We start from the raw sequence: 144,179 nt of genomic DNA, 5'->3' as shown, positions 1-144,179 counted from the left end.
AGAAGTGGAGTTTTGATCTAATTCACTGTCCACTCTGATATTTAGAGAACTGTTAAGCTCCAAATCAGAAGTTTTCCCATTGGTTGTATCTGGGAATGTATGGTAGTTATTGTTCCCTTCAACATCTCTGGTAAGACTACTGACTCAGAAGCTGACTGAAGTTCACTATCTTGCCCTGAAGTTTGTGTGGCTGAAGTCAGATGTTTTGTGTCTTCAATCACTGTACAAACTTCATTGATGTTACTAAGCACAGTGGTTACTGGGGATAACTGCTCCCTCTCCCTTCCCCAAGCTTCTGGTTGGAATTCTTCAGCTAAGGGGTTGAGAAAGGTAGGTGTAGAATTTCCTAAGCAGCTGAAAGCACCTTTCAACTCAGTGGGTTGCACTTTTAAAGTTAAGTCTTAGCCAACATACTGGTTTGATTGCTCTCTAACCTCTTTCTGTGATATTGTGTCTGAAGCAAGTGAATGGGATTGAACTAACTCCTCCAAGGTTACTAAAGGTATTCCTTTCTGAAAACATTGTAAATTCTTGCCATAATGTTCTTTATCCAAGCTGCCCCGTTGTTTTAGACTTGGAATAAAGAGAGGAGTTTGAGGTTTTGATGACTTTGAACAAGATTGCAAAGTTTCATGGTGCAAGCTGTTGCAAATGCTTATGCTTCTCATACAATGTTTTTGTGAGGGAGGAGAAAGCTGACCCCTTATGTAGTCATCCTCACTATTGCCATATATTTCTCTGCACATTTGCATTATGTCCTCCCATAGCTGATCGTCTGCCACAGATATATCTTTATATTCTGTGCAGCTTGCTTGAGACATCTTTTCTGTTTTGCCCAGTTTTTCAATATTATTTTCCCCACTCAGACTACACATTCTTACACCCAAATTATAATGATTAGACCTTTTTAAATTAGGAATCTCTATTTATAATCTATTTATAACGACTTTGGCTTCATTCCCATCTCTATGTATCTCTCCATTTCTTCTAGGGATGGGGATTGGCTAAATTTCTTGCATGAAAGGCTACAGCACGGACCATCATGCTTGCTTTCCTCACTTCTCTTTGTATCATTATTGTTTTTGGACCATTTTGTGTTGTAATAGGTCCTTCTTGTTCCTCTGTCTCTTTGATTATAATTGTCATTCCTGGTAAAGTCAATTTGTTGCCTAAATCTACAAAATCTGATAATATGACCTAGGTGTCCACAAACAAAGTACCGAGGGGAAAATGATTTTGGTCTTTGGGTGTTAATTGTAGGTTGCCTGTATTGATTATGGCTCCTACTAGTTTGAAGGGCAAAATGTTTTACTTCTTCCAATTCTTTTTCTCTCCTGGTCTGTTTCAACTGCTTTCTTAAGTCTGCTATCAGTTCATCCTTGTCTGATTCTGTCTGTCTTGCTATCCTTGCTTCCTTCTGCTTTGAATCATGGATGTAGGAAGCATGCTGTCTTACATCCTCCAGTGTCAGTGATTCCCACTGTGGACAGTTTTGCCTAAAGTAATTTTGAATTGGGATTGATGTTCCTTTTACAAACTGCCTATGGGTGTAATCTATGGTCTCCTGGCATGTGTGTCACGTAATCCTAGGATAGTTTCTGCTGCCTCTATAACTCTATTAAGGAAACTACTACTGTGTTCCTCTTCTCCCTGTTTCAAATTTTTGCCATGTGTGTTTCTTGTAGACAATATATGGTTGGATTTTGGTTTTTAAACCACTCTTCTATTTGCTTCTGTTTTATGGATGAGTTCATCCTATTCACGTTCAGAGTTATGATCACCACCTAGGTGTTCCCCATCATTTTGATTTCCTCTTTTAATCCTGCACTAGTGTTTTGCTTTTAATCAATCCCCCTTTTTCCCACTCTTATTTTACTTTCCTTCCCACCTCCTCCCTTCTTATTCCCTTCCTACTTCTCTTTAGGGTCTTTTAATCGCCCCCACAACTTTTCTCTCCCTTTTAATACTCCTCTACCTACACCTTCCCTTCTTTAGTCCCTTTCAACTTCTCTGTAGGATAAGATAGAATTCTATACCCCAATAAATCTGGCTTTTCTTCACTTTCAGAACCAATTTCACTGATAGTAAGGTTTAACTATTGCCTGTCACCACTCTCTTCTTCTACTTTTTAATAGTACTCCCCCTACCTGCCCATGAGCCTCTTTATATGGTACAATTTATCCTATTTTACCTCTTTCTTCAAGTTTCTCTTAGTACTATACTCTTTCCCTCCCATTTTTTACATATCATCTTAAATAACTTAAAACCACAACCTCTGCCTATGTATATTTCTTCTATCTACTATGATAATGAAAACAATTTTTAATAGTTACAGATGTTTTCCATATAGGAATACAATCAATTTGACCTTATTTAAGCCCTTAAAGTTTGTTTTTTCTCTTTCTTGTTTACCTTTTTATGGTTCTCTCAAATTTTGTATTTGGACATCAAATTTTCCATTTAGTTCTGTTCTCTTCTTTAGGAATGCTTGGAACTCTTCTATTTTACTAAATGCTCATACTTTCCCCTGAAAGTATATAGTCAGTTTTGATGGGTAGGTGATTCTTGGTTGTGGACCCAATTCTCTTGCCTTCCTGAATATCATATTCCAAGCCTTGTAGGCCTTTAATGTGGAAGCTTCCAGAACCTGTTATCATCTTGACTGGAACTCCTTGATATTGGGATTATCTCTTTCTGGCCACTTACAACATTTTCTCCTTGGCCTGGAAGCTCTTGAATTTGGCTATTACATTCCTGGGGGTTGTCTTTTGAGTATTATGTAAAGGGTGATCTGTGGATTCTTTCACTGTCTATTTTGCCCTCTTGTTTAAGAATATCAGGACAGTTTTCTTGAACAATTTCTTGTAATACAATGTCTGGAATTCTTTTTTTTTGTTCCAGGCTTTTAGATAGTCCAATAATTCTCAAATTATCTCTCCTGGATCTGTTTTCCAAGGCAGTTGTCTTTTCAATGAGATATTTCATGTTTCCTTCTATCTTTCCATTCTTTTGATTATGCTTTATTGTTTCTTGCTGTCTTGTGATATCATTAGATTCTATTTGTGCAATTCTAGTCTTTAAAGACTGATTTCAGCTATGATTTTTTTAATTTTCCTTTTCAGTTTGGTCTATCCTGCTTTTCATGGCTTCTAGCAGGTCAATTCTAGTCTCCAATTTGCTTATTGCTTCATTTGATTTCTGTACCTCTTTTTCCATTTGGGCAAGTTTGTCTTTTAAGCTATCTTCTTTTGCACTACTTTCATATCTTTTTCCCACTTTTCTTCCCATTTTTCTTCTATCTTTCTTTCTTGGCTTTTGAATTTCTTTTTGAGTTCCTCCAGAGCTTGTGACCAATTTCTATTTTTGGGAAAGAGAGCATTTGGATGTGTTTGCTTCTTTCTTAGTCTCTTCCGTTGCTTCTGCATTTTTCTCTTTTCCTTTATAGAAATTTGTCAGTTAAGAGCTTTTTTTTTTTTTTTTTTTGCTGTTGTTTACTCCTTTTGCCACTGGAGGATTGTGATTCCTGCATGTTGGTGGTTATTGCTTTCTTAGTTTCTGTCTTTCAGGGCTTTGCCTTAGTGATAGCAATCTTCCCTTCTCTGTCAGAAGCCTGAGTGAGGGCAGGTAGATCTGTGGTATTTTTTGTGTAGCGCACTTCAAAGTGTTTTGCCCTAAAGCTGTCTTCCTCAGAGGCTGCCTCTTAGACTTGTGCAATTTCACCCCTTATAGCATGGGAATTCCCACTCACTGCCTACCTTTCATGCTGTGCCCAATGAGTAAGCTCCTTTACTCGTCCAGTTTTGATTTCCGTCCTTTTGAGACATTTGTAATGATCATTTGGAAGGGAGTAGCTCAAAGATTCTGCTACTAAGCTACTATCCTACTGTCTTGGCTCTGCCTTTGTGACTTCCTGACTGATTTCTTGCATTTTTTATTTCTAACTGCTTGAGGCATTTTTTCCCCTTTACCTGGGAGTGCTAGATTTTGGCTATGCTATTCCTGAGAATTTTAATTTCATGATTTCTTTCAGGAGGTGACCACTAGATTCTTTTGATTTCTACTTACTTCCCTGGTAATAAATATCTAGCCAGTTTTCTGTTATTATTTTTTGAAACATGATGCCAAAGCTCCTCTTTTTGTTTATGGTTTTTAGGTAGTTCAATGATTCCAAAATTATCTCATCTTAATCTGTTTTCCATCTCAGTTGTTTTTCTGGTGAAATTTTTCACATTTTTATTTTTTCAGTGTTTTATTGTTATTTCTTGATGTTTTATAAAGTCATTGGCTTCTATCTCACCAATTCTAGTTTTCTGGAAGTTAGACAGTGTATGATAAACCCAAAGAGCCCATCTTTTGGGACAAAAATCCACTATTTGACAAAAACTGCTGGGAAAATTGGAAAACAATATGGGAGAGATCAATATCTCACACCCTACACAAAGATAAATTTAGAATGGGTGAATGACTTGAATATAAAGAAGGAAACTATAAGAAAATTGGACAAACACAGAATAGTATACTTGTCAGATCTCTGGGAAAGGAAAGATTTTAAAACCAAGCAAGAGTTAGAGAAAATTACAAAATGTAAAATAAATAATTTTGATGTCATTAAATTAAAGAGTTTTTGTACAAACAAAAACAATGCAACCAAAATCAGAAGGGAAACAAAAAATTGGGAAAAAAATCTTTATAACAAAAAACTCTGACAAAGGTCGAATTGGTCAAATATACAAGGATCTAAATCAATTGTATAAAAAAATCAAGCCATTCCCCAATTGATAAATGGGCAAGGGACAAGAATAGGCAATTTTCAGATAAAGAAATTAAAATTATCAGTAAGAACATGAGAAAGTGTTCTAAATCTCTAATAATTAGAGAAATGCAAATCAAAACAACTCTGAGGTATCACCTCACACCTAGCAGATTGGCTAAAATGATAGCAGGGGAGAGTAATGAATGTTGGAGAGGATGTGGCAAAATTGGGACACTAACACACTGCTGGTTGTGAATTGATTCAACCATTCTGGATGGCAATTTGTAACTATGCCCAAAGAGTGCTAAAAGAATACCTGCCCATTGATCCAGCCATACCATTGCTGGGTTTGTACCCCAAAGAGATCATAGGGAAAAAGACCTATACAATAATATTTATAGCTGTGTTCTCTGTGGTGGCAAAAAACTGGAAAATGAGGTTATGCCGGTCAATTGGGGAATGGCTGTACAAATTTTGGTATCTGTTGGTGATGGAATACTATTGTGCTCAAAGGAATAATAAACTGGAAGAATTCCATGCGGACTGGAATGACCTCCAGGAATTGATGCAGAGTGAAAGAACATTATAACAGAGACTGATACACTGTGGTTAAATAGAAAGTAATGGACTTCTGTACTAGCAGCAGTGCAGTGACTGTAGTGCCAAAAAACAAACAAAAAAACAAAAACAAAAAACTGTAGCCCTGCAAAGCCTTATTGCAGTGTTTTTGACAGTTGAAAAGGGTTTAGAAGCCTGAGGTTAGTCAGTTGACCCTGGAGACTGGATGAGAGTAGGATGGTCAACTGAGCTCTTTGGACTGAAAACCTGGCTTATATTCTGCAGCTTTTTTCTTAGAATTTGTTAGCTTAACTATTTCCTTTGGATCTCCCTAACCTCCCATATTCCCAATCATCATTTTCCCTTCCTGAATTTCTGTGAATTTTTGAAAGGAGGGTGGATCTGGGTGTTAGCTTTCAAACTTGGTAGATTTAGTTTCCCTGTAGTCAAATAGGGCTTACCCTTGTTACAAATTATCTCTTGAATCATTGCCTCCAACTTTCCTAACCCTATAGGCTACAAAACCTCTCGGGGCTGAATTAGGCAGGTCCTTTCTCAGCCTCACATTCCTGTCTCCCTCCCCCACCTGAAGCTTTCTCTAGGCGGCTGTTAGAGTTACCTTGTATCCCTTCATCCCTTCCAATCAACCCTAAAACTCAGTAAACACTGTTTGTCACTTAATCAAACCTTTGGCTAGTCCATTAGTTGATTGATAAGAGAGGGAGAAGGGGAGAAAGGAATAATATTGTATCTGGGTCTTGAAGGGAATTGAAGGTGTCCATTTTGGAGGAAGTGTAATCTCAATACTTCCTCTGGACTTTTCCTTTGTGAACCTAAGAAACTGACTAGAAAGCCCTCTAGTCAGTTTCAAGCCATTCTTGGCTGGCTCTAACCTTTGTCTGTAGAAGTGCCCTTCCTACCTGAAGGGCTCAGTTTGTTCCCCTTCAGTGTCTCTGTCTCAAACCTGTACCCAGTTTGTGTCTCCCAGGCTGCAGCTGCCTGCCCAAAATACCTCATCCTCTCCCTTGCAACTCTTTATTTCTCCTACCACCTCAATTTATCACGCTCCACTATTGTACTCTCCTTATCCACTTTACTGCCTTAGGGATCCACAAACCCCTATCCACAGTGCCTTATCCCTATTCACACTACCTTTAGTACCTTACCTTGCCTTATCCTCTATTACAACCTTACCTTGCCTTAATTTCCCTATTACCTTTAGCCTATTCCCGTATTACAACCAGTTTATTACCCCACTAAATTTATTCCCGTATAACATGACCCAGGACAATTCTGAGGGTTTTATGGAAAAGAACGCTTCCCACATTCAAAGGAAGAACTACAGGAGTGGAAACACAGAAGAAAAACAATTACTTGAACACAGGGGTGATGTGGACATGATTTGAGAAGTAAACTCTAAACAACCACCCTAGAACAATTATCAATAATATGGAAATAGGTCTTGATTGATGACACATGAAGAAACCAGTGGAAATGTGCATCAATTATGGGGGAGGCAGGTGTTGGGGTTGGAGAGAGTAAGAACATGAATCATGTAACCATGGAAAAAAATTTTCTAAAAAAAAAAGACTTTCAATGTTGTTTTTCTTTAAAATGTTACTCTCTTGTTCTGGTTCTACTTACTTCAGTCTCCATTAGTTCATGCTATCCAGCATCGTCTGAAATAATTTCATTTATAAATTTTCTGGAATGTAATAATATTCCATTACAATCCAATGCCTTAATTCAGCAGTTCTCAAATTGTCTAAATAGAGATCTAAGGTATCCCCTTTGATTTTAGTTCTTTTAATTTTTCTCTTCTTTTAATTCCTCTTCAGCAATAGGAAGTTTCTTTTGCTTGAAATCCTCTTCCCTCACTCTCTATCTACCCTGCAACCAAGAGAGAGAAAGGGGGGAAAATCCCTTGTCACTATTAAACATAGTAGCCATAGAATCCATAGTATCCATAGGGTCTATACAGTTCCCATGTCCAAAAATGTATACCTCTCTCTGTACCTTGAGGTAATCCGCTTTTCATTGGGAATCAGAGCAAACTTGTTCTGTAACTACTGATCTCATCATATCTTCTTAGTAAATACTCTCCTATAAAATCTAATTCATGTAAACTATTTAGTCTATATTGGAAAACACAATGGAACAGGATTTATGAGTGACAGTAACAGAAACACCTTTCAGATTGCCCTTAGAGGAACTTTAGTATTTTCTCCCTTCTGGAGATTTAGAATCAATGGCAATGTGAGCTGAGTAAGTGGTCTCAGAAGAGATGCTGCTGCTGGGCCCATCTCTCCTCTCTCTCTTTCTCTCTCTCTCTCTCTCTCTCTCTCTCTCTCTCTCTCTCTCTCTCTCTCTCTCTCTTTCCCTCCCTCCCTCCCTCTCTCCCTCCCTTCCTCTCTGTCTCTAACTCTTCCTCTCTGTCTCCATCTCTCCATCTCTTTCTCTCTCTTTTTGCCATAAATCTCTTTGATGATTTCCTTGATGGTTGTCTGTGCAAAATTTGTCATTAGTAATATACTGCAGCCTATTAGTACCCACTCTACATCTCTCCATTGCACTTTGGGTAACCTGCAATTCTAAGTATTCAGATGGTCATATTCCATGATGTGTAGCTCCATAACATCACCAGATGCCAGTAGTTATAGAATTCTATTGTGGAACTCTGGCAATATTTCCTTTGGAAGGTGATTCTAACCCACATGAGACTCCAGGGTGTGGCTGCATGTCAGGATCCCCAGGAGATTTGCCTGATGTGGGAAGATTACTATTTCTTCCTGGGGCTGCCGGTTTCTGGGAAGGTGGCCAAGGGAACTGTGAATATGTTTGTGTTTCCCCTGCTCCTGGGTATCTTACGTGTGGTAACTATACTCAGTGCCACCCAAATGGCTTGGAATTGGTCTTCTGGTAAGTCTGTGATGCTAATGTCTTCCTGAGGTAATCTGAGGGTGTGCTTGTGACACAGCACCTATCTGAAACATGACCCCTTCCACTTTAGGGGTGGCCTCAGCATCCTAGCAGAGCAGCATTATCAACACCATGGATCTACTTCCTCCTTTTTCAACAGAAAGCCTGGCACAGATTGTCCAAAGGCTCAGGGAGGAGCTGCCCCAGCTTTTGGGGGCTCACTTTACAAGATTATCCATGGCCACCCTTATCTTGACCTCTAGGGCTTCAAGACACTGCAGCCCCACCTGAGTCTGAAGCTAATGTATTGCCACTCATCTTCAAGAAGCAGCATGAGCAGATACTAACTGGACCTGCATAAATTAGCTTCCAAGATGCAGCTTTGTGCTCTTGTAGCAGATTGGTAATTTTCTTGATGGGAAAATTCAGAGAAGTCATTCTCGTTTGGCTATTTCTTTTGATGGAAGAGAGAACTCTACCTTCTGGGAGATTAATCATACTTTAAGAGTGAGCTCTTAGTGATGGCCAGGTAACCCTACCAAAAAAATGTTGCAGAAACTAATATTAGGATTATGGCAAAGAGTTATGTTACTAGTTTTGTTCATCAACAAATTCCAATAATTTTTAATAGCTATATTAATAGTGAGGGGGGCAATTGGATTGCTCAGGGGATAGAGCCAGGTCTAGAGACAGGAGATCCCGGGTTCAAATCTGATCTCAGACACTTCCTAGCTGTGTGACCCTGGGCAAGTCACTTAACCCCCATTGCCTAGCCCTTACCACTCTTCTGCCTTGGAACCAATACACAGTATTGATTTTAAAGTGAAAGGAAAAGTTGTTTTTTTTTTTAAAAATAGTTCTAGATGGGAACATATAGGTCAAAATATTTAGTAAGGTTGAAGGAAGAGTTAAAAGGTTTAATTATTAGAGCATCTGGTTCTGGCAGACTTGGCCAGAGTAACAGGCTTTCCTATCTGGTCCAGTGACCAGATGGAGGAGAGGAAGAAGATAGCATAGGAAAGTGGGAAAAGTACCAGGTTGGACTTGGAGACAGGAAACTTACGTTCAAATCTCATGTCAGACCCCTTTCTAGCTGTTTGTGGGCAAGTCATTTAACTTTTCAATGCCCTCTATTTTCTCATCTCTAAAATGTAGATAGTATTGATACTAATGGATTCACAGGGTTGTTTGTGAGGAAAGTGCTTTTGCAAAATTTAAAGAGGTATAGAAAATGTGAGTTAGTGTAGTTGATGGGTTCAGAAGTAGAGTAAAGATACACTGGGAACAAGAGATTCCCAAACCAAAGCAATTAGGGACGACTAAGATTCTTCAGAATTCTGGGCTGCAGAACTATCAGTCTTTGTTTCTGTTGTAGTACTCCTGATCAGTGAACTTGATTATATAGAACAAGTCAGAGATTTTACACTAAGACCTTGGAAAGTAAGGCCTACCAGGAACGAGGCAGGAAATTTCTCTTCTTTTTTGCCATGCCTTGGGTCATCATCTTCAGTGTCTTGTAGAGGTCCTCCTCTCCCCCACTTGCTGCCAATGGATTCCTTTACCCTACCTTCGCCTGAGGATAGGATGTTAGGGAATGGATGCTGAGCCTTAGTGGCCAGGGCTAACCTCTCTGTGGGATAGGTGCCACTTCTTCTGGAGCAATTGTACCTTCTTGTTATATGGCAGCAGCAAATAGCATTTGTATAGTGTGTCAAAGTTTGTAAAGTCAAGACAAATAATTTATATGTACCTTATCTTATTTGAGCCTACAGTAAGTCCTTCAGAAATATTTGGGTGGAAACACCAGAACAGTTTGTTCCTGCATCAGCTGACCCACAATGGGGCATGTGGCAGAAGGAAAACTCATCCACATACTGTGGCAATTTACTCTCTGCCTTCCAGTATCCTGACCTGGACACAACAGGCAGCATCTTGGGAATTCCTAGACCTCAGTGAGTGAAAGGAAGGCCGCTGGGGTATGGTTTGAAATCTCCAGAGAGAATTAATTTCAAGATAGATCAGTTAAATAACTACCACAACACCTTTTCAAATACAAGATTATTTATAGGTGTTCTGTCTGGCCTGATCTCAAATTTCTCAAGTGACAGAGAACCTAACCATGGTTTGGGATATTATTTAACAGTCCAGTATTCTAGAGTCAGGCCTATTATTCTAAGTGGAGAACAGCCAGAATTTTCTTTCCCCCATATTTATCTCACTACTATAAATTATATCCCCATGTGTCAAGGAAAATAATTCTTCTTCTTTGATGTTGACACATTTTAAATATGTGTAGGTTGGGACCACCAGGCAGTCAGATGAGCCAGCTAGACAAAAACCCAGGCATGACGGCTTCTTGGAATTTGCATGGATGGTATTTGTGTTTACTGTGGCCAGCTGGGCTTGCTGGTGCTGAATACAATCTCCTACAGAGTCCATTTGGTCCTTCTATAGCCCTGCCAACTGCTCCAAGCTTCCAACTGGGCTTTTGTGTTTGTCTTTGATTGTTGGGGGCCCTCAGCGATATTTCTTTTAACCTTTCCCTGTTTTAGCCTAACAGTCCTGTTTGTTACAGCAAAGGTGGTGTTCTACATTAGGCATCCCTCCAAAGAACAATACGAGAACAAGAATAAATTGAAAGCCCCTTAGGGGGATGTTTTTGCCATATTATTGTCTGTGTGGCCTCTGACTGTCCGGATCTAGCCACCCTTGACACGGACATGCATGAATAAGAGAAGGACTCAGAAGGGGCTATCAAGGACACAGCTGTCACTGATCTTGTCACACGGATTAATCACTGTCCAAACCCTTTGGTGATTTTTGTGCCCAGGACCTTGGGCAGCTTGTAGCACAGCCTGGAACACAATACTCCCTGAGGACACACACAACACAGGGAACAAAGAGACACACAGGGAAAGCTTGGAACAACATACTCACAACACTGTAGTCTGCCATCAAATGGTCTTTCCTCTCTCTCTGTCTCTCCCCATCCACTCACCTTCTATTCCACAACTAACATTTGTTTGATAGCTTTATAAATCTCAGCCCTGAGATTCTATTTCATCCATTTTTTTTTCCTGCTACCTTCAGGCAGCCTCAGAGTAAGAGAGAAGACAGTTCTCAGAGCTATGGACCTTATTAAGTTGCCTTCTTGTTCCCTCAACTCACTTGCCCTTTTAGGATTAGGCATCTTAGCTAATATGTGTTTCTTAATTTAATCAAAAGAACTAAGGAATTTCAGGTCTTACTGCCTGTCACTTAAAGTATATTTGAAGTCTGTAAGTTATAGTACAACTATAGTATTTTAAAAATATTAGAGTCAAATATAGAACTCCCAGGGCTGGGAGGAGACTTTACTGATAACTTAATTCAATGTGCTCTCTTATTTTATTGATATGGATAGTTAGGGCAGAGCCATCCATGGTTAACTCCTGTTCCATAAGTCTATCCACTCTAGCACTTGATTCATTCTTACCCTGCCTATTTTTAGCTAAATTAACAAGGTAACATATATTTTAATGTTATATTAAAAGGCAAGGTTTATTATATGGTATCCTATAAACATTAGAAGGCAGAGGAGAAAGCTGGGTTTTCTGGGAAGGTAGGTGGCTCAGTGGATTGAGAGCCAGGCCTGGAGATGGGAGGTCTTGGGTTCAAATCTGACCCCAGACACTTTCTAGCTCTGTGATCCTGGGCAAGTCATTTAACCCAAATTGCCTACCCCTTATTGTTCTTTTGCCATGGAATAGATATTTAGTATTGATTCTAAGAGAAGAAGGTAAGGGTTTTAAAAAAAAGGTAAAGCAAGGCTTTTTAATAATAGTCTTTCACAAATTCAATCACATTAATATTTGCTGGCATATTTGGGATGTAAATTGAGTCTTTTGTCTTTATTAAATGTTCCCATTAAAAAAAATCCCCACTATAGTTCATCTAATTGCCCAGGGCCTCACCCAATGATGAATAAAGTTTTAGAGTAATTGGTAATGTAATGAATAACACCCAAGGCAGTAAATAAATCACCAAGTTCATTAATTCAAAACACCCAAAGACAATTTACAGAACATTCCAAGAAAAGTCACTATAAAATAACTTTATCTACAAGAAAGGAATGGAAAAGGAGAAAGTAATTTTCTTTTAATTTTTTCCAATTTCCTTTCCACAGTGCAAAAAAAGATATTAAATATTAACAAAACCCAAAATATATTATTTTAACCAAAAGTTTATTAAACCGGTGATGTGGGGATCAATGTAGCAACTTATCAGAACTTTGTACTATGGCAGGAGGGACTGAATCAGGAAACCTACTCTGGTTTTACCATTAACTATTTTACCTTGGGGAATTCACTTAACCTATTTAGGCCTCAGTTTCCTCATTAATGAAATTGAGATAGTTGGATTAGATAATGAATTCCTATTTTCAGTCCAATCCTCACTGTGGCTTCTAGTAAAACCTTCCCATCCCCTCTATTCAAAATAAAAGGAAATAATTCTGGAATTTACCATGTATATGTTCACAAATTAAATAAAAGAGATTATCTGTTCATAAAGAAAACTTCTGTTTACTAATTTGTACAATCCACAGATTTTTTTCCACTAACACTCTCCCTTCTGAAATATTTCATAAGATATTATTTATCATACCTCCTTGATAAGTTTCTTGAACCATCTTGGGGTTTGTATACCTTAGGTTACTAACAAGCAGATTAAATAATCTCTAAGGTCCCTTCAATATTTCAAGTTCTATGCTTTATGTAATAATTAAGAAAATTTTAAAGATTCAACAGCAATAATTACCTGCAAAGTCCATGCAATTTTCAAACTGGAGCAGTTTTAAACTTTTTGTATTATGGACCTCTTTGGCAATCTAGAGAATTCTAGGCCCCCTTTTCATAATAATGCTTTTAAATGGAGAAAATAAAATCCATAAAATTGCAAAGAAAGGCAATTATATTGAAATATAGCTATTAAAATACTTTTAAAAATAAGTCCAGATTAGGAACTCTCATCTAGGGAATGAAGAGGGCACAAATAATGATAATACAAATTAGAGTATGATTGAGTGCTAAGAGAGGTAAAACAAAGAAGGTCATGGAAAGAATCCTCTTTAGTTAGGGGAGTCAGGAAGGGTTTCACAAAGGAGGTGATCTCTGATCTCCACTTTGAAGAAAGGGAAAGGAAGGAAGGAAGGATACCAATAGGTGGAGATGGGAGTCAGAGGATTAGAAAGATCATTAGGTAACCTTTTTCTAGTTCAACCTCCTTGTTTTACAGAAGATGAAATTGGGGCCTAAGGTCTCACAGATAAGAAGCATCAGAAGGAAGATCTGAACACAGGACCTCTAGAACCAATATTCTTTCCACTGGCATTCCTCAATTTATTCTTGAGTCTTTTCTTTCTTCTGTAACTAGCTTCAAAAGTTATATTCAGTTATATATACATTCAGGTCACCTGGAAACCTAGAAAGGCCATTTTATTGCTGTAATAAATCAGTTAATGGAACTTTGGTCTCAAGCCAACCAAGACATGAATTCTGCTTTTCAATCTAAAATTTAATATCTTTGTTTATTTGAGTAAGATGGGGGTGAAAGTATCAGAGAAGATAGTTCTATGCCACATATTATTGAGAGAGCAAAAATCATGTCTCCTTTTAAGACTGATGAATGGGAAACTCCTTCTTCCTTAATGGCCAATGAGGAGATTCTCCCAAAGTGCCAACGTCTTCAGAAAAGTCCAAGTAACCCAGTGAAAGTGGCCCAGCATCCCAAATATCAGAGGACTCCTCTGATTACTCCTGTTTACTCCTACTGCATGTGCCTATGACATAAAAAAAGGTTAACAACCTTCAGTTGGATATGTCACTAATGATACAGCATGAATATCTGAGGGTTATACTTTCATTTAATATATTTAAACAAAGATATTAATGTTATGTCACAGAAGTCTTTGGATTTTTAGGGCCTTATCGACTTGAATTTTGACACTTTGGCAGAGAAATGGAACAGTTATTTCAATGATTCAGGCCAAAGAAAACAATCCATTCTGAATTACCTGGATTTGTTGTTTCTGTTTTTGTTTGATCAAATAATTGCCAACTCTCCAACTGATTTCATGTGTGGCAACCTAGTCAAGAATCTGTAAGTAAATAGTCTGTTTGATTTGGGTTTTTAATAACTGTGAAATGTGGGATTTAATCTTATAATTGCTCAGAGAAAGGAAAAAGTTGAGAACAAAAAGAAAGAACCTAAAATAAACAAAAGCAGCTTTACTGATATATAATGAGGTCAGTTGCTCACTTGAATTTTCTCTCTGTGAAATTTGGCTGAGAAATTATCTCACTATAATTTTGTCTTTGGGGACTGAATTATCTGGTTTGGCTGTCTATATTCATCAACCCGAGCAACTGCCAAGACTTCTATGTGAAGACATAATCTAAAAGGTCTTTTTTGCCAATTAGTTTTTATCTTGTTTTATATAAAATGTCCTGTCCTTCCTCTGATAGAATAACTCACATACATTCAACATTACATTTATGTAATACTGGAACTTCCTAGAACATACTACTGAGCCTTCTTAAACTTGATCCTTCTCCTAACTTTCTCATTTCAGTTGAAGGTACCACCATTCTTCTAGTCATCTTAGAATCATCCCTAGCTTTCTTCTTCTTTGTTGTTCCCATTCATTTAGTTGCCATATCTTTGTTTATTCTAGTTGTAGATTTTGTGAGGTCTTTAATGTTGTAGACAGAGTACTGCATCTGGAGTAGAGAATGAGTTCAAATCCTGCCTCTGATACTGTGTGACCATGAAACCTTGGTTTCTACTTTTGTAAAGTATTATCCATAGTATCCATGATCCTAGATTTAGAGTTACCTCATAGGGTTGCTGTGAAGTTCAATGAGATAATATATGTAGACTGTTTTGAAAAATGTAAAGTGCTAGTTAAATCTGATTTATTATTATTGTCCAAGATCTCTTGCATCCACCTACTGTGTTCCATTTCTACTGCCACCCTATTTATTTGGTCTCTCCTACTCCAGTGTCTTCTACAATCTATTCTCCATAGTCTTTACAAAATAATCTTCTTTTTAAAAACTATTACTTTCGTCTTAGAATTGTTGCTAAATATGGGTTCCAAGGCAGAAGAATAGTAAGGGTTAGACAACTGGGGTTAAGTGATTTGTTTGGGGCCATATAGCTAGGAACTTTCTTAGATTTGACCCCAGGGCCTCTCATCTCCAGGCCTTCCTCTCTATCCACTGAGCCACCTAGCTGCTTCCAAATTAATCTTGTCCACGAGTCACATTATTCTCCTACCCAGAGTTCCATAATAGATCCCACTGACTAACATACACATCTTAGTTTAGTACGCCAAGTTTTCCCTTATCTGATCCCAATGTATCTTTTCTATTTTATTTCATACTTTTCTTTCTATTCCTGTGTACACGTGGGCATTCATCCTAGAATGAGATCCCCTGGTATCACTCTTCTTCCTTCCACCAGACTCTGTCTGTTAGCATCCTTCCCTTCCTTCAAGGTCCAATTTCCCAATAACTCCATATAAAGTGATCCCTCTGTCCTTGACCCTCTCATTTTGTCCTCTCCTATGCACTAAGTCATATGTTATCATAATTATATCCTCTCTTATCTCCTTGTAAGTTCATTCTGGGCAGGGGATTTTTGTTGTTATTGTTGTTCAGTCAGTTTTTAGTCATGTCTGACTCTTTGTGATTCCATTTAGGTTTTTCTTGGCAAAGATACCAAAGTGATTTTTCATTTCCTTCTTCAGCTCATTTTACAGATGAGGAAACTGAGGCAAACAGGGTTAAGTGACTTTCCCAGAGTCAAATATTTAATAGGTATCTGAGGCCATATTTGGACTCAGAGAGATGAGTCTTTCTGAACTTAGGCCTGGCAATCTATCCATTATGCCACTTCTCTTATGCATTAAATCATAAATTATCATAATTATATCCTTGCCTTATCCCTTTGTAAACTCATTCTGGCAGATTATTTTTAATCTTCATATGCCACACATGCTTCACAGCAGTATTGTACAGTGTCGACATTGCTGGATTTGCAATCAAGAGGCTCATAGATTTGACCTGGCTCTAACACTTCCACATCAGTAAACTAGGAATAGGAGTTTGAATGGGACAGCAAATATCAACTCAATGTATCTGTCTCAGTGTGTTGCCTGCCAAAGGGGTCTATGACACAAAGCAGGTTGACAACCTTTGGTCTAAAGGATTTCCTCAAAGAACTGATTGCTGCCCCTAAATGGATCTGGTGTTTCCTAGCTCTCCCTAGGTGCCTTTGAACCTATGTTCCCACTTCTCAAGAAAATTTTCCCTTCTGTCCTCCCTACTGCCTAACCTTCAATCTCTCTCCTATCTATTAACTCCTTTCTTGATGCCTGCAAACATGATCAGGTCTCCTGAATTATCCAAAAATCCCATACCTGGTCCTGCCTTCCTTGCTGCTTATGGTCTGTCTTTCTCTCCATAGCTCAACTCAGAAAGCAGTCTTCACATTCAGCCTCAACTTCATTCTTTCCTTTCACTTAATGCCCCTCCCCCCAAAACAACAAAAAAACCCTCTCAACTTTGGCTTCCTCCTCTTTCTGCCCTTTCTAAAGTTGCAGATGATTTCTTAAATCAAATCAATAAACATTTTTTAATCACAGGTATTTTTATTAACAGACTATTAGAAAAACAATCATGGTAGAGACTTTTAGTTCATTCTTCTAATAAGCCTGTTGATTTGGTTTTCCCTGTTACCAGCATCTCTGCCTTCCACAAAATGCATATAGTCTTTTTTTTAATACCACCCCATGGAGATGATAATTTGAAAGGCCACAGGAAATTGTTAGCAGCTTTGAACTGCTTGCCAACAGTGTAGATCTCATGGATCAACTCCTTCATGTAGATAATTCCGTATTTACCAAGAGATTTTGCAATAAGGGCATTATCAGTCAGGCAATTCTCTGTTTCTTGATCTTGCCATAAACCAGTTTGTAAATGAAGTCATTTATAGACTTCACATTTGGGTAACCCCGTGCAATATATGGTTCCACAATCCTCAAGCATGGTAACTGAATCCTTCTGAAGCTTAACAAAAATGCCACTGAAGAATTGACTAGGAGAAGAAGCTGCAATACTTTGCAGACCTTTGGGCTAACATCATTGATACCTCTGATTCTGATCACAAAAGCTAACTTGGGTTCAGAAGGTCCATAGTAGTTGCCAGTTTTGTGTGCCATCCAAGCCAGCCAGATTTCACTTCTGTACATATGTCTATACTCCTTATGATTGGCTTTAGCTTTTTTACAGATAGATTTCCTCAAGTTAAGAACTGGGAATACAAATACAAGCAACAAAGAAAGTCAATCTCTGCCCTCAAGGAGCTTATTTTCAATGGGTGAAGAGAACACATAAAAATACAGATAAAAAGCCAAGGATGGGGGTAGGAAAAGGAAGGGAATTTCCCAGTGCAATGGTAGTAAAAAGTTTGAAGAACCAGGAATGTAACCTTGAGTAGAAAGAAGCCTTAAACTGAGGGAAAAGGAATAAAGGGAAAGAAGTTGAAGGGACAGAGGATACTTTCAGAGTAAGAAGATTAGGGGTGAAGTGAACTTCAGAGTGCTGGTGGTACAACAGACCGAGTGCAAGGGCTGGAGTCAGGAAGGTCTGAGTTTAAATCCAGCCTCAAATACTTACTAGCCATGTGACATTGGGGAAGTCATTTAAGCTTTGTTTGCTTCAGTTTCTGCATTCTATATAGGGGATTAAAAATAGTATCTACCTTAGAGGGTTGTTGTAAGGATCAAATGAAATCATATTTGTGCTTGGTTCATACAGTAAGTAGGTAGATAATAAATGTTTGTTCCTTTGTTTGCCTTGGTAGAGGAAGCCCAGAGAGTCAGGAGTTAGGCCAAATCTAATGTTTTTGTTTTTGTTTTTGTTTTCTCAGTCATCCTTCTTTACCTTGCTAAAGACTTTGTGTTATTGAACAGTCACTTTTCCTTAATATTCCATTCTTTTTTTTTAATTTAAATATTTAATTTTTTTTTGAAAAATTTTCCATGGTTTCATGATTCCTGTTTTTACTTTCCCCTTCATCCTCCCAAACACCCCAACCCATATCCAATGCACATTTCCACTGGTTTTAACCTGTGTGATCAGTCAAGACTATTTACATACTATTGATAATTGCATTGGTGTGGTCATTTAGTGTCTACATCCCCAATCATGTCCACATCAACCCATGTGTTCAAGTGGTTGTTTTACTTCTGTGTTTCCACTCCTGCAGTTCTTCCTCTGAATGTGGGTAGCATTATTTTCCATAAATCCCTCAGAATTGTCCTGGGCCATTACATTGCTGCAGGCACGGACGCGGGCACTGAGGCAGGTGCGGATGTGGACCCTGAGCGCAGGCATAGAACTTGGGTGGGGACCCAGTACAGAGGGCTGCATGACTGTGGAAACAGCTCCCTGAGACTGCTAAAGGAGCTACCAGCAGAGGAACAAGCAAGGGGACCACCAGGAGGCTTGACCCTGAGAACAACGAGACTTGAGACCTCAGGAGCCTAGAGAGTGCAGACCAACTGTGGCCACAAGGATAAAGCTGAGAGGGTGCATGGCTCTCTGACTCAGGCGAAAACTGCTTCATAGCTCCATAGGCAGGGAGCCTGTCTGCCTCATTCAGACTTCTGACTAAGAAAGAAATAATAATAATAATGACAAGCCAGGCACAAGAACCCCAAAAGAAAAAATGCAAGAAAAAATCTTTAACACTTGACAACTTTTACATGAAACAAATTCAGACAAGAGAGCAAACAGAAGAGGAGAACAAACAAGTAATCATATCCAAACCTTCCCCAAAAAGTGAAAATTGGTCACAAGCTCTTGAAGAGGTCAAATCTGAGATCATGAAAAGATGGGAGAGATTTGTCGAGAGAAGTGGGAAATAGCTCAAAAGGAAATTAACAGGTTAAGAGACAGAAACTCCCAATTGGAAACCAAAATTAAACAGCTGGAAAACAGGATAGACCAAACCGAAAAGGAAAATCATAAGATTAAAAAAGAAAACCAGTCTCTAAAGACAAGAATTGGGCAAGTAGAAGCCAATGATCTCTCAAGACAGCAAGAACAAATAAAGCAAAGTGAAAAGACTGATAAAATAGAAGGAAACATGAAATATCTCACTGAGAAACTGACAGATCAAGAAAACAGGTCTAGAAGAGACAATTTGAGAATCATTGGTCTTCCTGAAAAAGCAGAAATTAATAGAAATTTGGACTCCATACTAAAAGAAATTATTCAGCAAAACTGCCCTGAAGTTCTACAACAAGAGGGCAATATAGACATTGAAAGGATCCATAGATCACCCTCTACACTAGACCCTAAAAAGACAACCCCCAGGAATATAATAGTCAAATTCAAGAGATTCTAAATAAAAGAAAAAAATATTACAAGAAGCCAGAAAGAGACAATTCAGATATCAAGGAGCACCAATCAGGATCACACAGGATCTGGCAGCCTCCACACTAAAAGACCACAAGGCTTGGAATATGATATTCAGAAAGGCAAGAGAACTGGGTCTACAACCAAGGATTACCTACCCATCAAAACTGACTATATACTTCCAGGGGAAAGTATGGGCATTCAACAAGATAGAAGATTTCCAAGTATTTGCACAGAAAAGACCAGGACTAAATGGAAAGTTTGATATCCAACCACAAAAACCAAGAGAAACATGAAAAGGTAAATAAGAAACAAAGGGGAAAGAAAGAAAACCCTTATTTTTAAATTTGCCTCTTTAAGGGCCTTAACAAGATCAAATTATTTGTATTCCTATATGGAGAAATGTTCTTAATACTCTTTTTTTGTTAGGTTTTTGTGAGTTTACTCTTTTCTGGTTCTCCTCTTCTTCCCAAAATTCTTTTCTGGTTCTTCATTCATATCCCACCCACTAAACATGGGTATGCATGCCCCAAGAAGGCAGGCCTCTATCCTGGAACTCCTCTTGTTTTGCTCTTTCCAGTTTCAACTATTGATTTCATTGGCTCCCACAAGTTCAATTCTCTATGTAGACAATTACCAGATCTATATATGAAACTGTAGTCTCTTTCCTGAGCTACAGTCACATATCACTGGTACCTCTTGGATATCTTGGATTAGCTGTTCCATAGACAAGACAATCTTCACATGTCTAAAACAGAACAAATTATCTTTCCTTCTCAAACCTATCCCTCTGCTAAACTTTCCTTTTACTGCTGAGAGCACTAATATTGTCTTTTTTTTTTTAACCCTTACCTTCCATCTTAAAATCAATACTATGTATTGTTTCTAAGGCAGAAGATTGGTAAGGGTAGGCAATGGGGGTCAAGTGACTTGCCCAGGATCACACAGCTGGGAAGTGTCTGAGGCCAGATTTGAACCCAGGACCTCCTATCTCTGGGCCTGACTCTCAATACACTGAGCCACCTAGCTGCCCCCACTAATATCTTCTTACACAACCCAACAAGGCCAGTTTTGGAAATGTTGAGTTTTAGATTTCAACTAGACAGCTAGTTTGAGATGTCTAATCATCCTTAATTCCTAACCCTCACTTATCTCACATATCCATTTCATATACCTTATGCCAAATCTATTAGATACATCTTTCAACTCATACATCTAGAACCTTAGTTCAAAGGGAACAGGGGATTATACACTTACTAAGTGCCTCCTCTGAACAAGGGATTGTGCTTTACAAATATCTTATTTGATCATCACTTTAGTCCTTGGAGGCTGCCAGATCCTGTGTGGTGAACTCCACTTTACTGTCAAGGAAACTGAGATGGACAGAGGTTAAATGACTTGCCCAGGGTCACACAGTAAGATTTGAACTCAGGTCTTGGGACTATAGGCCCAGTGCTCTATCTACTACCACCAAGCTATTTACCTTTCGCCTGGACTATTTCAATAACCTGTCTTCTCTTCTTCAGATTTCTTCTCCAATTCATCCTCTACCCAGCTACCAAAGTGATTTTTTTCTAAAACATAGGTCTGATCATGTTACGTCCTGGCTTACTGAGATCCAGTGGCTCCCTATTGCCTTAGGCTCTCTGACACTAAAAACTCTTTATAACTTGGCCCTTCACGACTTTTCCAGCTTTCTTAGACTTTATTCCCTTCATGCACTTTATGGTCCAAATATACTGGGTCCACTTGAATTGTCTCCCACATGGCCCTCTATTCATTTTCCATTTCCCTTCTTGGTGCCTTTGCACTGGCTGCCCCCATGTCTGGATTTCTCTCTTTTCATCTCTGCCTCTTGATTTCCCTGGCTTCCTTCAAGACTCAGCTCAATTCTACCTTCTGCAGGAAGCCCCATTACCAAGAAGGGAAGGCTATCAGATTACCTTCTATCTATTTTGCATATGTCCCCTGTGCATCTTGTTCTTTACATGTTGTCTGCCCTGACAGCATGTCAGCCTCCAGATAACAAGTAATATTTTTGCCTTTCTTTGTAACTCCAGAGCTAAGCAGAATGCCTGGCACATAATAAACAACTTAATGGGTTTTGGTCTGTTTTTACTGACAGAGTTATAACTAGGGCAGGGCAACTGAGGTTTTGCCCTGGGCACTGGAACTTAGAGGGTGTTGACAGTTCTTACAATTTTTCTAAAGCTTTGTGCCTAGTTAGTAAGAATAATTAGTTAAAACAAGATGTTACCAGACAGCACTGGTGAGCTCTTCTCTCAAGCCTTGACCCTCTCTCTACTCCTGCTCTAGTGGAAAGACATTTGATGAGCATCCCTTTGGCACTTACTGAAAGCATGTTAGCTAGAGAATCTGTCCTGCCAGAACCAGTAGGACTTAAAGGGGAGGAAAGACGGCTGAGCATAGTGCATTGGGAGTCAGTTTAGCTCAATCTCTTATTAGCTCTGTGAACTTACTAATAGAAGGTCAAATTTATATACTGCTTTTCATACATCAGCTCATTCGATTCCTCCTAGAACTCTGTGAGAGGGATAACACAATTATTATTATTTCCATTTTATGGATGAGGAAACTTAGGTACAGCAATAGTAGATGATTTGCCCAATGTTACACAGAAGGGAATTGAAAGTCAGAATTTGAATCTAGATCTTATGAATCTAAATCTAATGCTCTTTCTAGCATATAATACATTTCCCCTTGGACAGTGGGGATACTACATATACTCCTTACCTTAAAGAGATATTTTGAAGTAAACATGTATAAAGTGTTTGTATAGGTCAATTTGATTTTGGTAGACAAGTCACTTCATCTCCATTGCCTAGCCCTTACTGCTCTTCTGCCTTGGAACCAATATCTGTATATTGATTCTAAGACAGAAGGGTTAAAAAAAAAAGACTCCATGTTACAGATCTGCTGCTGATCTACATCAACAGGAGATTCTACACTGGGAGCTCCCGACACTGATGAAATCACAGGTCTAGACCAAAAATAGAAGTAGTAGATTTTGGTCTCATAGCAACACAGACTCAATGCTTTGTGACTCCTCCTCAGTTTTGTTTATAAAAATTTCCCCCCTGTCTTCAGGTCTGGTCCTCAGTCCACTGAAACACCTGGTTGCCCCCAGTTCCATAGCCTGATGTCATATTTCTACCAGCACAGTACCTTGAACATAATAGATGCTTAATAAATGTTCATGTTTATTATCACCCTATTAGTCTGCAGAGCAGTATAAGGTGGAGTGACTAGAGCTTTGTTCCTGAGTAGCCAGAATCTAGGGACACTCTTCCTCACTCTTCCTCTATGGTTAGCCTTTTATAATACTTGGATACTGGGTAGTACCAGCTCATTAGTCCCACCTTGTTCCTGGGCCCCACTTTCCCTATTTCTCTGTACTCCACTTGTCACTTCATTCCCCTGTTTCCTCCTGAGAATTCAGGAGTTGAGGATTTAGGATAATGTTGGCAATGCCATAGATGCTTGTACTGTATTCTCTACATTATGAGCAGATTTGATTGGAAGGATGATGGTAGCCTTGATAAGAACAGGGAAGTTAAAAAGAGGGGAGGTCTTAGGGAAAAGGCAATGAATTCCATTTTGGACATGTTGAGTTAATGAAAAATAGATAAAAAAAAAAGGTAGGGACTTAATGGTGTACCAAAAAATGAAACTATAAAGAATTTATTTTAATCAATACGAAGCAAGTGATTATCTAAAGTTTCTATTCAGACTACATTACTTTCTTGAGTAAGTGTAACCAGAGATATTTTTAAAAATTTATATTCTTTAAAAATTTTAGAGTTTCACCTGGATATTTTGGGAAAATGTTGCAGCAACTAGGTGGTGCAGTGAAGAGACCTCAGGGCCTAGAATCAGGAAGACCTGAGTTCAAATCTTACCTCAAATACCTACTAGCTCTATGACCCTAGGCAAGTCACTTAACCCATGCCTCAGTTTCTTTATCTGTGAAATGACCTGGAGAAGGAAGTACAAAGCTCTCCAGTGTCTTTGCTGAGAAAACACCAAATGGAGTCACAAAGAGTTGGAGATGATTGAAATAACTCAGAAAGTACTAGATAAAATGGATGATTTAAGGAAGTCTGTCTAGTTTTTTAAAACCACTTTATTATTTGCAATGACTCTTAAAAAACGCCCACATTCTGGCTATATGATTGTGCTTCTAGAAGAGTAGACCTAATCAAAATCCCATTAATGTACTTTAAAGATCTATAATGGATATTGCTAGTCATGTTGTAATGAAATAACACCTCTTCTAATCACTACACATGATTTTTAAGAACATCATTTATTACAAACAGGTTCCTAATGAGGGTAATTGAGAACTTTTCTCCTTAGAGATAGGGAAAAATAAAGTAGAGTAAGGATGACTTAGGATAAGAGAGAAGAAACATTCAGATGCATTGTATCAAGGTATTTAAAAATTTGACTGCAACAAGCAATAGCAACAAGTAGGGAAATGTAGAAGAGACCAATGAATGGTGAGGACATCATTATCTTCTTTGTTCACACCTCTGGTTTCTTCTATAGGGCAGGTTTTTCTTTCTTTCCCTTGTTAGGAGCTACCTTAGCTATAAGAGAATGCCTCAGGACTGAACAAGTTGATATACCTGTTTCTCCAGTTTTACAAAGGTTGTGAAGGGTTCATCTTCATTTAGACAAAGAGGTTTTGCTTTTAAGTGTCTAGGAAGTCCAGTTTAACAGTCTCATTCATCATTCAACCGAATTGGAACCTAGCCAGCCTACTATGTCATGAATTTTAGGGAGGGAAATTTCTTCACTCATTCATTTTTTAAAAAGTCTTTCTCTGATATAAGATGAAACATAGTTATTAGTAATCCATCGACAAATATTTTGTGAGCATCTTACTTTGTATAAAACAGGAGCTATGAAAGCTAAGATGAAAACATCTACCCATGAGGAATTTATGTTCTCTTTGCATAGGAAAGTCATTAGACTCCATTGTTGGAGAAAGGCATAAAACCATGCTGACTGTGCCTGATACAAATTCTTACCATCTAACTTCAACTGGTCTTTATTATTGTCTAACAATTCTTGTGTTCCTTGTTCATTGACTCTAGAGTAGTGATGGGCAAACTACAGCCTGCAGGCCAGATGCGGCCCTTCTCCTACATAATCTTTCAGTCATTAATAGGGCTTAGTATCACAGAAAATACAAGAATTTTGTAAAATGTATCATTGTAATTTTTTAATAAATTATATTGGCCTGCCTAAAGTTTTTTTCCTTTCCTTTGGTCCCCTCTTTAAAAAGTTTGCCCATCACTGCTCTAGAGCATTCCCTACCAGTGCTGTTTCAAATCTTCATTCCATAAGAATCCAATAATACCCACTACTCTATCACTTTGGTAGCTGATCTTTCCTTCAACTTTACTGTGAAAATTGTGGATATGTAGTGTGAATTCCTTTATCTATCTCTTTAAAAAAACAAATTCAACATCTCTTCTATCTATATCCAACTTTTCACTTAAAAACTTTTTTTTTTCTTCATCGGTCCTTTCTTCCTGTTTCAGAGGACTAGGTGATCCTCCTCTCTAAAGGAAAACTCTTGACCTATTATTATAGTTGCTCAAGCATTAGTCAATATCTGTCTAGTAAAGCTTTTCTAATTTGAAAAAATGTTCCTTTAAATTTATCATTCCTTTACCCAATGCTCTATTTTTCTATTTTTGCTTACCAATGAACTTTTAGAAAGCATAGTTTGCATTTATTGTATTCAGTTTCTCAATACTCCATTCTTAACCAACTAGAATCTGGTTTCCATCTACATCCCTCTACTAATACTGTTCTCAACAATGTCATCATTGACTTCTTAATGCTCCAATCTATTGCCTTTTCCTCAATCCTTACTTTTTTTTTTTTGCTCTCTGTCTAGCATTCAATACATTTGACCACTCCTTCATTTTAAATCTCTGCTAGAATTGGAAGATGCCTCAGAAGTCATCTAGTCTAACTCCTTACCTGAAACAGGAATTTCCTTTATAATATATTAAAATCCAATAAATATATTAAGCAAATACTATATCACATGCTTATACTAAGGCACTAGGGACTTAAAAGAAAAAAAAAACAATGAAAAATAAGATGAATTCCCTCTAGGTTAAAATGGATAAGCCTTAGCCAGGCCTTTAAGACCCTTCATAATTTGAATATCTAATAGACACCTCAAATTTAGATAGTAGGGAATGGTTCTAGGATTTCATTGGTATAGAGAATTCCCATGTGAGGAAATTAGCTCTAGCAATGCAAGTTAGCTCCCCTGTAACTTACAGAATTAGAGGGTTGCCTAAAGCTCTAAGAGGATAAATGACTTACCCAGGGTCACATAGCCAGTCTGTGTAAGAGGCAGAACATGAACTCAGGTCTTCCTAGCTTCAAGGACAACTATCCACTAAAGAGAGATTGTTTCTCATCTCAAATATAACACAAACTAAATAGAGTTTGTTATCTTTCATTCCAAACCTATTCCTTGTCTAAAATTATCTGAATTGCCACAGTCATGAATATTGTTATAGGGCAGTGATGGGCAACCTTTTGAGCTTGGTGTGTCAAAATTCACAAAAAACCGAGCATAACTTGGGTGGTGTGTCACTTTGAGGAAAAAAACCATAATTTCATGATATTTATAGTTTAAATAACAAAAAAAGTATAATTGTAATATATAACTGTATTTAATAAACCAAAAACTAATTATTTAACTTACCTGCCTCTTTGTTCTTTGTTCATCTGTCAGTAGTTTCTTTTGTTGGTCTTGATATTATTTAACTTGTGTGGGGTGCAGTGAACTAAGACAAGTAAGGGGGAATCGGTGAATCCTGCCTTGGCACACAAAGCCTCTTTATGGATAATACAATGAAAAGGCACAATCAGATGTCTAATAGCTTCTGTAAACAATTTGACAAATCCAACTTTTTTCCCCACCATGTTTGGTGCCCCATCTGTCCTCACTGACACAGCTTTAGAGATATCAATGCTTAGGTCATGGAATGTTTGTATAACAACCTTACATATTTCGCTTTCTGATGTACTTGTTGGCACTGATACTAACTTTATCAACTCTTCTTTCATTGTAAGACCATCAGAATATCAACCAATAATGGCCAACTGAGCATGTGATGTGACATCAGTAGTTTCATCAAGAGAGATCAAAAAATACTTACAATTACTTATGTCTCTCTTTAATTGATATTGTATGTTTGTGTTCAGTCTCATTATTCAGTCTTTAATGATATTACTACTGAATGGTAACTCAGATATTCTCTTAATAATTGCATCTTTATTCTGCGTATCATGAAATAGAACTGGTGCACATCTTAGGAGAGTTTCTTTAATAAATTCTCCCTCACTGAGTGCTTTTCCATGCTGAGCAATGGAGTGAGCAATGCTCAAACTTCAAGATGCTAAATTTGTAGAGCATTTTACAAATTTAAGGATGGAATTAGATTGGCTTTTATAAAGGTGTAGCTGCCTGGAAATATATTCCTTCCTTTCATCCTCACTTTTTTCAACAGCTGGGAATGATTAGTTTCAAAATATCTATTTATTGTCCACATTCTGCTTCCTACCGTTTCAGTACATAGAACACAAAATGATCTGCCATTTTTTTCTATAATGCCATATATCTTGGTCCATGTCTCTTGAACAGGTCGGCTATTGCTACTACCACTTCCTTTACTTACCCTTGGTTTTTTATTTTTTGGGTTCTCCATCAGGGAGGCAGTGACAGAAAATAGAATTATAGATAGCCTCTTAGTTCTGCAGGCAATTAAGGGTTAATTAACTAGCCTAACTGACCATAAGATGGCACATGTAACTATCTTTTAGGAAAGAGCAGGGTTAATAAGCAGAAATAGGGGTTAATAAGGATGCACAACAGTAATAATGGTGAAATGGAGTCTGCACTATGCTGCAAGATGGCTATCCTTATGTAAATTAAGATGGCTGCTGCTATTTCTAACAGCTGGAAATGGCACCCATAGCACAGGGCCTTGCCTCTCTTAAGCTTCCCCCTCACTTATTTCAGTAATGATGGTTAATTAGAAACCCACGACCCTCCTCTCCCCCAGAACAGTAGATTGGATTATGGTTGCTGTGGTTATGTGGTTACTGGCAATGGCCCCCAGAGATGCGTCCCCCATAGCATTCTGCTGCTCCCTGCTCTGCTGGCTGGAAGTGAGGTCAAAGGTCCCCTAACAGCCCCTAAGTCCCAGAACTAGACACTCTGTGCCAGAGTTCTGTTGTTTTGGCCTACAGACCTCCAGCACAGAGTGTCTACACTACAGCTAATGTTTCATCCTTGGCATGCGGCTCCATACTTTTCTGTATGCGGCCACGTGTGGTCACGTGCTATTGAAAATGGCTACGCATGTCAGTGTTGGCATGCGTGTCATAGGTTCATCATCAGGGTTATAGGGGAAGAAAGGAATATGTATTTATTAAGTACCTACTATGTGCAAGTACTGTGCTAAGCACTTTACAAATATCACATTTGATGTATATCCTAAGTCACCCAAGTTTACAGTAACTGATATAATTCATCTCCTCCCTTTAACTCACCCCAATATCCTATCAATTGCCAAATCTTGTCATTTCTATCTCTGCAATATCTCTCACATATATTCCTTCACCTGGGACTTCACCACTCATATAGTCACCACACCCTAGTTCAGGCCCTCATCATCTCTTGCCTAGATTATTGCAATAGTTATCTCCCTTACTTATCTGATTTTCTTATATGTTATTGCCATTCAAGTAAGTCAGGTCAATAAGCATTTCTTAAATACTCATTATGTGTCGATCATTGTTTTAAATCTTGGGGATCCAACAACTTCACTTGACTTCCAAAGGTGTCCAAGACTAATTAATTATAAACAAAAAGTGTACAGGATAAATTGGAGATAATCTTAAAAGGAAGGATGGTATTGGCATTAAAGGAAACTGGGAAAGGTTTTTTGAAGAAGGTGGGATTTTAGCTGAATATAAGTGTAATTATATTAACATATGTATAAGCAGAATTATGAGTGTAATGAAGTTCAGGCAAAGAAATATAACATGAAAAAATTTAAGGTAATTTGCAGCTTATTTCATATATTTCAATTCAACAAAGATTTATTAAGTCCCTGTTATATGCAAAGATTGTTCTTGGCACTAGGAATAAAAAGATGAAAAATGACACTATACAAGGAACAACTCGCAAGGAGCAACATGTGCACAAATAAGTAAAAATAGGGAGTAATGAGCACAAAGGAACAATTCAGGGACAGCACTCTAGACAATTTGAAGATGAAGACATTTTTATTTGTGTGTGTGTGTGTGTGTGTGTGTGTGTGTGTGTGTGTGTGTGTGTGTGTGTGCATGAATATGAACATATTTTTGAGTGAAGGCTTACTGGAGCAGGTGCTACTTAAATAGGACCTTAAAGGAAGAGGTTTTTTTTCTTAAAGGATTTTAATGGGCAGTGATGAAAACGGAATGTAGTCTAGGAATGGAGAAGCGCCTGTGTGAATACATGAAAGTAGTAAGGAGCAGGATGGAAGTTAAAAGGTAGTATTTTATTGAAACAGTGCACAAAAGGAGGTAATATGAAATAAGCCTGAAAAAGCACATTGAAATCAGATTTGGGAGGATATTAAATGCCAAAAAAAAGTTATATTTTATTCTACAGGCAATATGGAGCTTCTGATGGCTTTTGGATAGAGATGTGACATAGATGCAATCTCACAATTTAAAGAGTTGGAAGTTACATATGGTTTAGAGAAGGGGGAAAAAGAAGACAGGAAAACCTGTGAAAACCTGTTAACTATTACAATAGTCCAGGTGAGAGATGAAGAGGGTCTGAATTTGGATGGTAGTATGAGAGTGGAGAAAAGGGATCCATCAGAAATACTGTAGAATCTGGAATTAACAATAGTTGGCAACCAACAAGATGTGGTGAGTGATAGCAAAATAAATAATGAATTCACATGGGGACAGCTGGGTGGCTCAGTGGATTGAGAACCAGGCCTAGGAATGGGAGGTTCTGGGTTCAAATCTGAACTCAAATATTTTCTAGCTGTGTGACCCTGGGCAAGAAACTTAACCCCCATTGCCTAGCCCTTATCACTCTTCTGCCTTGGAACCAAATATAGTATTGATTCTCAGGTGGAAGGTAAGGGTTAAAAAAATGTATTCACATAACAGTTTACATAGTTGTGCTTTCCACAGTGAAAAACTTAGCTCATCTGTCTTTTCCCTGTCTATTAGTAAGCACTAAACATGGAATCTGAGGAAGTGGGTTCCAGCCTTAATTCTACAGCTTAATATTTGTATTAATTTGGACTCCCTGGATCTTAGTTTCCTAACCTTTAAAAGGAGTGTGTATGTATAAATAGTATGAAAGGTTAGTGCCCTGCAAAGATAAATGGACTTGGGCTTAATGGTCTTGGATTCAAATTCACATTCTCTCATTTATTTGTATTTATTAGTTATATCACTTAGTTCCTATCCATTCCACCTTAATAATATTCCTCCTATACTACTACTTTTCTTCTGACACTGACACAATATTGGTGCAGGATCCTTTCAATTCACAGCTGGTTACAAAAATAATACCTTTTTGGTTTGTTTGCCTAACTTAGTTCTCTCTATTCCAGTTTATCCTCTAGTTGTCAAATGGACCTTCTTCAAGGTGCAGGTCTGACCATGTCATCCCTCATCTTCCCTCATTCAATAAACTCCAGTAGTTTCCTTTAACCTGCAAAATCAAATATAAAATCCCCTGTTTGGCTTTTAAAGCCCTTCACAATTTTACCCTTTCCTTCCTTTCAAGTCTACTTACACCTTAATCCTCTCCCCATCCTCTGTACCAATGGCTTTGCACAAGACACTCTTCTATCTTGTCTGTCTGCCATGTTACTTAATCACCTCTGGCTTCCTTTAGGTCCTAAATAAAATCCTATTTTCTATAAGAAGCCTTTCCTGATTCTGCTTAACACTGGAGCCTTCCCTGTATTGATTATCTCCGATTTATCCTCCATATATCTTGTTCGTACATAATTGTTTGCGTGTAGTGTCTCGCTTTTGATTGTGATGTCCTTCCATGAGAGCAGGAACTTTTTTTTGTCTTTTTTTTTTTTTTTGTTTCCTCAATTAACAGGCTGTTTAACACATAAGAGGAGTGTGCTTAATAACTTGATTTATGTGACCCTAGGCAAGTTACTTAAACTCTCTGGGGCTTAGTTTAAAGATATTGCAAAACGAGGGCGTCGGATTGAAAGACTGGGAAGATCTCTCAACTCTTGAAATCTACTATGCATTATTCCCTTGACCACCCCATTGCTTAGACAAAATGCCAAAAGACTACAACTCCCATAATGCCCTGCGACAGAGCGGACGCACGCCCACTGCTTGCCAGCTGGTGTTTCCCTTCCGTGCGTGTTACGGAGGGGGCCAGCGGCCCTGGCCCGGGACCATGGCTCTGTTCCCGGCCTTCGCCGGCGTTAGTGCGGCCCCCGAGTCCTCCATTGGTGGCAGCTCGAGGAAAGGTAAGGGCGCGAGCGGGCCCAGGGCTTGGGTGGTGTGGAGGGTATCGCCGCTCGCCCCACCCGGGGCGTCAGGCCTCGGGGTGTCGCCTCTCTCTCGGCTTTCCCGACCTGCCCTGCGGTGGAGCAAAGGCTTCTGGGAAAGGCGCTGTGGTTTCCTTTGGGCTTCTGCGTGGGATTTCTTGGTGGGATGTAGGGTGGAGGGGTATAGTACCCAGGAGGGAAGAAAGGAATGGAGAGGTGGTATGGTAGAAGGGTAGCGGGAGTTCAGTGTATCGAACGGTGGTTGCCCCAGGCTTTGGGGAACGGAGGCTTCATTTTTTATGCCCATTATGTGCGTAGTATATTGGGAACTGAGTTGTCCTTCCGGCAACAAATACAAAAGATGGGGCCTTTTTATAACTAATGTTAAAATCAAAATTAGACTGTGAGCTCCTCGAGGGCAGAGGTTGGCTTTGCCCTTTCTTTTTGTTACCAGCTCCTAGCACGGTAGTTGGGACATGATAGGTGTTTAATAAATGCACGTTGATTGACTTGGCAAAAGACAAAACAAATTCCCCGTAATCATTGGTTCTCAAACTTTTTAGTCTCAGGACCCCCTTTACCTCCCCACTCCCTTACACTCTTAAAATAACCCTCTTAAAAGTATTGAGGACTCCATTTACCTTTTATTTATATGAATTAGAGTGATCGATATTTACTGTTTTAGAAACGAAAATCGATAAATTACAAAAATATCAATTCATTTAAAATTACAACAGCAACTCCATTATATATTAGCATAAATAACATCTTAATGAAAAATTAAAACTATACAGGGTGGCTCAAAAGAAGACATTCTCCAAAACAAAAAAACATTAGCAAGAAGAGAGTCATTGTTTTACCTATGTTTGCAAATCTCTTTAATGTCTGGCATAATAGAAGACAGCTGGATTTCTCAGCTACACCTGCATTTAATCTATTGCCCTATTTTGTTTTAGTTGAAGTACATGAGAAAAATTTGTCCTCACACATATATAATTGAAGAAGGAAGGGAAGACTAATAGGTCATTATCTCTTAGTATTATTTTAAAAATAATTTTGACCTTTTAAAAATGTTTTTTCCCTATTTACATGTAATAACAGTTTTCAAAATAGGAATCTTCCCAAATTATAAGATCCAAATCGTCTCCCTCTCTTCTTTCCTTACCCCCTCCCAGAGATGCTAAACAATTTGATCTGGGATATACATGAATTATCATGCAAAACTTACTTCCATATTGGTCATTGTTTTAAGAGAATACTCATAAACGCAAAACCCCAAAATAAAAACACAAACTAAAGTGAAAAATAGTTTGCTTTGATCTACACTCCAAACAGTTCTTTTTTTGGAGGTAGATAGCATTCTTTGTCATAAGTCCTTCAGAATTGTCCTGGATCATTGTATTGCTGAGAGTAGCTAAGTCACAGTTGCTATTTCTGAGTACCATGTTTTCCTAGTTCTACTTATTTTACTCTTCATAACTTAATGTAGGTCTTTCCATGTTTTTAAGAAAATTAACCCGTTTGTCATTTCTCATAGCACAATAGTATTTTGCTACCATCATATACATAATTTGTTCAGCCATTCCTCAATTGATGAACATTCCATCAGATTTCAATTCCTTGCCTCCACCAAAAAATAAAAATAAAAAGCTTTAATAAGTATTTTTGTGCATTTAGGTCCTTTTCCCTTTCTCTTTGGGATACAAACCTAGTAGTGACATATTACTGGAACAAAGGATTTACATAGTTTTATATCTCATAATGTTCTCTTTCCCTTGTTTGGTCATAAATTCATCCCTTCTCCAAAGATCTGACAGGTAAATTCTTCTATGTTCCCCTAATTTGCTTATGGTGTTACTCTTTATTTCTAAATCATATATCTATTTTGGCCTTATCTTAGTATAGGGCTTTGGTAGCAAACCTATGGTATGCATGCCAGAGAGGGCATGCAAACCAGTGCCTGCCAGTGTATGTTGTTAGAAAGCCAGAGGGACTTGGGGGGCCAAATTGCTCCCTTCCCTGTCTCCATTTTGCCTAAGGACATTTTTCCCTTCACCCTCCCCTCTGCCAGCAGCTCAATGGGAATGCTTCCTTCCTCCTCTGTCTGGGGTAAGTGTGAGGGGTGGTGGGGTGGCACGGTACTCAGTTTCTAAAAGGTTTGCCATTACTGGTATAGAGTATAAGATATTGGTTTATACCTAGTTTCTGCCATACTCTTCTATAGTTTTCTTAGCTATTTTGTTAAATAGTGATTTCTTATCCCAAAAGCTGGGATCTTTGGGTTTATCAAACCAAGGTTACTGTGATCATTTACCTCTGTATATTGTGAATCTAATCAATTCCATTGATCTGCTATTCTGTTTCTTAACCAGTACTAGATTGTTTTGATGATTACTGCTTTATAGTACAGTTTGAGGTCTGGTACTGCTAGACTGACTTCCTTTACATTTTTTCTTAATTCCCTTGATATCCTTGACCTTAGGTTCTTCCAGATGAATTTTGTTATTATTTTTTCTAGTTCTATAAAATGATTTTTTGGTAGTTTGGTATGGCATAGCATAAGTAAATCAATTTAGGTAGAATTCCCATTTTCATTATGAGCAGTTAATTTTTTTCTAGTCGTTTAGACCTGACTTTGTGTGAAAAGTATTTTGTAATAATTTTGACCTTGTAGACTTTCTGTAACCCCTGGAACCTCCAAGGCCATACTTTGAGAACTGTTGCCTCACAGAGAAGCACTTTCTCTGTCTTAGACTTTCCTAGAGCAACTTGCAGGGATTATTTTGCCATCCTTACTTTCTGTATCTCATGTTTAACCTGTGTGTATATATGGTTCTTCCCAGAAGATTGTAAACTTTTTTTTTTTTAAACCCTTAACTTCTGTGTATTGGCTCCTAGGTGAAAGAGTGGTAAGGGTGGGCAATGGGGGTCAAGTGACTTGCCCAGGGTCACACAGCTGGGAAGTGTCTGAGGCCGGATTTGAACCTAGGACCTCCTGTCTCTAGGCCTGACTCTCAATCTCCCATATTGTAAACTTCTTGAAGTCAAGTATTATCTTTTTTTCTGTTAACGTCTGTGCCCCAGTACTTATTATATTACTATGTTTAATTGAATTAAGGATGTACATTAGATTTTGCCTTTGTAAATTTAAACAAAAGAATTGTCTAGGTCTGTCTGGCAAATAAAGTTTTGGGTAGTTGGGTGAAAGATGAAAGTAATAGGAAAGAGAAAGATGAAGCCAGAGTGGTGAGAAAGTTGGAATTTGAAGATCCAATGCTGGAAGAAAGGACTAAGTCCTTTATGTATTTTTAAATTTCCATTTAGAACAAATTATTATGGTAACAGTTTGGATCTCATTAATGGTAAAAATAGATTTGTGCTTATATTTTCATTTGTTATTATTAATAACTCACTTTTCTATAGTGTAACACAATAATAACAACCCTTTGAAGTAGGTTGTGCAAGTATTATTTTGCCCATTTTACAGAACAGAAGACTCAGAAGTGATTTATCGATTGTACAAAGGTAGTAAGTGGTACAGTTGTGATCCGACCAAAGACATCAAGTCCAATGTTCTTTCTACTGCACTTTTATATAGAAAAATATAAAACAAATATCCCTTGTGTATTTATCATACTTAAATTGTATCATACTTATCTGAATCTTTGCTGCACTATTTATTAGTTTGCAAATTCTGTGTTTGAAGGGACCATTTCTTAATGATTTTTTCTTCTTTTTGTCCTGACCTGTGCATTCTTTGATGTGGGTAAGTTTTAGTGAGGAAACATCTGTGGTATCCTTAACTTTTCTATAACTTAAAGCAGTGATGGGCAAACTTTTTAAAGAGGGGGCTAAAGGAAAGGAAATGCTCATCTGTCAGTCTGTTTCTAAGGCAACTCTTTGAAAGTTTCATTGTATTGTATCCTACTCATTGTATACATCAGATTAGGAATAGTGTCCAAAGCTGGGGATAGAACATTTCAGGGGGCCACATCTGGCCCAGGCTGTAGCTTGCCCATCACTGATTTAAAGTCTTAAAGATTCGAGTGGGAACCTGTAGGTTATGACTTTACCAAGTCATGCAACCAATAATTCAGGTGTGGGAATTGAACCCTCATCTTTCCAACTTTGAGGTCAGCTGGATATCTACCAAAACATATTTCCTTTCATCATCATCATCATAAATAGTTCATATTTAGGGGTTTATATTTACAGAGTGTTTCACATGATCTCATTTTAACCTAACAACTCTTTTCTGGATGGATAGCACAAATATTTAATCTTTGAATCTTTTCAACCTTCAGATAAGGAGATTGATAAATATTTGTTAAATTGATCTGTGAGGGTTCTTACAAATCACCTACTCCAATGCTGTTATCTTACAGAGAGACAAAGGATAAAATGACTTGCCCTAGGTCACAAAGCAAAGCTAAAAACTAGTTTTCGTTATTGCTAGTTTAGCGTGTTGCCTCCTACATCACTGTTATCCTTCTTTATGTGTTCTATACCTTTGTACTGGATTCTGAACAAACTTTTTACAATTGCTATTCACATTTATATACTTATCTTACTTGATTCTCAAGAAGTCTGAAGAAAATCACTTAGATGGTGTTATACCTATTTTTCTAGATTAAAGCTAAACCTCCTTTTCAAGTGATTTGCCCAAGGTTTTTCAGTAAGTGACTGAGCAGGGCTTGGAACCCAGCTCTCCTGATTGTCATTTCACTTTATCACACTGACAATTGTGTCAGAAGCAGCATTTTAGCCCATAGCTCAAGATGGAAATTGGAATGCTGACTTTAGTCTGGTTTTTTTGAACATCAATAGGATAAATGAAAAGTTTGGGATTGGGAGTCTAAATGGTCAAGTCTGAGTTCTACTACATACCAGATGTGTGGCCTTAAGTGTTTTTTATTTTTTAATTTGTTTTATTTTACTTTTAAATTTGGCCTTGGATGTTAAATTCTCTGATCCTTAATTTTCTTATACCCAAAATTAGAGTGGAGGTGGAATATAAAAATATTTGCCCTGCTTCACTGATTAGTTTGAAAACATGAGACAAAGCATATGAAATATTTTATTACTATAAAGTGCCAGTAAATGTTAGCTCTTCAGATTTTAAGGTGGTTGAATTTTTATTGGCTTTTTTCAGAAGTCATCTTTGGCCTGCCAAGCAAAATTCATTAAAATCATGGTTTTATTTCTCTATAATATTGATTTCCCATTTTTGTATTTTGTCATTTAAACGCATTATAGTGTGGTTTGGAGATAGTTTCTGTTTCCTGTTAAGTTTAAAACTAATATAGAGTAAATATTATATTTTAAAAAGTTTATTAATAATAACTAAAGTAAAAAAGCTAGCTAACCCAGCCCTGGTCAAGAGAGAAGAGAGAGAGAAGAGAGTGAGGGCCTGGCTTACAGCACATTTATAAACAATATGTAAAAAACAAAAAGCAGAAATGTGAGGATGCAGAGAAAGGGATGCTAGGAGCTGAAAGGAATTCTGGGGAATGTAGTTTAAAGGTACAAAATTCTCTAATTAATACACTCCTCTCTATTAGCTGTTTGACCTTGGACTTCCCTGAACCTTAGATATTATGATACTTCTATTCTGTTCAAATACTATGAATTGTGCTATAAACTGTAAGTTGGGAGACAGCTAGGAGGCACAGTGGGTAGAGTATCAGGCCTGCATTTGGGAGGACCTGGGTTCAAGTTTGATCTCAGATGCTTCCTAACTTGTGGGACCCTGGGCAAGTCACTTGCCCATTTGCCTAGACCTTGCCCTTTTATCTTAGAGTTGTTACTGAGCCAGAAAGTATGGATTAAAAAAAAACAACCATAAGATGCTATACAATATGATTTTATCATCATTATTGATTTTTTCCTTAATTTTTAATCTTCTCGACATATATTTAGGTTATTTATAGGCTTAGTTATTTGCCTTGTAATCCTTTGCCCAGAGTTGGGGATCCAAGAGAACTTTTCTTAATTTTTAGTAAATTATATCTTCTTTAATTTTTTTTTTTAAAATTTTAAACCCTTAACTTCTGTGTATTGACTTATAGGTGGAAGATTGGTAAGGGTAGGCAATGGGGGTCAAGTGACTTGCCCAGGGTCACACAGCTGGGAAGTGTCTGAGGCCGGATTTGAACCTAGGACCTCCTGTCTCTAGGCCTGGCTCTCAATCCACTGAGCTACCCAGCTGCCCCCAATATTTGTTTTTACAGCTAGCTCTGAAAATTTTTTTGCATCAGATATGGTTTACCTGTCATCCAACAAATAAGTAAAAAGATCTAATCTAATATTCTTTAGTAACAGTTGTGTATGAGTGCAAATGCTTTTTACATGTTCTTTACAAAGCTTGGTTCAAGATTTGCTTTTAAAATTTAAACTGTTCATGGTAATTCTTCCATCTGTCCACACTGTAATTGAATTAAAGCACACTCGCCATTGTGGGAGAATGTAGTTACATAATAAATGACTTGACAAAAGTATTTCAGAGTTAAAGTATTCAGGTAATGAGTCACTATATTATTTCCTGTAAAATTACATTAGAAATGTAGTCAGAGGCATGCCTTAGTCTTTAGTTCTTCTAGATACCTACTTGTTCTTTGTTAGGCAAAAGACCAGAAGTGGTTTCCCACTTGTTTCTACTCTGTTTCTTTCCCAGAATGTGTGTGGTAAAGTAATATGAAAGTGTTAATTGCCCAGCAAGTTTGAACCTGTCCATTCATATATCTACAGGGTCAGAATATCTGCCAGCCAATCAGATTCTTCCTTTTAAGTCCTTAGTTAGGCATCCAATATCCCAGTAGACCTTTTGATAATGTGTAACATCCTGCTCTGTATTTGCACACCTATCTAAACAGCTATTTTATTTCAGTCATACACTTGAAAGTGATGTGAGGATATAAATAAATACAAAAGAGGATTCTGTCATCTGATTTCAATGAGGTAGCTCTTAATTTCAAATGACCTTTTCCAGACTTCAATTAGAATTGAAGTGATCCTGAAAAATTAAATTAACAATAAGGTTAGGAATAGAAAACAAATTCAGTAGAGACTTTCTCATAGGTTCTACCATTCTGCTAGTATCTGTATGCAGTTAAATCTAATCTCTTTACTGACCTCTAGTCTTGTCTCACTCATTAGATGATACCTTTATTTATTTGACCCCAAAATTTTAATTAATTAATTAAGAATATTTTTCCATGGTTCCATGATTCATGTTCTTTCCCTTCCCTCCTCTCACCCCCCTCCTGTAGCCAACGAGCAATTCCACTGGGTTTTACATGTGTCATTGATCAAGACCTATTTCCATGTTATTATTATTTTTTTAAACCCTTACCTTCCATCTTGGAGTCAATACTGTGTATTGGCTCCAAGGCAGAAGAGTGGTAAGGGTAAGCAATGGGGGTCAAGTGACTTGCTCAGGGTCACATAGCTGGGAAGTGTCTGAGGCCAGATTTGAACCTAGGACCTCCCATCTCTAGGCCTGGCTCTCAACCCAATGAGCAACCCAGCTGTCCTCTATTTCCATATTATTACTATTTGCATTAGGGTGATCATTTAGAATCTACATTCCCAGTCATATCCCCTTTGACTCATGTGATCAAGCAGTTGTTTTTCTTCTGTGTTTCTGCTCCCACAGTTCTTTCTCTGGATGTGGTTAGCATTCTTTCTCATAAGTCCCTCAATTGTCCTGGATCATTGCATTGCTGCTAGTAGAGAATTACATTTGATTGTGCCACAGGGTATCCGACGCTGTGTATAATGTTCTTCTGGTTCTGCTCCTTTCACTCTGCATCAATTCCTGAAGGTCATTCCAGTTCACATGGAATTCCTCCAGGGACATCCCCTCATTTTCCAAGTTTTTGCCACCACAAAGAGTGCAGCTATAAATATTTTTGTACAAGTCTTTTTCCTTATGATCTCTTTGGGGTTTAGCAGTGCTATGACTGGATCAAAAGGCAGACAATCTTTTAAAGTCCTTTGGGCATAGTTCCAAATTACCGTCCAGAATGGTTGGATCAATTCACTACTCTACCAGCAATGCATTAATGTCCTAATTTTGCCACATCCCCTCCAACATTCACCATTTTCTTTTGCTGTCATGTTAGCCAACTTTAGATGCCTTTAATTGAATGTAATGTAGGGATCTCAAACTCAGTGTCTAAAACAACTCATCTTTATTCCTTAACCTTCTTTTTTTTTTTTCCTCATTTCTCTTTTCTTTGTTGAGGGAACCACCATCCTTCCTGTCATTCTCAACTTTTCCATGTCCTTCAACATTCATGTCTAATCACTTGTCTTTTTGAATCTATTTCTGTGATATTTTTCAGCATCGCTCCACTCATCCGCTGTCTTTCTTTCTTTAGATTCTCATCATCCTTCACTTGCCCTACTGAAATGTGCTTTTAATTACTCCTGCCTCCAACCTCTCCTCCAGTCTTTCTTCCATGAAACTGCCAAATTGGTATTCACTCAAAGCTTAGCTCAAGTGCTACCACTTACTGGAATATTATACTACCTCCCACTTCCCACCCCCCAATTTGCTAATATCTCACTCTAACCCCCTTATGGATGTTACTTTATATACTCTTGGTATGCATATATATGTGTATTTATATATGCTCATGTGCATATTTATATAGCATTTAACTATGTGCAAAGTTGTATGCCTTTCTCCCAGTAAAATGTAAGCTTCTTGAGAATAGGAACTTTTTTTTTGTTTTTGTATAATACATAGTAGACACTTAATAAATGATTGTTGAATGAAGGAATAAATAATGTTACATTTGTATAATGCTTTGCATTTGGAAATTTGAAGGCAATTTTGAATGTTTCTGTGGTTTCTGGGAGTAAGTTTGGATTTTGTCACTAATAATAATATGACCTGAGGTAAACCATTTCCCTTTACTTCTAAACCTTTAGGTTGTTATTTTTAAAAGTGAACTAAGCTGTTCTAGGGATAGTCTTTAAGGTTCCTTTCAGTTCTGACATTTTAGGATCTTAAGTCATTGTTTTATTTTTTTAAAACAGTTTTATTTGTTAAATATTTCCCAATTACATGTAAAAAAATTTAACATTCATATTTAAAAATTTTTGGAATTCCAAATTCTCTCCCTCCATTCTGTCCCTTCCCTCTCCTTGAGAAGGCAAGCACTATGATGTCAATTATACATATATGAAGTCATGCAAACTATATTTCCATATTAGCCCTTTTGCAAAAGAAAACACATACACACAAACCCAAGAAAAATAAAGTTAAAATAAATTATACTTCAAATGGCATTAAATATTTACTTCTAACACTAGCCTAGAATGATAAAGGAGTAGAACAGTACAAATACAACCACTTTTAAAGTGATTTTGAAGGACCTGGAATTAACTATTTCACTTTGTTGAAGGGCACAGAGTGAATCATTGATGAGTTAAATTTAAAACCTGAGTTCTAGCTCCAATTAGTCAAGTCTAACTTTTTTATAAACTGTTTCTCACATAGTCCCATATGTCAAACCCTTAATTATATTCTTAAAACCTTAATTGTGCCTTCTGAAAAACTGGAAAAATCGATTTGATTTTATCTTGTTTGTCCTTTCTCTCAATTTTATCCTCTTCATTTCCATTATTAAGAACATTTACATAAAAAAGAGGCTTTTCAGGTTTATGTGTAGGTTTTGTTACCAATTTTGTCCTTTCTCCTTATTTACTTTAGTATGTGACTTGGAGAAAGTGTGGTTGGGGAAATGACTATGACCTTTGGTGGAGAATAAGTAGAAACTGAACAACAGGAATTATTTTCAAATTCACTTCCTCAGGTGATAAACCCTAGATATGGGGGACTACTTTAGAAAAAAAATAAAAAGAGGAAGGGGGCTGGGGAGTGAGGAAGAGAGACTGCAAGAAATGCAATTGAAAGAAATTCTATTTAGCATTTGTGCCCCAATGATTTTAAATGTACCCATTAGATTACAAAATCCTTGAGGCTGGAGGGTTTACCTTTTTTCCAGTCCTACACACATGGATGTTCAATGAATGTGGACCAATATAGCATTGTGAAGGTTGTTCATTTGGGTCTTTTTATTCTTTGTGCCAATGGCTCATGTACTATATGTACATACTTCATTTCTGTTAACTGAGAGTGCTAATTTAAATATCCTTAGATGATTATTTTGTGTCCATGTGCCTATACTAAGAAAAAGCAGCTCTGTAGATACATATTAAATAAATTAAAGCTTTTGAATGATAGAAAAGAGAAAAAATAGCAGTGAAATTTTATGTTGATGTGAGGAGTCCTGGGAACTGAAGAGGCAGAGCTTATTAAAATTATTGCTACCCTGCTGCCAGAATTTGGTTAGGCTTCATGCACCTGCAGAGCATCGCTGGTGGTGTATTTGTTCTAAAGGCAAGGCTGGATTTAAACATTTTCACCCCATGAACCAGTTCCTAAAGTTACTTTAGCAACTTGTTCCTTTTTGTTTTGGGTCAGTATGAGAAGAAAAATGTAGAACTTTTAATTACAACTCAAATTCTTCTGTGGACCTATGTGTATATATTAGAATCAAATTAATCTTCCTAAAACACTGAAGTTATCATGTTACATGCTGAGGGATTTCGGATTACCAATGGGAGAAAGACTGATTTTCAAGACCCTTTACAATCTAGCTCAATCTACATCTCCAACTTTAGCTCTCTACTACTTATCGATATGAATTGCATCATGCTGGTTATTCACTCACCCTCAAGTATTTCCAAACCTTTGCCTTACGTCATTTCTTCCTTTTTTCCCTCCCTGTTCACTGGCCAGAAATGCTCATTTCCATTTATGAAAATCCTACCCATTCTTCAGGGTTTGGCTCAGACTTTTTCACGTTGTCTTTTCTGATTTCCCCAACCTATATTAGTGTCTTCCTCATTTATAACATTATAGTGCTTATTCGTGTATTCCAAAGTGATTTGCTAATTTTCTCTGTCAACATGCCATTTATATTTCTACCTGTATGTTTTCATTAACATCTTTACTTTGGCCTGGACTGTGTCTTCTCCCCAATCCCCTCCACTTTGATTACGTAAAACTTACTCTTTCAAAGCCTAGTTAAAGGCTTACCTCCAAGATTAGTATTGATCTTGAGTGTGGTATCTAGTGGCATGCCTTAGGGCCCTATTATCTCTGTCTTGTTCAACATTTTTGTCAGTGACTACAAAGAAGAGACACAGGAGACATCTACTAAATTTGTGGGCACAAGATGAAATTGGATAGCTAGTATGTTAAATTACAGATATCCAAGAATTCTTCTTAATGAAGGTGGTGGGCCAAATTCATCAAGATGAAACTTATTAGAGATAAGTGTGAAAATCTTCACTTTGATTAAAAACTATCATTTGAGTTAGCTGTTCTTCCTAGCTTTGTGTCATCTGAAAATTGACAGGCATGTCATCAATACCTTCATCCTAGCAACTAATAAATACCACACGGGCAAGATCTAGACCAGTGGGTCCCAAACTTTTTTGGCCTACTGCCCCCTTTCCAGAAAAAATATTACTTAGCCCCCTGGAAATTAATTTTTTTAAAATTTTAATAGCAATTAATAGGAAAGATAAATGCACCTGTGGCCATCACCACTCTCCTGGATCACTACAGCACCCACCAGGGGGCGGTAGCACCCACTTTGGGAATCACTGATCTGGGCTCTTGGAACACACTGACTACTAGGGATTTCCTTCAATTTGACACCTAACCATTCATTGCTACTCTTTAGAACCTATTCTTCAAACATTTCGGAAACTACCAATTATATATATAGAGCCCACTTTCTCCACCTTGTCCACAAAGAGAACATCAAAGACTTTGTTAGATTTCTTAATTGAATGCATATACCATACACAATATTCACCTGGATTTGTCAATGTGTTAAATCATCAATAAAAGAAATGTGGTTAGTTTGGCATGATCTATTATTGATGAAGCCATACTAACTCTTAGTGATTATCATTTCCCTTTCTAAATGCTCATAAACAATACTTCTAATAACACATTCTGGGATTTTGCCAGAAGTAGAATAACAGCAGTAATAATAGCTAGTATTTATATTGTACTTTAAAGTTTGTAAAGTGTTTTACATGTTATTATATTCAGTCCTCACAACAGGTTCAATAGTTGCTATTATTATCCTCATTTTATAAATGAGAAAACTGAGGCTGTGAAAGATCAAATGAACCCCCAAGGACCATACAGCTAGTAAATGCCAGGCCAGATTTGAATGCCTGTCTTACTGACTCCAAAACCACCTCACCATCTACTGCCCTCAGCTGTTTTCAAGAAATCTGGCTTATTGTGGCCTAGTTTACAGACTGTATTGTTCAATATGTTTTGAAAATTGGGGAAACATTTCTCCAACTCTAGCCTTGCAAAACTTCCCCTATTCCCTCTAGTCAATGATCCTAAGTCCAGCTAAACCAGCACTTATCTCAGAATATATCTAAATCTGTTGACTTGAATTTTCTCAGGGCAGCTGGTTGTCTTACCATCTCCTCATTTGCCTTGGTCTCAACTCCTTTGTTCCTTCTTAGTTGAAAGATCATTCTCCTTGGCAAACAAAAACAAGCAAACTAAAAGTTAAATAGTTCCCTCTTCTCATTCGCATCTGTTATTTTTCTACCATCCAGATTAGATAGGTATCTTGCCCTTTCTTTGATTTTCCTCCTGCCCCCAAAAGTTTTTTTTTTTTAAAGCCATTTCTGTTGGCTATAGCATTATTTGCCAGCCTTGGTTCATTTTGTGTTTTAGCATTTGTGTCATTTTATTTACAGGTCTCTGCCATTCTTGTATGTATCCATTAACTTTCCTTCTTTTTCATTGCATGCTTTTTAAAAGTGTAAGTTGAAAACTTATAAAACTATGCATACATACTTGTATAAAAATATTTATAGCAGCTCTTTTTGTAGTGGCAAAGAATTGGAAATTGAAGGGATGTCCATCAACTGAGGAATGGCTAAACAAATTGTGGTACATGTTGGTAATAGAATACTATTGTACTATAAGAAATTATAGCAAGATGATTTCAGAAAAAGCTGCAAAATTTTGCAGGAACTGATGCAGAACAAAATCAGTAGAACTGGAAGAACATTGAACACAATCACAGCAATATTGGATGATGATTATCAGTGAAAACTTGGCTATTCTTAGCAATGTACTGATCTGGGACAATCCTGAAAGAATTATGACTAGGAATGTTATCCGCCTCCAGAGAAAGAACTATTGCAGTTGTCTTTCACATAAGTGTATTTATGGTTTTATTTTGGAGTTTTGGTTTTGTATGAGTTTGTTCTTACAACAATGACCAATATAGAAGTATATTTTGAATGACAATAAAAAAATCTAAGTTGACCAAGAGTTCCCTGTGGAACTCCATTGATCCTTTAGTTAGCATGCTCCCCTTTTTCTTACTGGAGTAATTTCAGTTTGTGTTTTCAAAATTATATTTTTGAGAGCTTCTCATCCCTCTTGACCCTATTTTTGAATATGATTTTAGTCAATTAGGTCTTACCTATATATCTTCTGGATGCTTTGAGATATGTTCTCCAAAAGTCTAGGGATGTGTCAGGCCATTTCCTGTTGCTTCTCCACCACAATCTTTGCTTTCTGCCTCATAAAATAGTGAGTTCCTGTCACTAGAATCAACTAATCAGAAAATAAACATTATGCTTCAGGTATGTGCCAGACATGGTACTAAGTACTGGAGATACAAAAGAGGCAAAAGTCAGTCTCTTCCCCCAAGGAACTCATAATCTAATTGGAAGGACAACAAACAATATAAACAAAGCAAACTATATACAGGACAGATAGGAAATAATTTGCAGGGAGGAGGCACTGGAATTAGGAGGGGCTGGCTGGGGTAGTCATTCAGTAAAAGATGTGATTTCAGTTGGAACTTAAAGGAAGCCAGGGAAGTCAGTGGGCAGAGTTCAGTAGGCTGAGCATTCTCTGCATGGAGGACAGCTAGAGAAAATCCTATAGTTGAAAGATGGAGTATCTTGTTTGTGGAACAGCCAGAAGGCCAGTGACACTGGATTGAAGGATAAGTGCTGGAGAGGAAGGTGGTAAGAAGATTGGATAGTAGGAAGGGACTAGGTTATAAAGGGTTTAGAATGCCAAATAGGTTTTTATATTTGATCCTGGAGGCAAGAGAGAGGCACTGGGGTTTATTGAGTAGAGGGGTGACATGGGTGGGCCTGTGCTTTAGGAAAATCACATGAGTGGCTAAATGGAGAATGAATTACAGTGGGGAGAGACTTGAAGCAGGAAGAGACACCAGTAGTCTTTTGCAGTAGTCCAGGCATGAGATGATGAGAGCTTCCATAGAGTGGTAGAAGCATCATAGAAGAGATTTTGCAGAGGGGGAAATCAGCTGGCCTTGGCAACAGATTGTATATGCAAGGTGAGAAATTGTGAGGAGTCAAGGATAAATCCCAGGTTCCTAGCCTGAGAATTAGAAGGATGGTGTTTCCCTCTACAGTAATAGGAAAGGTAAGAGATGGGGAAAGTTTTTTTTGGAAATAATGAATTCTGTTTTGAACATAGCAAGATCAAGGATAAAATCTATCTTTCCATTTGTCTGATGTGGAATAGAGGAGCAGCTCATGGGAAGTGAGGGTAGGGAACTGAATGGTTAGGGAATTTAAGGCAGTGTCAATATGTAACTTAAAGTCTTCTACTATGAGGGTAGGAATTAGGGAATAGTGAAAAATTGTGAGCCAAGTACCAAACTTATAGAGGAAAGAAGGGGAATGAGCTGGGGGTCTATAGAAATAGCTACCAAGATTTTGATTGAGCAGTCATGAATAGCATGAACATCAAGGGAAGAGAAGTTACTAAATGATGAGAGTAAAGGGAGAACTTGGAAATGTCAATGAAGAGCAAAAAGTATTCCCAACCCCCCACTTCCCTAGTGAGACCCAAAGAATAAGTAAAGGTGCAGCCAGATGTTGGAAAGGGTAGTTTTGCTGTCATCTTGGGGAGTCAGGTTTCCATAATAGCTAGTAGATAGCAGTAGTGGAGGAGGAAAAGATGTAGGAGGAAAAGAGTTTAGGGTTCAGAATCATTGTGGTGTGAAGGGTATGACCAGGTTTGAGAATATTCATCATTGAGTGTAGGGCACCACTCTTCCTAAAGGAGGTTGGGGAATCTGACCATATCACTCACTTGCTCAAAAATCTAGTGACCACCCGTTACTTTTAGGATAACATGTAAACTCCCCAGACTGGCTTTTAAGCTCTTCAACAATTAGGCTTCAACCTTCATATTACTTCATGCACTAGAGTTCCAGGCAAGCTGAACTATTAGCTGTTCTGTTTTGGCATCTAATCTCCTGGTTTTGTATACTCTCACAAAGAATTCATCTCTGCCTGCAATGAATGAACCAATAATAATAATAAAAAAAAGCCTATATCAAACACATACTTTATCCTCATTTCTGCCTTTCAAGATCCTCTTTCTTCCTTCTGGATTTTAGGTGCCCCTTCCTATATGAAGCCTTTCTGGAATTCCACAATTGTCAGTACTTCCCCCCCTCATCAAATTACCTTGCACTTCCATTATAATGTAAACTCTGATGACAGGAACTTTTTGGTTTTTGTCTGTCCTTAACACTTAGAATACTGCCTCACATGTAGTAAGCATTTAATAATTGTTTGCCGAATTTATGTTGATTTCCATTGTGGCCAGATAAGATGAGGATTTACAGTTTTAAATATTTAAGTGGGCTAAAACCTTGTCCTCTGTCAAATAAAAATTTTGCACCACCCTTTTTGCTATCTGTGACTATTTAGAATGACTTGCTGACATTGGCAGTGAATTAGGTTATTGGCTAATTGAATGAATTTCCTGTTTTCTAGAACATATTGAGCTAATTTTATTGATTTTTTTTTCTCCCTTTTGCATGTGTAGAATTAGACTGGTTGAGCAACCCAAGCTTTTGTACTGGAAGCATACCAACTCTGCAACAAAATACTGTAGAGACTGCAGTCCTTGCTTCTGAGAAGCCACTGCTTATAAGGTAGCATCTTCTTTGACATTTTTTCTAAATGGATTCTCTCTAACATGCTGTTATTATTTGCCATTGTGTCTAGTATAAGAAGGAACTTCTATATCTTAGCTTAAATGAAACTCCTTGGAAGACTTCAATAAACACTATTTTCCAAGCTATATTTTTCCCTCATCTCATTCTCTGACATTTCCTTTTTTCCTCTTCCTCTCCCCTCCTTCCATTTTGCAGTGAAATCACAGGTAGTGCCTCTGTAATTAGGCCATGAGGGAAATGTCTGTGTCATGATTCTTAAACAGCTTTATTTATTTTAATATTTATTGGCAGCATTTGTTTTGATATCTTAAACACTTCCTAACAAATCTCTAAAAATCCTCCCTTTCTTACAAGGTTCATTCCCCAGAAAATTTTATTAGTTCATTAACCCAAAAGAAGGAGGTAACTATTCCTTAACAGAGTGGCACTATGAAATTAATTGTGGTTGAACAGAGTTTTGTTACCTGACAGTGCTGACTTTATTTACAGATACTGTTTTTTTTGACTGTCTAAAGCAGCTTTTACTGTCTTCCTTAATAGACCTTTCAAATTTTAGAGTTAAGCTAGCTCCTTATTATACTTTGATATCTTTTCATAAAAATTAATTATACCTTTTACATTCTCCTCCTGGGTTGTATGAAATTCTGGGAAAATTTTTTTCTTTAAACCCATATATAATCTATATCCAATTTCTAAAGTCCATTGCTGTGGATTATGGAAATGATTCAGTGGAGCTGTCCTATAGACAGGTTTATAAACCAGCCCCTCACAAGCTTAATTCCTTGAGTAGTGTACCTTGCTAAGCCCTTGGCTTGAGAATAGTGCCACAAGCTTTTGTTAATTGAAGAAAGGTAAATTAGCTGTGCTACTAAAGAATTGTTGATAGTGTTCTGCTTTAACCTTTGGGAACAATGGACAAGAATTAGGCCCGGGTTTTTGCCTTTAAAGCCATGTTAGTGTGAATAGTTGGATTAAAGATGTACTTCTTAGGCTGTTGCTTGTTTGAGCACCCTTTTTTTAATTTCATAAATTAACCTGTAGATGCTTTTTTGTTTAAAGGCACATATTTGTTGTATACATCTAAAAGTATGTTTTGTCTGCTCAAAATTGGACATATCATTTGATTAAGATCTCATGCTTCTTTATTTTTCCTTTAACTATATATATTTAGCTGAATATCTCTTGGGAAAGATCCTACAAGAATACATTACTTGAAGTTCTCTGTTCATTTGAAGAAGTATTACTTCTTGTCCTGCCTTTCTCACCCCCTCTTTAACCCTCCTCCCTCCCATCTGTGACTGTTTAGTTTTTCTTGCTGTGTCCCTTAACTATTCTTTGACAAGAATTATAAAATATATTTTTCTGAACAGGAGCCCTTTAAGGCCAGAGTTTTCAGAAGAAAGTGATACACATAAAAGACTTAAACAAGCAAGTAGAAAAAAGAAGAAAGAAAAGAAGAAAAAGAAAAAACATCAACACCACAAAAAAGCCAAGAAAAAATATGAGCAGTCTAGTGATAGTGAGTCTTATTCAGCTACTGACTCTGAAAAGGAGACATCTATAGGAGGCATCACTGACAGTAAAAAGGAATCTGAGAAACCAAAGTATGTATGCTTTTCATAAATTCCTGCAGTGTTTGACATTTATTTTTTTCCTTTCTCTGAACCACAGTGTCATATGCTCTCATATATGTCATTCTTGGTGTTCCCTTCTGTCCATTCATTCACATAGGTCAGTGGTTCCCAAACTTTTTTGGCCTACCGCCCCCTTTCCTGGAAATTAAATTTTTAAAAAATTTTAATAGCAATTAATAGGAAAGATAAATGCACCTGTGGCCATTACTGATCCCCTGGATCGTTGCAGCACCCACTAGGGGGCAGTGGCGCCCACTTTGGGAATCACTGACATAGATCATCTCCCATCCACTGAGGGACCTTAGTTTTCACCTAGAATAGTGGTAACAAACTCAAATAGAAACAGGATCATCAAACTGCACATAAGAATCCCTGTGGCGTGTATGTTGACTTATAAAACCATATCTTAATATTTTCTGTGTTCTGTTGCTTTTAATTTATTTTAAAAAATATTTCCCAATTACATTTTAATTGAATTTGAACTCGGCCTCTTAGGATTTAACACCTCTGATCTAGTGTATCCTCTCCTTCCTTTAAAAAACAGGAAATTGAAGTCCAGAGAGGTTGAATGGCTTGCCCAGCATTACACAGCTGGTAATTAGAAGAATCATTATTTGAACTCATGTCCTCCAGCTACAAATCTGCTGCTCTTTTCACTATACCATGCAATCCTCATCTTTTTCTTATTTCACTTCTCAATAGCCATTTCCATATAAAAGTGGCCTATCCATAGATAAGAACAGTTGGTGCAGTATGCAACTTGGCTGAGTCATCATCTAAACATAATCTTTTTTCTGATTGTATACTAAAATTTGGAGAGAGAAATTTTAATATGTGTCTAATGTATACTTTAAAAATAATCAAGCACTTTGAAGCTCTTAGGGGACTGTCATATTCTTGTTCTGTTCATGGAACTCCCATTGATGTCAGTGCATGCTGCTCTTGGAGACAAGTATGGAATATAGCCCTCTGTGTTTCCACTTGACCTGTAAACAGTGAGTCCTTCTGGGGCCTTTCTGTCATCAGGCGCCTGCTGAAAAGCTCTTCCAGGCTCTGAAGTTCTCTGTATGTTATCCGGATATGCCACTTTGGGTCCCAGGAGTCATTAGCACTCACCAATCATCAACTTTTACCCTCCTAAATAGAAAAGAAGCAACAAAGTTAGCAAGTTCCAGATGGTAGTTAAAAAGAAAAGGCCTTCCTAGTGGCAGTTCTTTTCATGTGTCAGTGACCCTTTTCCCTGTTAGTACTAATAAGGTGATTTAAAAATTCATTTTCAAAGGAATTTATGTGACCCTGAGCTATCTCCAATTGTTTTTTTCCTACTTGAAATTTTCTTTTCTATCTTCCCTAATTTATCTTAACCTTACCTCCTAGGCAAGGATGTTTTCTTCCTTTATTCTCTTCTCTCTTTATCTGGCTGATTTCAGCTGTTCCCATGGGTTCAGTTTTCACCTGTATAGAGGTAACTCCCAGAGCTGTCTATCTAGCCCAGGCTGTCCCCTAAGCTCATCTTCATGCCTGCTGTGTATCTCCATTAGGATGTACCATTAGCTCTTTCAATATAGCATGTCCCAGTTTGCATTCATCATCTTTTCCCACTAAATTTGCTTCTTTTCCTAACTTCACAGTGTCTGTTTATGCTACTAATATGCACCTAGTGACCCAGACTTTAAACTCCAGCCACCTTTGACTTCCTTTGCCTTTGATATTCCACATCCAATTGGTTGCCAAATGAAATGGATGTGTAGGATGGCCATTCCCTACTCTAGTGACTTGTACCTTTAAACACATAAAATTTCTCACATGTGTTTCACATACTGTTGGAGCTAACTTTGCTTACTCTAACCCATTCTCACACTGTCAGGTCTGGATTCCCAGAAAAAGACCATCATATACTTGGACTCATACACTTTCCTTACCATTTCAGCTCTTAAGCTCCCACTGATATGTTTCCATTTGTACAAAACCAGTCACTCATAGTCATGATTCTTCTAGATATCAAATATAGCATTACTTAATAGTAAGCCAAATAATATCACCATCACAGGTACTCATATATTAAAGCATATGTATTCTATATTATAGCATATATATCACATCATGTAGCAAATAGATCATATAAACCTGGCTCACAATTTTCCACCTGTGTGCCCACTATCTATGTTAATGAGTTGGCACTTAGAGAAAAGAGGCACATGAATGAAGAGAGCCCACGGCTCAGGGTAACTCACAACTCTGGTAAACTTTAGTGTCTTTCTCTTTTCATTATTGTCCATAAAAGTTTCTTGATGAATGTAACTTCTGTGAACTGAATTGATCCACACTGTGCTTAACTAACAACTCAATGGCTATGACCAAACTAATTTATCTGTCAGGTGACTTCCCTGATTCTTTGCTTCCAAGATGTTCTTTTTACTCAGTTGGACTTGCCACTTAACAACAATGAAGCTCTAGTTCATCATTTCAGCTTCAGGTTCAGCTCGTATAGTTCTGAGGTTTGCCCTTTAACTTCTCTTATCTTTCTTGGTTCGTACTTGAGAGTCTTCTGTGAATGAACGACTCCATCTTAGCTTATGATTAGGACCAAACTCTTGTCTTCTGTGTAAAACTAGGTTAATTATATTTGTTGTGCAATCACTGAAGAGTTTTGGTATCCTTATTTTTCAGGTTAAGTCAAAAGTTCTTTAATCGTTCTAATCCAAATCACTGAAGAATTCTCTAATTTCCATTTACTTCAGTATGCCATATTTTTTCACATTAAAAAATGAGTACCTGCTATCCCATAATTCTGAATTACAGTAACTGCTTCATTTGGAACTCTTGAGCAGACCTGTGCCTCCAAAAATGAACTGTCAATGTAATGTTAATTCAGCAGCTGCTTTTCTCAAGAGCAGACTTATGCCTCAAGCTCCTTTATACAAGTCTTGTCTATGTCCATAATATAGTAAATATGCCCTTTCCTCTTCTCTCAGCCTTCCATGATGCTAATATAAGGCTTCATTTTTTTCTCCTGTGAACTATAGTAATAACTTCTTAATTGCTCTTCCCACCTATAGGCTCTTTTCTCTTCAGAATATACTTAATAGAGCTGCCAAATTAATTTTCCTAGAGTTTGGCCGTGACTGTGTTATTCTTCTGCTTATAGAAACCTTTTGAGGCTTTTCAAATAAAGTATAAACTCCTTAGCATAGATTTCAGGGCTTTCCACAGTCTGGTTCCAACCTCTCTTAAACTTATTTCACATAACTCTTCTTCATAAACTCTTATGTTCCAGCTAGCTATTGTTCCCTGTTTATTATCTGTTGCTTCCTACTTCCATGTATTTCCTAGTGGTGGTCTGTTGTCCTTTGTACTCAAAAAAGACCAAAATGACGTCACTATGTCGAGGTCAGCATACTAGGTGTTTGACTATATAAGCTTGAGAGGCTCTGCTGTAGGGTGGGCACAGGTAACTGGTATGAATTTTTGGGATATCTCTAAACATGTCTGGTACGCCTTCTACTCATCTTTACTTATTGAATTCTTAAGGATTCTTCTAGACCCAGCCCAGAGCTGTCTTACATGAAGCCTTCATTGATTCCCCACAATGTTCTCTTCTTCCTCAGGTTCTTCTTGAGCACTTTGCTGTCTCCCCTCCCCCACCCATCCCCTTCTGTCTTTGATTATGTTCATTTACATAAATGTCATATTCTTAGAAGTAGATTATATGGTCTTTGAAGGTAGAGACTTCCATTTTTCATCTCAGTTTTTCTGTTTACTAGCTCAGTACCTTGCATTTTGTAGATACTTGATAAATGTTTCTGGAATTGAACCTTCCAATGGAATGACTAGTCAGGCTGTTTTACAAATAGGAGAAAATGAATCTTAAAGGAGTTTCTAAAAGTCCAAGAAAGGTTGTATTAGGAAAGACACACTTTCAGCCTATGCCTAACTTCGTAGGTATAAATTTCCATCCATTGTAGGTCAACATAAATGGCAGCATTTGTGAAGTCTGGACCATGTTTGATCATTTACGGACATTGTGCTATAAATCAAAAGCCTTACTTAAGGTTGAGCTAGATGGTGTAGATTAATTATGCATGTTCCTGCTAGCTATCTTCTTCATTATCCTGCCTAGAACTTGTGTAGTCCTTTTTAGTCTTCCCAGGATCTGATCTCACTGGATAATTTATACCCATGTGGGGCAAGAACTAAGGGCACTAGTGAGTGTGGGAGTTTCTCTTTGATGTCATGGATATAGGCCCATCTCCTGGGGTTCTAAATATGGATATGGAAAGGCTGACTTCTTCTGTTTCCCTTAGGAAGGAATCACCTACTGTCATTTTTTCTTTATTCTAAGAGCTATATAACTAATGGCCTTCTGTTTTTTAGGCCTACCTTTTAGGGAAGGGTCACTCTTTCCCCCCTTAAATCAGGACCACATATGGCTTACTGACTTTAATGTCTAGTGAAGAAGAGATAAGATGTTGTTGATTCTCAGCGTGGTCTGCAGCTGATCTCCTGCCTTTGGGACATCGGGATATTCCTCTTTTTCCTCCTCCAATTTGACTTCCTTCTGGGATGGTTCCACATATCCTTTTCCCTCCTTTCTTTATTTCAGTTTCTGTGCTGGCAGGAAAAAATCTTCAGCTGGCTTTTCCCAAAGGGTGCCCCTTTTCTTGCCTCTTCTGGAATTTCCATAACATTCCCTTATATGCCCTGTCTAGGAAAAGTATGAAACTTTTTTCCATGGGAATATAGCTATCAGCAATGATGGAATAACTAGTAGTAATTGCTTGGACTTTTTTAACTACTCGTTTTGTTGGCTCAATATGAATTAGTTTTGTTTTTTTACCTAAAGGCTTATTGTAGGATAATTCCTTATGGATTCTTCCACTTGTTAGGGTAACTATATATTTCTAGTTTTAACACTACAAAAGCCTTCACAGTTTATGTTAAGATTTTGCAGTAAATTCAAAGGTGGGATATTAAGATGACAAATTTGGTTCCTTCCGGGCTGTTGGCAGTCAGTTCTGTATCCCATCTTACCCCTACCATGTGTGAGATGCCTGTCTATTCATATACACATGTATGCCTATTGGGATATACATGTATGTATGTATGGGTATATACCCACATATATATGTACACACATATGCACAAAATAGAGTATTCAGTAGTTCCAAATCAAATAGATTCCAACCCTAACTAAATCTTGCCAGTTTAACATTTTGAATAAAGTTTATTAGCCCTCTGAGATAATACTGAGAACACGTTTAGAAGGAACAGTATTGGACCTGCAGTCCAAAAGTCCTGGGTTGAGAACTGGCTCTGTCACTTATGACCAATGCAAGGGAGTCACAGAATCTTAAGGATTATGAAGTAGTAGAGAGATCATCTAGTTCAACCTATCTCTTAACAATAATTCCATGTACAATAACTTGATATGGTTAGTGAGCCTCTAGTAGAATATCTCCTAGTGATGGGGTACTCACTACTTCGTGATAAAACACATTTCACTTTTGCATAGTTTTAATTGTGAGGTAATGAAATTTTTCATTAGATGAAACTGAAATCTTCCACCTCACAACTTTCATCTGATGTTCTCAGTTCTGTCCTTTTACTTCAACTTTCTGGGTCACATTTTTCTGACTTTTAAAATGAAGAGGTTAGATCTTCTCCAAGGGCCTTTTTGGCTCTTAACATCTGCAATTCTGAAGACAGGCCCCTTTTCTGACAAAAGCTGTAGCACCTTTGGAGTTGAGATAATGTCCTACATATCTATAGAAGTACTTTAAGATGAGATGTATTGTGGTATAAAAGAAAAAGCCCTGGAAGGACTTGAATTTTAGGTTCAGCTTTGACATTAGCTCCCCTACTGTAAGCAAGTCACTTTAACTCCTTTAAGCCTCAGTTTCCTAATTTGCAAAATGAGAATAATACTACTATATGTACTAAGTACCTTATAGTTCTCCAAAAAATACTTTTGGAACTATAAGTCCTGTAGGAATGTGGACCATTAGAATTATTCTAATATTCCTCTCCTAAAGTCATCTTCTGATGATTTATCATGGCATAGAGCTGACCCATGTTCTCAAAGGCTATGCTTTCATAGCCTAAATGCCAGAAAGTCTCGTCAGGCCAAGAAGATTTCAAGTACAGACCTGGTGATGGAATGTGTTGTCTTTTATCAGGGGACAGTAGCTAGTTTCAAAATTTTATCACTAGGAGTGTTAGTTACCTGATAATTATGTTGGCCCCAGAAACTCAAAAAAACCATCAACTAAGGTATACAGGAACTACATGTGTCAGTGAAAGAAATACCTACATTAATGAATCATGTATCTTTTTGAGGGGTAAAGTGATGAGGGTTATCACTTTTACATATTAACTTCAGGATATTTATATTTTCCTGAACTAGGAAATATGTATTCTGAGACTAAGGTTCATTTTTGAGATGTGGTAAGATCTTTGAGTGCATAGTTTAGTGGCCATTGTTCATAATTCCTAGCTGTTCCACTGAAATGAGATTCTTGGGTTCCTCTTTCCATGGCATTTGCACATACTGCACATTTGGGTATTCTTGATAACTATGTGGGATTTTAAATATTTAACTTAACTTGTTTTTATAAATAATAAATATTTAGCTTAGGGTTTTTTAAAAAGCTGTTTTTGTCTCTTTTCTTTCCTTGTTCATGTATTCGTGGCCCCTCCCCCAACTCCCACCCCTGTCTAGCAGTCAAGAAAATAATGTCACTGACAACAGTGGAAGTCGCTTTGTTTGGCTGGATGACATTCAGACTCTGACAGCAGAAACTTTCAGAACAGATAAGAAACCAGATCCAGCAAACTGGGAGTATAAATCTCTCTATCGTGGGGATATAGCAAGGTACACATAATGTTCTATCCTTAAAATTTCTAGAAATAATTTGTTTATTATAATATATTGTCCTGAGTTCTTCTATGCTCATCCAATACCCTTCATAATTTTATTTATGATTGGCATTATGTTGAAATATCTTGTCAAAATAATGTTGTTTTTGCCCTAAAGTTGTCAGAAACATGTATGTGAGAGCACTTATTATTTTTCATTGAATAAACACTTTATATACTTGACTTAATAAGCACTGTTCTATACACTGAGGGGGAAACACATATGAATAAAATATAGTCTTTGTTTTCAAGGAGCTTACAATCTGACAGGGGAGTTAAGATATGCACATAAATAACCCTAATCCCAACAAGTATATAATAAAAGTATAGAAAAGGTATAGAGTGTTGTGATAGTTCAGAAGAGAGAAACCACTGCTACTTAGGGCAAGGTCAGGTAGAGAGCACAAGGGAAGGTTTTAGGAAGGAAGTAGATAATCCTTTGAGTTGATCCTTGAAGAATGGGTAGGATTTCAGTAGGGAAATTAATGGGAGAGTAAGGTAAGAGATGTTAGACGTGTTAGGTGTGAGGAGTGGTGTAAACAAAATCACAGAAGTGGGAAAGCATGCTTGGAGAAATGATGAGTAGTCCAGTTTAGCTAGAGCAGTGGTTCCCAAACTTTTTTGGCCTACCGCCCCCTTTCCAGAAAAAATATTACTTAGTCCCCTGGAAATTAATTTTTTTAACCATTTATTAATATTCATTTTTAACATGGTTACATGATTCATGCTCCTACTTTCCCCTTCATCCCCTGCTCTCCCCCCACCCATGGCCGATGCACATTTTCACTGGTTTTAACATGTGTCATTGATCAAGACCTATTTCCAAATTGTTGGTAATTGCATTGGTGTGGTTGTCTTGATCCCCAATCATGTCCTCATCAACCCATGCGTTCAAGCAGTTGTTTTTCTTATATACCTGGAAATTAATTTTTAAAAAAATTTAATAGCAATTAATAGGAAAGATAAATGCACCGGTGGCCATCACCGCTCCCCTGGATCACTGCAACACCCACTTTGTAGTGCCTACTTTGGGAATCACTGAGCTAGAGCAATAGAGCTTGTGAGAGTAATATGAAATAACACTGGGAACTTAGGTTGTGACCAAATTGAGGAAGACCTTCACTACCAGTGAAGGAGTTGGAACTTTATGGTGGTTAATCATTGAAAGGTTTGGAGTTGAAGAGTATGCTTTAGGAAGATTAATCTACTGGTGGAATAGAGTATGGTTTGGAACAGAGAGACCTGAGAATTAGGAAGAATATTGTAGTGTTTTTGGCTCTAGTGCTCATTCCTATGGTGTCTGCTCTCCTTTTTCTCTCTTTATGAGATCCCATAAGGACCTAAATTCATAGCATAATGTAGAGACACTGAGCACGCTTGTGTATTTATTGACTCCATATATCTCTGGCAAGTAGCAATGGACATGACTGAAGTAACTGGAAGAATGATTTCTTGACAGAATTGAGAAGGCTCAGAAGAGGGAAAGGTTTAGAGGAAAAGATAATGAATACAGATTTGACATGTTGAGTTTGAGATGCTTTTAGGGCCTGCATTTTGAAGTGTCCTATAGTCAGTTAATGATGGAATTCAGGAAAAGAGACTAGGCTAGAAATACAGATTTGAGTCATCAGCATAGAAGAGTATGAATTAGAGCAGGGAGATATGAGAACCAGGAAGAACCGCTAATAGCTATTACAAGGTAAGAGGTAACGGACTCCAGGGTTGACTGTTCTCTCCTCTTTTCCACTCTCTACAATATCACTTGGAAATCCAAAGTCACAGAAGAGAGAGAGAGACATAGACAGACAGAGAGAGAGAGAGAGAGAGAGAGAGAGAGAGAGAGAGAGACAGAGAGACAGAGAGACATAGAGACATAGACAGAGAGAGAGACAGAGACAGAGAGGATGAAAGAGAATGAGAGTGGATCCAGAAAAGGCTTCAAAGGAAACAGTCAGATAAGGTAGAGAAAGTAGCATTGTGAAAACTCAGAGGAGAGATTATCCAGGAGCAGAAAGTGGTTAATGATGTCAAATGCTATAGGAGCTCATCAGAAGATCATTTGTGACTTTAGAAAGAGAAGCTATAGTTGAATGAGCCAATTTGAAAATGGTTGAGCAGTGAATGAGAGGAAAATAAGTAGGGGTAACTAATGTAGACAGTTTTTCTAGGGGTTTGCCTGAAAAATTGAAGAGTGCTATAAGTGAGGTCAAGTGAAGGCTAAAGGATGAGAAGGGAGATTTGGGCATATTTTTAGGCAGCAGAGACCATGAGAAATTAAAGATGAGGAAGAGAGAGGAACTTATTAATGGTGAAGGTCTTAGACTAATACAGTTGAATGGCATGAGGCTTGAACAATAGTGTCAGGAAGCCTAAAGCCCAGAAGGAATTGAGACTTACAAAAATAAAAAGGGGAGGTCTTGTTGTTATGTCTGGAAGAAGATGATGAACAAGGAAATGAAAGGTCTAGTGATGGATGTGCTATTAATGGATGACTCACAGAAAACAGAACTACTCAACTTATACTTTTTTTCATCCACATTATTAAAGAGAACAAACTGTAATGGACACAAGGTTTGTGACAAAGAGAGATTGGAAGCACAGCTAACCAGAGTATCTAACCTCCTTTAGATGTGTTCAGTGCTCCAGATGCAGATAAGCTATATCCCAGGGTACTGAAAGAACTTAAGGGCATTATCATAGAAAAACTGTTGGTCATTTCTGAGAAGTAATAGAACACAAGAGGGTTGAGCAAACATACCAATCTGATAGGAGAAAAGGTGAATTATAGAAACTAAAGATAAGTCAGATTGATGACAATCTTTGGAAAAATAAGATTATTAAACATATGGTTTGTGAGCATCTAGAAAAGAATGATCACTAGGTTTCAGCATAAATTTGCCAGGAATAAGTCACGCCAACTTTATCTCATTTTCTTTCTTAGTATTGTTAATAGACTGGTTGGTGGAACAGAGGAATTCTATAGATAGTATATTTGGAATTCAGTAAGGCATTTGACAGTCGTTATATTCTTGTGAATAATCCTGAGAAGTGTAGGTTACATGAAAATATAATTAGGCAGATTTGTAGCTGATCGAACAATCATAATAGAGAATATATTTAGACATTAAGGAGGTAGAATCCATAAAACTTGATGACAATTTACTCCATGATATATTTGAGGCCTTTTTTTCCTCCATTAATAAATCAAAAGTATTTATTGTATCCCTGTGGAGGCTTAATGCTTTATTAGAAGCTTCGCCATTCACTAATATCATTGTCAGCTTGAACAAAGGCCCTAGTGGCATGTCACTCAAGTCCTAATCCTTGGCTCTTTTTTACAAATGTTGACATGGAAATTGCACTTCTCAAATCTATGATTAACAAAAACTTGGGGGAGAGAACTAATATTTCAGACCATATTAAGTTTAAAAAAATTTAGAATGGCAGGCCCAAACTAATTAGGTGAAATTTATAGGAATAAATTTAAAGTACAGCACTTAGGCTAAAAAAAAATAAAGTTCGTAACTATAAGACTAGGGAGAAAACACTTAAAAGCAGTTAAAATAAAAAATAACTTCAGCAAGTTTTTGTTTACTGTTTCCAATTTCATCGTGATTCATCAAAATGATGTGACTGCAATCTTAATCATTATTAGTAGAAGTATGGTGTCAGGATCTAGGGAGGTAATAATCCTGTTCTGTACTGGCCAGTCTATATTTGGAATGTTAGGGCCAGTTATTAGTGCTACATTTTAATTTAATTTTTATCAAATTTGCCACACTTTAATAGAGAATGGTATTAGAGTTTAGAGACCATGTCACATGAGGAAGGCATATGAAAATAGGTGATATTTATTCTGGAGAAGATATAAAGGGATTATACTAGCAGTTTTCAGCTAATTGAAGGCTTGTAATGGGAAAGAGGCTCTTATTTTATGCATTAGTTGGGGCAGAATTAGGACAGATGTGTTAGTTACGGGTAAATAGATTTTAGTTCAGTTTAAGGAAACTTAGATCTAAATAATAATAAAAAGGATCTGTCTTACAAACTTCCCTGTCAGTGAAAATGTTCAGACTAAGGCTGTGGCTGACTTCCTGCCAAGAGATGTAGAAAGAATTATTTGTACACTTATTTTGCATTGGTAGGAGGTATTATTATAGGTGACAGCCCAAAGTTCCTTATGAAGCTTGAGGGTAAATGGAATATTAATATATTTATTGTAAAAAATAAGAGAATGCAATACTATTATATTTAAAAGTCTTTGATAAAATAATTAATTTTATGCTTGAGAAAAAGCAGGTTTGATTTAGATTCTTAGCATAACTCTTAGCTTATCAGTTTCTATTAAGGCCTCTGTTGCTTACAAGTAAAATGAAGATTTTTCTGAGGAGACTGGCAAGAATTGGAGAAGAGGATTAGAGAGGTTAGAGAGCTTAGGGCAAGAGAGGAAGAAGAAGTAGTTTAAAAAATTATGTAATATATCACACATCTTACATATGGATTATGTTATTATTATTGCTATTTCATATAAAATATGAAATAATTTGCTTGTCGTGGAAATTAAGGAAGCTGTGATCAATAAAATATAGAAGTAAGGGGATGGGCCACAGAGAGTACAAGACCTCTGTGCTAACTGCTGAAGGAGAAGAAAAGAACCTTAGAATCATTGTTAAGAGTAGAAGGGGGCAGGCTGAGCAGCAGGGTGACAGCTGGGTGATTCAGTGGATTGAGAATCAGGCCTAGAGATGGGAGGTCCTCGGTTCAAATCTGGTCTCAGACACTTCCCAGCTGGGGGACCCTAGGCAAGTCACTTGACCCCCATTACCTAGGCCTTACCACTCTTTTGCCTTAGAGCCAATACACAGTATTGACTCCAAGACGAAAGGTAAGGGTTTAAAAAAAAAAAAAAGAGAGAGAGAGTGGAAAGGACGAATTTCCTTAGAAGCCATTCAGTCTTCCCCTTTCATCTGACAAATGGTCCTGTAACTGGCCTGGATCACTAACCTAATGAGTGACAGACAGAACTCCAGGAGCCTGGACTCTACCTCCCCCTTTCTACCACATTGTCTCTGAGTTGATGAAAGGTGATGCCAGCAGAGCTCAAGCTCTGGCTTGTCACCTCAGACTGGAAAGACTTGGACTATTGACTCAGCAAGGGACGAGTGGCCTCAGGAGCTTAAAAAAATATAATAAGTCAGAGGAATTATGAACTTTTGAGGGGTGTCATTGATCCTCAAAGTATTTATACAAGTATAATCTAGCTCTGATACTTCCTACCAGTGTGATCTTGGACAATTTACTCAACCTTCTTTGACTTCAGTTTTCACTTCTGAATTAGTTGACCTCTGAGGCCACTTCTAGATCTAATGCGGTGACCCCACAATAGAATTATATTAGTTCTTTAAAAAAAAGAGGAAAGTATCCTTAAAAAATGTTACATCTGGAAGAGATCTTAGAGATTACCTACTTTAACACTACTGCTTCCTTACTGACATATAAGGAAATTGAGGCCCAGAGAGCCTCACAGATAGTCACACAATAGAGCTAAAATTAAAACCTAGTTTTTGATTCCTATTAGATTATGTCTGATTCCAAAGTGTAGTACTATCCGAAAGCTGAAAAAAAAATCAATTTTAGTTTTATTCCAAAATGGGAAACTTGAAAAATAATTTTGATCCATGTATTTTAACCTCTTTTGATATTAGATTTTTAAAGTAGAGATGCATTGTATTAGATTTAAAAAGAGTAGTAGAAACTTGAATTGTAGACATCCTTTATTTTGCCATTCCTCAGATAAATGTATTTTCTTTAGTCTTTGATATCTTTAAACATTAATGGGAATAATACCCCCTACCCTGCTTATTTCACAGACTGTCATGAAAATGGAATCTGGGGAAGGAAAGTATTACTAAGTCTTATTTTCATCTTCCATTAGCCAGTTGATGAGGTTGTATAGCTAGGTGTCTGATTGTAAAGAAGAGCAGCTGCTAATTCTCATATTTTTCTAATTGAATCTTCAGAGATGAATTTAGATGCTGTTAGATTAAACCAGTTTTCTCCAGGGTTTAGGAGCACAGAATATGCAGCTGACCTACAGAAATGAGTTCATATTTAAGAATCATATTACATCCTCAGTGGTATTATACAATGGTACTTCATTTGTACACAATATTTTCCTGAAAGATTGAGTATAAATCATTTTGTATTTTTCTTCTAACTTACATTATAATTTTTGAGACTTTTTACATTTTTTTATGCCATATCATTAGCTTGGAGATAATCTTGGATTCTCAAAGGCTCCACTAACCAAGCAAAAGGTCTAGCAGGTCCAACCAAAGTAGAAAACTTTCAATTATGTGTGGGCCTGACAATAGACCACATATCTGTTGTTTGTAATTTGTCTAACTAAACTCAAAGAATCAGAGGATTGGCCACCAGAGAAGTTGCTGTCTATATTAGTTTAAGGAATTCTCAGGTGAAATCATGGATCTTTCAAGTAATAAAGAAAGTTAGTTTAATTTCTGAGTAATCTTAAATGATTAGTATTAAGTTTATTTATTGATTATATTCTCTGTCAGTTTATAAAACACACCTAAGTAGCCCAGAAAAATTCTATATAAATATTATAATGTGATTAATTATTCTATAGTTCATTTGCTTTGTAATTTAGGATTTTTACAACCTTGAGTTTTCTGAATTTGAGCACATCAGTATTCAGAAAAATAGAAGTATTTCCTTAGAAGAAGACCAAGTAAATATCTTTCTCTACTGGTTTTTATAAAATATGCTTTTTTAAAAAAAAAATTTAAACCCTTACCTTCCGTCTTAGAGACAATTCTGTGTATTGGTTACAAGGCAGAATAGTGATAAGGGCTAGGCAATGAGGGTTAAGTGACTTGCCCAAGGTCACACAGCTGGGAAGTATCTGAGGCCAGATTTGAACCTAGGACCTCCTGCCTCTAGGCCTAGTTCTCAATCCACTGAGCTACCCAGCTGCCCCATAAAATATGCTTTAATTTAGCAGTAAGATGTCTTTAATTTTATTTTTAAAGCATACTTCCAAGGTTATTCTATGTAAAACATTATATTCTATGTAAAATATTATACAACCGCATAATATCATTAAGACTCTAATGATTTAGCCTTATTTCTGTAGTCTGTTGCATTTTCCATGTCATTAGGCTTTCTTCACCTGGGGGTCTGTTATATATACATTTACACATTTATTTAAATATAATCAATTTCCTTGATAATCCTGTGTGTTGTATTTTATGCATGAAAAACATTCTGAGAACTGTGTCTATAGGCTTTGCTAGGTACCATGAAAGAAATTTGACCTTAAAGAGATTAGCTAGCAGTAGTGTAGTTGTAATAATAAAGAGAGCCAATAACCAATGTTATGATAGAGGGAGATAGAGGGAGAGTCTTTATGGTGACTCTCTCCTCGAGCTGTCCCCTGTTGCTGAATATACTCTGGGAAACTTTGTGGTGGTGTCACCCCGAAACTGGGTGACCTGGATGGTCATGCTGCCCCTCAGGAGTTGGGGGTGAGGCTTCCCTATAAGATGAGGTATGGGGTACCCCAATCTGATTCTGAATAAGGACGGGGTTCACACAAACCTCCCCCCCCCAACATTTAAATTCGCAGTGGGCGTTCTGGCTTCAAGATGGAGGCAGCCAGACCAAGCTGTTGTTCCCCTCTCCCTTGTTGTCTCTCAGGCACTCTGGAACGCTATCTGACTGATTAATGGCTTTTATTATTCGCAATTTAGGGTTGGGGAAAGGGGTGAAGAGCAGAGAGATTTGGGGGTGCCCTCTTCTTTATTTCTATGGGGTCACTCAGGTGGGAACCTTTGGGGTTCCCACTCCTAAGCATCTCCCCTTGCCTTATCCTTCTCTTTCTATTTCTATTTCCTATTTCTATCCTTTTCTATAATTGTAAGTTACACCTGAAAGGGTCTGGTTGGGTTATGGGTGAAGGAGACTAAGAGATTGCTCCCAAAATGGAGTCCAAAAACTTAGCTGACTCGATGGTTGAAGTCTCGATGGTTGAGATGCAAAGGAATGGCTTTGATCAGGGAATCAGGGTTTCAGTTTCCAAAGAAAGATCCTCAGGAAGCCCTCAGGACTGGATCCTAGCTGGGATGTCCATCTCCTCTTTCCTCCTACATCTCCCCCTCTCTCCTCCCAGTCCTGCGCCAGAAGCCCCCTCTTCTCTCCTTCCTCTCCTGGAGAAATACCAGAAATCTCTCTGGTCTCAACTGTCACCAACTGTCAGCAACTCTTTCTCTGATTCCTTTTGTCCCATCCCCCTCGCACAAATCCCATCCTTACATAGTGAAAAAGAGTACAGGAAATGCAAGAGAAATCTGACTTGTAGTCCTGCTTCTGCCACAAAGTCACTTTGTAACCTGGTTGGCCTCCTTACTGGGCTTTAACTTCCTCCATTTGTTGAATTAGAAGGTTGGACTTTATTTAACACCTATTATATTCAAGATACCATGCATTGCTATGTAGAAATATAAAGAAAAATATTAAATGTTACACATTTTATTGATGCTCATTGTCTTGTAGAGGACCTCAAAAGTTTTTTGAGATCTAGTTATCTATGACAATTAAATGCGCATATATTTCTATATATACATACATACACACATATATCCATTTAATAACCTTTTTTATTTTTATTTTTTAAAGATACAAGAGGAAAGGAAACTCCTGCCTTGGCATTAACCCCAAAAAGCAACGTGTATCTTGGGAAGGTACTTCCACAGAAAAGAAACAATTGCATAAGCAATTTGAACGTTATTTTTCTAAGAAAAGCATACGTTCAGTTAGCATTGATGGAGTTGCTATTTGTAGCAAAGCTGAAATATTCTCACCTCACCCTAGTCCATTCATACCAGTGAAAGACTCTGATGATGAAGTTCCACCTTCCACCTCAAATTGGATGAATCCTTTGGGAGTTTATGATAAGTCTACAACATTATGGTTACAAGGACAGGGTCCTTCAGAACAAGAGACAAAGCAGCCTGTATCTCAGAAGGATAGTGAGGATGCTATTCTAAAATCTAAAGTAGAAGACTTTAACAGAAGAATCCGAGAGAATCCCAGGGATATTCAACTGTGGCTGGAATTTGTTTCTTTTCAGGTAAGTGTGTTATTATCCGATGCAAAATTTAGATACTTTTATTTTTGGGGAAATCCCTAAGTAAGTGCAAATAAAACAGTTGTTCCAGTTAACTGAATTATGTAGGCACTCGATTTTTTTCCCCTTATTCATTTTGAGTCATTTAAACAGTTACTTTCCTTCCATTCTAGAAATGAATGCATTTTGTCAATCAGTTAAATGAATACTATTCAATATGATGGTTAATAGTTCTTTTATGATGTAATTGGGATATATAAACTCATTATTTTTAAATGATGGGCATAAACTAAAAAAGAAGTTTATAGCCTGAACCTGACTATTATAAGATCTCTCAAACTTCGTTTTCTTAAAAACGGAAATTGTTAATTCTATTCTTTATCAAGGAAGTATTGGAATAATTATGCCTTTTTAATGCTTCTAGGAAGACTCATTTTGAGAGAGTGCATGTACTCTAAAGTAGGTTACCAGAGAATAACTCCATGTCATGTATCATTGTAACTCAATTTTCCTTTTGTTTTGAGGATCAAGTGATGAAAGAAACCAGTCTATACACCATCAGTGAGGGAGAGCAAGAATCTAGAAGAAAATCACTGAAGCTAATTCTGGAAAAGAAATTGTCCATTTTAGAACGTGCCATTGAAAGCAACCAGAACAGCGTGGAGCTGAAGCTTGCCAGGCTAAAACTCTGTGCAGAATTCTGGGAACCATCTACTTTGATCAAAGAGTGGCAGAAACTGATTTTTTTACACCCCAATAATACAGCCCTATGGCAGAAATACCTCTTATTTTGCCAGAGCCAATTTAGCACCTTTACAGTATCCAAAATTCACAATCTGTATGGAAAATGCCTCAGCACCCTGGCAGCGGTACAAGATGGGAGCATCTTATCTCATCCTGCATTGCCTGGAACCGAGGAAGCTATGTTCGGTGAGAGATCACTGTGAAATGAAATATAGAAAGATAGTTGTAATCAAGGGCACTTTTTGGTAAAAAAATAAGTACTGAAAACGTCTGGAGTCTTGCTTTTTGAGTTGATAAAGCAAGCATTGCTACCCCCATATGGAGGTAACAGATGCTCCTCTTTTGCAAAAGAACTTGTAATATAAATTGAGTGAATTGCCGATATTTCAGAGGAACCCAGAATATTAATATGAAGAACAAATAGATGTGAGGTTTTCTAAAGATAAATTCTTCTATCTTGTAAAATAAATTGTTTTTGAATTAGCACTTTGCAGCAGTGTAGAAAAGTTTAGTATGTGATATTTTTTCTCAGTTTTCTAGTTTTTTTTCCTCTACTTTATAGGGTATTGCCATTTAATGGATAAAAGAATAGACATTTACTGAGTCAGTTTGGAACCAAATGATCAAGTTGTCAGGCACTAATCCATTATTCCTATTTGAGGCATAAGACTCTGTACAAATTATTTAAAATGTGTTATGGAACATGTGCAACTTCTGGTGCAATTTTTGGTGAATGGATGTATTAGATGAATGAATAAGACATTTCTTTTTTTTCTTCTAAAACCCTTACCTTCCATCTTAGAATCAATGTGTATTGGTTCTAAAGCAGAAGAGTGGTAAGGGCTAGGCAATGGGGGTTAAGTGACTTGCCCAGGGTCACACAGCTAGGAAGTGTCTGAGGCCAGATTTGAATCCAGGACCTCCCTTCTGGGCCTGACTCTCAATCCACTGAGCCACCCAGCTGCCCCCAAGACATTTCTATCAGTCTTTAGAAAAGCTGATATTTTAGAGCCTGTATAAAGGAAATCTATTAAAAATTCATTTTGAAAGTTGTCTGTTAAGCTAAATCCACATTTTTTTTTGAGAAATAATTTTACTGACTTTTAACTCAAGGATTTACTGTTTTAATAAAGGGATAAAATGATTACTTGTCTTCTGCTTATGGATGATTGAATATTATTAGGTCAGTAGTTGGTATAAGACTGAAACAAATTCAAAGGCTCTATCATAAGATCTTGATTTGTTTATTACAGGCCATGAGTATATGATGAGATCTGCTGGTGAATAATGCCATCTAGTGCTAAAGTAGATAGAGGTCTTTTTCCTTTCTGGTAAAAATCCAATGTACTTGTATTTATATAGCTTTCTTAAGTACAAGTGAAACTTGACTTTATGATCGTTAATAATTAGGCTAATTTCTTAACTCAATTTATATACTGTGCCATTTGTAGTTTTAATATTTTAATCCAGCACTAGATCAGTTGTAAAAATGTGAATGAATGCATTTTGTTATTTGATTACTTAGGTAAACTAGAATATTAAATGAATATTTAAAACAAAAAAAATTAAAGCTTTTTTTACTCCTGGAAAAATAATTGAGAATTTTTTACTCTTTTGTCTTTAGCACAGTGAAATATTTCCATTTTAAACTAAAGAGAAATTTTTTCTGAATTTTGTATCTCTTTTGGAAAATGAATCCTTTCTTTTGAATGTTTTAAAAAAGTAATTTTCTCTTTCTCTTCTCTCTTTTATAGCACTCTTTCTTCAGCAGTGTCATTTTCTCAGACAAGCTGGTCACTCTGAAAAAGCAATCTCTTTGTTCCAGGCCATGATTGACTTTACTTTCTTCAAACCTGACAGTGTGAAAGATCTCCCTACCAGGGGACAGGTAGTAATTTCTATTTCCTTATTTCTAGTATTTCTTGTTAGAGGGTCATCTCAAAAATGGTGGAACTTGAGGGCTAGGAACAGAGACCAATGATGACTTGTAAAATGTTGGTTAGATGGGGAAATTCATTTTCTTTAAGTAATTTCTTCTAGCCTGTGCTGGTTAAATTGATTTTTTCCTGTGGATAAAACTTAGTAACCTTTTATTTACTAGCCAGTAGTCAAGAAACATTTATTGAATGCCTATTTTTTTACCTATGTACAATGAGTACTTGTGAGTGAGGCTTCTGTTTCACATCTGAGACAATTACTGAACAAGCTAGCAATAGCTCCAGCAGATGTATGGGAATGTTTGTGTGTAATATAATACTGCTCTAGTCACACACATACACACAAAGTCATGTTTATGACTAGGGCATTATAGTAGGAAGAGGTAATGTTGTATAATGGAACATAACCTAGACTAAAGTGATTAAAATTCAAATTCACAGTAATTCAAGTTAAAATTCTGCCACTAACTGGCTGTGAGACCTTTTATTAGTGTTTTAGACTCTCTGCTTATATATACAATGAAAGCGAATTGGATTAGATTACCTTTTAGTTCCTTTTTGTCTTTGATATTTTATAATAAAGAGCTCATTATGCGAGGTTAGAAGTCAATAACTTAGATATGTATGGTAGAAGAGTTTGTAGGATTTTAAAAGAAATATGATATAAAAATTAGATACAGTCATAGTTTATTAGGGGAAGTATATTTTAGATCTGTTCTATGCTTATTTTCTATCAGGCTTTTTGTAAAAAAAAAATCTTTATAGTCAAGCTGGGTGGTTTAGTGGATAGAGAGCTAGGTCTAGAGGTGGGACGTCCTGGGTTCAAATTTGGGCTCAGATACTTCCTAGCTGTGTGACCTTGGGCAAGTCACTTAATCCCCATTGCCTACCCTTTACAGCTCTTCTACCTTGGAATCAAGACAGAAGATAAGGGTTATTTGAAAAAACCTTCATAGCAGCAGTGAAAGGAAAACCTAAAAGTGAGGAGCCACATTTTAGGAAGTTTTGTGCCCCTTCCTTCTCATATAATACATTTTGTCCTACTGACTGATTGAACTTTTACTGTGGACAAACAATACACAATATCTATGGAGCAACATTAGAACTTGATCATCCTCTAGTCCTAAAACCATTTTTAACTTTTTTTCTTTCTTTGTTTTAAATCCCTACTTTCTATCTTAGTAACAAGTCCAAGACAGAAGGGTAAGGGTCCAGCAAATGGGGTTAAATGAGTTGACCAGGGTCAATACATCTTGGAAATGTCTGAGGTCAAATTTGAACCCAGATCCTCCCAATTCCATGCCTGGCTCTATCCATGCCTAGCTGCTCCTTGTGTTTAATTGTTTTACAATACTCCCTGTTCCCTACAATTCTTTATTTTAACTACTCAATTAACCTTTTAATCACCATAAGTCCCACTGTCTAAATTTATTCTTAGCCAGAATCACAGATGAAATCAAATGTCAAAGTTTGTTTTTTGAAAGTAATTCTATATGCTTGAGTTTAATCTTTTGCACATGAGAGTGCTTAGTTCTTTTCATAGTTACTAATGAATGGCAGCCTCGGGCAAGTGGATTTTCTAAAAAATAACTTTGGATGTTGTCATTTCTTTTCAGCAGTGTTTGCTTACTTTTATTAATATTAATTGGTAATTAGAGATATCAACTTTTACTTCTTTTATTTTAAAAAATGTTTAGTATTTATATTCCACCTGATTCTAGAAGGATTTAGGCAGGTTTCAAGTTAAGCTTATGTCAGAAATAGGACAGTTATAGATAAAAACTGAACAAAGACCACCTAAAGCATAGCAGCAAAGAGGTGCTACAAGAGAGCTGAGAGAAGCCAGTTACCACAGCTGGATAGTTTAGCTTTTACTTTCTTAGTAACTAAGGCCAAAAAGGAAGCTCTATGTTGCTTAATTTCCATTATTTTGACTGAAATCATACAAATCTGTCTGTAAGAATAAACTTTTTCCTAAAGTTAAGAAGGAATTTCATTGATCCTTTCAGTTAGAAAAAATATTAGTCTTTAGTTATCCAGTCCAAGTCCCTACCACATATAGGAATCTTCAGTATAATGCCATTGATGTTACAGTTTTCCTCCTTATGGTTACGTAGAAAGGATCTATAGTCCCTTTCCTAGATGATGAACAAATGTTTGTTATCTTTCCTCCCCAATTTCATTCTAGGTGAAACATTCTTAGATATTTCTAACATTTTTCACATGGCATGGTTTTAAAACAAATCATCTGGTCACCCTTCAGGATTTCCTCCACTTTCTTAGAATTCCTCCTAAAATATGATACCTAGAATAATTCTCTAGTTATGGTCTGAGTAGTGAAGAATGTAGTGAGACTATTTTTTAAATTAAATTATTTTAATCAGCAAAAATCTTCCTACGCTCCTTTCTCAGTTGAGAAATAAAAAATAATAAAACCTCTGCTGTAAACATGCCTAGGCAAGGAAAATAAATTCTAAATTGGCCAGATCCAAAATGAGTCCTTTACCTCTCTATCAATTCCTTTGGAATAGTTTGTTCATTATACTTACCATAATTCTTTCAAAGTCATTTATCTTTGTGGTGGTGTCATTGTATAAGTTGATCTTCTGGTTCTGCTCACTTTGTTCTGCATCATTTCATATTGATCTTCCTAGGGTTCTCTGAAACTATCCCTTTCATAATTTCTACACCCCTTTACAATTCCTTAAATACACAGAACTATTCCATCACATTTATATATGATAACTTGTTCAGCCATTCCTTAGTTGATGGAAATCCCCTTAGTTTCTAGTTCTTTGCTACTACAAAAAGAGCAGTATATAAATTTTTGTACAGCCTTAGAGTTATTTTCCTTAAGACTAATCCTTTCCTTAATATATCTTCCCTCTTACCCCTTTTTCCTTTTGTTTCCCTCTTTAGTGGAATGTATTTCTTTACCTAACTGTGTGTATATGTAGTCTTCTTTCTGTTTGACCAATACAAATGAGAGTGAGATTCAAGTGTAGTCCCACTCCTTCTCTATTACTTTCTTCTTATTTGTATAGACTTCTATTTGTACACCCTGATTATGGGAGATGATTTTCCCTAACATTCCCCCTCTCTCCCTCTTCCTCTAGTGTAGTCTTTTTGTCTCTCCTTTTGTCTTTTAAGGACATTAAGATGTAACAAAACTACTTTTAGAGCCTCTAAGTAGATGCTCTTTATGCCTTCTCTGCCCTTTATGATGATAATAAACAAAGACATGCCATCTTATATTAGAATGTAATCAGTTTATCTTTTAAAACATTTTTTGAATTTTATTTTTTCAGTTACAAAAACAATTTTTTAGCATTTGATTTTTAAAAAAAAAATTTGACTTACAAATGGTTTCCCTCCTTCCCCCCATTACCCTCTTTGAGAAGACAAGCAATTTGATATAGATTATACTTGTACAGTCATACAAAATCTGTTTCCATATTATCCATGCTGCAAAAGAAAATAGACCAAAAAACCCAGGAAAAATTAAGTTAAAAAAAAGTATGCTTAAATCTTAAGCAGTTTACCTTTGTTTAGATCCTTATGTAATTGTTTATTTGTTTGCTTTTTTTTGGTTCTCTTGACTCCTGTATGTTACACTCGGAAGTTTCTACAAAACTTTGGTCTTTTCATCAGGAATTCTTAAAGTCTCCTATTCCATTAAAGATCTATTTTTTCCCAATAGAATTATACTTGGTTTTCCTTAGTAAGTTGTTGTTTGTTATAAGCCTAGATCTTTTGCCTTCTGGAATATAATTTTCTTCTCTATCTACTACTTTATAGTGATGGCTGCTAAATTGTCTGTAATCCTGACTGTGGCCTCCTTGGTACTTTAATTCTTTCTTTCTGGCTGTTCACAGAATTTTTTCCTTTGGCCTGAGCATATTCTTTTTTGTTTTGTTTGTTTGTTTTTGTTTTAATTTTTTTTAAACCTTTACCTTCCATCTTAGAATCAATTCTGTGTATTGATTCTAAGGCAGAAGAGTGGTAAGGGCTAGGCAATGGGGGTTGTGACTTGCCCAGGGTCACATAGCTAGGAAGTGTCTGAGGCCAGATTTGAACCTAGGACCTCCTGTCTCCAGGTCTAATTCTCAATCCACTGAGCTACCCAGCTGCCCCCTGCCTAAGCATATTCTTAACCTATTTTCCAGATCAGAATTTTTTTTTTTTGCTGTGAGATATTTAATATATATTTTTTATTTTTTTCCAGACTTTTGACTAATATTTCTTGTTATCTCATCGAGTCATTGGCTTCTGTTTGGCCCATTGTAACTTTTAGGGAGTTTGTTGCTTGGCAAGGTTCTGTACCTCTTGTGCTAAGCTGTTAATTCCCTTTACAATTAATTCTTTCTTCCATAGTTCTCATTTCTTTTTGAATTATTTCCTCTAGCACTCTTTTATTTTTAATTCTATTTATTTAAAAATTTATAGATATTAATTACATATTAATTGGTATATCATATAACAGTAAAAACAGTTTTCTTAATTCTTGCTTCATATCTTTTAGTTGGATCTATAGTCAAGCTGTGTTTTAATTTGAAGCTTTGCTCATAGATATTTTGGATTTATTTTCTTTTTCTGGGTTTGTGTTTTGCATATCCCTGTCACCATATTGTGGTGATGATATTCATCATGTCTTGATAATTTTTTTGTTTGCCCTTTTTTTGAGCCTACTTATAGGGGGCCATGCCTCTATATGATTTTTTGGGGTCCTGAGCGGCGTGGTGGCATAGGATGGTTAAGGCAGGAGAAAGAAAATGAGAACAACTAGACTAGTGGTTAGCCCATGCTGTCCCAAAGTCTGTGGGCTTGGGAGTTTATTATATACTGGTTTCAAACAAAGAACACAGCTATGAAGGGGTAACAGATCATACATAACCCATTAAAGTCTAAAGAGTAAACGTATAAGTACCAAGACAATGGCCAAATTCCAACCATCAATTAGTAGGGATAATTCTGGGAGAGGAAATATTTTTATGGAGATGCTCACTTATTGAGTTCTATCTTCCAGGATTATAGGCACCTGGACAAATAAAGTCAAGACTAAAAGCGCCATACTTATCTAAGTATGCAGACTTATCTTAAGTAATGTTTGTCAGGGTCCAGGCTTCTTAATTATCAAGGAGAGGAATCATTAACTCAGTAGATGCTGGTCTGCCGCTTCAAAGTTTTCCAATAGGAGTTCTAAGAAAGGTGGGGATCAAAACTGAGTCAAAAGAGGAGCCTCAGATTTTTATCTTAGATGGCCCATTCTGTCTGCATTCCTGACATGCAGTGCAGAAAAATCATACACACAGTTTTACTTGCCAATGATTTTGTAATGGGATCCAGATAAAATATCTGTTACAGACTCTGTTTCTCTAAATGACTCCTAATAGCCTCTTGGAGGGATCAAGTTGATTTTGGATTAACCTACCTGCTGGTACCAGAGCCTTTTGGGGCTCAGGTGACCAGGACCAAACACAAAGACTGCCTCAGCCTGGATTGGTCACATAGGGAATCCAGATAACAGGCCCTAAATTTGATCCTATTTCTCCAAAGGCTTTAATACATAGAACGGCTTCCCACACTTACTTACTTTGTTTCAGACTTTATGTTAGAGTTGAGCTCTGTTCATTTCTGGAGGGAAGGTCTAGGATGGTCCTGTTGCTGCTTTCTGGTATTGAATGTTATGTTACTGCAGGAATTCTAGGACAACTTGGACTGGGGACCTGAAAACTTTCACTGAACCTAAGTGATCTGATCTAGGGCATAGTATAAATGCTTCTACTCATGGTCTGAGCTCTCTACAAGTTCTTGACTTGGGTGTCATTATTGTAGGTTTATTCTGGTTGGAACTACAGTAGACTACTGTTAGACTCAACCTTCACTAGACAGGCTGAAAAACTCTGCTGGATCAGAATGACAACTGATGGTTTCCTTTTTGTCTGAGCTTCTTGCTTTGGTTATTCTGCTTCAGGCTTCAGTCGTGGCTGGGCACTGGCATCTTAGACCTTGCTGTTCTTGGGGTCACAATCACAGCTACTACTTGTTTTGAATTGGATCCTTGCAACCTAGGGACTGCAAACACTCCTTATCCTGGAATACCACCCAAGTGTAGGTCCCTGTAGAGTTTGCCCTTGCACTGGGCAGTGAGTGACTGAGCTACCAGTTTGGCACCTCTTTCTGCACCTTTCACAATTCTGTTTCTCCGGAGTGGATCTAAGGCTTCATTTTACTCTGCTGGAATATTTTGTGTTGTGTGTTCTGGCCAGACCCCATTTCCACTGTACACAGACCTCTCTTTGTTCTTTGAAAATTGATTTAATGTGACTTTTTTGTTGAATTTCCCAATCTGGATTTGATCTAGTGTGTTTTTTAGGTTTGTTTGGAGGATTTGGGGCTGGAGGTGAGATGTTTGGAGAGTCTTGCTATACTTCCTACTATTCTGTAATCATTTTGGCCCTGCCTGTGCTGGGGCTGATATTTCTCTGGATGTTAGTACTCTGGGTATCCTGGAATGAACAGTGGGATCAAAAAGATTCAGGTTCTGGTTCTTAGACCTTCTAATATATTAGCTACATGATGTTGGCAAACTCATGAAACTTTTCCGAGTTTTAATTTCCTCATTTATATAAAGGAAATATTATCTGCCCTACTTGCCTTACAGAGTGGCTGTGAAGTAGAATGAAATCACATGAGACTATTTCTGATAATTGTAAAGGCCTATACAAATGTAAGATACCGTTTTTTTCTTTTTTTCTTTCATTTTTCTATCATTTATCTAATCTGCATATATCTTATTTATTTTTATAGATGAAATAATTACACGTAATTATTTTTATTTTTATCTTGGTACAATAGCCTTTGCCTAAGTTTGTGCTCCACTGGTACTTTGTGAACCTAGGGTTGCCTCCATGGCATATGAGTCATTGGATTAGGATTTTAGATGAGGTGTTAATGAGCTGTATGCCTGTCATCCAGGCACAAAGGATCGGCTTAGCTAATTAATTAGGCTTGAAGAGACTTATCATTGGATTGACTGCAAATTGAAGAATTTTGGGGGCTTCAACAGCTTTACATTTGGGATCAGCTTCAGTAGAGGAAGACACATATATATGAAAATACAGGTTCTTGAAGTATTACTTTGTATAATTAATATACTTGAAAATTTTATTAATTTTATTTTTTTTTAACAGCCACGGCACACTGTTGAACTTTTAGGCAACTAAAACCTAATGTTTTTAAAATCTTACTTTCTCTTAGAATTAATAGTATCAGTTCCAAGGCAGAAGAGTGGTAAGGGATAGACAGGTGGAATTAAGTGACTTTCTCAGGGTCACATAGATAGGAAGCCCCTCAGGCCAGATTTTTAACCCAGGACTTCCTGTGTCCAGGTCTGGCTCTCTGTCTACTGAGTCTATATGCCTCTCGTGATCACTGCTTTTCTTAGATATTTACAAACCATATTAGTACATTTTTTTTAAGATTTCCAGTTTAGTCTTTAACTGGGAATTTTAAATTTGTCCTTTTTCTAGTGTTTTTAGTTGCTTGCCTAATTCATTAATTTGCTTTTTCTTTATTTTTATTGATATAAGCATTCAGAGATATAAATTTTCCCTTAAGTACTGTTTTGGCTGTATCCCATAAAATTTGATGTGTGGTATCCTCATTGTCATTCTCTTTAATGAAATTATTGATTGTTTCTATAATTTGTTCTTTGACCCACCCCTTTTTAAGAATTAGATTATTTAGTTTCCAATTAATTAATTTTTTTTTTAATTTTAAACCCTTTACTTCTGTGTATTGACTTATAGGTGGAAGATTGGTAAGGGTAGGCAATGGGAGTCAAGTGACCTGCCCAGGGTCACACAGCTGGGAAGTGTCTGAGGCCGGATTTGAACCTAGGACCTCCTGTCTCTAGGCCTGGCTCTCAATCCACTGAGCCACCCAGCTGCCCCCTCCAATTAATTTTTAATTTGTAATTCCATGGACATTTATTGATTATAATTTGTATTGTATTATGATCTGGAAAGGATGCATTTATTGTTTCTGTTTTTCTGCATTTGGTTATGAAGTTTTTATGCCTTAATACATGATAATTTTTTTGTGAAAGTATCATGCACTGCTGAAATGAAGGTATATTCCTTTTTTTATTCTCATTCAGTTTTCTCCAGAGATCTATTAAAACTAACTTTTCTAAAATTCCACTCATTTCCTTTACTACTTTCTTGTTTATTTTTTATTTTTGTTAGATTTACCTACATCTGAGAGGGGAACTTTGAGGTCCTCCGTTAGTATGGTTTTACTGTCTATTTCTTCCTGATCCTCATTTAAATTTTCTTTTAAAAATTTGGAGGCTATACCAAATTTAGTGCATATATGTTTGGTAGTAATATTACTTCATTGTCTATAGTACCTTTTATCAAGATGTAATTTGCTTCCCTATTTCTTTAAATTAGATCTATTTTTGCTTTAGCTTTCTTTGAGATCATGATTACTATTCCTGTTTTTTTTCACTTCAGCTGAAGCACAGTAGATTTTGCTCCATTCACTTATCTTTACTCTGTGTATGTCTTCTACCTCAAATGTGTTTCTTGTAAATATATGTTAGTACATTTTAAGCCATTGCCAATAATCGATATCAAATTCTCTTGTATATATTTTCGCCTTTTTGAAACTTGGGTCAGCATTTCTAATCTGTAGTCTTTTAACATATATCCTGTTCCCCATGATTTTTCAAAAATGATTGACAAAGATTTTATGATATTTCAGTTCTGTATATTGTAATTTTTTCCCCCAGAGTTTGGAGACAAACCTTTTTAAAGCAGCTTGCAAATCTAGGTTTAAATTTCTCCTTAACTATTTCTTCCATACTTTTAAATTTAAGTTCTTTCTCTTGATAAAGAAGTCATTAAAAAAAAAGGAGAAATTGGGTAGTTCTCCTTTCTCTCTGTCATTCATTAACATTATACCATTCCTTTCAAACTTAGCATAGCTATTCCTTATTCTGTTCTAAAAATGCCTGATAGCCTTTTAAAAAAGTTTTATCAGTGTGTTTTGTTTCTACATTATGAACATTTCCAGACTTCCCTTACCCCATGGGAGCTCTTGACTTACAAAGTAAAACAGTTATGCAGAACTAACAAGACAATTTCTTCATCTGAAAGTGTATGTAACTTTCCACATCTGTAGCTTCCTCTACCTCTCTTTCTTTAAAAATTTTTTTTTAATTAAACAATCAAGGGATAGAATCAATTACAAAAAAATAAAATAGATAGCTTCGATTAAATTAAACTGAAGAGTTTTTGCACAAACAAAAGTAATGTATCAAGGATAAGAAGAGAAATGTAGTCAAATAGGGAAAATATAGAGAGATTGATTAGTGGAACAAATTAAATACTCAACATACAGAAGCAAGGTTGAAGCCCATTTGAACAGAGGAGTTTATATTTTATCCTAGAGGCAATAGGCAGCTCCTGGAGTTGGTTGAATATTTTCACTTTTGTGCTTGAGGAAAATTACTTTGGCAGCAGTGGATAGGATGAATAGTATTGGTGAAAAGACTTGAGATAGGTAGACAGTTAAGCTGTAGTAATACAGCTAGGCAAGATATAACAAGGGCCTAAACCAAGGTGGTAGTTGAGTAATTCTGTAAGTGGAGAGGAAACAGATGTGAGAGATATGATGGTAGAAATGGCAAGATTTAGCAACTGATTAGATATGTGAAGTGAAAGAGAGTGCAACATCCAGGCTATTACCGAGATTACAAACCAGAGACACTGGAAAGACAGTTATGATTTTGTTGGAGATAGGAAAATATGGAAGAGTGGAGGATTTAGGGAGAATTCAGCTTGAGTTATGTTGAATTTTAGAGATATCTGGGATATCGAGTTTGAATCTAACAAATTATTGCTAATGTTGGACTGAAGTTCAAGGTCGACACCCTAGCTATCTATTATAGATCTGGGAGTCACCTGTATCTTGTATCTGTTTGAGAGATTTCCTTGTCTAGAGAGAGTGCTCATGAGTTTCTTTTAAGAAAAATTCATAGTAGACATAAGAATTTTCCATTTTGTATGTCTGTTAGTATTTTAGGAATACCTATTAGTTGGGAAATTGATAATGGAAAAGATATTCTCAAAAAGAGAAGAGTCCAGAAGGCATTTTAGGTAGCAAACCTCTGACTTACTTGCATGAAGTGATATGGCTGGCCAAGACAACAGCAAGTTAGCATATCAACTTGTTTGTAAAATTATATGAAGAAGGTTGATAGACAGTTGTGAGTGATATGATCTCATAAAGAAGAGGGATTCACTAGAGGTTAAAACAATTGAAAGTCTGGAAGTTTGAGGGTTAAGCAAAAGTAATCCCCAGGACATTTAAGCATGAAAGTAGAAGGAGGACCACAAATAGAATAAAAATGAAAAATTTTATAAAAATCATTAAAACAAACTTCTTCATCAAGAACAATATTTTGACCATAATATCACAGTCCCAGATAATGCTTAAAAAGACACTAAAAATGAGAAAACAGTTGGGTTGAACCAAGTGCAAATCATAGAACTGAATTGGAGGAGACACAGTTGTGAGTGGGGTGGTGTTGTTGACTACTGTTCAACTCTTTGTGTCCTAGTTTGGGGTTTTCTTGGCAAAGATACTAGAGTGGCTTGCTATTTCCTTCTCCAGCTCATTTTATAGATGAGGAGCTGAGGCAAACAGGGTTAAGTGACTTGCCCAGAATCACACAGGTAGTAAGGGTCTGAGGCTAGATCTGAAACTCATGAAGATGAGTCTTCCTGATTATAAGCCTAGTGATCTATCTATTATTTCACCTAGCTTCCCTCTGAGGGTATGGAGGAACCAATTATTTTTAAATGTCTGAAAAAGGAGAAGATACCAAAGGTGTAGGAAAAAAAAATCTCTGACCTCATAAATGCCAAAAAATGGTGAGTGAAAGAGCATCAATAACCACTAATATATAAGCCTTCTTCTGTCAATACAAAATCTTTGTAAAAGTCCCTCATTTATGTGAACATCCTTGATAAGGGAACAAGTAGACTTTTGTTTGTCAACAATGTTTCAGAGTTGCATCATTTTGTAATCGACTGAAAGAAATAGACACTATATAGTTACATTGTGCTTATCGTTTGTTGATTTTGAAAAAAAGGTTAATTTGGTAGAACGTTAAAACAGAAATAACTGCTTAACCACCCTCTGAATATAGATGCCAGTCTTATGGACTGAGACAGGGAGATAGGCGCTTGTCTAAGTGTGATAGAAGAGATGTAACATAGATTGAAGTTGAAAAGGAATTCCCTGTGGATGGTGAGGTCCTCTATACACTCTTGTTTGTAGATGACATTGTGCTGATTATATCAATCTTCAAACACTACTGACTACTGGAAGAGAGCTATAGTCATTCAAATGGAATTTGATCTGATTTTCACTTGGAAAAAATTATGTGATAAAGAATGAATAGAACTTGAATTTGGAAGGACAACCACAGAGCTAGTCCATCAGTATATAGATCAGATTCAGTACAGAGGAACAGTGAGTTTAATCCAAAGTCAGTTTACTAAGTTCCTTTAATGACCCCACACTTCTGTGAAAGCAAAGATTTCTCTTTTTTAATACCCACATTCTACCAGTGTTTGTATAAGGAGGTGACACATGGAATGCAACAGTCTCTGAAGAAGTAAACATCATTATCACCTGGAGAGCAATATAGAAGGTCATAGTGGATGTGATCAGGCAACCACAAACATCCAATTTCAGAAAAGAACATCAAGGAAATTCAGGATAGGAAGGGAAGATGTGCTGGTCATGGGACAGATGGACAGCCAGGCTGCTCCTCTGGTATCTTTGCAATGTCCGGAGAAAACAAAGCTTTTACCATGTTAGATGAATTGTTTGTGGCAAGGCCATTGAAGGCAAAAGCCACAAAAGATCGGTAACTAAGTGGTGTAGTAAAGAGAGTGCTGGATTTGGAGTTAAGAAAACTGAGTTTGAATCCAGACAAGTCACTTAACTTCCTTGGTTTCCTTATCTGCAAAATGGGGATAATAATAGCACCTATTTCACAGGGTGGTTGCGAGGATTGAATGAGAGAACATATATACAGCACTTTACAAACTTTAAAGTACTCTAGAAATGCTATCTACTTGTAGAAGGAACTTCCAAATCACTGTGCTTACAGATCCATTTGAGGGTCCCTCTTGGTTATGGGGTCTGCTGTAGAGGATTGTGAAAGTCTGCTTTCCTCTATATTTTCTCCAGTGCTATTATTCTGTGTGTAAGAACAGCACTGTCAAGAAGATTTTATAGAAATGAGACAGCAGACATATAGGTCAATAGTTCATATATATTTTTTTCTCTTTTTAATGAAAGCACTGTTCATGATTGTTTGCAATCTTTTGCAGTCTTCTCCTTTGAAAGTACTTGAAAATCAGTCCCTGAATGCCTTTAACATTGTGCTAAATCCAGCATGGGGTAACCATAACCTCTGCAAAAATCCTACTCAGATTCTTTCTCGTGGTGTCGTGATGACCTAGTGTTCCCAAAAGAGCAATGAAATTCAAACTCTTTTAGGTTCCTCAAGACCAGAAAGGCTTTGACTAGAGGCTTAGTAGGAAACTTGTGTTATTGTCTAAGAATAAGGTTAGCTAAATATGAAAGACCCCATTACTAGAATGCTGGCTGTCAGGGAATAAATTTGGGGAGCCATAGTAACCCGCGAAGTGAACAAAAGTACTAAATGACCCATAGTTCTGTGTATTGAAATGAAGGGATGGAGGTAGGATGGTAGGAGAAAGGAGAGAGGAAGGGAAAGGAAGAGGTAGCGTCCCTAGCCCCAGCGGGGAAATTGACCAGAGCCCACAAATGAATGATCAGAGAGCAACTTTAGGGTTTGAATAGCTAGGTTTTATTTTAATTAGAAAGGGAAAGGTCTAGGGAAAACTAGGAGGTAGGAAGAAAGGGAAAAAGGCGCCAAGAGAGAGATCAGGGTCTGCGAGAAAAGGTGCCAAACTTTTCCTTTTATACTTTCCCTGACACCTCCCACAAAGGAAGTGGGAAGTGTCAGGGGAAGTTGTAGCAGAGAGAGTCCTGGGAGTTGTAGTCTCCCAGGGCTTAAGATAATTCCAAATGACACACAGTTCTCTGTGACTCCCTTCTTCCATAGCAGTGATAGCAAAATGGAGGAAAAGAGGTGTAGGGATTAAAAATTAATGGTTTGACTAAAATATATGAAAATTATACATAATATGGTAGTCGCCAATTCAAAGTATTATTGCTCAAAGTCGAAATGACTTTAATAGCTTTTATTTACAAAAGAGGTAGAAAGAGTGAAAGAAGGAAATACAAAAGGGTAGAGAAGACATTCACTTATCTAGCTAAATATTGCTCGGTGCTTGACTCAGCCGGGACTTGTTGACCTTCAATGGAATTAAACTCTCTCCAGAAAACAGGAAGGGAAAGCCAGCTACCCACTCACCCAAGTTCCCTCCAAGAGGCAGGTCAAGATGATGACTTGAGCTGAAGGTGATTCCTGAGGCCAACTGTCTTCCTTGAGCTTACCTTCTTCTTGAAGCTGACTTCTTTCTTGAAGTCCAACTCCTTCTTGAAGTTGACTTCCCCTAGCCCCAGAAATTTAGGGCCTTTAATATTGGCTTCTTATCTTTTCCCCTTTTCACAAGGGCCAATCACAGCTTCCAAATTGCCCAGCACTGCCCTGGGGGCAGTGTTTGTGGGAACCACATCTCACCTGGAGAGGTGAATATTCATCTAAAGAGTTCATAGATTCCTGGCTGAATGAGGTGTGAACTCTCATTTCCTGGCTGATTGAGTTGAAAAAGTAGAGACCTCCTCCACCTAGTGCTAAGTAGAGTGTTCAAGCTTTTGTCAATTCAATTAAAAATTAGACAAAGGAGAGTTAATCCTGTCTTCACAATTTGGTGAGGTAGTAAGTAGGGGTACTTAAGTTATTGTTAACCAAAGTGTTAACTCAAAATAGACAAAGGGAACAAAGGATTTCCTTTCACAAATGTAAACTGAGAGAACAAAGAATTCCCTTTTACAGAGTGTAGGGGATGTCAAGAATTACTCTGATTTTAGACCACATACAAAAATTAACTTAGGCCCTGCAGTTCTCAATATATGACTTTTGTTCAATGAAAGGTTCAGTGATATTACTGGAGCAATTGTAACCACATGCCACATTATTTTTTATATTTATTTTGCTTTCTCTTCCTCCTCTTGACAACACTTTCCCCTATTATAAGGGTACAGAGTACAGTACTGAAATCTAATTTCAAGGGCAAATAATTTTCACAACTCCCTCTTTAGTGGAGGTGGAATACATTTTAGAGTACAATACTAACATTAACCCATTTATCTTGGCCTGCCCATATGTGACTCTCCTCTTTTGAAAATATACAGAATTATTCAAGATTTATGTTGTATGATCTTTTCTCTCAATTCCTTGTGCAGTACACAGCTCGCAACCTGCTCATTCTTATTATATTTTTATAAAACTATTATTATTAATCAAAGAGCAGAGAATACTATTAATATTGCTATTGTAATCATAATTATTACTATTTCAAAAGATGTGTGATCTCATCAGTGTGGTTACTCTAGAAATGCAGATAATTAGCCCATCCATATCTGTTCATCTTGGGATGATTCTTTTTGTTCATGTCCTGTCATAGCTTTTCCATCAAAGATATATCAATCTAATACAATGGAAACCTTCTTTCTCTGGGACTTTTAAAACACAACATTGTGTTGGTGGCAGAACAGTACTTAGGGTTTCTTTTGGTGTTCTTTTTCCTTGCTACATGACCATTTTCTGATTATACATTTCTTGAATGGTATCTTTTACATCACATATTAATTGTCACTTATATGTTACAACTCATTTATAATCGCCATGTATCTCTGTTGCCTTTTGAGTTATCTGAACATCCAGTACCCTGGCTTTATATAATATAGAGCCAAGCTTTTAGAAGTCTTTTTCTTTTTTTTGCATATGTAAAGATAATTTCTATTTCTGTAGGGCTTTAAGGTTCACAAAGTACTTTTCCCATAACAGTCCCATGAGTGGTAAATGACCTAAGTATTATCCTTCTATACATGTAGCAATCTGAGGCCTAGAGAGAACGAGTGACTTGTGCATAGTCACACACCTAGTAAATGTTAGATCTAGGAATTGGATTCATGTTCCCTGATACAGATCCATTGTTTTTTGTATCATACTAATTCCTAAGTGCTTTCTTTGTAACAACCCTTTTGAGCTATGTAGTATAGCAGGAGCAGCATTATCACCATCATCATTTTTTTCTTCCTTAGGCTCTTTGAGTTTAAGCTATTTGCCTGTGGTTTTCTAATTTTAAGTCCAGTGCTGCCGCTGTTATGTTCCATGTGATAAATCTGTTCCAGGAGATGAATATTTTTATTCTCATTACAAAATAGGAAGTTCATCCTGGCCCAGAATTTGTAAAACCTGCCTAACAGCTCTGTCTGTCTGCATGCCCTTTGTACACCAACTACTCATTTATGTAATCTTTACTCATTTTTCTTCATCCTAACAGGTGGAATTCTTTGAGCCCTTTTGGGATAGTGGAGAACCTCGAGTTGGAGAAAAGGGAGCAAGAGGCTGGCGAGCATGGATGCACCAGCAAGAGAGGGGTGGCTGGGTTGTCATTAAACCTGGTAAGCTGTTAAATGCTCTCATGCATTTTTCCAACCTTGGAATTTTTGCATTATTTTCTGTTTACCTATATAGGCTTTTGTTTATTGGTAGACTGGGAACACTCCACAAATACCTGAGTGTCAAAAGCACTGTAAAGTCATATGTCATATGAAAATGTGGCTCTGCTTTTTTTCATTCTTTCATAACTTAGAAGCTATAAAGTCATCAGCTGTACTTTCTTCCAGTAAGTTACACACTTGAGGGTTTCAGTTTCTTTCCAGATGAAGTTATTTTAATTTTTCTTTTTTATAGATTGCTCCTGCAAAAGTTATAATCTTATTCCTAGCTTTTTTCCTTCTATTTTTAGGGTGCATTTAAGTCAGTTTTTTTTGTTCCCTTTGCAGCTCACAGGCTGACAGATTATTTAAAAATATTTGCCTTTTTTAGAGTATTGTAAAAATAATTACTAACTAGCATTTATATAATACTTATTCTGGATGGCCCGAGGATTATTTACACTTTTGCTTTGAGGTATTTTGGGATAGTCAGCATGATGGAATGAAAGAACATTGTTAGCATTAAATGTAGGTTTTCCCAGGGGCTCTTCTGCCACTACCAGCTGGGTAACCTTGGACAAGTCATTTTCATTGGTCTCACTTTCCTCATCTGCAAAATGGAGATAATAGTTGGACCACCTGCCTCCCAAGGTTATTGGGAAGAAAGTGCTTTTGAAGCTATAAAACATGAAATTATTTGATCTACTATTGCATTGCTTTATCCACTAAAATAGTGACCTTAGTTGGAGTGATAATGTGGTAGTTACTTAAAAGATGGCCAGCTATACTGCATGTAAGCTTTGGAAAAGAAATTAGAAAAGCATTGTACTTCAAAATACTCAATTGGGATACTACTGCTTTGTTTTCCTTTAAGCTAACAGTGCACTTATATAGTCAGTTTTTTTATGTTTATTTCATTCCAGTTTGATTTATTTAATTGTAAAAACTTAAGTTTGGCTTATTGAATAGAGAGCCAGGGCTGGAGGAAAGAGGGCCTGGATTCGAATCTGGATTTAGACACATCCTAACTGTATGACCCTGAGCAAGTCACTTAGACCCACTCGCCTAGCCTTTACCCCTCTTCTGCCTTAGAACTGATACTTAGTATTGATTCTAGGACAGAAGGTAAGGGTTTAAAAAAAAAAAAGGAAGAAAAGCTTGTAGGATAATGAATTTGGATTTGGAAAGAGACCTTAAAGTACATCTATTGCAAACTTTTCATTTTGCAGAAAAGAAAACTGAGGCCAAGGCAGTTTAAAAAACTTGCCTAAGGTCACATAGCTAATAAGTGGCAAAGCCAGAATTTGAACTCTGAGCTACCGTATTATTTTTATTTCCAGTTGAAAGTATTAATAAATTCAGAAGGGAAAGTGATGTTTCTGCCTCTGAGGAAGAGTTATGAGTTTAGACTCTGTCCTAAAGAAGCCACTTTAATTCTACATAGAACTTTGCCCTTGTGATTAATGGTGTCTCTTTGGGGGCAATGTTTTACACAGAGATTTAAGCGTTCTTTGAGAATTAAGGAAAAAAAAAGAAAGAAAGAAAAATAGAGATCTTCTGCTCTCAGGGATATACTCACCAGCATATCATTTAGTCACATCATAAAATGAAAATGAAATTCATATTTAAATGTAAAATATAAAAACCATTTAATACTATGTGGAATGAACAAATGAAAGAAGTTACTTCCAGGTATCAAAGCACTCAGTTTCTCTCGAATGAATGAGTCAACATTATTTAGCGTTTTATAACCTTTTTTTTAAGTAGCCAGATTCTTTTGAGTCTTGTCACATATTTTATGTCTGTCAAACAGTTGTGAGGTTGACAAAATGTAAAACGTACATCTTCACAGTAATAACTAGGGAACATATTTCAAAATTACCAAGTTGACCACATTTCTTGTGAAAATTACCCAAATGTATTTGGTTACAGTCACTCACAACACTAGTCTTCTCAGGGAAAGAAGCATGCCACCATTTATGCCACCTACCATAAATGTTTCCTACTGCCATTGTTTGCTGATAAGAAGCTTTGCTCTTAGCCTAGTCTGTCCTCTTCTTTATCCAATTTGTAAGGACTTATACTTTTGGTTTGGAAATTAAGCATTGTTTAAAGAAAAGTTTGAAAATGCCTTATAAATGTAATTGTTTCCGGTAAACTATAGCATGGTAATTTCTTCCAAGCACTGCTGTTCTCCTGAAGAGGAGGTGACATTCAGGATAAGTTTTTTTATCACAAATTCAGGCAGCATTTTTCTTTTTCGTCTTTCTGTCTCTTTATCTTTTGCTTTTTCAATCTTAACATCTTAAAATCTGTTTTTGGCTAATTGAAATCAACATTACTTCTAAATAAACTCTTTGCCTTTGTTTTACCATTGAGTGGATTTTTTCAAACTCATCTCATTTACTTGAATTCTCTAGCTATTAAATTTGTGTCTCAATTAAGAAACTAGGTCTCACCACCTAGCTGGGTGACCCTGGGCAAGACACTTAACCCCCATTGCCTTGCCCTTACCACTCTTCTGCCTTAGAACCAATACACAGTATTGTACTCTGAGCCAGTTGCCTCTGTGCTGATAGTCGTATAGAATGGTTCAAAGGAATGTTTTATTTGTAGGATTTCAGGAGAAGATAGTTATTGGATTATGTTGAAAATTGATTTTTTTTCCTCCAGTAGTCATTAAGGCTAGACTTTTACCATTGTTCCATAGAAAAATACTTGGCTAGAAAATTCTGATGTCATATTGCTATTTAAAAATGTCTTTACTTTCACTTTTAAATTGTTTTGTAGTATTTTTTAAATGGAAATTTATAAATGATTCATGAATGAATAATTCATTCCCTACATAACAATTAGAGAAACCAATTAAAGTGACTTATAATGTTTTGAATTAGCTATCTGATTTTCATCAAGTTCTAATAAGTATAGCTCATTATTAATAAAAAAAAACCTTTACCTTTTGTCTTAGAATCAATACTAAGTATCAGTTCCAAGGCAAAAAACGAAATGGTAAGGGCTAGGCAGTTGGGATTAAATGACTTGTCCATGGTCACAGATGTAGAGGAAGTTTCTGAGACCAAAATCTCCCAACTTCAGGCCTGACTTTCTATCCATTGAGTCACCCAGCTGACCCTCAGGATCACTTCTAAGGCCATAGTTGTTATTGCCACTGGACAGGAATTCCAATTGCTTTTAAAAATTCAAATCAGTAGTAGATGGTGAAGTTATATACCTCTCTAGTTCTGATTATGTTAAAAATTGTCTAATTACAAGCATTGGATCTTCTTGCTTGCCAAGGGGTGTCAGAATGAGAAAACACACAGAGTGCATATACCAGACAGGATACATATGGACATGCATGCACATATGTATACATAGGTATGTAATATGTACATATGCACCACAGGTAAATATTAGACTTTTTGTTGGTATTCACTTGTGATTGCTGATCCTGTATATTTTTTTTTATAAAGATTTTTATTTGAAAGCATTTTTTTTTAAACCCTTGTACTTCGGTGTATTGTCTCATAGGTGGAAGATTGGTAAGGGTGGGCAATGGGGGTCAAGTGACCTGCCCAGGGTCACACAGCTGGGAAGTGGCTGAGGCCGGGTTTGAACCTAGGACCTCCTGTCTCTAGGCCTGACTCTCACTCCACTGAGCTACCCAGCTGCCCCCTGATCCTGTATATTTTATTTCTGGCTAGATGAGGATGAAGATGAACCAGAGGAGGATGACCAAGAAATAAAGGATAAGACTCTACCCAAGTGGCAAATCTGGCTCAATGTTGAGCATTCCCGTGAACAGAGGCACTGGCTGCCCTGGCGCCCTGATAAAACAAAAAAGCAGACTGATGAAGATTGTGATGACCCAGAGCGACAGGTAAATGGGTTTGTTTCTTTAAGAAAAAGGTTCCTGGCTGATGTACAGACATTCTGAAGGATGAGTTGGTCCCAAGGGAGTCAGCCTCTTCTGGCTCATTGAGCTGATTTATAAATGCCCATCTAACTTGGTAAAATGTCACTGGTCACTGGCAACTGAGGTGACTCAGTCTGATAAACATTCATTCTTTGAAATATGTGGAGCTGTCTTCTGGGTTATTGTTTGTGTTTCATGTAAAAATATTAGGGATAAGATAAGGAAGAGGAATAGTAGTTGTAAGCAAACTCTTGGAAGGTACAGTGTGAGCCCACACTACCAGAAGCAAAAAGAGAATAACCCTGGCACTGTTTTCAGTCTGCTGGGTTCTTTCTTTTTCTTCTTTTTTTTAAAATTTAGAATATTTTCCCATGGTTACATGATTCATAATTCCCCCCTTTCTTCCTCCCTCCCTGAGCTGACAAGCAATTCCACTGGGTTATACATGTATCATTGTTCAAAACCTATTTCTACGTTATTCATATTTGCAGTAGAGTGATCTTTTAACATCAAAACCCTAAACACAGCCCTATTGCACTACATGATCAAGTATATATTTTTCTAATGCATTTCTGCTCCCACAGTTCTTTCTCCCAATTTCCTCTGGATTGTCCTGGGTTATTGCATTGCTGCTGGTAGGGAAGTCCATTACATTCTACTGTGCCACAGTGTATCAGGCTCTGTGTACAATCTTCTGGTTCTGCTCCTTTCTCTCTGCATCAATTCCTGGAGATTGTTCCAGTTCACATGGAATTCCTCCATTTCTTTATTCCTTTCAGCACAATAATATTCCATCACCAACATATACCACAATTTATTTAGCTATTCCCCAGTCTATGGATACCCCCTCATTTTCCAATTTTTTTGCTACCACAAAGATGCTGCTTTCTCTTTCTTAAAGGAATTAGCCATTCTGTTATTCACAGTAGATAATGTTCCTACTTCGATGCTTCATTGTAGCTGGGACCAGGTAACAGCTTTTCTTATAGAGGACAAACTCCAGTGATGGCTTGTCTGTCAGAGGACCAGCCTAGCTCAGTTCTTACTACAAGGGGAATGCCTTTTCTTGCCACAGCAACTCTTGATATAAACCACAAAGGAGTTTCTGTCTGTATTGATTGAGAGAGTACCCTACAATGATGAATTTATGAGTCATTGAAGATCAGAAATATTGAACTTGCCCAGAAATTTCTGGTGCACTTTAAATTTTGCCTCTAATTAGATGCATTTCAAAACACTACTGAAGAGATAATGATAAGTTTTACATATTCCTGGTCTGAAAACATCAGTGATAATCAGTAAGATATTCATGAATGAGTTTGGAGATGCTTGGACCTGCAGAAGTGTCCATCGTGGGGCTGTCCAGGGCCCTCCTCTTTGCCTTGTCTGCAGTGGCCCTGTGGCTGTACCTAGACCTTTGGGGAGGAAGTACAGGTAGAGGAATACTGTGTCTTCTTTATTCTCCAGCCTTCTCTCCCTATCTCACATGGTCAGGAGCAGTTCTGAAGATCTGAAGGATGAGCAAATTCAGTCCCACTACAAAGGAGACATTATTACTAAAGTCTATGTATCCCTGCAGTGGTGGGGGATGGGATTGTTGTGGTGGGTGGTGTTAAGAGAGGCACAGAAGGATTTAGGTAGTAAAGAAGAGTTAAATAGACAAAGGAGGGATACATTCACTGTAGCACCTAGCCTTTTATTTGTGAAGCAAATATCCACCTGTGTAGGTTTTGAATTGTAATGAAGGAGGCAATTCTATTTTGGTTCCTGGAATTGACCCAGTTTCACAAGATAGCAATTATATTGCCTTCTGTATGACAAGTTACAAGTACAGTATGGAAAATTTTCAGTCAAGTCTTACAATCTTGGTATAGTTAGTCGCATTAATCATTCTGAAAAGTCTGACTGATTTAACTTTTGGTATATCAGTCTAAAGCAGAACTAAGAGGTTGTCCATTTTTAGGGTTGTATTTTCAAAACCACCATGGCTAATTTCTGCTACCAAAGTCCTAGGTGAGCTACAACAGTGGTTATAGACCATTGTAGGATAAGGACAGTACCTTGGAGAGGAAGGGCAGCCAGAGGAGGGAGCTGTGGACTCAAAGTCAGAGGACCCAGTTTCAAATCCTCACACTTCTGCTTATATGCCATCTGTTTGTGAACAAGTAATTAAACCTCATATTTTTCCTCTGGGGGCACAGTGGCCTGAGGGTTGGACTTGGCTTCAGTCTAGAGCTCATCCCTTGCTTCAGACATTTAGTAGGTATGATCTTGGTGAAGTCAGTTATTCTCTCTCAGCCACAGTTTCTTCATTAGTAAAATGAGCAAAATAATTGTACCTACCTCATAGAATTGTTGTGAGGATCAGTTGAGATGACATATGAAAATCACTTTGTAAACCTTAAAGCACTATTTAAATGCTAGTTATTATCTGAAATGAAGATAACAACATGTACCTCAGAGGTTTGTTGTAAAGATTAAGAGTTTGCATCATGAAAGTGCTGTATTTATGTAAGCTTATTATTGTTCTTGTTGATGCTGTTATCATGTTCACTGCATCCTTGAGATGAAACAGTACCCAAGTTTCCATAAAACTGGCATGTTTCCACAAAGAATTGGAAAATTATGTGTTTACTAAGAGTACATGAGCAAAGCACGTCTGCTTCTACTTCTTCCTTGTTCCCCTTTCTTGGCTTACAGCAGTCATGGCAAAAACCTTTTTGGTTTCAAGCTTTCTGGACAAAAGTCTTATCAAAAAATTTTTTTTGGATAACTTTCCCAAAGTGTATAAGAATTTTGCTACTTTAACTAGATTATATTGAAGGTAATTAAGCTTCTGATGTTTGAGGATCCATCAGGACCTTGGATTCATTAGTTCTCATTGCATAGGAACATAGATGTAGAAAGTTTGAGAGATGGTTTAATCTATACATGTCCCGGGAGTTTCTTTTTTATAAGGGATTCTTGCATTTCCTTGTCTCATTCTTCTAAGAGAAAAAGTTCTAATTGATAGATTATTAGTTGGGTTTTTGGTGTCCAAGCTTTTACTTATATTGGCTTTCTCATCATTAAAATCCAAGAATATCTTCCATTCCCTTTTCACCATTTCACACTGCCTCCTCCCTAGCTCCCTAACCTTTCCCCTTAATTATGATAGCTTATAAGACAGTTTGTAGCCACTTAGGAGCTATAGATTTTGAAAATGATTTTGTTAAATCAATTTTTAATACTTTATATTTTGTTACTAGAGTCTTAAAATTGTTGTTACTGTGATCAATTGGCTGTGGATTGTCTTTTGTTATGTTTGGTTTATTGAATTTTAAGCCAAATTTTCATTTTATGGAACATTTTTGCCCAGAAACTATCTAATAGAAATGTGTTTTATTTTATGATTAAAAGATGCACAGTTGCACATCTGAATAACTACTGAAGCAGTTTTGGTGGATTTCAGAGCTAATATGACTAGATTTATATATATCAGTTAAAGCAATTTTTAAAACAGTGTCTTAAACTTATCTCTCAGAAATGATAATTATATTGTTTTGCATGGTTGCAGACATTTTCCCTTTCTCCAGCTTCAGATATTGAGGCTTGTGACCTTTGAATCTTATAGACAAACCTAACATTTACCTGTTTTAAATATTTGCCAATATTTTTATACTTTCAGACTTTGAATCATCAGGACACCCTCATGAAATTAGCTGTGAATAAACAATGGGAAGTTGGTGGGATTTTTCCATTAAACTGAAGTCTTGGATGTGTGACTTTAATAAATTTGTCCTTTTTTTTTTTAGGTGTTATTTGATGATCTAGGGCTGTCTCTCATAAAACTTTCTAGCTCGGATCTAAAATTCCAACTGATTGATTCGTTTCTACAATTCTTGGGAGTCCCTTCAGGCTCCAATCTTCCAGCTTCATGCCTCTATCTTGCCATGGATGAAAATGGTATTTTTGATGATGGGCTTTCTGATGAAAAGCCGTTGACTTTTTTCAACCCATCATTTTCCGGGGTTAATTGCATAGGTCACATGGACAAGATGAACAGGCAAGGAGAGCGGATGGGTCACTGCAAAGAAGGCGAGGAGTTCCTACAGAATATATTTCATCTTATATTGCCCTTATTTTCAGGCAAGGAAAAATCTCATCTCTGCCTCTCATGGTTGCAGTATGAAATTGCTAAGGTAATTTGGGTTCCTTCTACATTTTTTTTGGTGCTTCATTTATTCCTAGTTAACTTTTATGTTGCTTTGTGTTGGTTGAAGTTCTTGGGCTCTCTCTGTAATTACAGTACAGAGTGTGTGCTGGACCTGGAACCAAGAGAGACTGGTGTTATCCACAGATTCTCAGGCCATGTGACCACAAGAATAATACTTTACCCTTTACCTTTATCCTTCCCCTCCTCCTTCCCCCAAGTAAGAAGAGAATAATACCTCTAATACCAACCTACCTCATAGCCTGGTTAGGATCCACCAAGAGTGCTCATAAAGTGCTTTGTGAACCCTTAACAACAGTAGGATGAGAGTAGTAAATGAGGTATTGAAATATGATGAATATGTGGTAGTTGTTTACATTTTCAGATTTCCGTGGTGAAGGAACAGTTAACCCTAAGAATTCTGATTAATTTAAGTTTACATAAAGTTGCTTATTTCCCAATTCTTTTATTTGGGTAAAATTATCGTTGACTCACTCTGCCCTCTGCTGGACACTTTACATGTGGACTTGTCTTCTAATTCCAAAGGCTAAATTTCAGATTATTCTTTAGATTATATTATTTAAATAAAATCTTTCATAAAAGTGGGCCACTTAGTGTCTGGAGTAAAACAGATCAGGGATCTACAGCCATGTGTTTAGACATTTCAAATAGAAATACTGATGACATTTTCACTTCTGTGGAATAAGTATTTTTTTGCTGAATTCAACCTTTGTTCCTGCTTAATTAGTGACATTTGTACCATCTGTTTCTCATCCAAGAATGGAGTAGATAACCTAACAGATACCTTCTAAGTCATTTAAAAAAGTAAATGAAAAAGTAGTCAAGGGAAATAGAATACATATGTATTTGGCATCATACCTAAGGTCCAAAATTGCAATTAAAAATGCTTTAAAAGTTTTAATGTATTTATTTAAATGTGGCATCTTCAAGGTCAAATAGGAAACTAAATATATCAGCATTTCCTTGTTTTATTAAGCTATTTGGTGGTCAGAAAAAAATATCTATGGTACTCTGATCTCAGGAGCATAATGATTATATAAGAGGAATATACATAGATGATTTGGATATTCTGCACAAAGTTGGAAGAATAAAGAAGTTAATTTTAAAATGCTGAGTGAATTTAATTTTAAAGTTTTCCAGTATTTAAGTTCATCTCTTTCTTTTTCCCTGTAGGTCATTTGGTATCTGCAAACTAAAAACAAGAAGAAAATAAAGTCTCAAGGTAAAAAGTGCAAAAAACTGGCCAAGAATCTCCTTAAGGAACCTGAGAACCGAAACAACTTTTGCCTTTGGAAAGAGTATGCCCATCTGGAATGGTTACTTGGCAACATAGAAGATGCAAGAAAGGTTTTTGACACTGCCATTAGCATGGCGGGGCCAGAAGTCTTAAATTCTAGACTATATGATTTGAGTCTGCTTTATGCTGAACTAGAAGTGGAGCTATCAGGGAACTTGGAAGGAGCTGCTGCATCCAGAGCAATGCATATATTAACCAAACTGACTGAGAACGGGCCATACACACCTTACACTGGACAGGTGTTAGCTGTGAACATTTTGAAAGCCCGCAAAGCATATGAGCACATGCTTCAGAAGTGTTTGAATGAAAGTTCAGTCCCTGACCCATTTCCTTTTAATTGTTCTAGTCATCTAGTTAGTTTGGTTGGCTGCTTTATGCTTTTCCAGTATTTGACTGTAGGGGTTAATGCTTCTATGCATATATACAATCAGGTATTTGAAAAACTTAAAGGATCCATTTCATCAGAATTTGAAGGGCCAGGTGAAAATATTGCAAACCAAAATTTGACCAATGCCCTCGAAGCTGTCACACTGATGCATACGAATCTACTCAGGTACCATATGAAAGTGAGTGTGTTCCCTTTGAATCCTCTGCGAGAAGCACTTACAGAGGCTTTAAAATTGTATCCAGGCAACCAGGTTCTTTGGAGGTCATATGTACAGATCCAAAACAAGTCCCACAATGCCAGCAAGACAAGAAGATTCTTTGATGTCATCATAAAGTCTACCAAAACCCTGGAGCCACGACTATTTGCAATCCAGGCTGAGAAAATGAGAAAAAGGCTGGTGGAAGCTGTTCTGAGGTATCTGTATAATAATAGTATATCACCTGTCACCTGCAAAGAACCCTGGGTGTTACAGAATGACAGATTTGAAAATGTATTAAGATATTTATAATGCAGTGCCACTAGTATCCTTAATTAGGAGGATTTGGAGTTTTCTCTTTCTTAGAACATACAGGACCTCTTTCAGTGGTATAGAAAGCTTGATTAATTCTGATTATACCATATAAGTGGCAATTGCCTATTTGAACCTAAACGTGGTTGGTTAGTTGCAGTTAAATGTGTTTTTCAAAGTCAAAATCACATTGTTTTGGGGTCTCTCAAAACCAGTTGGTTAATTTTTGACTCATCATTATAACAGAGAGTTAACCAGTGGCTTTGAGCTAAAGCATTAATGGTGGTTCTTAAAGTTTTTAGTACTGAAACACATTTTGCATAGGAGAGAATTATTTTGGATATGTTTGATTAAGATACATTGTGCAAAGAGATCTGGTCTTCAGGTGAGAGATTAGGTTCAAATTCATGCTCTATTCCTTATTACCTGTGTGACAATGCATGATTCACTTTCAGTCTCTGGGCTTTGATTTTCTCATATATATGAGGGAATTGGACTAGATGATGTCTAAGCATTCCTTTCAGCTTTAGAATACAGATATGGATAGGTGAGAGAACTAGAAACCATGTTATATGAGGATCTTTGAAAGGAACTGGAGTTATTTGCCATGGAAAAAAGATGTCTGATTTGGGGAGGGGGTGTGGAGCAGTGGAGCAGCTTTGCCTTAAAGTACCTTTTGTTTTTCTCGAACCCAGAGGGAAGAACTGGGAGCAATCAGTGAAAATTGTTGAGAGGCAGTTAGGGGGTTCAGCATGAAGAAAAGCTTTGTCCAAAAGAGGATTACCTTCTTTGGAGGACAGTAAATTGCCTATCCCTGGAAATGGTCAGGCAGATCCTGGATGGTTATTTGCTGAGGATGTTGTAAAAGGGAGGTATTCCCTTCCTTTAATGTGTGGACTGGATTAGGTAACCTAGGAGATTTCTTCCCATTCTCACATTCATTGATTCCAGGTTCGTATCAATTTGTGTAGCTCATCTCACTACCATTAAATTATAAACTTCTTGAGGGCAAGGATTGTATCATTTTTCATCTTTATGCCAGCACAGTACTTTCTTTAATAAAATGATGGATTGGATTTGAATTGCCCTATAACAATTTATGTTTTCTGTACTTTAAAGGGATAGTTAACTTATAGTTATGTTTTAAATCTTTGTCTCAAATAAAACATAATTGTATCCTACTGATTAAAAGTCATATTTCTACTTCACATACATTTATTCAGCATCTGTCACATGCAGCCCTAGGCACTGAAAAAGTCACAAAGTTTATGGGCCAGGCATGTCAGCACATGACTATAATCTCTGTTTCTGAGGAGAATGAGACTGGAGGATCACTTAAGCTGTGGAGTTCTCAACTGGCATAGGTTAAGCCATTCAGATGTCCACACTAAACCTACACTCTCGAGTGGATGCTTGGGGACCCAATTTGCCTGAGGAGAGGTAAACCAGCTCAGGTTGGAAACAAAGCAGGTCAGAGTTGAAAAGGTTTGCCCCTGCACTTCCAACCTAGGCAAGGTAGGGAGATTCAGTCTTTAAAATAATTAATTAGTTAATTAAAGTTTTGAAAAAGTTAAAGAAAAAAATATGAAATTTATATAAGACATGTTCTTTGAATTATATTGGGTAATTGCAATCATCTCTAATTGTAATTGGAGCTTATTGTTATCAACATTTATCTTTCTTCTTAGGCAATAAGTCAAAGTAATTTTTCTCTTTAGTTCTCAAAAGTCTTTCTATTTTATTTTTTCTTATAGTGTGGATGCTGGAGAAATCCATTCAACAATTCCTGAAACAGGTTTATCAAATAGAATCAAAGCCTTGTTTGAAAATGCAATTCAGAGTGATAATGGCAGCAACTGCCCCTTATTATGGAGGATGTATTTGAATTTTCTGGTAAGAAATTTAAAACTTAGGGCTTTCTCTTACTTTGTAAGAGTTTTGACCTAGAAACTAATAATAGGAATAATTATTTGTGTACAGTTAACCAATTTAGTTCCACAAACTATTATGTTTTAGATAGTGGGTGGGCTAGGTATTAGGGATCCAAAAATGAAAAACAAAATGGTCTTTGCAATCAAGGGCAAGACTTGAATGCAAATATAGACACCACAAAGCAGATTGTGATATGTGTAAAGCAGAAGTCTAAATATAATGTTTTTAAAATGTTAAGGGAGGGGCAGCTAGATGCTCTATGGAGACTGCTTCAAGCCCAGAGACAAGAATTCCTGGTCTCAAATCTGGCCTCAGATACTTATAAGCTGTGTGACCCTAGGCAAGTCACTTAATGCCAATTGCTTAGCTGTTTCCATTTTGCTGTCTTAGAATTGGTTCTAAGACAGAAGGTAAGAATTTTAAAAAATGTTAAGGGAAAGAACATTTTCAAGTTAGGGAGTTCAAGGAAGGCTTCCTGGAAGAAGGCTGGGTCATGGAGAAAGAAAAGGATTTCAGCAAGTGAAGATGTAGAGAAAATGGGTTCAAGGGGAGATGGATAGCATGAATATCCAGAACCGATGGACCCAGATGAGAGCTGAGAACAGTGTAGTGGTTGGTTAGACACAGAATAGGTGAAGGGAGGAGTAATGAGAAAGGAGAGTGGAAAGGTGGATTGGAGGGCAGAGGCTGGCAGGTCTCAAATGCTAGAGCTTTTCTATTTTATCCTATAGACCAGTGATTCCCAAAGTGGGTGCCACCACCCCCTGGTGGGTGCTGCAGCGATCCAGTGGGGCGGTGATGGCCACAGGTGCATTTATCTTTCCTATTAATTGCTATTAAAATAAAAAAAAATAATTTCCAGGGGGCTAAGTAATATTTTTTCTGGAAAGGGGGTGGTAGGCCAAAAAAGTTTGGGAACCACTGCTATAGACAGTGTGAAGCAACTGAGAGTTTTTTAAGAAGGGGTTGTACAGTCAGAGATTAATTTGTTTACTATATGACAAATGGATTAGATAAAAGAAACTAAAGGCATTTATACTATTTTAGATGAGGGGAATTCTGTGATGCAGCTTTAACCCCTCTCAGGATCATGGATGTTGTAGGGGTGATAAGAACAAGGTAAGGGAAGGAATAGGAGGAAATAGATTCATGAAATAAGTATGGATGAATTAATAAAACTTTGTAACTGACTGGAATGTAGATAATTTGGATTGTAAATTAAAACCAAATTTTAATTTTTTCCTGAGTCGTTAGAATAAAGGAATCAATTTGACCTATGTTTTCAGGGTTCAACTCTTAACAGTGATTTGATTCTCTACTCTTCTGCTTTTCAGAATTTCAAGGCCCTGATTATCTTTACATGTATTTAAATAAAGAAATTTGATTTGTTATCTTAAATGTGGATTAAAGATCTCAATTATCTTTTATGATCATTTAAAAATATATGACTGGATCATTATAAAATGTTGTATATGGTTTAATTTTTTAAAATTCAACATTCATTCAACAAATATTACATTTCTGTTTTTAATATAGTATACTAGGGTCAGGGAGAGACACAAAGATGATAGGATGTGAAGGAGAGGTTATAGTTTATTAGGGGGAAATAGTATATAGACACAGATAAATATGACACATGTTAAAATGTAATTGAATGAGAGAATAAAATGTTATGAAATTAGATGGAGAAGTCACTTCTAAGTAGAGGGAATCAGGAATTAAGATTCTTGGAGGTGATGGCATTTTAGCTGGTCCTTGAAAAATAGGGAAGATGTCAACAGGCAAAGGAGTATATTTCAGACAGAAAAGTTTTTTGTGGGGGAGGTGACAAAAAAGAAGATGGTCCTAAGAGAAACTCAAAGGAAGAAGTAAAATAGGATAAATTATACCACTAAAGAGACGTATGGCAGGGGGAGGTGAGGCGAATACTATTATAAGAAGGGGAAGAAGAGAGTGGTGACAGGTAAACCTAATCTTAGTGGAATTAGTTCTGAGAGGGAAGAACAGCCAGATCTATTGGGGTATAGAATTCTGTCTTACCCTACAGAGAACTTAAAAGGGAATAAGGAAGGGGGGGAAGGGCAGGGAGTATTAAAAGGGAGGGAAAGGTTGGGGGTGGGGCAATTAATAGACCTTAAAGAGAAATAGGAGAGGAATAAGAAGGGAGGGGGTGGGAAGGAAAGTAAAATAAGGGTGGGGAAAAGGGGGACTAATTAAAAGCAAAACATTGTTCTGGAAGAAATAGTGACAGCAGAAAGGGCAGGATTAGAAGAGGAAATCAAAATGATGGGGAATACACAGGTGGTGATCATAACTCTGAATGTGAATGTGATGAACTCATCCATAAAACAGAAGCAGATAGCAGAGTGGATTAAAAACCAAAATCCTACCTATATGTTGTCTACAAAAAACACACATGAGGCAGGTAGACACACACAGGGTAAAGGTAAGAGGCTGGAGCAGAATTTATTGGGCATCAACTAAGAAAAAGAAGGCAGGAGTTGCAGTTATGATTTATGTTAAAGCCAAAGTAAAAATAGATCTGATTAAAAGAGATAAGGAAGGTAATTATATCCTGATAAAAGGCAGTATAGACAATGAAGAAATATCAGTATTCAACATGGATGCACCAAATGGAATGGCATCCAGATTTTTAAAGAAGAAACTATTGGAGCTTAAGGAGGAAATAGATAGTAAAACTACTAGTGGGAGACCTCAATCTTCCTCTATCAGATCTAGGTAAATCAAACCAAAAAATAAGAAAGAAGTAAGAGATGTGAATGAAATTTTAGAAAAATTAGAGTTAATAGATATATGGAGAAAAGTACATAAGGATAAAAAAGGAATATACTTTCCTTTCAGCAGCACATGGTACATTTACAAAGATTGACCATGTACTAGGGCATAAAAACATTGCAAACAAATGCAGAAAAGCAGAAATAATAAATGCAACTTTTTTCAGATCATAATGTGATAAAAATTATAGTTAGTAAGGGTACATGGAGATGCAAATTAAAAATTATTTGGAAATCAAATAATCTTATTCTCCAAAACAGTTGGGTTAAAGAACAAATCATAGAAACAATGACTGATTTCATTGAAGAGAATGACAATGAGGAAACAGCATATCAAAATTTATGGGATACAGCAAAAGCAGTACTCAGGGGGGGGGGGGGGATTTATGTTCCTGAGTGCCAATATTAACAAAAAAAGGGAAAGAGGATATTAATGAATTAGGCATGCAACTAAAAAAACTAGAAAATGAACAAATGAAAAACTCTCAGATGAAGACCAAATTGGAAATTCTAAAAATCAAAGGAGAAATGAAAAAAATTGAAAGTAAAAGAACTATTGAATAAATAAGACTAGGAACTGGTATTTTGAAAAAAAAAACAAATAAAAGTATTAGTTAATTAAAGTATTAGTTAATCTAATTTAAAAAAGAAAGAAGAGAACTCAATTAACAGTATCATGAATGAAAAGAGTGTTCTAACCTCTAATGAAGAGGAAATTAAGGCAATCATTAAGAGCTATTTCACCCAATTAGATGACAATTAATATGACAATCTAGATGAAATGGATGAATATTTACAAAAATATAAATTGCCTAGATTAACAGAAAAGGAAATAGAATACTTAAATAATCCCATATCAGAAAGAGAAATTGAACAAGCCATCAAGGAACTCCCTAAGAAAAAATCACCAGGGCAAGTGAATTCTCTTAAGCACTTAATGATCAGTTAATCTTAATACTCTACAAACTATTTGACAAAATAGACAAAGAAGGAGTCTTACCAAATTTTTTTTTATGATATAAATATGATACTGATTCTCAAGCTAGGAAGACCAAAAACAGAGAAAGAAAACTATAAACCAATATCCTTAATAAACATAGATGCAAAAATATTAAATAAAATACTAGCTAACAGGCTACAGCAAATTCACAAGGATTATTCACTATGACCAGTTGTGATTTATATCAGGAATGTAAGAATGGTTTAATAGAGGGCAGCTGGGTGGCTCAGTGAATTGAGAGTCAGGCCCACAGACTGGGAGATCCTGGGTTCAAATGTGGCCTCAGACACTTCATAGCTGTGTGACCCTGGGCAAGTCACTTAACCCTCATTAGCCCCCTACCCCTTACCACTCTTCTGCCTTAGAACCAATACATAATATGAATTCTAAGATGGAAGGTAAGGGTTTAAAAAAAAAAGAAAAAAGAATGGTTCAATATAGGAAAAGCACCCACATAATTGACCATATGAACAACCAAACTAATAGAAATCACATGATTATCTTAATAGATGCCGAAAAAGACCTTGACCAAATATAACATCCATTCCTATTGAAAACACTAGAAATTATAGGAATAGAAGAGTCCCTCCTCAAAATAATGAATAGTATTTATTTAATACCATCAGCAAGTATCATCTACAATGGGGATAAGTTAGATGCCTTCCCAATAAGATCAGGAGTGTGAAGCAGGGATGCCCATTATCCCCACTACTATTTAATATTATACTAGAAACACTAGCAGTAGCAATTAGAGAAGAAAAAGAAATTGAAGGGATCAAAGTAGGCACTGAGGAAACTAAACTATCATCCTTTGTGGATGACATGATATATCTAGAAAATACAAGTAAATCCATTAAAAAGCTAATAAAAATAATAACTTTAGCAAAGTTTCAGGGTACAAAATAAACCCACATAAATCATCAGCATTTCTTTATGTTTCCACCAAAACCCAGCAGCAAGAGTTAGAAAGAGAAACTCCATTTGAAATCACTCTAGACAATATAAAATACCTGGAATCTATTTGTCAAGACAAATTCAGGAATTATATGAACATAACTACAAAAAACACTTTACACAAATAAAACTAGATCTAAATAATTGGAAAAACATCAGTTGCTCATAGGTAGGACAAGCTAATATAATAAAAATGATAATCCTACCTGAATTAATTTACTTATTCAATGCCGTACCTATCAAACTACCAAAAATTTTTTTATAGAATTAGAAGAAATTATTACAAAGTTCATCTGGAAAAATAAAAGATCAAGAATATCAAAGGAACTAATAAAAAAAATGTGAAGGATGGAGGCCTAGAGTTGCCAAATCTCAAACTATACTATAAAGTAGTGATAATCAAAACAATATGGTACTGGCTTAGAGATAGAAGGGTGGATCAGTGGGGGGGACTTGGGGTAAGTGACAGCAGCAATATAGTTCGATAAACCCAAAGATCCCAGCTTTTGGGACAAGAACCTACTATTTGACAAAAACTGCTGGAAAATTGGAAAACAATATGGGAGAGATTATGTTTAGATCAACATCTCACACCTTATACCAAGATTAATTCAGAATGGGTAAATGACTTAAATATAAAGAGGGAAATCATAAAAAAAATTAGGTGAACATAGTATCTGTCAGATCTATGGGAAAGGAAGGAATTTAAGATCAGATAAGAGATAGAGAACACTACAAAATGTAAAATGAATGATTTTTATTACATTAAATTAAAAAATTTCTGTACAAACAAAACCAGTGCAACCAAAGTTAGAAGGGAAGCAACTGGGAAAAAAATTATAACAAAAACCTCTCACAGGTCTAATTTCTCAAATTTATAAGGACCCAAGTCATTTGTACAAAAAAATCAAGCCATTCCCCAATTGAAAAATGGTCAAGGCACATGAATAGGCAGTTTTCAGATAAAGAAATCAAAACTTTCAATAAGCACATGAAAAAGTGTTCTAAATCTCTTGTAATTAGAGAAATGCAAATTAAAACAACACTGAGGTATCACCTCACATCTAGCAGATTGTCCAATATGACTGTACAGGAAAATAATAAATGTTGGAAGGATTGTGGCAAAATTGGGACACTAATCCATTGTTGGTGGAGTTGCAAATTAACCTGACCATTCTGGAAGGCAACTTGGAACTATGCCCAAAGGGGTTTAAAAGAAAGCATACCCTTTGGTCCAGTAATACCACTACGAGGTTTGTATCCCAATGAGATAATAAGGAAAAATACTTGTACAAAAATATCTATAGCCAGGCTCTTTATGGCAAAAAAAAATTGGAAAATAAGGGGTTGTCCTTCGATTGGGGAATGGCTGAACAAACTGTGGTATCTATTGGTGATGGAGTACTATTGTGCTATGCAGAGTAATGATCTGGAGTATTTCTATATGAACTGGGAGAACCTTAATAAATTGATGCAGAACCAGGAGAACATTGTACACAATAGAGAGATAAGAAAAGTATAATAGAGTCAGATTATGGAAGACTTTGAAGGCCAGGCAAAGGAGATTAGAAACAAATGAAGTGTTAACTACAAATTTAGAAATAGACATAGAATTTAAGACTAGAAACAAATAGAGGGTAAGAAACTGGGGAGTCATTATAGGTCCAAGAAGGGAATGATGTACCCATACCATTGCACCAAGAGTCTGTGCATGAGCGAAGCATTTATGGCATAAATATTGTTTGCTTGTTTGCTCACTGCATTAGGTGCTGGGGATACAAAGATGAATAAGACACAAAGCCTGCCCTCAAGAAGTTTATAATCTAGTAGGGCAGATAAGATAGAGACACTTGTATTTCAAATAAAAATGCATAGGAAGAGTATGGAGTACTATGAAAATTTCAACTAGACAGTGAGGAAGATCAGAGGCAAGAAGAGCTGACATCTAAACTTGGACCTTGAAAGAAAGAATTTCAGCAGGTAGAGCCAGTGAGGAGCACATTCCAAGCATGGGGACAGTATAGACAAAAGAAGAGGTAGGAGAGAACAGAGTAGGGAATGGTGAGTAGTCCAGTTTCTCAGAGTTTATGAGGAAAGAAGTGAGAAATAGCTCTGGAAAGGGAAATTAGAACCAGATTTCAAAGGACCTTGTTTTCTAGGCCCAGGTCCTCATAGATCCTGCAATGAGAAGGCCATGAGAACCCTTGAGGCTAGCCAATTGGTGCCAACAGATGAGATGCTAATCATAGTTAAGAAATAGGATCATAGATTTAGAGCCCGAAGAGACCATAGAGGTCACTTAATCTGAACTTCCTTGTTTTACAGGTGAAGAAACTGAGGCTGAGATTGGCTAAATGTCTTGATTTGTAGATTTGTCACTAGCTGGTTATATGACCTTTTACCAGTTTACTCCATCTACTTGGGCCTGAGTATTCTTATCTGTCAAATAAGGAGAGGATTGTTATAGGTGATTTTTTTTGAGACCTTTTTAATTTCTAAAGTTCTGTGATTCTTACCAAGCAGGTGAGCTTGTCTGACATATTAAAAACTGGCTAGCCTGTTAGACTACTAATTGATCCCTGATTTCTTATCCAAAGATCCAAGATAGAATGTCATTAAATGCTGAAAAGCATAGGAGAGATAGTAAATGCCCTAGGTCAGTGATGGGTACCAACTATAGCCTGTGGGCCAGATGTGGCCCCCTGAAATGTTCTATCAGGCTATGACATTATTCCTAATCTGATGAATACAATGAGTAAGATACAATACAATGAAACTTTGAAAGAGTTGCCTTAGAAACAGACTGACAGACGAACATTTCCTTTCCTTTGGCCCCCTCTTTAAAAAGTTTGTCCATCACTGCCCTTAAGAGGTTAGGAAAGGGAGGGATTGGCCATGAAGAAGTTAGCTGGACTAAAGAAATGGCTGAAATTCACACACTGCAGGCTAAATGATATTAAATTATAGCTTTAAAATCTTTTACTTATATAAAGAATTACCAGGAGACTGTTCCAAACTTTTACTGTTTTGATTGCAGTGACTTAGCTATTTTCAGGTTGGGATTGTGTAGAATCTGTTTATCTGCTGAAAGTGCAAAGAAAACAACTTGGTTTTGTTTGAGAAAAGAAACATCAGTAAACAGAAATTGTGGGAATGGCACTTCTGGCTTGTTAAATGTGGGATCTGATTTTGCTATCCTCCCATATAATTTCCCCTCCCTTTTGCCAATTACAGACAGAAGTCAGTATAATTCCAGACTACTATTTTCAAATGTTGATGGCAGGAGAAAATTCCTTTTCATTTTACCCTTCCCCATTTGATGAATCAGTGTACCCATCTCATCTATTGTCAGTCTTGTATGAGCACTCATATGATTATTTTATAGATGTAATATTTTTAGTGATTTGACAGCACTATTTTATCAAATTTACTTTTTGTAACACCATACAAATTGTCAACAGTCCTAATTTGTTTCCCATTGAGGCAAGAAAAAAATGTCTTAAGAGCCTGGGAAACTTTAGTCATTTCATTTTCTTAGAAAAGCTTCTTTTCTCCAAGTACAGGCAATGGGTGCCCATCAGATGAGAAAACAGAAGAAACTGAAACTAAAAACATCTCTAATTAGTGTATGGCTCCTTTAGATGGATAGCTGGACATGAACAGTTAAGCATACTCTATCTCTAGAAAGTTAGTGAACATCTTACAAAAAAGTTGGTCAGATCTTTAGGGTTGTTGCTTGTTGGTCCAGACTTGGACTTGTTGGTTTTCCTAAGAATCTGTGATTTTAAAAATAAATCATTGAGAGAATTACTCATATGAGGAACTGAGTTTAAGTAGCTGGTCCTTGCTATACACAGTTTTCTTTAAGTTTTACTTAGTCTTCCAAAGTTTGTGTGATACTAATTAGCCTTCCAAGTTCTTAGATCTAATTGATATAAAAAAAGATAATGTTGAGGCAGCTAGGTAGCACAGTGGATAGAGTACCAGGCCTGGTGTCAGGAGGTCCTGGGTTCAAATTTGATCTCAAACACTTCCTTGCTGTGTGAACCTGAGCAAGTCACTTAACCCCAACTGCCTAGCCCTTACTGTTCTTCTGTCTTAGAACTGATACTAAGACAGAGGATAATGGTTTAAAACAAAGACAATGTCCACTTAGTATAATGACATCTTTGCACTTAACCTTGAAAGATTTTAGTTATCAAAATGAGGGATTACCCATCCATCAAGGCCTAGTTCCAGTGCTGCTTCCTCTAGAAGCCATCTTGGATGTCTCCCTGCACCTTCCCACCTCCCCCAGAAGCATCTCCCTTCTTGGAATGCTCATAAACAGTACTTTGTATTTTCTGCATGCAGTTAGGTTTCTTCTTGGCATTATAGTCATTTATGTATACAAAATTGTAAGCTTTTCAAGGGCAGGAAACATCTCATTCATCTTTGTATCCTTTACTGGGACCAGCATTAGTACTTTGCATATACTTAAGATGTGTTTATTGAATTGAAAGGGCTAAGTTGAATCTAATAATAAGGAAGGCCTATACTCAGGAGCTTAGCAAGAATCTCCTATTCTTAGAATTAGTGATTTTTAGAGAATAAGTAAAGAAGATGTGGGAAGAAAATTCAGATGTCATTTTCCATCGACTTTTTGATTTGGGCAATATTCTAGTCACAGAGGAGAAAAACCTTTCCAGGTTCATCTCAGTGTATGACAATTTGGGTTTTTCTTTAAAAAACAAACAAACAAACAAACCAATCCAATAGCCACCATTTGCTCAGAGATTTTGACCAACTGTTAATCCTTGCTTTTTTATACTTAGGTATTTATTTCATCTATCTGGGTAACTGGGCATATTCTCAAAAGAAGACTGAAGAGAGAGGGTATTACTACTGTTGCACTTGGATAGGTTGTATTTCTGGAAATAGCCATGAAATTTGTTGGTGATTTTTGAGAAAGTCTGGAAAGCATATTCTCCTCCCCTTCTCCCATACTTTTTGTGAAAAAGTGAATTAAATTCAAATAGCATCTATAAAGTAGTAAGAAGAAAAGGAGGAGATATCTGAAGGTACCTGGTAATTATTTTGGGTTATAGTAGGAAGAGAGGGATTCAGACATAGAAAATGTTCTTTCTAGGGGAATATTCGTAGGTTTCAGTGTTTCTATTGAGCAAATGAATGAGTGAGGGAGTGAAGAACATGATCCCAGTCCCAGTCCCCCAGGGATTCTTGCTTTTTTTACCAGTTCTCATTTACAAGAAGCTATTAGGCATTGATTTTGATTTAAGTATTTAATGGAATTAATGGGCTCTTCCATGGTTTTACCTGACCATAATTAGTCTGTATGGGTTTGATTTAAAAAAGCAACACTATGTGTTTGATGAGGAGAGGAAGAAGAACTTAGAAGAGGAAGAAACAGATCTTTAAATGATTTGGATTTTCTTACTAGATTAGTCTTGATCATCTCAATCAAGACAGTCAAGAACATTCACTCTCAGGAAGGCATTGTGGTACTGTGACTGGCTTTGCAGTCAAGAGGTCCTGGGTTCAGATTCTACCTCTAACCCATAGCTTTTTTATCTTGAGCAAGTCACAACCTTCCTCAGCTTAGTTTTCTTATCTGTAAAAATGAGGGGTGGAGACTCTGATCTTTAAATTCTTTTCTAGTTCTAAGCCTATGATTCTATGATCTACTTAACAGATAGATACCTGTACAATAGAAAGGCCTTCCATATTTCGGAAACATAATCTAATGGAGGAGAACAGATCAGTGAAAAAAAATCCTCCCCTCCCCTCCCCTCCCCTCCCCTCCCCTTCCCTTCCCTTCCCTCACATCCTCCCTCCCTTCCTCCCTCCCCTTTTTAAAAATTTCAATTCTATTAGCATTGAATTAAGTGCCTGCTATATGCCAGGCACCATGCTGTGTGCTAAGGATATAAAAATTTAAATGACAGCCCTTGCCCTCAAGGAGGTTAAGTTCTACAGGGGGAGAAAACTAGCACTTAACATTACTTGGTTGTTGACTTGCCCCCTTGGTTCTTTTGTGCCCCTTCACCAGCAGCTACAATTTCTTTCCTAAATTCTCATTTGTAACACAGATCTGCCTCTAACAGCCCCACATCCCAATTGCTCTGAAAGGAAACTCTAATAACCCATCACTGCCAATTTCTTATAAATAACTGATAATTTTATAGAATATTTTGGCTGTAAACAAGGCTTTGAAGATGGTGCCAGTCTGTTTTCAGTCAGTCAGTGCATAAGCATTATTAAGTACCTACTGTGTACCAGTGCTGGGGATAAAGATGGGGGCAAAAGGAAGTCTCTGCCGTCAGGAGCTTATAGTCTAATGGGGAGACAACTTGCAAACAGATATGTACAAACAAGCAATATACAAGATAAATGGGGAATAACAGAGGAAAGGACTAGAACTGAGAGGAATTAGGAAAGGCTTTCTGTAGGAGTTGGGATTTTAGTGGGGATCTGAAGGAAGCCATGGAAGTCAGCAATCAGAGCCAAGGAGACAAAGCCTAGGCATGGGGGATAGCCAGAGAAAGTGCCTGGAGCTGACAGATGGAGCATCTTGTTCACAAAATATCACAGAGGCTGGTGTCACCAGATTGAAGAGTATATCAGGGAGTGAGGTATGAGAAGATGAGAAAGGGATGGAGTGAGGGGGAAAGGTAGCAAGGTTGTGAAGGGCTCTAAACGTCAAACAGATTTTATTTTTTATCCTAGAGGTGATGGGAAACCACCAGAGTTCATTAAGTTGTTTCACTGTGTCTGGATGGTAGAGTTGACCACTGTTAGAGCTTGGATTGTCAAGATGTAGCTATTGTGAGTTTTTTAGGTCAGTGTAGGATTTTTGGCTCTAGCTGCCTAATTACAGACTACCCTGCTTCTTTCTTTTTTTCTCCCCTTCTTTGCCCCTTTAGGTTTCTCTAGGAAACAAAGAAAGAAGCAAAGGTGTGTTTTACAGAGCACTCCAGCACTGTCCTTGGGCAAAGGTAGGTTAAAAATAAAGGCTGATGCACGACTGAGTCTCAGCTTGAAGTTACATCATCTCTGTCTGTTGGGGAGGCTCTTCCCTGCCTGTTGCTGATGGCCTGTTTTAGGAAAAACATGGCTACAGTGGATAATATTGTATATCCTATTGGGAATTTATCCTTTAATGTGACACTTGTTTTTCCTCTTCACATCCCTTTAATTTAAAGTTTGAAGAAAGAATTGCTTTTTATGGGGTTCGGGGGAGGATTGTTTCCTCACTGTTTTTATTATCTCACCCCAGATTCTGGAATCATCCTAACTGCAGATTGTGCATTCACCTTAGGTTTTGCATCCCACTCTTATAATGTTTATAAATATTGTTGCTGATCGACTACTCCTTTCTGCCTGTATTTGAGAATATTCCCACTTAGACACCATTTTATTTTGTTGTTTTGAGTATCCTGCCTAAAAGAGACTTCTCGTTGTACCGGCATACAGGCAGGGGAAGAAGAAGAAAGGGGCCTTGCTCTTATCCTGTTAGTTGAAGCTGTTAGAAGAAAGTTTAATTCCTCCTTCTTTCCAAATAGTTCTTTTTTTTTTTTTTTGGCCTTTGTTTATTGGAATTAAAAAAATTTATAAGGTATAAATTATTTTTTCTATCCCCTTAATCTTTTTTTTTGTTGTTGTTGTTTTAGGTGCTGTATATGGATGCAGTGGATTATTTTCCTGATCAAATGCAGGAAATCCTGGATCTGATGACCGAGAAGGAGTTGAGAGTTCGAGTACCAATAGAAGAGCTGGAGCTTCTCTTGGAAGATTGATGAGGAGTGGAATTCATGTCTTTAAGATTGAGCCTTGATAGTCTTTTGGTAAATTTGGCACACACAAGTTGGGAAACTCGGACTAGGAAGCTCTTCTTTTCTTTCTTTCTTGTTTTAGTTTTCCAGGGTTCCAGCCCAGTATTATGTGTCAATCACATCCTGCATATGTTTAGATGTTTTATTTACATAAAACCTAGTTGTTTTATAGATTATATATGTGAATGTCATGTATATATGTATAGAAATGCAAACTCGGGGATGAATAATAAATCTTTTGTAGCTGGTTCCCTTGAAAGCCTCTGATCAGTGTGGTTCATTCTATAGCCCAGGCAGGTTATCTTGGTCAGCATCATGTATGTCCTTAGTTGATTGGAAGATCAGGAGCCAAGTACACTTGCCTCTTAGCCTGAATTAGATTGGAGTTATGGATGAGTTTGGGGTTAAAGATCTAAAATCATGGCCATCATCTCAGGGGTCTTTTTTTTTATGCCATATAGAGGCTGTTATAGACTACATTTCACTATAGCAAACACTTGTGTTTTACAGCAAATAAGTTTATGTACAGAGCAACTTCTGTATTTCATATACTCTAAAGAATATGGATCTAGAGCTAGAAAGGACCATTTTAGTTCAGCACCCTCAGTTTTTTTTTTTTTTAATTTTTTAAACCCTTAACTTCTGTGTATTGACCCATAGGTGGAAGAGTGGTAAGGGTAGGCAATGGGGGTCAAGTGACTTGCCCAGGGTCACACAGCTGGGAAGTGTCTGAGGCCGGATCCGAACCTAGGACCTCCCGTCTCTAGGCCTGGCTCTCAATCCACTGAGCTACCCAGCTGCCCCAGCACCCTCAGTTTTTACAGATAAGGAAACTGAGTCCCAGAGAGCTCTCCCCTCCTCTCCCACTACTGAGGTTCCCATGGCAAAGTTGGGCAAAGCTGGGATTTGAACCCTGTTCTTCTAATTCTAGTTCTCTGGCTGCCATATTGTGCTGCCATCTTGTCTTTTAGTTTGAAAAGCCTTTGAGATCATCTGGCCATCCACCTCATTTTATTGATAAGGAAAAAGGGTCAGAGAGGTTAAGGATAACCAAGGTTGCACAGCAAGGGAGTGATAGAGAGGAGAGGAAATCTTCAGGTCTTCTCTATGCTCAGACCGCCATGTTGCCTCCCTATGGCTATATAAAAATAAGTTTTCGTTTTAGCCTAGCCTTTAACCATAGTTGAGCAGTTTTCCCACTGCTATTCTAAACAAGGTTTCCCAGCTAGTAGCGAGGAGAGGGCATGCTCCTTGCATCAGGCTCTGCTATCCCTGGGATAGAACTTGGTTCCAACGTCAAGGTCTTTGACCTAGAATTCCATCATGTTCCAGATGACGGTTTGTTTTTAACTTTGAAGTTCTATTTCTGGGCCATCATGTATTGTTTTTTCCACTATAGTATTTGTTCCAGTGGACTCATCTACCGTAGCCACACACACTTTCACATACCAGTTCTTGGGTCCATACCTTCCTCTCCAGTCCTTCCTTCCCCCATTATTTGCCAGGGACTCAGATCTCTGCCAATTTGGATTTATTTCCTTCACCGTCTTCCCAAATGGCTTACAGACCTGGGGTCACTCCAGAAATTATGCCGGCTAAGATCTCCTGCCTAGGAGAGGTGCTTTCCGTGTGTGTGTGTGTGTGTGTGTGTGTGTGTGTGTCTTGGACCCCTTTGGCAGCTGAGGAAGCCCACCGCGCCACTTCCTAGAATAATGTTTTTAAATGCCTGAAAGAAAGTACATAGGATTCCAATGGAAACTTAATATGCTGAAATTCAGTCATCATTTTTTTTTAGTTCATGGATCACAGGTTAAGAACCCCTCCAGAGAACCTCCATCACTCACACCCCTGCAGGTTCCCAGAGGGGCTGAGCTCCACTCACCACTGCCTCAGGAATCTGCATCTCCAAACCCATTGCCACCTACAGCCTCCCTGACTTCCCCAGGTGTCAAGAGGACGAAGACTGCTTGGAGGCCCAGACCTCGGCACATTCACACAGATGTACCCATTAGCGAGTGACTGCACCGAAGTTAAGAAATCGGCTTTTATCCGGGAGGGAACAAATAGAGAGTGCGATAGCCCCTGCTCCCAAGAAACTCCCATTTTAATGGTAGGAGAGAAGCCTCTGGAAGACTTCCGCTGCGAGTCCGTGGGAAAGCCCTCGCTCCTTGGGGGTGGCGGCAGAGCAGGAGCTGCCCCTGACCCTTCTCGAGTGTCCTTTTCCCCAATAACATCATAAAAGTTCCTGATGCCAAACACTTTGGCTTTGATGGCCAGGCACTTGCTGCCACCACTTTCCTTTCTGGGTCTTTGGTGGCCAGGGCCACAGCACCCACAGGCCTGGCTGCTGGCTGCATCCAGGGTCCTGGGCTGGCCCCATCCGCTCAAGGAATGTCCTTTCTCTCCCCCAGGACCGTCGATGGTCTGCCAGTGTCGTGCCCAGAGCCAGGAGGGGTATGTGGAGGAGGGCGGTGCAGAGAGCCACCCTCTGCTCTATGCCACATCTGGGATCGTTTGTTTAGGTCTGGCAGAAACGAGGCCAGACCCGAAGGCAGTGCAGTGCAGAGCAGGCAGACCCCCTCCAAATCACTGATGTAATGCAGGATTGATGCAAGATCTCTTGCATTTGCAAAATCACCTGAGGCAATCCAGTGGCTGGAGGCCTAGAGTTGGAGTCTGGAAGACCTGAGTTCAAATCTTACATCAGACACTAGCCATGTGACTCTAGGCAAATCCCTTAACCACCCTGTGTCTTCATTTTCGCATCTGTAAAATGGGCATCATCAAAGCCCTTCACCAGGTGGTTGTGAGGTTCAAATGAGATTCTGTATGTAAAGCGCTTTGACAACCTTAAAGTTCTCTGTGTTTGCTATTATTATTACAAGGGAGTTGGGCCAAATGGGCTCAACCTCTGATCCCAAGATATACATTTTTAATGATGCTATAAACTCACTGTTCTGCTAATTACCGGGAAGATGGCTGCTCATAATGGAAGGTCAGGCCTTTGACCAACCCCCCTAAGTATTTATCATCAACATTTTTTTAGATCCTCACCTTCATACAGTGTATTGGCTCCAAGGCAAATGATTGAATCAATGAATGGGTACAACCATTCTGAAAGCAATTGAAAAACAAACCCCAAACCCTTACCTTCCATCTTCAAATCAATACTATGTATTGGTTCCAAAGCAGAAGAGGGGTAAGGGCTAGGTAATGGGAGTCAAGTGACTTGCCCAAAATTTGAACCCAGGACCCCCTGTCTCTAGACTTTGCTATCATCCATTGAAACCTCCTAGTTGCACCCCAAAATTTCATGTAGGTTTTACCAGGTTTGTTTGTTTTTAAACTCTTATTTTCTGTTTTAATAGTAATTCCTAGACAGAAGAGCAGCAAAGGCTAGGTGACTGAGGTTGAGTGACTTGCCCAGGGTCACACAGCTAGGAAGAGGCCATATTTGAACCCAGGATCTCCCATCTCTAGGCCTGGTTCTCAATCCAGAGTCACGCCCCCATCTTTCTTACCACAGGTACATCAGCATCATTCTGATGGGTCTCACCACTCCCTCTCCTCCTCCCCTTATGTCATGGTTTTGCAAAAAACATCAATGATGTGTGAATGTCTTTTGTATGCTATAGATATCAAATCATGTTTTAAAAATAATAGAAAAAATAATTAAATCAACTCAGCCAGGAACAGAGAATTTATTCTTATAATAGCTTACCTCTGCTAGGACATGTGCTAAATTTTTGTGGCCACCCAATTTTGGTGCCTTGGGACAAAGCTCAGATCACCCCACCCTAGTTTCAGGCCCCTGGAGGCCTGGGAAAAGTCAGCACAGGGCCAGCCTGGGGGTGGTTCAGCACCCCACTTCCTCCCCAAGATACACATGCCCAGAAGCCTGACAGGCCATAGAGACTGCAGCTGCCCTGAATGTGTGTGTTCCGTTCTGTCCCCTGAGCAGCCCCAGGGTGTGCAAAGCCCTCCCAACCATAACTGCCTCTAGGCTCAGGCCATTGTGCATGTTCCTTCCTGGAGGTGGGAAATGAGAGCCTGCAGGAAGCAGGGGGCAGATCCCAGAGAAGGCTTGGGGACGACTCCCCTCAGCTGGAGAAATTCATTTTATAAAACACCAGACCTGGAGTCAGGAAGGCCAGAGCACTGATGTGACCTCAGATGAGTGTGACCCTGGGCAAGTCACTCAAGCCTATTCACCTCAGGGTTAATATGTAGAAGGAAATGACAATCCAAACCCATATTTTGTGAAGAAAACTCCAAAAAGGGTCAAGAGGCACAGGACTAATTGACTGAAAAACAAAATGACAAATGAAGTGGGATGGAGGGAAAATTCTATATTTGAATTGAAATGGAGCATTTCTTATTATTTAAAAATATTATTCTAGGCCAGTGATGGCAACCATTTAAAGAAAGAGTGCCGCCCCCTCCTCCACTGAGAAATCATGTGCCATGCCCCATCTTCTCACCCAGTGCTGGGCACGCCCGGTACCCCTCTTACCCCCCATAGGGGAGGGACAAAGCACTCCCATTGGGCTGCTGGGTGGAAGGGTGGGGGAAGTGAGGAATGTCCTTAGTGAGGGTAGTGGGAAAGGGGAGTGGCCTGAATGCTCCAATCCCCTCCAGTTCTGCTGCCTATGAGCCACCCACTTTACCCCTGTGCACTCCCATTGGCTGCTGGACAGCAAGGCAAGGGTGTGGAGAGGGGGAGGGAAGCAGCTCTGCCCAAGTCCCTCTGTCTTCCTAGTAATGAATTGGGGAGGGGAGGTGTTGGGTGACTGAGTGCCCACAGGGAGCACTCTGTATGCCATCTTTGGCACTCGTGCCATAGGCTCACCATCATGGTCCTAGAGCATCATTTAGACCAGTGGTTCCCAAACTTTTTTGGCCTACCGCCCCTTTTCCAGAAAAAATATTACTTAGCGCCTCTGGAAATTAATTTTAAAAAAATTTTAATAGCAAATAATAGGAAAGATAAATGCACCCTTGGCCATCACCACCTCCCTGGATTGCTGCAGCACCCACCAGGGGGAGGTAGTGTCCAATCACTGATTTAGAAGCACCAAGAAGAGGAGGCCCGAGTCAGCTGCTCTTTTCTGTCGGTGGCATGGAAGGCATGAGGATGACAGGCCAGCTTCCTGGTGAGGTATTAGTGACTGATAGCCCAAGGGTCCTGGAGGCATTCCCCTCCCCCTATCCCTTGGAAAGGGAAGGGAGTTCTACAGGTGTGCTGGAGCCAATTCCTACCATAGCTCAAGAGTCAGTTCCATTTTTAGCATGAGCTAAGTTTAAATCTCAGAAATGGGTAAATGGGACACACCCGGGCTTGATTTATTATTTCATTGATTTTCTAGATTTAATAAAGTGATGGAGAAAATGTTCACGATGCAGATTAAACTTCTAAGTGCATGCTTTATTTTTCTGGAGAGCTGGTTGTTAAACATATAGCAGCACATCCCTGCTGTATGGTTAAGAGTATGAATAAGGGCAGGTGGTTGTCTGTACTTTGCTGGAGGGAATATCTACATGCATTTGAGTTGAACAGAAGAGATGCTGGGAGAATAACGAGAACCCTGGATTCAAGAATTGGGCATGTCAACCTCTTCCCCCTGGGTGCAAGGACAAGCTCGCTGCCGTTGGGACTGTGCTAATGTGTTCTTGTGTCTCCGGCACCTAACTTTCAGGCAGGTATTAAGAGAAGAATGCATCCAATGGGCATGGTTCCTGTCCAGGCCTGGGCGTTACTGGAGAAGCCGGGGGTGGGGTGGGGGGGAGCCTGTGCTTCCTCTTCTATGACATGTTTCCCCAACGGCAGTTTCTCTGACTACTACCCAAAAGCACAAACCCAATGGAAGAAATTTTAATTCAGAGGAAGTACGAGACTTACAAAGTATTGTTAACTCTGGACAGATAAGCGTCAAACTGTCCGATGCAGAGTAGGGCCTGGCTGTTTCCGCTGACATTTTTACTCAACCATATGGGGGTTCCCAAAGGAAGATGTTTTCAATTATTTGTCTTCCCTTAGAGTTGACCTTATGCTTTTTAGTACCAGTTCAGTTGGTTCTGGAGGCCCTCAAAAAGGATATGAGACCAGGTGCTTCCTCTGGCTTCCATTATAGCAACCAAACACATTTCTGGTGGCTGGTTTTTTTTTTTGGCTCACTCAATGGACTGGCATTTAGGAGACCCAATAGTATGATTCCCTCCCTGCCTCTCTTGCCAATAACCTTTCTTTCTTTAGTATTTTGTAGGGAAGTGTCTTGAGGCATTTCCTAAAAACCCCACTCTTCCCCCGAGCAGTTTGAGAGGCAGCAATTCTGAGTGTCACTCAAATAGCCACTAATACTGACTTAGAAAACCACATACTAACATTATCTATGATCTATTGCATGTTTATCTCTTTTGTTAAATATTTCCCAATTACATTTTGAGCTGGTTCCTGCTCCACTTCCCTCATTTGGGACATGCACAGACACACACTGAGTAGGTGGGATGTTGATCTGAAGGAGTGTTGTGGGTTCCTTGCAGCTACCTCTGGTGTTGTGACTAAGAGCCAACTTTGGCCAGGAAAGTCCCTGAGGGTGGAGGAGAGTTTCTTTTTATCCCCAGTGCTTAGCATATTTATTTTTAAAACCCTTACCATCTATTTCAGAATGGATATTAAATAGGCAATGGGGGTTAAGTGACTTGCCCAGGGTCACACGGCTAGGAGGTATCTGAGGACAAATCTGAATCCAGGTCCTTCCAACTGCAGGCCTGCCTGTGTGCCTGGATCTAATAAGCATGCTGATTTCCTCACCTGGGAACTCCTTATACCCATGAAACCTTAGGTTGAGAATAAAAAAGACACACTGCCGTTTTCTGGGGAGGCCCCTGGCCCACAGATAAACTAAGTACCAATAGGATCATGTTGAGTAACTGAGGTAAATGAGTTGGAGACGGGGTTATGCAGAAGGGAGGGATGTAGCTCTGCTTCCTTTTCTAGGATGAGGCAGTGGGAGCTCTCCTCCTTGGTCAGAGGTGCAATAGAGGCTTCCAGGCTGGAGACCTCATTTCCAATTTGAATTCTGGCTCTATCTAGGTCACTTCACATCCCTGGGCCCCAAAATTGTGGAAGAGGGGGAATGGGCAGGGTAGAATGGACCATCTCAAAGCTGTCTTCCACTCGTCCTGCCCTTTGACCCCAGGCACGTGGCCTCCTCTCTTGGCACCTTAAGTGTCTCCTCAGTAAAATGGAGCCCTGCTGATGGGCTTTGTTGGTGATGGCCTCGTCGAGGGAGGGAAGAGCCCAAGCCTGTGGAGCAGGAAGGCACTGACTTTTCGAAGCTTGCCTCAGGCAAACATCCCACCTGCTCAGTGTGTGTCTGTGTATGCCCCAGACGAGGGAAGCCTGGGATGGGGAACCAGAACATGTGCTAGAGTTAATACCCCAAGAGCATGAAACTTGTGAACATAAAGCAGTAAAATAACTTCTAAATACCGTCGCACCCAAAAGAATTTCCCCCAAATGATGTACCTGGCTGCAGAAGAAATGGTGAGGTGGCGAGGCAAATCTACACTGTTTAGCCCTGGCAGGAGCTCGGTCCCTGCAGGAGAGCAGCTTTGCACATGAATTGTTCACGGGCTGACTCTTAGCGGCACCCCCTCACATACACTATCTATAAGCAGATGACATAGGGGACACACGAATGCCTTCAGAAAGAGAATGTTTTATTGTGGAATACGGTGTAGCAGTGAACAACAGACTAACACAGTCCAGAGGGTAGCCCACACATCATATCTGAGTAATATATAAAAAACCCCACCCTTGCTCATAAAGGCCTCGCAGAGCACGTAGGCCCCAACACTCGCAGTGTTATTATTTCAGAGGCCTGCAAAGTTCCCAACAACTCTCACGAAGGCAGCACAGTTCACTTAGAGATAGAGGCCCTCAGGGGTGCCTTCTTGTTTCTTATAAAGTACATTTTCTTTAGATTTTTTGAAATCTTCATTTGTTACTTTCATTCGACGTTCTCTCAGGGCCATGAGACCAGCTTCTGTACAAATTGCCTACAAAAGAGGAAGAGGACTTTCAAAGTGAAAAGAACTTGGGTCTTAGAGGTCTGGATGCTGGCAACGTGGAGGGGGAAATATTTTCATATATGGAACGTGACAGCCAAACTGAAGCACAGATTGCTAGACCACCATTGAAGAGAAATAAATGGTGATCACCTTTAGGAGGAAGCTAAGTTCTGGTCGAGGGGAGGGGAGACAGTTAAAATACTGCCCAGAGAATCCTTTGTTGAAAGTCAGTGACATTCTTGGTGGAGAGGCCTCCAAGAGAAAAACTGTTTCACGGGAAACAGGAAGACAGAGGGGCAGTGATTCGTTGTGTAGTTTACACAATGGACTTGGGAGCCTTCAGAAGACAAGGCAAATGAAGACCTCAGTTTCTTTCCTCATTTGTAAAGTGGGAATAGTAATACTTGCAACCACTTACCTCACAGAATTGTTGTGAAGGAATGACTTTGTAAACTGAGGACAGTTGTACATTATTTTATCCTAGTGACTAAATATTTCACTCAACAACCAATGATGATTGCTTAGTTCTACAAGGATTCTCCAGTTCTAATCCTACATGGAGAAGTCTTAAGTCTATGACCCACACTGCAGAGTCTGTAGGTTAACATTTGGGGAAACATTAGCTAGAAGGTTGGATAAGAACTTCTACAGGTGAAACCATGCTTTGTTACACATGATTTCTGGTAAAACTCTCCTACTGTGTGCATCAGTGATATAAGACTAACAGGCAAAGTCTTCTCAAATTAAGGATTAGTAAGACTGACCAAAATATAGTGAAACACTGAATTCTTAGGTCAGAGCAGCATTCTTATGTGTCTGACAACTGGACAAATTTAGGAGAAATGGCTTCTCTGTCCCTTCAAGAAAAATTGTTCGTTTTTTAAGGAAGGTGTAAAAAGTCAGGCTGCTGTGAGCATGCTTGAGAAAAGTTTGCAGGATCAGAACAAGAGATCATTAAGAGTAAAAAAAAAATAATTAATCTGTTGCTGAGAATGATCATTAATTTTTATGAGATTAAGCACTGAAAGAGCTCCACTGTGAAGGAGCATTTATAATTTTGACATGGTGTTAATTCAACAATAACTACAGCTAATTTAAAAGAAAAATAGCATTCATTTCAGTGTCTAATTAGCACCTAGATTATACACATTTACTAGCCATTTCAAATTAGTTGTGGTTTCCACTAGCAACATTAGCATAATTTCTTACCTTGATATCTGCTCCAGACAAGTCATCTTTAGCCATGATCAAATCATCTAAAGTTACATCATCGGCCAAAGTCATTCTGCTTGTATGAATCTGAAAGATGCGCTTCTTGGTCTTTTCATCCGGCAGAGGGAACTCAATCTTCCGGTCAATACGTCCTGTGTGCAGAAACCATTTTCAGTATCACTTACTCACCTCTAACCATCAGTAAATCTGGCCTGACCTAGTAGTATAAGGAATTAGGAACCTGTCAATAAAACTAGGGACTAGTAGGTAAACGCAGCTTTGGTTCTTGGCCTCTTCTGCCCACAGGGGATTTTTCTGGAAAAGCATTAAAAGTCAGAAGCCATGGAAAGATTTCTATTTGCTTAAAAGCACTATCCAGATAATTATGAATCAAAGAAGTTACTGCCAAATTGTGACCCTAAGTCCAATCTTTCTCTGATTTCATAAGGAGCTAATTTCGTGATACAAACACGAAAACCTTGGTGACTAAAAGTTAACATTAACACACACACACACACACACACACACACACACACACACACACACACACACACACCATCATTCATTCATTCATTCATTCATTCATTCATTCATTCATTCATTCATTCATTCATTCATTCATTCATTCATTCATTCATTCTTGGGATTATGGTCATGGCATCTGGCCCAGGAAATCCTCACCTGAATAGAAATCAATTAAATTCATGATCTTTTAATGGCACTTGATTTCAGGGGGACTAGCCCAACTTTAAAAATGTCAATTTAATTTAAAAATACAAAATAAACATATACATCACAGTTGCTTAGAGACCAACATGAGCTTATAGAATTTAAAATATTCCTTTAGAGAAAGTACAGCTTGCTTGAGATTTAATGGGAGCATTTATATGAGGAGAGGGATCAAATTATAGACTAACAAATGTAAAGGATATAGCTACAGCCAGGGACCGGGACTAGGATCTAGCTCATAGAGAAGGCATTTATTATGGACAAAGTTTTAGTTACAGTATAAGATGCAGCAAAGTTGCTTTTAATGATTTTTTTTTCACTACTTGTTAATGCTTCCTGAAAAGCAAAATTTTGAAAAATGCTATATATTATAATAAAAAGAAATGTAACCTGGTCTGATCAGTGCTGGATCCAAAGTTTCTATTCGGTTTGTGGCCATAATCACTTTCACATCTCCTCTAGAGTCAAACCCATCCAATTGATTCAACAATTCCAACATTGTTCGCTGAATTTCTCTTTCTCCACCTGAATTTGAATCATACCTTGGAAGATGAGGAACAAGAACAGAAGGGAATGAAAGAAGACTCAATTAAGGCTTGGTCTGCTACTGTACTAACTTTATAAATATTAAAGCTTGTAACAGGACAGAAAACACAGAGTATCATTTCCTCAAATATTAGTCTTTGAATACATCCTATGTACTTTGGTTTCAAATCCAAATGATGCATATTAATATCATGTAGAATTAGCAAAGCCAAAACACTACACATCTGAAGGAAAAAAAGAATGTGATGCACAAAGAAAGAAATCACAATTAATCATTATAATAAATGATATGCCAAGGAAATCTACTTATAATCAAAACGATAGTAAGCAAACATTTATTTGTACAAAACAGCCTTCATATAGTCATCATTGAAATACTCAAAATTCAATAAAAAGGAGAGAATACCTTTTGGTCCCAATGGCATCAATTTCATCAATGAAGACAATCGATGGAGCATGTTCCTCAGCTACTCGGAACAATTCTCGAACAAGTTTGGGCCCATCTCCTAAATACTTCTGGATAAGCTCAGAACCAACAACTCTGAGGAAGGTCGCTGAGGTCTGGTTTGCCACAGCTTTGGCTAACAAAGTTTTACCTATTTTAGATTAAAAGCAAAGAACCCCACCACCCAACTTCAGTTAGAATTATTGAAGTATTTTAAAACTTAACAGCAGGCTGACATCAGTGGTGAAACTATAAATTATTCTTTAGATGTTGTATAAAGAACATTAGAAGCCAGGAAACAGGTTTCAAGATTCAAACTCTGGCTTTGTATGACCATAGATAAGGAAGTCCTTTCACTTTAAAAGTCTCAGTTCCTTTATTTGTAAAATGCGAACAATGTTATGTGCACTACTTACAAGCCACAGTTACGCTGAGGAAAGCATCTGAAAACCATCAAATGCTCTAGAAACAAAAGCTGCTACTGTGCTTGCCCCAGAGGTGGCCCTTCAGGAACAGAGGAGGGACCCTCTGTTAGAGCCAGATCCAAGTCTTCTGATACACAGTATCATATGCTACCTTGGACCATGCTTTGGTGTTCTCTCCAGTCACATTCTAGTCCTTTAGAAGATAGCACATAATCATTGGGACTCCTCTTCCTCACACTTACTTAGCATTTTAAGGCTTCCAAATACTTCCATCAGCATAAAACAACTAGCATATAAATAGATGCTCAATAAAGGCTAGCTGAACAATTTTCTCATCATAATCTTGTGAAGTACAGTTTAGATATGTTTCTTCCTATTTTACAAATGAGGAGACTGAGGCCCAGAATGACTTTCCCATGGAAGATTTGGGGCTCTAATCTGGTTGGTCTGCCTCCAAGGTCTAGTGCTTATAGATCTATTTATTTGTGGATACTGTCCTTCAATAATGTGTGTTAAGCTACCTCAATTGTATTGATGTGATTTCTCCTATTAGAATAGTAATGTAAACTTCTTAAATGCCAAGATGTCCCAAGAGGGCCCTGACCAGCAAGGCTCAGATCTGTTTGTGAGTATTTCTAAAAGATCCTTTTAGATTCTCTTGTATACTGTCTGTGACTGTAACTGAGACCTTGACTTGAAGTTATAATAAAAATAACTGATTCAGTCTCAATCAGTAAATGTTTGATGAGTTACTTATAATCTACAATTACTACCATTTTATTCATGGGGAGAAAGTTATTGTGTTCTCCTTTCTCATCTCACAAGGATATAATGAAAATTTGCTATAATTTAAAGTGGGGGAAAAAAAAGAAATGGAAGCATCTACTTAGGAATAGACTTTTTTAAAAAGGTGCATCAATGATACTCCGCTTCAGATATGAACACACACCAAGACCAAGATTTGAAAGACAAATAGATGATGAAGTCCAGGTTAAGTCAGAGTAGTGTACGGTACTGGGTGTCAGGAGACTCAGATCTGGTTCTGGCTCTAACATAAAGTCCCTCCCCTGCCCCTGTGGGGTCATCTTTGTGGTAAGCACAAGAGCAGTTTGTGGTTCTGGAGGACTTGATGGTTTATAGAATGCTTTCCTCAGCATATCCCTGGCTTGTAAGTAGTATAAGTATCATTATTTCCATTTTACAAATGAAGGAACTGAGACTTTAAAAGTGAAGGTACTTCCTTATCTATGGTCACATACAAAGTCGGGATTTGAACCCTGAAACCTGTGTTTCCTGAATCCTAAGTAAAAGAAGTCATCGTGGCATTCTATTCTCCTAGTAACAAAGTTAGGGGGGAAAAAAAAAGAAAGAAATTGCTAAACCCATACTGAATTTAAAAAACAAAACATGTGGAGGTCACAAACATTATTAGTCATTGCAACACCTGAAAATATTTTTGAAAATGATATTTAAAAACAACAAAGAATTGCTATATGCCTCTTATGAAAAAAAATCCTCATTCTGGTCTCTTGCAAACAACTTTTCCCTATGTGTTGTTTGTACACCTCAGCTGTGTTACCTTTTCCCCTACCTGTTCTAGCCTACCAACCCAACTAAAAGAAGCTGGAATCCTAACTAAATCCATTAAAAGATTTAAACAACAGTTAAAAGATATGTCTCAAAGCAGTGTGAGATAAATTAGAATTGATTTAAGAATTTAAAGGAAGAGATTTCTTAAGATTAGGATGGTCAGGGAACTTATAGGGGTGAGTTAATGAGCTGACCTGAACCTAGAATCTAGAATTTCACCAGCTATCTAGAATCAGATTCTAACTCTTCTCAGAATTCAACCCTCTAGATAGGCTGATTATCTCCTCCTCAGTACTTGGTGCCCACAATTCTTGTAGCTGACACAAAAGGAATGATGGCTCCTATTAAAGTAGGCCCAGCAGGCAGATCTCTTACCAGGTATGGACAACTGAGTAGTAGAAACAGTAAACAATGTAGCCTTTTCTAAAAAAGTTCTTTATTAAATGTCATTTTAAATTTTTATTAAGTAATAAAAATTAAATTAAAAAAGAAAAGCTCTATTAAAAATATGAAAGGCCAATAAGTTTTAATCTGTATTTAAATAAGGAAATCAAGATAGATTTGAAAGACATCCAAATAATGAAGTCCAGGTTAAGTCAAGAGTTAAATAAATTCTTTTGACCTAGGAGGCAGACAGATTTCTTAGCATTTTAATTTCTATTCCTATGTCAAGGATCTGTGATTTTGTCAGTGTGACAGAAACTCTCCAAGTGACATAGATCACAACTTTTCTGCCGTTTATTTAGGAGATGGATTTCTAGAAGCTGCTGTGACTAAAACTTTAATCAGTGCAGCCAACTAGTGATGTTTATGTCAGCTTTCAAAAAAGAAAAAAAGCAACACGTTTCCATATGGCAATGGTTCCCAAACTGAGTTCAGTACTCAAAATTGGGTCCTTGGTGGATTTACCAAAGAGCCCCAAAGCATCTTCTAAGAAGGATCAAAGAAGTAACCAAGTACACAAATGTGGCCAGATTATTTCCTGAGCCACATACAGAGTGGGCAGATGTCCTATTAGCCTGAGCCATGGAAAAGTAAGGAGTCCTCAAGGAGATCTCCCCTACTGCCTGAACTGAGCAGTACTGTTTAATGTCATGGACTTTTTCGTTCTAATTGTGATATGTCTTAGATGTCATAAACATTTTTGGCAGGAATGAAGTGCAAGTCTATAGTTTGGACCATGTTGCAAGTTACTAGACGGCCGTCCAGTGAAATTGCTAGGCACCTTGATATATGGGATTTGCCTAGTCTTCTATGAAATTATTAATCATTACCGTACTCAATTCTGGCTCTCCTTTCTACTTTCAGGAAATACATTTCTAATCTACTGTGTTTCTAGTATTGAAGAGTTCTGGAAATAGATCTTAAAGGCAATCTGTGGCATCTCCTGTTGACAGGTGGGAGTTCAGCTTAGTTCAGCTCCTTACAAGTAGTCCATCTGGCCAGCTCCTAATTGTGAGAAATTTCTTGTTTCTAAGGAAATCTACCTTCTTGTAACTTAAACTCATTGGCCCTGAGTTCTCTGGAGTCAGACTGGACAGTTTTCTTTTTTCCACAAGGCAACCTTTCTAGTATTTGGAAAAAGCAACTGCCTCCTTTTCCCCAAAAGAGACATAGTAAGTGCACTGAAAATACCAACTATATAAAATACCTGTGCCAGGTGGGCCATAGAGAATGACTCCTTTAGGTGGTTTAATACCCATCTCCTCATAATACTCAGGATGAGTGAGGGGAAGCTCCACAGATTCCTAGAGAAAACAATTGTCAAGTAAAACAATAGTTTTTTTTATTAATCAGGATATAAGTCAGGATTAAGCCTTTGCTAAAGTCCTTCTACTGAAATTCATCAATTAAGCTTAGTGATACTTTCCTGTCTTTCTGAATGTATGTGTGTGTGTGTGTGTGTGTGTGTATATATGCATAATCATTTGTTAGTTTGAAGTGCTCTCTAGTTTATTACTATTATTAAATTTCTTAAGTAGCTACCAATGACATAATCTTTATTCTTCTAAGCAGGGGCCAGTCAATCACTCTTGCTCAGAAAAGGTCTACTTACAAATAAATAGCCATCCTTTACAACAGAATTACAGATAGGAAACCCAATTAATTAACTTTCTGGCCATTATTCTGTTTTATCTACTCATATGCTTCTTATCTCAGGGTGAAGGTGATCCTGGGTTTGTGAATTCTATAAACCTCGTAGGATGTCCTAGGAATAACTTAGCAGAGTGTAGAATCTTATCACTAAGTATGACTATCAGGGATGAATATTTTTCATCAGCAACTAATGAAAATTATCTGTTATGTTGTAAAGTGGTTTGGCCTCCACAGGTGAGGTTCGCCTCCTCCCTAGGTAACTGTTCCTTCCTATCTCTGATAGTGATATAACCTTTCTTCTAGTCAAGACCAAAACCTACTGACCCCATCTCCTAGTCTTCTCTTAAGGACTGCAACCTCAAGCATCTCTTCTCCTTTTTCTTATTCAATAGACCTCTATCTACTGATTCTTTCCATCTAATGCTGTCAACCATGCCCAAGTTTCCCTCAACCATAAAATACCTTTACTGGATTACCTTAAGCTAACATACTATATGTGCTTCCTCCCTTTCTCAGCCAGACTTGTGCAAAAAAAAATACTGTCTATAGTCACTATATTCACTTCTTACAATAACTCCTCATCCCCTTACAATTTGGCCTCAGATCTTGTCACTAGACAATGACCACAAAAATCATCAAATCTAATGTCTTTTCTATTCCTCATCCTTCTCAGTCTAAATGTAGCATAGGCCAATGTCAACTGCCTTATCTTCCTGATTTCCTCTCCTCTTTGGGCTTTCATGAAACAACTCTCTCCTAGTCCTCCTCCTGCCTGTCTTACTATTCTTTTACTCATTCTTCATCCAGATCACACTTAACTGAAGGTCTGAGGGTGTCTCCAAGGCTCTGTCCTAGAACTCTTACTCTTTTCTTTCTATAACTCGTTAGGTGAACTCAGCTCCCATGGATTTAATAATCATCTCTATTCAAATGATAACCCCAATTATATATCTGGCTCCACTTGATCTCTCCTGTATGTTCCAAGGTGACACCACCTTATTTATTTTAAAAAAAATGATTCACTTATTTATTATTGAAATATTTATATTTTAGAAAATATTTACCTTCTGTCTTAGAATCAATACAAAGTAATGGTTCCAAGCAGAAAGAGTGGTAAGTGCTAGGCAATTGGTGTTTTAAGTGATTTGCACAGAGTCACACAGCTAGCAAGCGACTGAGACCAGGTCGTCCTAACTCCAAGTCTGACTCTCAATTCATTGAGCTACCCAGCTGCACTCACCAACTGCTTATAGGACATTTCAAACTAGATGCCCCAGAAAAAATCAGCATGTACAAAACAGAACTCATTATCTTTCCCCACAAACCTACTTTTCTTTCAACCTTTCCTGTCTCAGTTGAATGTACCACAAATGTTCCCATCTCCCAGGTCACTTTCCTATAACCCCCTTATTAATCAGATGCCAGTTCTTGCTGTTTCTACCTCCTCATGCCTCACATCTGGTCCCTCTTCTCTATTCACAAAACTACCCCCTTCCTCCAGGTTTCATTGCCACTATCTAGGGCTCCTGATTCATCTCTCCGCCTTAGAGCTCTTCTTTCTCCATCCCCTCATCTTTCATGCAGTTGCCAAAGTGATTCTCCTTAAGGCAGATCTGACCATGTCACTCCCCTACTCCATCAACCCTATTGGCTGTCTCTAGACTAAAGTATAGACTTCTATGGTTGGTTTTTTGAGGCCTTCACAGCTATGTCCCAATCTATCCTCCCAGGCTTAGTGTCCATTATTTGCCCTCCTTCTATTCCTCACCCAGATCTCCCATCTTGGGCCTCTGTACTGGCTATGCTCAGGCCAGGAACCTTCTTCCTTCTCATCTCTGCCTCATGTAATTCCTCTTCCTTCAGTATGTAGCTCAAGCTCCATTTTCCACATAAAACCTGTCCTGATCCTCTCAGAGGGTAGTGCCCTCCCCTCACAAATGAACCTTTATTTACTAATCTGTATTCATTCTGTATATACTTATATATGGTCTCCCTTTGTCAGCTTTAACATGGCTGCGTAGCTCTCCAATTTACTTCATGCATTGCATTTGTATCCCCAGCTCCTGGTGTAGTGCCTTTATAAAAACTTGCTGACTAATAAGCACTGAAATCATGTTTTTTTGGGAAATTCTTTGTTTAGGGGCGTTAACATTAGCAATAATGATCAAAATTAATGCTTATATTTATATTGTACTTTAATATTCATAAAACTTATGTAAGGGGCAGCTGGGTAGCTCAGTGGAGTGAGAGTCAGGCCTAGAGACAGGAGGTCCTAGGTTCAAATCCAGCCTCAGCTACTTCCCAGCTGTGTGACCCTGGGCAAGTCACTTGACCCCCATTGCCCACCCTTACCAATCTTCCACCTATGAGACAATACACCGAAGTACAAGGGTTTAAAAAAAAATACTAAAACTTATGTATATGCAATATACATATATACATATACACATATAAAATTCATATTTTACACACACGCACATCTCACTTGATTCTCACAACCACCTTATGAGATAGACTATAGGACAGGGGTTGGCAACGTATGACTCTTTGTGCAGGAGCCATAAAGTCAATTTTTTTTCAGGCGCTGTTACAGAAGCGAGCACTGTGAGCACTGTACGGCTCTCATAGCCAAAAAGGTTGCCGACCCCTGCTACAGGAGATAAAACTGAGGCTAAATTGACTTGTTGATGGCCACGCAGTTGGCTAAGAGTTCCCAAATCATAAGATGATACAAACTAGTCACATGAATCCAAGAGTGTGCCCTTCTGCCTCAGATGCTATCTGTGTGACTCTAGGCTAGTCATTCAACCTCTCTATTAGGTTTCAGCTTCTTAACCTGTAAAACGGGGATAATAATACTTGAGCATTGACCTTATCAGCTTGCTGTGAGATCAAATGAGACAAAGTATATAAAAAGTGTTTTGCAACCTACAGGGTGCTAACTAAATGCCAGCTTTTATCTCATTATAAAGAAACTTTATAAGGAATCACCAGGGCCCACACAGCTGTTGCCTGAATGCTTCACTTCTATGTTAACCTGGACTGATGGATGTAGAGAACTCTGGTGCCCTCCAGTGATGATACGGGGGATCTGTATTCTAATGACTAAGGCCATGCTCTAATTCAGCCCATTTTCAATATCAGAATAAACAATTTCCCTAGACCTTAAGGCAGTGATGAGTCCTTTAGAGGGCTGAGAGGATGTGAGAAATGTCCTCAGACATGTGTGGAGAGAGGGAGGGAAGCAGCCCAGCCCTTTGTCCCTATGGCTTTCTAGTAACAAACTCTAGCAAATTCTGTGCTGGGGCAAAGGTGCAGGTGCCCGCAGAGAGGGCTCTGAGTGCCCTCTCTGCACATGTGTCAAAGGTTCACCACCAAGGCCTTAAGGCAATGATGGGCAAACTTTTTAAAGAGGGGCCAAAGGAAAGGAAATGTTCATCTGTCAGTCTGTTTTTAAGGCAACTCTTTCGAAGTTTCATTGTATTGTATCCTACTCATTGTACTCGTCAGATTAGGAATGTTGAGTGGCCAGATAGAACATTTCAGGGGGCCACATCTGGCCCGCCAGCCATAGTTTGCCCATCACTGCCTTAAGGTATAAATACTATCCACTACTGAATAGCTAAGGATATTCATTCTCATTCTCTCTCTCTCTGAAGCATTTTTGATCCAGAGACCTGAATCTGAAGCTATGGTGGCTTCAATACTATTATAATTTATCTTGTCTACATCTTTATCACTAACAGTATTAACTAAAATTGTTAAAAACCAAAACCAAAAAAACCAATCTCAAAACGGGCAAGTTTTAAGATAATTATTAATCTAGTTAGTAAAGGAAAAAAAATCACAAATATCAGTATGTTAGGCACACTAAATAGAGTTCTGATAAACCATCCCAGCTCCCATCCTCACCTTAATTTCCTGAATCTGGTTATCCAATCCACCTATATCAGCATATGTCTCCTGTGGGGCCTTCTCTACTTTCATCACTGTAACAAGGGGATCTGTGTCATCCATCAGAACTCCTATCACAGCATGAACCTAGTGAATAATGGTAGGTGTTACTACTGGGCCTATAAAGTGTTATCATTTGTGAAATGTTTTCCTTATAGTACAATTTTATATATAAGAAAAGTGAAATTAACGTATCATATAGTAAATAAATGGAATGCTGAATTTGAACTCAGGTCTTATACTTTTCCCACTAGGCCACACTAAAATTAATTTTTTTTTAAAGTAACAATTATAATAAAAAGTTTTTATTGTTTTTTACAATATAAAACTATTGGTAAAATTATCATAAAACTTGTAAAATGGGCTGCCCAAAAAGAAGTGGATTGCCCTTACTGGAGATATCTAAGCAAAGGCTAGATATCTACTTGGTGAGTATATTGAAGTAAAGTACCCTCTCAATGTCAGGGGAAAGAAAGAAAAGTTTCTAGAGTGCTGGTGGGCTACTGGGGGAATTTATGGAAGGACACAGACAATGGTCGAGCAGGAATGGATGTGGTGTGATCTGAATTGTAGGAGGCACATCCAAACAAGTAAGATGACAGGTCCAATCAAATATCTCCTCTCATTCTCACACTGGTCCTATGACACAAGCAAGGAAGGTATTGATATTCATTATTGCTGTTTCTGCTCAATTAAAAACTGCTTTTTCATTAAGAAGACATCAGTAGGAAACAAATTCTTAATCAAATAAGGGATAGAGAAAATTAGAAAAAACAAAATAGTTAACTTTGATTACATGAAGCTGAAAAGCTTCTGTACAGACAACATTAACACATCAAGGATAAGAAAGGAAGTGGATAAATGAGGAAAAAAAGGGGAAAAAATCTTTGCATCAACTTTCTCTGGATAGGATTTGGTACCTGATATATAAACAAATAACAAATAAATATATATGAGACCAACAGCCCATCTCCAATAGATAAATGACCAATGGATATGAACAAATTTCAAAGAAAGAATTGAAAAGTATTCACAACTACATGGAAGAAAACTCTAAAATACTAATAAGCAAAATGCAAATCAAAATATTTATGAGGTTTTACTTCATAGTCTGCTAATTGGCAAAAATGGTAAAAGTCAATGTTGGAGAAAGTATGAAAGAAATGACTCACTAATACACTGTTGTGGGAAGTGGGACTTACATTTCCTACTATGTAGATTGAACTTCTAACTCTTGCTAAGCCAAATCCTGCCTAATCTTCAGTCTCTTCTGGGAAAGTAAGTGGTGCTTTTGAGTCAATGACAAACATACTCATACCTGGTCACAGCCTAGAGATCCCAATGATTTTGATCCCTGGAGGTCATTATCCAAACTCCAATCCCTGTCATTTGATTTCCTTAATCCCCCTCAATCCTCTTACCCCAAAGCCCTGGGTTTCCTTTAATCTTCAATTAAAATTCCATCTTCTATGATAGGAGGCCTTTTCTCAACCCCTCTTAATTCTAATGTCTTCCTACTTAATGTTGCATAGAGTTTGTATATATTTGTTCTTTCCTTCATTAGATTATTAATTTCTCAAGGGCAAGGGCTGTTTTTTTTGCCTTTTTCTATCTCCCCAGCAGTCAGCACAATGCCTGACATAAAAGTGCTTAATATATAAATATTTAATTGACTTGATAGATAAGAATTGATACTGTTCTGGAAAGCAATTTGGAATTATGCAAACAAAGGGCCTAAGATGTCCATAACTTTTGACTCAGAGATTCCATCACTGGACTTATCCCCAAAGGAAGTCATTGATAATAAAGTCCTCATACACACTTAAAATACTTATTGCAACACTTTTTGTGATGGCAAAGAAATGGAAATAAAATAGATGCTTATGAGGTGGGGGAATGGCTAAACAAACTGTGGTACATGAATGTAGTGAATCATTACTGTGCTGTTAAGAAATGATCAATATGCTCTAAATCATTACTGATTAGAGAAATGCAAATCAAAACAATTCTGAGATCTCATTTCACATCTACCAGATAGGCTAAAATGTTAAAAAGGCAAAATGACAAATATTGGAGGGGATGTGGAAAAATGGGAACACTAATACACTGTTGTTTTGCAAACTAACTCAACCATTTTGGAGAACAAATTGGAATTATGCCCAGAGTCATAAAACTGTTTATACCCTTAGGACCCAGAAATAGTATTGCTGGGTATGTTTCCCAAGGAGATCAGGGAAAAAGGAAAAGAACTTGCATGTTCCCAGATATTTAGAGTAGTTCCCTCTGTGGTGGCAAAGAACCAGAAATTGAGGGGATGTCCATTAATTGGGGAATGGCTGAACAAATTGTGGCATGATTTGTGATGAAATATTACTGTACTGTAAGAAATGATAAAGTAGATTAATTAAAAAAAGTAAAGATATATATGAAGTAATGAGGAGTGAAATGAGAATGAACCAAGAGAACATTATATATAGCCACAGAATTAAAATCTGAAGAAAAACTTCCACCTCCAGAGAATGAATTGAAAAATAGAAGCATAAAAGACAAAAATCTACATATACAGCGCTTTTTGATGGGCCTTCTGTGGTTTGGGGAGGGCAAGGGAGAGGCTGAGATACCTGTGAATAAATTCTACTAAAATAAAAGAGAAATGATAAAAGTGATGAATAGAGAAGCATAGAAAGATCTACATGAACTGATGCAGTGAAGTAGACAAGAAAACAAATACACAATGACTACAACATAAGTGGAAAGAACAGCCATACACAAAAAAATCAAAAGTGATCATAGCAAAATTATACAGATGAAATATGACTCCCAAAAGATTTGAGGACACTCCCAACCCACTCCTTTGTGAAGGTGGTTGTTATATACTACATGAGTTTTTGGACTTTTTCAGTATACTTATGCTGATTATTCTTTCTGATTTTCTTTTTTTTTTTCAGTCTTTAAAAAATACTATTTATTCTATGGGATGGGGAGAGATACTAAGAAAAATTATGAAGATGCAAAAAAAAAAAATCAAGACACTAATACAATTTTTTTAAAAGTGTAGCCATTAGAGATTTACTTCCAAAGGATAAAATGGCTGATACCAAGGTAAAAAACTGCCAGCACTCCTCCATCCTTCAGTTTTCAACTTACCTTATGGTTAAGGAGGACGGAACATCCTGGTTCTAGTAGATCCTTGTCTACAAATGACAAAATGCTGACATAATGCTCTGATCCTACTGAGGTTGACACAATGGCATGATTATCATCAATGATTTCCTCCAAGGTCCCTACAGACATTGGGGTTCCTCTCAGATCATCCACCTTTGATCTTTCTTCCTATTAGAAGAGGAATAGATCAAAAAAGGAAAACATTAAACCCAAAGTAGACCTTGACCCCTGGGATTTATTTATTTACACAAGTTTGCTTACTTTAAAATCATTTTTACCACAGAATAAGTAGAATTTATAAAGCATTATTTTATAAATAAAAATTAAAACATGAAATATTTTAACCACAGAAGTGGTAAAATTTATAAAGCAGTTGTAAATTTACTTTACACATTTTTTTTCTTTCTGCGGGTTTCATTTATTCCAGGGTCATATGATGGCCCAAGAAGTAACTGATGTCTAAAAATTCTATCTGGAGTTTTTGTGTTTTCAAAAAAAAAAAAAAAAGAAAAAAAAAGAAAGAAAAGAAAATCAAAGAACTTTACCTCTTGCTTTTCTTCCAATGGTTTCATTTGTTCTTGATTTCGGATGAACTCTTCTTCCATGAGAAGATAATCTTTAATTCTCTCCAATTTCAACAATTTTAGCCTGCACTGAGTGTGAGGTGTTACTGTAATTAAAAATGCAGAAGTTACCATATTGTAAAAAACTAAAGTAATATTTTATTAACAAATAATTCAGTACATTCAATTGAAAAAGAAAATCTCTCTACAAAAATTTCTCCAACCCCTGAAATATTGATTGGTTTAATAACAGTAATTAGATAAATGGAGAGGGAATTTCTCAGTCAGAAAATAGTGGATGTGAAATAGGGATAGTAACCCTAAGAATTCAACAGGTAGCTTATAATTATATATAGGGACTGACCCATTCTTATGTGTTTCAATTGAGTAAGAAGAAAAGCACTTTTTCCCTTGAATATGTGGAGTCTAAATTCTAGTGCCCCTTGGGGGTCAATGTGAGACTCAGCAATTAAGGTGGGTAACAATGTGGCAGAAGCTAGAGGGCTGAGAAAGGCTTCTAAACCCAGGTGGGGAGCATGGCTCTTGCTTTTTACTTTAACAATAGATATGACAGCCACGCTGCTGGTGTGGTGGGTATAGGGAAGTGATGGCAAATCTTTTAAACACCAATGCCTAAACTACAACTGTTGCGGAGGTTGTGAATCTCCCCTGCCTTACTCCAGAGGTGGGGGAGCGCTTCCATTGGGCAGCTGGGCAACCCAGAGGGACGGGTCATATAAGAAATGTTTCACTAACACAAGCTTATATATTCTCTCTCTCTCTATGTTAATAATAAAAAAGGATCTGGCCAGAGTTATGAATGCGAGAGAGAGCGAGAGAGCGAGACAGTGAGTGAGTGAGTGAGAGAGAGAGAATATATAAGCTTGTGTTAGTGAAACATTTCTTATATGACCCATCCCTCTGGGCTGCCCAGCAGCCCAATGGAGCGCTCCCCCACCTCTGGAGTAAGGCAGGGGAGATTCACATACTCCGCGACAGTTGTAGTTTAGGCATTTGGTCTTTAAATTCCTGATTCCAGGTCCAGTGCTGTATCCACTATATCACTATATAATACTGCTTCTCATAAGATCTGGATTCAAATTCCAGTCAACACAATGCAAAAATATTAAATCCCTACTATTTCCAAGGCACTGTGCCTCTTTATTTTTGTCAAGGCACCACTATTCTTTCAGTCACACAGATTAATTTCGGAATCATCCTCAGTTTCATTCTCTCAATCTCACCCAATATTCAATTCAATGCCAATTCAATTTCTATAATGTTTCTCCTTCAGAAGGAGATCATTGACTTCTGGTTGGGCTACTACAACAGCTTCCTAAATTACCTCTTCTGCTTCAAGTTTCTCTCCTCTCCAATCCATTCTTCATGAAGCTATCAAAATGATATTCTAAAGTGCAATGATCTACTACTGCACAGAGGCTTAAACATCTATTCTTCTTAGACCACGTTTTGAAAAGGCAGATTTCCCCCACAAATCTTGCCTTCAAAAAAGTTCTATCAACCATGTAATTACCCAGTGGCAATTTGCTGGCAGCATCTGGTCCCTTTGTTTTCTTCTTCTTTTTTCCTACCCTAGTTGGAACTGGAGGTTCATATTTCTTTTTCTTGTCCTTTGGTTTATAAATAATATATAAAAAAAGTTAGAATACATAGAAATAAAATGAAAATGAATTTATTTTCACATCACAAAAATCTTTCCCCATCTACCATATGTTCTTCATCTTTTAAAGTAACATAAGAAGTAGTTCCTTTGTGGCTAAGTTAAGATATTAGTGTAACTTTACTTTCAAGTATGTGTAAATAATAGTCAGAGTGAGAAAGAAATTTTAAATCAGGTACAGAGAAGTAAAAGTCCAGAGTTATACTCCATTTCTTAATAGTAGTTTAGATTTGAGTATTTGGAATAAGTCTTCATGGTTCAGGAATCTTGATATTTTGGAGTATTCACTTAAGAATGTGAACAATTGATACTAAAAGAAAGTCAACCTAACATTTCAATGGGGACCTATACTTCCATCATTCTTTAAAATCATCGACTAACTCTCCAAATAATAACTCTCTAAAGAAGAGAATCTTAACTTTTTTTGTTATTGACCTTTCTGGCAGTTTGGTGAAACCTATATATGGATCCCTTCTCAGAATAATGTTTTAAAATATATATTTGAATATATTGAAACATAGCTTACAAACAGGAAAAATTATGATCTCTTGTGATCTAGAGGCTAAAGTGATTTACAAAGAGTGAAGAGTATAAATTTTGAGATATTAATGATTTCATTAATGACAAAATCACAATAGCTAATACTATTGTGGTTTGATGTCTAGATACATAATAACTGAGGTAAACAGTACATTTCAGTTAGAAGCTGGTCAAAATATAGGTGATATTTTATATGATACCAATATTATAAAAATATAAACATTTTTTATAATCCAAGTTAATCATTGACAGATTAAGAATCCCTAGTTTAAAGGATTAGATAAATAGAAATTTACTTAAGTTTCATTGTTCCTTTTTGCTTTTATATTAGTTATTTGTCATTTTTACCTCCCCCCTCTTCTCACTCCCACTGGCCAATAAGCCATCTTTAAAAAAAAAAATTTTGTCTTTTGGTTACATTAAAACTCCCAGGTATCTTCCTCCCCCTTCCTAGAGAAGGCATCATATGATGAAAAAATATATGTATATATAAACTATATCTTTCATGTTTCTATTTATCAGTTTTCTCTGGAGGTGGACATTCATCATTCTCCAAACGTTAATTCTGTTGTTAAAAAAAGTTGTATATACTACCCTCTTGGTTCTACTTTCATAATTTCATTTCACTTTTCATAATTTCATGTAGGTCCTTCTATGATTATTGCTGTTGCTGTTTAACCTGCTCACCTTTTCTTATAGGACAATAGCATTCCATCACAATCATAAGCTCCAACTTGATCCGTCATTCCCCAATTTGATAGATATCCTCTCAATTTCCAGTTCTTTGCCACCACAAAAAGAGCTGTTATATTTTAAAACATAGAGGTTTCTTTTCCTTTTCCCCTGATCCATATGGGATATAGACCCAATAGTGGTATTGCTGGGTTTAAGGTATACAGTTTTTATAACACTGTGGGCATAATTTCTCATTTCCTCCAAAATGGTTGGATCAGTTCAGTTCCATCAACACTGTTTTAGTGTTCCCGGTTTCCCACATCCTTTCCAACATTTGTCATTTTGCTCTTTTATCCAATCTGATATTTTGAGAGGATATCTCAGAATTGTTTTGATTTACATTTCTCTAATCAGTAATGATTTAGAGCATTTTTTCATATGCCTATTTATGTGTTTGATTTCTTCATAACAAAACTGTCTGTTCATATCTTTTGACCCTATATCAATTGGAGAATAGTTTTTATTCTTACAATTTGACAAAGTGCTCTCTATCTTTTAGATATGAGACTCTATTTGAGAAACTGTCTATAAAAATACCCTGCTGCACCCAATTTTCTACTTTTCCCTCTAATCTTAGCTAAATTATATTTGTAAAAAAAACCTTTTAAATTTAATACAATCAAAATCATCCACTTTATAACTCATAATGCTCTTTCTTATTTATTCATAAATTCTTTTCCTATCCATAAATCTGTTAGGTAATATGTTCCCTGTACTTCTAATTTGCCTGATATATCCCTTTATGTCTATCATGTGTCTATTTAATCTTATCTTAGTAAATGATGTCATACTGATTTATATCTAGTTTCTGCCAAATTGCTTTCCAATTTTTCCAATAATTTTTACCAAATAGTGAATTCTTATCCTGAAAACTTCAATCTTTACTTTTGTCAAATACAAGGTTACTATAATCTTTTACTACTGGCTAGTCACATGTCTGTTCTGTTCCACTGATCTATCTTTTTATTTATTATCCAGTATCAGATAATTTTGATAACCACTGCTTTATAAATAGGTTCAAATCTGGTACTGCTAGACTTCCTTCCTTTGTATTTTGACCTTTTGCTCTTCCAAATGAATTTAGTTATTTTTTTCTAGCTCACAAAATAATTTTTTGTTATTTAATTAGGATGGCATTGAAAAAGTAGATTAATATAGATAGGATTGCCATTTTAATTATACTGACTCTGCCCACCCATGAACAATAAACATTTCTCTGATTATTTAAATCTGATTTTATTTGTGCAAAGAGTGTTTTATAATTATGTTTGTGTAGTTCCTGGGTTTGTTTTGAAAGGTATTTTATCAGATATATTATTCTGTCTATAGTTGTTTTAAATTATTTAGTTTTATTTTAAATTCTATTAAATTTCTGTTTCTTCATGCAGGTCTTTGTGATATACAGAAATGCAGATACTTTATGTGGTTTATTTTATATCTTGTTACTTTGCTAAATTATTGATAGTTTCAACTGATTTTTTTAGTTGAATTGCTAGAAATTTCCACATATATCATTATATCATCTATGAAAAGAGACAATTTTATCAACTCTGCCCATTCTGATTCCTTCAATTTCTTTTTCTTTTCTTATTGTATTACTAGCATTTCTAATAAAATACGAAATAATATTGGTGATAAGGGGCATCCTTGTTTCACTCCTAATCTTACTGGGAAAGCTTCTAGCTTATTCCTGATACAAATAATACTTGATGGTTTTAGGTAGATACTTCTTAATATTTTCAGAAAAAATCCATTTATACCTATGCTTTCTTGTATTTTTAATAGAATGAATATTGTATTTTGTCAAAAGATTTTTTCTGCATCTATTGATATAATCATACCATTTTTGTTATTGATAAAATCAATTATGTATTAAACCATTCCTGCATTCCTGGTATAAATCCTGTTAGGTCACAACGTATAATGGTTGTGATATATTTTTGTAATCTCCTAGTATTTTTTTAGGATTTTTGATCCACATTCACTAATGAAATTGGACTATAATTTTCTTCCTGTTTTTGTTTTCCCTAGTTTAGTATCAGTACCATATTTGTTTCATAAAAGGAATTTGGTAGGACCCCTTTATTATTTCACGTCATTTATTTAATCTTTTAGCTATGATTTTTGAATGCTTAGTAAAATTCACTTGAAAATCCATTTGGTCCTGTTTTTTTTTTCCTAAGAAAGTTCATCTTTGGCCTGTTCAATTTTTTTTCCTCCTAAAATAGGGTTATTTAGATAGTCTAGGCAGTTAGTGTCTAAAAAGGCTGCATTTAAAATTTCTGTTTTTTTGCATTTAATGCTAAAGTTTTTGGGTCCTAACATGGTCAATTTTTGTAAAGGTACCATGTACCATGGAGAAAAAGGTATATTCCTTTCTATTGCTATTAACTCTCTCCAGATACCTACTGTATTTAGCTTGTCTAAGAATTAAACCTTTATAACAAGAACATTTAAGTAAAACTAAAAGATATAGAATTGGCCGATATCAATTTCTAAAATGTTTCTAAAAGTTAAGCTGGTAAAAAAGCAGTTTAGCCTATGGCTTTGTGTTGAGAGGTTCTACACTTTAAAATTTACCTCAAACCTCTATAGCAGTGATTCCCAAAGTGGGTGCTACTGCTCCCTGGTGGGTGCTGCAGTGATCCAGGCAGGCGGTGATGGCCACAGGTGCATTTATTATTAATTGCTATTAAAATTTAAAAAAAGTTAATTTCCAGGGAGCTAAGTAATATTTTTTCTGGAAAGGGGGCGGTAGGCCAAAAAAGTTTGGGAACCACTGCTCTACAGCTTAGTACAGGTTTCTATGGGTCTAGCATTTTGCTCTACAATTTATTCACATCATTTCTGCTCTGGCATTTACCTTGTCATCCTTCTTGCCACCTCCAGGACCATGTCCACCACTCTGACTTTGACCCTGAAAAAAAAAATCACAAACAAGATAGAGTTGTTATTAAACACATTAACAAACTTACCAAGATACATATTAAAGAAAAAAGTTTATGGTAGTCAACAGAGGACAGAGATGAAAATAAACCAATTTCTGGAATAGACAATATAGCTTAACATTCTATAAGACAAAATTAACAGATGGAAGGCACAAATTCTATAAAATAGGTCCCATTTAAAAACAAGAGTTTGAGTTTATTCACTTATTGAGGAAATATTAATTAACTAGGATTCCTTACCTTTCTTCAGGCTCCCTCTGCAGCCCTAAAAATCTTAACATAATTATATAATTCCAGGTGTAATCACAGTTTAAGAGAACAAAGCTTAATAAAAAGGAATGCATATTGGTGACATTATATAGGACAAATGTCCTAGCCTGATGATTATATTCAGCTCTGCCAATGTTAACATAGAAAAGTATTCAATTTGAAGTTAGAGGACCAAGATTAGAATCGGCCCTGCTATTTACTAGTTGTATGATGGTGGGCCGGTGACTCAATTTCTCTGGGCCTCAGTTTTCTCATCATAAAATGAGGGGACTGGATAAAGCAATCTCTGAGGTCCCTTAACTCTAAATCCTATTATCTTATAAATTATTAGCTATAGGTATGATCTTAAGAAAATCTTCACATCTGTGGATAATACATACCTCCTCTCAGTTTTGTGTTTTGATAAGAGTCAAATTAAATGTTTGTGAAGTGCTACATGAATGTATAATTATTATTTACAACCCTAGTGAGGGTTCTTAGTTCCCTTGAAATTATTTGCACTTCTTACAGAAGTCTGAATGATAGTCACTGTAAGTGCAACTTCCCTAGATTATTTTCCTTCTCTAAATAAATCAGATTTGCTAGAACCATGACAAACCACAAAATGTCTGAGCAAGGATATCTTTTACAATATCCACAAATGGTAATGCAGCTTCTACTTGAATACCTCTGGTGATGGACAACTCACATATTATATTCAGTCCTATCAGACAATGTTATACATAAGATCATACATTTGGAAATGGAAAGCATCTTTTTGTTGTTCAGTTGTTTATTATTTGGGTCTGACTCTTTGTGACACCATTTGGGGTTTTCCTGGCAATGATACTGGAAGAGGCTACTATTTTCTTCTCTAGTTCATTTTACAGAAGAAGAACTGAGGCAAATGGTTCAGTACCCAGAGTCACAGAGCTAGTAAGTGTCTGAGGCTGGATTAGAACACTGAAGATGAGTGTTCCTGACTCTAGGGCCAGCACTCTATCCACTATGCCATCTAGTTGCCCTGGAAAGCATCTTAATGGTCATATAATCTAACCCCCTAGTCTTTAGAGATGAGAAAGCTGAGGTCTTAGAAATTAAGAGACTTGCCCAAAGTCAAACAGATAATAAGTAATAGGCCTGGTATTAGAAACCCTTGAGTTGTCAGACCCTAAATCTAACATTCTTTTCTTTCAAAAACCTGAAGAATAGCAGTGTAGAAAGTGGAAGGAATGCTGAATTTGGAGCCAGGGGACTCCTTAGTGATGTTGGGTGTTGCTTAATTTATGAAATTCAAGTCTCCTCATCTGTAAAATGATGATAGCCTCTAAATTCCCTTACAACTCTAACTCTATGATCTTAAGAAATGACTTGGGGAAGACACGATAGTTGTATTTTGGCATCTAAGGGCCGAAGCATGGATGGTTTCTATTTGGTCTGAACTAGGAGCAATGGGTAAAAGCTATAAATTTCAAGAAAAAAGTTCCAATAATACAGTTGCCCAAAAGTGGAATAATTCTAAGGTGAGAAGGTGATAGGTACTATGTCCCATTGAAAGTCTTCATGTAGAGCAGTGATTCCCAAAAGTGGGAGCCACTGCCCCTTGGTGGGTGCTGCAGGGATCCAGCGGGGCGGTGATGGCCACAGGTGCATTTGGGGGTGGTGAATAACTATAAGGAGGCGGTGATAGTATGTGACAGGGGGTGCTAAGTAATATTTTTTTTGGAAAGCGGGCGGTAGGCCAAAAAAGTTTGGGAACTACTGAAGTAGAGGGTAGGTATGTCATAGGAAGCATTCTTTTCAACTAGATGGCTACTGAGGTTCCTTCAAACTCTAAAATCCTGTGATTTTGCACTACAGGATATATCCGATTCTTTGGATAATAAAAATAATTATTATGTCATGTAAAGATTAACTGATGACAAAAATAGCTATCTGTCAATAGGGCACCCATATTTATTTTGACTATTTTTACTTTGGAGATGGGTCAACAATCTAAATCCACTCTCATCTTGTTCCCCCCACAGGAGGGGACATTGTTTTTGTTGACTATATATGTGTGAAATGCTGTCATCATTAAAATTTCTTGGTGGCTCTATAAGTCAGAAGCAAGACTTATAAAGTATCCTATACTATAGGATATAAGTTATAAAAACAGAGATTTCTGTTTGAGGTAATGTAGAATTTCCCAAAACTGATGTCTTGGCAGAGGAAACTGGAGAAGAGCAAAGAATGGACACCCATTTCTCAGGAAAGATGTAAGAGGGATCATTTTGGAATTAGATGCTATTTAAGTTTCCTCCTGACTTATAAAGCTTATAATCCTACCTGTTGCTGATGGGAGAAATAAGTAAAAATATCTGCAACAGAATCACAATTAGACTAATTAAAGTAGCCCCTTTCTTGCCAGAGGAACATAGCAACAAACAGTCTCAAGCACAAGACCAGAGCTGGAAGGGACTTCAGAACACATCAGGGCTGAAAGGGGCACCTAGGACCATAGATTTAAGAGTTCAAAGAGACCTAAAAAGTCACACTCTCATTTTACAGACGAGGAAACTAAGGCCCAAGAAGTCAAGCAACTTGCCTTAAGTCATAGACAATAAGCCTCAGAAGCTGGATTTGAATCCAGGCTCTCTGACTCCAAGAGCAAGTGGTCTTTTTACAGTGCCATAGAACACAGGTCTTTCGTTTCCATTAAGTTTTCAAGATGAGGACACTGGATCACAAAAGTAAGACTTGCTTAGGATCCCACAGAAAGAAAAATGTCTGAGTTGGGGAAAGAATCAGGGAATGTTGTTAGGCCAACAAGCATTTATTAAATGCCTACTACATGGTTTGCGCTGTACTAATTACTGGAGACACAAAAAGAGGCAAAAAACAGTATCTTCTCTCAGGGAGGTCACAACCTAATAGAAAAGACAAGTCAAGAAGCATTTAGTAAGCTCCTACTATGTACCTGGGATGGTGCTAAGGGATGGGGATACAAACAAAAAAAAAAGAGAGAAAACTCCCAAAATAAACCTGTCCCTGCTCTGTGAGCTGGAGCTCACAGTCGAATGGGGGAGAGAACATGCAAAGAACTTCCAGCAAAGGAGATATTGACAAGATTATAGGAGGGAGTATCTTGAGAGAAAGCATTAAGGGAGATCGAAAAAGAGCTGTAGTCGGCCTTAGACCATATTTACTGACTCCGAATTTCACAGATAATATCCAAGACCGAAAATGGGAAGGGGAGAGAGGAGTCGCACGGTATCAGGTCTCTCTCTCTCTCTCTACCCGGTCCCACAAAGCACTCCAAGGCTCTCGGGCCGCAGCGCCGGCGGGGTCGGGGAGGCCCGCGAAAGGGGGGGGGAGGGCGGACCATGACTCCACAAAACATGGGCCTGGTCTTCCGGGCTCCCGCCGCCTCATACCGGCCCGCTCCCCGACTCCTGGCCTTAAGGGATTAAGCCCTTCAGTCAGCCCTCAACCGCGGTAGTAGAGCCCCCAGGATTCGGTCAGAGGCACCAACCGAAGGCAGCCGAGTCACTCACCATCGCGCTCCCAGCTCTCCTAAGGTTTCTTCCGACGCCGGAAGTGCGTCTCGTTACGGCGTCCGAGGCGGGACAGATTTTCCTTCAGTGACAGCTACGGGGGCCGAAAAGGACCAAACGCCTCAGCCATAAGAAACTGAAGACTCCGGGAGAGGGCGTGGAGGGTCCCGGGCGTATGTCCAGAGGCGGGGACTGGGAAAAGAGATAAAGATCTGGCTAGTAACCAGCTGTCTTACAGATTCTATGCTGGTGCCGGCCATTACCACCCGGTGCTAATAGCATGCAACAGGCCATTAGTGCATACTTGTTTGCTCGCTTCCTTATTTCCACCCCCCCTTCTCTCTTTCCCTTCCCTCCATTATGCCTTTCCTTCCTCCTCCTTTCCTCCCTCCATTTTTCTCTCTTTCCTTTTCTTCTTCCCTCCCTCTTTCTCTCCTTTCTTCCTTCCTTCTCACCTTCCTTCCCTCCCTCTTTCCTTTCTCCCTTCTTCCTCTCTCTCTTTCCTTCGTTCTTTCCTTCCCTCCCTCCATCCCACTCTCGTTCCTTCACCCCTTCAGCAAAGGAGAGTTAAGGGAAAAGCTCCACTTACCTGCTGTGCGAACTTGGGCAAGTCACTTAACTCCTCGGGGCTACAGTTTTCTGTAAAATGGAGGAGTTGAAACTAGACGTATTCTGAGGTTCTCTTAAAACCTTACACTATGATCCTTTTATCCTATGGGAGAAAAAAGAAGTAAAAAGTAATTGCATAAGTTTTTAGATTTTTCTGAGTATCTTCCTCACCTTTGAGGTAGATGGCACGGGGCTGTATTGTATAGATGGAGAAACAGAGGCTCAGAGATGGGAAAATGCTTGCTAAAATGTCGTATAGATGGTAAATAAGCATGGATGGATTTTAATCCTAGTCTTATGACTTGGAATTCAGAGTCCTACTAGACTTACTTTTCCTGGAGAGGAAAAGGCTGACCTTTTCAGGGAGGCTAAGAGGTCAAAATCATTTAAATAATAATGCCAAGGCATTAGTTGCCTATTAAAATACCCCTTCCTACATATCTGTGTGAAGCTGGGCTTTCTTCATATATTTAAACCAAAACAATATTTCGCAACAGATCAAATGCAGAAGTAGATAAGAGAATCTAGCTATCTTCTATTAAGTCACACATTAAAGGGATTTGCAAAAATATTTTAAATAATGCCGCTATTCTTACTAATTTTTTCCATTTTGGAAAATGTTTTATAAAATGTTATTTATTTTTTAACATGCAAATGGGTTTATTATAATTATTTTTGGAGGAATTAATATTTTAAAAATCTATCACTTAATTTCTAATAAGTAATTTAAAAAGTATCCATTTTAATTTCTAATATCCTACTAAATACTGATAAATATAACCCACATAAATAAAAGCACTTTAGGGTCCTCAATAATTTTTAATTGGGCAAAGACTTAAAAGCTTGAGAACTCCAGGGTTAGAGGAATACCGTAGACATCGTATATCTAGACTTTAGTGAGATATTTTATGATGGATCTCATGCTTTTCATGTGGAGAAGATGGAGACATGTGGAGTAAATGATAATGCAATTAGATAGACTCAGAACTGATTGGTAATTGTCAGCTTGGCAAGAGGTCTCCAACTTGATTAGTCCTTTGCTGTTTAACTTCTCTGTTACTGATTACATTAAAAGCATAGATAGCATGCATGTTGGATAATAGAATCAATATATAAAAAATAGTTTAATAAACTGGAATAGTGGGCTGACTCCAATAAGATGGAATTCAACAGAGATAATTGTAAAGTCTTAGAGGTGGGCTAAAAAAATAAACTTTACAAGTATAAGATGGTGAAGGCAGGGTTAGGTGTTGCTCATTCATTTCAATCATGTCTAAGCCTTCACAACTCTATTTGGGATTTTCTTAGCAAAGGTACTGGAGTAGTTTGTCATTTCCTCTTCCAGCTCATTGAAAAGATGAGGAAATTGAGGCAAACATGATTAAATGACTTGCCTGGGCCACACAGCAAGTGTCTGAGACTGGATTTGAACTCAGGAAGATGAATGAGTCTTCCTGACTCCAGGCTCAGCACTCTATCCACTGTACCACCTAGCTGATAGTTTATCTGAAAAAGATATAGGTATTATGTATATTCCAAAGTCAGTTGTTATGTGACGACCTAAAAGGCTAATATGTTTTTGAGCTTCATTAAGAACATCATGGTACTTGGGACACCATAGTCTTTCTATGATTTGTCCTGGTCAGATTAAGTTGGGAATACTGTGTTTGGTTTTGGGTACTGTGTTTTAAGAAGTCATATTGAAAGGTAGGTAACTCAGTAGATAGAGAGCTAGGCCTGCAGTTGCGAAGTTCTGTATTCAAATTTGTCCTCAAACACTTCCTAATTGTGTGACTCCGGGTTATTCCCAATCACCTAACCCTTACCACTCTTCTGCCTTGGAACTAATATACGATATTAAATTTTTTTTTAAAACCCTTATCTTCTATCTTAGAATCAAATACTTTTTTTTTAAACCCTTACCTTCCGTCTTAGAATCAAATACTTTTTTTTTTTTAAACCCTTACCTTCCATCTTAGAATCAATACTGGATATTGGTTCTAAGGCAGAAGAGTGGTAAGGGCTAGGAAATGAGGGTTAAGGGACTTGCCCAGGGTCACACAGCTAGGAAGTATCTGAGGCTAGATTTGAACCAACGACCTCCTGCCTCTGGGCCTGGCTCTCAATCCACTGAGCCACCTACCCGCCCCCACTCAGTATTAATTCTAAGATGGAAGGTAAAGGTTAAAAAAATGTATTGATTAGGGAACATCTAGAGGACAGGATAGTGAAGGTCCTTAGTTCTCTGAAGTCATATAAGATTGAACGCTGAAGGAAAGGGGAATGCTTATCCTGGAAGAGGAAAAAAAAAAGAATCAAGGGATGTTTGATACATATATTCAAGTATTCAAAAAAAGGTCATGTGAAAGAGAATCAGACTTGTTCTATTTGGAGCCAGAAAGCAGATTCAGAAATAGGTAGATAAACTGGAAAGTATTCAAAAAGAAGGTAACGTGGATGGTGAAGGGCCTCACGATCATAGTATTTAAAGATTTTTGAAGGAACTAGGTGTGGTCAGTCCGAAGAAGACAAGGAAGTGAATGAATAAAAAAAATTTTACCAATGAAAAAGAGCTCAAACACACACACCCAAACATACACAAACATAGGCACCCCTAAAGATTTGGGAGTAAGGAAGATGGCAAGGCAAGTGGTCCATAGAGGGTAGCAGTTAGTTATATGGCAATGCCTTGCTGGGGTGGTATCTGGAAGTTGTAGTTTCAGGGCAGATGGCAATGCCTAGAGA

At 37.5% G+C, this 144,179-nt stretch overlaps 2 protein-coding genes and 1 pseudogene across 4 annotated transcripts; 1 reads left to right on the top strand and 2 right to left on the bottom strand.

The window, feature by feature from the left end:
- Window positions 1–16,963: 16,963 nt before the first annotated feature.
- LOC123235899 lies at window positions 16,964–21,564 on the bottom strand (annotated as a pseudogene).
- A 9,586-nt stretch (window positions 21,565–31,150) lies between these two features.
- NRDE2 (NRDE-2, necessary for RNA interference, domain containing) lies at window positions 31,151–108,839 on the top strand. Of its 3 annotated transcripts, none has more exons than XM_044665005.1 (14): window positions 31,151–31,274; window positions 47,248–47,356; window positions 48,751–48,984; window positions 55,736–55,885; window positions 64,627–65,080; window positions 65,602–66,007; window positions 67,576–67,709; window positions 83,346–83,466; window positions 87,207–87,382; window positions 91,213–91,599; window positions 92,805–93,730; window positions 95,579–95,717; window positions 107,429–107,500; window positions 108,176–108,839. In XM_044665005.1, exons 1-14 carry the CDS (start codon window positions 31,202–31,204, stop codon window positions 108,299–108,301), a joined length of 3,507 nt encoding a protein of 1,168 aa, XP_044520940.1. In that variant the 5' UTR covers window positions 31,151–31,201; the 3' UTR covers window positions 108,302–108,839. The 3 variants fall into 3 exon arrangements, with proteins under 3 accessions (XP_044520940.1, XP_044520939.1, XP_044520941.1); XM_044665004.1 differs by having other exon boundaries at window positions 55,733–55,885; XM_044665006.1 differs by lacking the exon at window positions 55,736–55,885.
- Window positions 108,840–116,038: 7,199 nt separating this feature from the next.
- Window positions 116,039–140,931, bottom strand: PSMC1 (proteasome 26S subunit, ATPase 1). Its single transcript, XM_044665003.1, has 11 exons — window positions 140,826–140,931; window positions 136,956–137,009; window positions 132,671–132,767; window positions 131,119–131,243; window positions 130,556–130,741; window positions 127,367–127,495; window positions 123,009–123,105; window positions 119,304–119,493; window positions 118,742–118,893; window positions 117,620–117,774; window positions 116,039–116,398 (listed from the first exon to the last, which is right to left on the bottom strand). Exons 1-11 carry the CDS (start codon window positions 140,826–140,828, stop codon window positions 116,264–116,266), a joined length of 1,323 nt encoding a protein of 440 aa, XP_044520938.1. The 5' UTR covers window positions 140,829–140,931; the 3' UTR covers window positions 116,039–116,263.
- Window positions 140,932–144,179: the final 3,248 nt, after the last annotated feature.

This window comes from Gracilinanus agilis, chromosome 2 (assembly GCF_016433145.1).
Source record: "Gracilinanus agilis isolate LMUSP501 chromosome 2, AgileGrace, whole genome shotgun sequence".
NCBI lineage: Eukaryota > Metazoa > Chordata > Mammalia > Didelphimorphia > Didelphidae > Gracilinanus > Gracilinanus agilis.
This window is presented reverse-complemented; position numbering and strand designations above follow the sequence as displayed.

Excerpts from the sequence above, each read along its gene's own strand:
- NRDE2 (XM_044665004.1), top strand. The coding sequence starts at position 31,202 with ATGGCTCTGTTCCCGGCCTTCGCCGGCGTTAGTGCGGCCCCCGAGTCC. Across the intron at positions 93,731-95,578 it reads CTGGTGGAAGCTGTTCTGAG|TGTGGATGCTGGAGAAATCC; the intron begins GTATCTGTATAA and ends TTTTTCTTATAG. Across the intron at positions 95,718-107,428 it reads GGATGTATTTGAATTTTCTG|GTTTCTCTAGGAAACAAAGA; the intron begins GTAAGAAATTTA and ends TTGCCCCTTTAG.
- PSMC1 (XM_044665003.1), bottom strand. Across the intron at positions 118,894-119,303 it reads GATGCCATTGGGACCAAAAG|GTATGATTCAAATTCAGGTG; the intron begins GTATTCTCTCCT and ends TCATCTTCCAAG. Across the intron at positions 116,399-117,619 it reads TGTCTGGAGCAGATATCAAG|GCAATTTGTACAGAAGCTGG; the intron begins GTAAGAAATTAT and ends CCTCTTTTGTAG.